The sequence below is a fragment of the Tursiops truncatus genome, chromosome 1 (genome assembly GCF_011762595.2).
Source record: "Tursiops truncatus isolate mTurTru1 chromosome 1, mTurTru1.mat.Y, whole genome shotgun sequence".
Taxonomy (NCBI): Eukaryota; Metazoa; Chordata; class Mammalia; order Artiodactyla; family Delphinidae; genus Tursiops; species Tursiops truncatus.
Window position 1 is genome coordinate 163,593,953 of NC_047034.1, and position 132,299 is coordinate 163,726,251.

At 49.0% G+C, this 132,299-nt stretch overlaps 4 protein-coding genes and 2 long non-coding RNA genes across 20 annotated transcripts; 4 read left to right on the plus strand and 2 right to left on the minus strand.

Annotated features, from left to right (window-relative positions):
* Positions 1-5,872: 5,872 nt before the first annotated feature.
* On the plus strand, positions 5,873-14,830 carry LOC117308246 (uncharacterized). The gene is made up of 2 exons (XR_004522187.2): positions 5,873-14,410; positions 14,504-14,830. It is a non-coding gene; the product is annotated as an uncharacterized lncRNA (long non-coding RNA).
* Positions 14,831-21,491: 6,661 nt separating this feature from the next.
* TRIM63 (tripartite motif containing 63) lies at positions 21,492-33,286 on the plus strand. Of its 2 annotated transcripts, XM_073793821.1 has the most exons (9): positions 21,492-21,791; positions 22,696-22,868; positions 25,666-25,834; positions 26,626-26,721; positions 28,137-28,370; positions 29,134-29,156; positions 29,479-29,603; positions 32,020-32,091; positions 33,161-33,286. In XM_073793821.1, exons 1-9 carry the CDS (start codon positions 21,633-21,635, stop codon positions 33,169-33,171), a joined length of 1,062 nt encoding a protein of 353 aa, XP_073649922.1. In that variant the 5' UTR covers positions 21,492-21,632; the 3' UTR covers positions 33,172-33,286. The 2 variants fall into 2 exon arrangements, with proteins under 2 accessions (XP_073649922.1, XP_073649919.1); XM_073793818.1 differs by lacking the exons at positions 32,020-32,091; positions 33,161-33,286 and having other exon boundaries at positions 29,479-29,809.
* Positions 33,287-36,939: 3,653 nt separating this feature from the next.
* Positions 36,940-40,260, minus strand: LOC109550436 (uncharacterized). Its single transcript, XR_002176961.3, has 2 exons — positions 39,644-40,260; positions 36,940-37,379 (listed from the first exon to the last, which is right to left on the minus strand). It is a non-coding gene; the product is annotated as an uncharacterized lncRNA (long non-coding RNA).
* SLC30A2 (solute carrier family 30 member 2) lies at positions 39,051-75,835 on the plus strand. Of its 9 annotated transcripts, none has more exons than XM_033840605.2 (11): positions 39,051-39,592; positions 40,255-40,472; positions 41,192-41,338; positions 42,010-42,163; positions 42,910-43,084; positions 43,813-43,918; positions 44,373-44,526; positions 46,026-46,160; positions 65,131-65,229; positions 65,466-65,532; positions 70,160-75,835. In XM_033840605.2, the coding sequence occupies exons 1-11, from the start codon at positions 39,543-39,545 to the stop codon at positions 70,178-70,180; spliced, it is 1,326 nt and encodes a 441-aa protein (XP_033696496.1). In that variant the 5' UTR covers positions 39,051-39,542; the 3' UTR covers positions 70,181-75,835. The 9 variants fall into 9 exon arrangements, 6 of the variants coding, with proteins under 6 accessions (XP_033696496.1, XP_033696505.1, XP_033696507.1 ...); XM_033840614.2 differs by lacking the exon at positions 70,160-75,835 and adding an exon at positions 67,651-67,787 and having other exon boundaries at positions 39,052-39,592; XM_033840616.2 differs by lacking the exons at positions 65,131-65,229; positions 65,466-65,532; positions 70,160-75,835 and adding an exon at positions 46,649-47,979 and having other exon boundaries at positions 39,067-39,592.
* Positions 50,250-62,432, minus strand: EXTL1 (exostosin like glycosyltransferase 1). The gene is made up of 11 exons (XM_033840672.2): positions 61,426-62,432; positions 56,512-56,602; positions 56,103-56,210; positions 55,150-55,269; positions 54,493-54,625; positions 54,187-54,293; positions 53,257-53,346; positions 52,458-52,544; positions 52,008-52,168; positions 50,666-50,840; positions 50,250-50,510 (listed from the first exon to the last, which is right to left on the minus strand). Exons 1-11 carry the CDS (start codon positions 62,196-62,198, stop codon positions 50,328-50,330), a joined length of 2,028 nt encoding a protein of 675 aa, XP_033696563.1. The 5' UTR covers positions 62,199-62,432; the 3' UTR covers positions 50,250-50,327.
* PAFAH2 (platelet activating factor acetylhydrolase 2) lies at positions 65,525-120,504 on the plus strand. 6 transcript variants are annotated; one of them, XM_073793838.1, is made up of 11 exons: positions 65,525-65,545; positions 83,400-83,541; positions 84,510-84,663; positions 85,441-85,537; positions 90,117-90,185; positions 90,567-90,708; positions 91,652-91,765; positions 95,876-95,967; positions 97,376-97,546; positions 100,043-100,197; positions 120,030-120,504. In XM_073793838.1, exons 2-11 carry the CDS (start codon positions 83,452-83,454, stop codon positions 120,161-120,163), a joined length of 1,218 nt encoding a protein of 405 aa, XP_073649939.1. In that variant the 5' UTR covers positions 65,525-65,545; positions 83,400-83,451; the 3' UTR covers positions 120,164-120,504. The 6 variants fall into 6 exon arrangements, with proteins under 6 accessions (XP_073649939.1, XP_073649936.1, XP_033696555.1 ...); XM_073793835.1 differs by lacking the exon at positions 65,525-65,545 and adding an exon at positions 67,904-68,024; XM_033840664.2 differs by lacking the exons at positions 65,525-65,545; positions 120,030-120,504 and adding exons at positions 67,904-68,024; positions 107,560-110,087.
* The last annotated feature ends 11,795 nt before the right edge of the window (positions 120,505-132,299 follow it).

Genomic DNA, 132,299 nt, shown 5'->3' on the forward strand with positions numbered 1-132,299 from the left:
TTAGTGAGCTGTTCAGATCTTTTGCCCATGTTTTAATAGGGTTGTTAATTTTCCTATTGTTGAGTTTTAAGAATTCTTTGTATATGTTAACTTCTTTTTTCTTTTAATATTTATTTATTTTTTTATGTGGCTGTGTCGGGTCTTAGTTGCGGTATGGGGGATGAATAGTTGTGGTGCGCGGGCTCTCTAGTTGTGGTGCACAGGTTTAATTGCTCCGCGGCATGTGGGATCTTAGTTTCCTGACCAGGGATCGAACCTGTGTCCCCTGCATTGGAAGGCAGATTCTTAACCTCTGGCCCACCAGGCAAGTCCCCTGGATAACAGTTCTTTGTCAAATGTCTTTTGCAAATATTTTCTCCCAGTCTGTGGCTTGTTATCTCATTCTTCTGACTGATTTTTATTAATGATTCAATGTGTTTTTTTCCTGTTATTAAAAAATGTATTCTTTTAATTATGTGTCATATGAATAGCAGAAAGGCTTGACTTTGCCAGTGCCTTCTCTCTGAGGGACCTCACTTTTGGCAGGTGCACCAGGCAATGTGGCATCCTGCATGTTCTGTATTGTGGCCCAGAGAGGGAGTGTGACTGGTGGAGATTGAATAGCTTGTTCTCGAAGATGATACGTCCAACTCACTTGCATAACCTTCACAGGTAACCGGAGAACTATCTTATTTGGTCTGTATGAGATTCTTGGAATTCTCCTTTTTTTCTTGACTTTAACAAAATTGTAGAAACCATAATATGACAACAGCAGATATTTTCTGAAAAGGAAAAAATTTAAAAACCATCCAATTCATCACACCATTTCACTTTTCTGAGAATTTTGTCTATCTAGCAGATGTTGGGACAAGATAGCATCTTAGGGTATCTTGTACTTTTTTATTTTACTTGTTTCCAGGTTTTAGTTTTCAAAATGATATTTTAGAATGGTTGCATCATATTCTATCTGTTTCTCAAGCATGCCAAGTTCATGGCTACTCTGGAGTGGGCTTCCCCCAGGTTGCCGTGAGGCTGGCTCCTCCATACCATTCAGGTTCCCTCCTTGGGGGGCCTTGCTTGAACATCTTATCTAAAGCAGTCCCCCCAATTGCAAGTCTCTCTCCATCCCATTATCCTGTTTTATCTTCTTGATAGTATTTATTTTTATTGTTTTATTTTTATAAATTTAATCAATTAATTAATTAAATTTTGGCTGCATTGGGTCTTCGTTGCTACGCACTGTCTTTCTCTAGTTGCACCGCAACGAGGGCTACTCCTCGTTGCGGTTCGCAGGCTTCTCTCACTGCGCTGCTTCTCTTGTCGCAGAGCACCAGCTCTAGGTGCATGGGCTTCAGTAGTTGTGGCGCACGGGCTTAGTTGCTCCGCGGCATGAAGGATCTTCCCGGACCAGGGCTCGAACCCATGTCCCCTGCATTGGCAGGAGGATTCTTAACCACTGCATCACCAGGGAAGCCCAATAACATTTATTACTATCAGAAATTCTTTATTTATTTCTGTGTCTGTCTTCTCCCAGCAGAATATAAATTCCACAAGGACAGGGAACTTTTCTATCTTGTTTGCTCTGTATCTCCAGTGCCTACAACAGTGCCTGGCACATAGTAGCTATTCAATAAATATTTATTTAATTGACTCAAGAATTCAGAAAATCAGTTTTTCTAGTCGGTCATTGATTTCCCTTTTTTTTTTTTTTTACTTATTAGTTGATGCTGTAATCAATGTCTTGGGGAATCAGTGTATCAAGGGGTTTGGGAGGAAGGTTTTGGCAAAAGACTTGGGTTCCTCTCTTACCTCTGTCATTTACTAACTTTGTGACATTGGCCAGTATATTTAACTTCTCTGAATCTAGGTTTCCTTATTTGAAATGAGGATAATATTAGTGCCTACCTCATAGAGTTACTGTGAGGACTGAATAAAATAATGCACAAAGAGAGAGACAAATACCGTATGCTAACACATATATATGGAATTTAAGAAAAAAAAATGTCATGAAGAACCTAGGGGTAAGACAGGAATAAGGACACAGACTTACTAGAGAATGGACTTGAGGCTATGGGGAGGGGGGAAGGGTAAACTGTGACAAAGCGAGAGAGAGGCATGGACATATATACACTACCAAATGTAAGGTAGATAGCTAGTGGGAAGCAGCCACATAGCACAGAGAGATCAGCTCGGTGCTTTGTGACCGCCTGGAGGGGTGGGATAGGGAGGGTGGGAGGGAGGGAGACGCAAACGGGAAGAGATATGGATGTTAAAATGAAAAAAAAAACTGGCAATCATAAAAAAAAAATAATAATGCACATAAAGCACTTAGCACTATGCCCATGAAATACAGAGCAAGTAACATTAGCCAACCATTACCAGTGCTCTAAGTATTTTCCAGGTGTTGGCTCATGTAATCCTCAAAGCCGCCCTATTTGCTGGTTACACACCCGTGCTTATTTTGTGAAAATTCACTGAGCTGCACATTTATTTGTATATTTTTCTGTATTTGGATTATAGTCAATAAAATTCTGCTTAACAACAAAAGCCCTAGGAGTAGGAATCTTTATCACCTCCATTTTACAGATGAGGAAACTGAGGCTCAAAGAGGTAAAGTCACTGGTTCAAGATCACAGAGAGTAAGTGGTGAGGTTGAGGCTCTGGAACCTGCGCTCTCAACTGCAGCTCTTAATGCCCTTCTCAATGCCTGGCCTGTTCAAACACTCACTAAACAGTAGCTTTTATTACTATAACATTTAACATTATTGTTGTTTAAATTTTTTATTCTATTTTAAATAATGCTTCAAAGTATATACCTTTGGGCATTTATGGCTTTTCTCTGCTTTTAAATTATTTCCCTTAGATACAATCCCAAGGATAGACTTAAGTGGGGAAAATGGGACCCAGAGTCGCCCGAAAGTGACTTTCTCAAGATCACATACAAGGAGCGGAGCGTGGAGTAGGGCCATCACGCACAGGTGTATGTGTTGTTTACTTCACAGGGGCACTGGATCCAGGGGTGAGTGGACTTCCCAGAGGAGGTCCCGTAGGAGCCAAGCCTTGGGCAGGGTTTGAATGGGCAGAGGAGTGAGGGCACTCCAAGTGAAGGCACATAGGAGGGGAGAATGAAGAAGATATGATGGTGAAATATGGGAAAGCAGTCTCAAAGGAGTGGAGAATCAGAAGAAGGGGTATATTAAGAGATAGGTGGGGCTGGATCTTTCACTCATTCCACAAATGTTTGCTAGGCTCCTACTATATGCCAGGGATTGTGAATATATCAGTGAACAAGCCCATGCAATCCCTGTACTCATGCAACAGATACTTCATTGGATGGAGGTGGTGACATAAATTGACAAGGAAATTGAGTGAAACAATTACAGATTGTGATAAATTTAAGGAAAGAACAGGTGCTAAATCCAGGAGTAATGGGATGGGGACCTATTTAAATAGAATGGCTAATGAAGGCCTCTTTGGAAAGGTAACATCTCAGTTGAGAAAGGGAAGAGACTATGTTAGGCAGAGCACACCACACGTGCAAAGGCCCTGAGATGGGTGCTTCAGAGAGGGCATTCAAAGCCAGGCAGAAGAAGGTCTTGTGGGGGTTGTAAGTTCAGAAGTCATTTCAGACAGTCTTGAGCAAAGGACATTTCCCTCCTTCCCAGGCTGATCTTTCTTCTGAGTTCAGCTGTATTTTTCCTTCTGTCCACTGGTTGACCTCACAGAGCAGTCACCCCAAAGTCATGTGTCTTCCCCAACCAGCTCCCTATCTCCAACTGTGCTTCCAGTTCTCTATACTCTCCCAGACTGTTGCCAAGCTCTTGGTTCTTCCTTCCTCATTCTCTCACTTCTATCCCTTCTTTGGCCTCCTTTCTAGACCAGGGAGGCAACAAGGTACTGTGGTGCAGTGGGTCACACACAACAAGCACTTTGGCAGCACACAGACCAGGGTTCAAATGCCAACTCTGCCATTCAGTGAACTTCACCAGGCCTTGGTTTTCCGGGAGTTATACCTTGCTGGTGTTTAGGGAGTCAGACGAAATGATGATGTTTGTGGCAGCAGGTGACACACAGTAGGTGTTTGATGAATGATAGTACCTTGCACTTTCCCTACCAATCTTGGGAACAGTCTTGTTTTCTTCATACCTTGGCTCTTCATAACTGCAAAGAAGAGAGATGGTAAAGATCTGGGGCAACCATTGACTCCCTAAGTCTCTCTCTGGAAGAACCAAATCCCGAAGTACTCCTTTATCAAAATATTTTAAACTGCTTAATTTGTAATCTTAATACCTATCATTAACTGGAGGTTTACTACATGCTGGTTGCTGTGCTAAGTGCCTTATATACTCTCTTCTCATCCTCATGACAATCCTGCAGAAGAATTTCCATTATTATCCCCATTTTATAGTTCAGGAAACTGAGCTTCAGAAAAGTGAAGTGACTGGTTTAAAATCACGTCGCTAATTAAGGCGTGAAATTGGACCTTGAGCCCATGTTTTTCCAGCACCAAAAACCCCAAAAGAAAACAATCCTGTGTGCCCAACCATTAGGCCATCCTGCCTCATAGCCTATCTGCAAAAGCAGGGGGAGCCAACATGTTTCATTTCCTGGATAACAGGAAACTTGGTGAGATGAGAGATTTTCCCAGAGTCTCATAATGGACTGGATGCTAAGCCAGGCATTGGTGGGCCTGGCCCCAGACTGCAAACTTGCCCCAGCAGAGCAAACTGGGTGCTCTGAGACCTCGGGGTGGCCCAGACCTTCCTCCCTGAACTGGAATGTCTCCACAGAGCAACAGAACCATAAACACAAGCGGCCCTTTCAACAGGACACTGGACCTGAGTCATGGAGTATTTATAGATGGGCCTCTTCTCAGCTTTGCCAGGATTTATCAAGTTCACTTGGGGTTCGAAGGGTGACAACCTGTTTGTTATCCAAGGTGTCATAGCAGGCTGTTGAGACATCCTCTAAGAACAAGGCCTGGAGTCCTGCCCATGTTTAGACTTGACCTGACCCCTCCACAGAAGACTGAGGCAACGATCCCTACCCCAGCTGTGCCACCTTCTCCCAAATAACCCCTGCGCCCGCCCCAGCACAACCACACATGCACACGCACACACAGTGAACTCATAGTCTCAAATTAAAAATGGGACAGGAATGCTGCTTCTCTCAGGAAGACCTCTTGGAGTGATCTGGGAAGTTTAAAGACCTTCCCTAGCCCTACTGCTCCTAGGGAGTGAACCTTCTCATTGGTCAGATGTCATAATAACATTGACTGAGGACCTTCTCTGTACCAGATATCATGCTAAGAGTTTTAATATTACCTTTTTTAATCCTCAAATAATTTAATAAGTTGGATATTAATTTAATATCATCTTTATAGATGAGGGAACTGAGGCTCAGAGAGGTAAAGTAACTTGCCCAAGACCACACAGCCAGTAAGTAGCAGGGCCAGGCTCAAAATCTAGGTCTTCCTTGGTTCCAGTCCAAGCTATGGGTGACCTTGGGCAAGTTACCTCCCTTCTGAGCCTCAGTTTCTTTATCTGTAAATTGGAGGCACTAAATACCTACTTCTTACAGTTGTAAGGACTGAATAAAAGTGGTACATAGTAGGCTCTCAACCGCTTATGACTACCCCCACCGTGTACCCAACAATGAGAAAATTAGCTTGTCTTAAGCTGTTTATGACCATCAGCCAGGTCACATCTGGCTCAAACTTCAGGGACTTGAATCCAGGACCCAGGCTATTCTCGTCCCCATGGCCCAACACTTTGTTTCTTTCTAAGAGCCTGAGTGACTCAGAACCCAGGGCTGGGGCAGGGGCAGCAGAAGAGGAAGTGAGGGGGTGGAGAGGGAGTTGGGGGGTTGGGGGTGGCTGTGTGCAGAGGTGAAGTGGACTGACTAGGCTCTCCCTCCTGGGATCTATGTTGGATGGTACTAACCTCGGGGCTGCCAGCAGAGGTATCAGTGCTGAGTTAACAGAGTGGCCCCTGGGGCCAGATTTAGTGGTTGAGCCCTGACCTCAGAGGGGTGGCATGGCTGCAGACACTGGGCAGAACCTACTTTTGTGGTTCCTGGTAAGCTGGGGCTCCCAAGGCTCTGAGCCCCGCAAAGAACTACAGGGTGGGTTGTTGAGTCTTCGCCAAGGGCAGCCAGCTCCTCCCTGCTGCCCTCCTTCCCCCGTCTAGTGCAGAGCCCCTTCTTGAGGTTCAGACTGGTTTGGGTTCAAGGCCCAGCTGTTCTATTTACTACCTGTGTGACCTTGGGCAAGATACTTAACCTTGGCATCCTGATCTAGAAATGAAGACAGTCATACATACCTCACAGGGCTGTGTTGATTAAGTGGAATCCCCGGGTAGGGCTGTGACCCCTTCCATTTCCCCCCTTTCCTACCACCCCTGGGGCCCATGTGGGCAGAGCTAGTTCTCCTGCCCTCCTTCTGCCCAGAGGGGCCTTAAAATGCACTCCTCAGGCCTTGACCTTGTTGTTCTGGGGCCTCACAGTGCTTCCAGAAACCCTGATCCTAAGTCCCCTCTGGCCTCCTGACCAGGGCTGAGCTCTGACAGAGGGGAGAGCCCAGCTCACTCAGCTGTAGCTCAGGTTTCCTGCTGGACCCCGTTAGAGGCCTCAGTAAGGAGCCCCAGCTCCTTGAGTTTTAATCCATAGGAACAGCAACTTTTTAACAGTAGGGATTTCTGTTCAGCCATTTTCTATGCCTGTACAACATTTTTGATATATAAGTTTATTTACGCATACATACATATTATTTTTAATAGAAAAAATCAGATTACATATATTTAGCATGTATTTTTCTGTTTGTGCTAATAATATATCACTGACATCTTTTCATATTGGTATTCCATAGAAAGCTCAATGTCATTTTTTTAATTGGATGAATATTTACGTATATATGTATTTTTATTCCATAGACAGTTGGAATGCTTATTGGGGTATGCTTTTGCTTTATTTTTTAGGAAACTTTTTCTTTAAGTAAATATACATTCTGAAAAGGGCACAATCCATAAGTGTACAGTTCAAGGCATTTTCATAAAATAGTGTACCTGCGTAACCTACACTCAGGTCAGAGACAAGATCACTACCAGTATTCCTGGAGCCTGGTTTCTGTCCCCTTCCAGCCCCCCCACTGAGGATAACACTATCTTGACTTTTTTTTTTAATTTAAGTTATTTATTTTTGGCTGTGTTGGGTTTTCGTTGCTGCGTGCAGACTTTCTCTAGTTGCAGTGAGCAGGGGCTACCCTTCGTCGCGGTGCGAGGGCTTCTCATTGCGGTGGCTTCTCTTGTTGCAGAGCATGGGCTATAGGTGTGCGGGCTTCAGTAGTTGTGGTGCGTGGGCTCAGTAGTTGTGGCTCATGGGCTCTAGAGCACAGGCTCAGTAATTGTGGCACATGGGCTTAGTTGCTCCGCGGCATGTGTGATTTTCCCGGGCCAGGTCTCGAACCCGTGTCCCCTGCGTTGGCAGGCGGATTCTTAACCACTGCACCACCAGGGAAGCCCCTATCCTGACTTTTAAAAGCTGAGATTAGTTTGGGCTGTTTTGAACCTTGTGAAGATGGAATCAGACAGTATGTATTCTTTTGTTCACCATTCTTAATGAGATTCATCTATGTCTTTACATGTGGTAATATTTGTTCATTCTCATTGCTGTATACTATTCACTATGCGACCACACAGCCATTTATTTGTTCTGTTGGTGGACATTGGGGTTGTTTCCAAGGTTTTGCTACTACAAACAATACTGCAGAAAACATCCTTGTATGTAAATAGATCTATAGATCTGAATATCTATCTATACCTATCTAGCTAACTATGTATATCTTTCTGTCATCATCTTTCTAGTTTTTTGATAAAATAGATTCCTCAGAATACAACTGCTGAGTCACATGTATAAATATATCACATTTTGATTTTGTCAAATTGCACCCCCTCCCCCAAGGTCAAGAGTAGTGGCAGGGCCCACTGCCCAACACCTTCACCAACCCTGGATACTATTAATCTTTAATTTTTGTCAACCTGATAGAGGAAAAATCAGGTTTTATTGTGGTTTTAATGAGATTTTTAAAATTAGTGAGGACCAGTGCCTTGTTTTGTTTGGTTTTGGTTTTGGGGAAGGGGCATTGGCATTTATTCTTTTGTAAGTTGCCTTTTTATAGCCTTTGCTTGTTTTTAGAACGTTAATGTATTATGGCTATTGACACGTGGGTTTCTTCTGTTTTCTCCCAACCGTCACTTGTCTCTTAATCTTTGTTTATGGAGCAACTGCAGGTTTAAATATAGTTTGTTTTCCACCTGCTTACTGTTTACGACCTGGATCATCTGAGGGTGTGTGTGGCAAACCCCAGGTTCAAGCTGGTGGGGGTGGAGAGCAGCAGGCCGGGTGGGGTGGGGAGCTGGCCCCCAAGACTCTCTGGGGTACAAGCACCAGAACATCAGTGTCAGCACTGAGCCCTGGGCCTTGAGTTTGCCGTGAGCTTCCTCCAGCCCCTTTCTGGGCCTTCCCAGTGCCGCCCTGGCCTCTCTATCAGTGAAGAGAATCTCTCGCATAGCCCAGGGGCCAGGTGGGGGTCAGGGTGGGCAGTAGAGGGAGAGAAATTTTAAAAACAAGGGCTAAGCAGCCCCAACCGTCTGAGTTCAAATCCTGAACTCTGTGAGTTCAAGTCCTGTCTTGGTCTGCTCGAGGTGCCATGACAAAATACCACAGGCTGGGGGGCTTAAAACAGTAGAAATTTATATCTCACAGTTCTGGAGGCTGGGAAGTCCAAGATCAAGGTGCTGGCAAGGGAGGTTTCATTCCGAGGCCTCTTTCCTTGGCTTGTAGATGGCTGCCACCTTGCTGTGTGCTCACCTGGCCTTTCCTCATGTGTGTGCATGAAGGGAGAGGGGAAACAGGCTCTCCTGTCTCTGAGGGCACTAGTCCCATTGGACTAGGACCCCAACTCATGACCTTATCTAACCCTAATTACCTTCCAAAGGCTTCATCTTCAAATACCATCACATTGGGGGTTAGAGCTTCAACATATGAATTTCAGGGAGACACAAACATTAAGTTCATAGCAATTGCCCCAGACTATTTCCTAGATGTGTAACCTTAGGCCTAATCGCTCTGTGACTCAATTTCCTTATCTGTAAAATGGGGATGATAACAGTATCGACCTCATGAATTAATAGATTAATTAATAGCTATAAAACACTTAGAACAGACTGTGATAACCAGCCTCCAAGATGGTCCTCGATAATTCTTGCCTCCTGGTACTCCTATCCTTGTGTGGTCCCCCCACCACTGTGCTGGGTTGATTTGTGTGACCAATAGAATACAGCGGAAATGATAGTGTGAGATGTGTGAGTCTAGGTCATCAAAGACATTGCTACTTTTTACGGACCCTCCCGAGTTGGTCCCCAACATGGGTCCTTCTGTCTGGTGTTGTTCAAGCCAATAGAATGAGACCGAGTTCGGTTCGGAAGCAATGGAAAGCTTTACTCTTTTTTTTTTTTTTAAATAAATTTATTTATTTTATTTATTTATTTTTGGCTGCATTGGGTCTTCATTGCTGCACGCGGGCTTTCTCTAGTTGCGGTGAGCGGGGGCTAGTCTTCGTTGCAGTGCGCAGGCTTGTCATTGTGGTGGCTTCTCTTGTTGCCGAGCACGGGCTCTAGGCATGCGGGCTTCAGTAGTTGTGACATGCGGGCTCTACAGCACAGGCTCAGTAGTTGTGATGCACAGGCTTAGTTGCTCCGCAGCATGTGGGATCTTCCCGGACCAGGGCTCGAACCCGTGCCCCTTGCATTGGCAGGTGGATTCTCAACCACTGCGCCACCAGGGAAACCCAAGCTTTACATTTTGATCAAAGAATGGAGAGGTGCGAGCTCCCGCAAAGGCTGTAGGCTGGGCTGCTCTATAGGGTTCTTGTCAGCAGGGGTCGGGGTGGAGTTCTTGTGGTCCGGGGCAGCTGTGCTGCTCAGGCTTCAGATCGCAGTGCCGGGCACAGTGTCTCTGCACACAGCCTGCCACCACCATCTTGAATTGTGGTGTCGTGCGCAGCACTTCTGCACATGGCCCTGCAGAGCTGATGTGTCAGCACAGCCGTTTCCCACTAGGAACTCTGGTCTGCAATGTCGAGTGCAAGACCTCTGCACATGGCACCCTGTGAGCAAGTGAAACTACACTAAGCACAAAGGAAAAAAACAGACTTTTATTACCCAGATTCTACTTTTATTCCGAAGGAATTGTTCATGGGCTTTGCTGGTAACAAATCCCTCCTCTGTCTTCTGTCCTGCTCCTCTTTCTTGAGGGGCGCTGAGGGGCAAAGAGGTTCGTCTTCTGCAACTGCTTCCCGCTGAGTTTGGGCGTCATCATAACCCTGGGAGAGGAGCAGAATTTCTCCTCAGCTGCCTTTAGATTGTCACCAGGGCTTAGCCCGGCTGTTCATGTCCCTGAGCGACCACCATTGGAAGTTTTATAGATTCTGACCTTTTGGAGACAAAGGACACCAGACAATTTGAGATGCATGGTTCAAGTATCAGCAAGAGGACAAAGGTTATTATTAAGGGGCCCAGGAAAGGTAGAAACCAAGTGACACTAGGGAGGGCCTGTTTCACCCGCTGCATATTTGCATCCAGCCAGATGAGGCTGCCTGGCCTGTCTGCCAAGTTGCTTTTTCTAGTAGCCTGTGTGCACTTTCTTCAATCAGGCCACTTGCATTAACATGAAAGCAACTTGACCTATTGGCCAGTGCACAGACCCCTCCCTGGTCAGCTAACAGATAATCTAGGGCAATTCGGTTATCTAGGACCATACCAGCCAGTGAGCCAACAGATTTTTGTATGGGGTTTAAGGGTTTGTCCTGCTTCACATGTCAAATTTTTTCTAATAAGTTGAAGTCGAGTCCAGTCTTGTTGGCCACTGTTGTACTGTGGCTGTTATGTTTTTTTTTTTTTTTTGTGGTGTGTGGGCCTCTCACTGTTGTGGCCTCTCCTGTTGCAGAGCACAGGCTCCGGACGCACAGCCTCAGCGTCCATGACTCACGGGCCCAGCTGCTCCGCGGCACGTGAGATTTTCCCGGACCGGGACATGAACCCGTGTCTCCTGCATCAGCAGGTAGACTCTCAACCACTGCGCCACCAGGGAAACCCTGCTTCTGTTTTTTTATGTTTTGTTTTTTTGGCCACGAGGCATGTGGGATCTTAGCTCCCCGACCAGGGATTGAACCCCCCACCCCCCGCATTGGAATGCAAAGTCTTAACCACCAGACCGCCAGGGAAGTCCCCCGACTGTAAACTTAATTAAAGTTTGGATCTGGTCCCACAGTTCTTAGGTTGACATACCCCCTCTAAGCATTGAGATGCCCAGCCCCACGTTGAGTTGGGGGGCTTGCCCAAGAACATGTATCCTCTTCGTAAGTGCACCAGCCCTGTGTCATCGGTTTGGATCTTTGAAGGGTCAGTGCTCTGGTTTTTCATCCATGTAAGTATATCCAGGGTCCTATTAGGGCACCCAGGTACCAAACTCGACACGTTTCCCTCGTTGGACTGCCTGAATCACGTAATTGTTGGTGCTATTGACCCCTAAGTGTCACAGCCGGGACCAGCTGCGACTTCAACTTGTTAACAGTTTACCGCCTGCTGGGAAGAGGGTGCTATTTAATGCTTCCTCCTTGGTTATTGGGGTTCCTCTTAAATATGTCTGACGGTCCTTTCCTGTTTCAGGTTGGGCGTGACAGATCCAACAATCAGTGAAGTTCCATCCTTCCTGAGTATCTCTGATCATGTTATAGAAGGAAGTTTTTTGCCATGGAGCGACAGTGGGGAGGACATTTTAATTCCCAAAATGGGAAGTATAAATTGGAAGTATAGGGCCCTCATTTTGCAAGCACTGGGGTAAGTGTGTCTGCGGAGGGAGGGGCAAAGAAGACTCAGCACGATGGCAGCAATCACCAGGGTATCTTGTGTGCTGCCGCTTTTCCAGGTTTTTAGGTTCACCCAGTCTCCTGGCTGGAAGGAGTGTAGGGCCAGGTCAGTGGATGCAGGAAGCACCTGGTTACCTTATTCGTTGACAACTTTCATGGTTTCTCCTACCTGGAGGGCATACTTGAGTTGTTCCATTTCATGGGGGCTAAGGTGTCCCTTCTCTCGGGCTTGGGAATGGGTCTACCAGACAAGAATTCAAATGCACTTAACTTTAAACTTATCTCTTGGGGCAAACTGAATGCAGAGCAGGGCGATCAATAGCAACTTAACCCAATTTTCTTAGGTTTCCTGACATAGCTTGACTAGGGCCCATTTCAAGCTTTGATTGATCTCTCTACTTTCCCTAGTGATTAGGGCCTCCAGGCTGAGTGCAAGGTCCATTTTATGCCCAAGTCACCCATTATCCCCTTCATCACTTGAGGCGCGAATGCTGGACCGTTATTGTTTTGTCCAGGGACGTTTGTCCTCAGCCATTAACATTATCATCTTGTGCCCTTTGTCTAAGGGAATACCAGTCTCCAATTTGCCTCCCATTAGGTGGATAGTAGCCCATGATTTGTGTAAAATATCTCTTCCTAGCAAGGGTATAGGGCATTTGGGGACACACGGGAAAGAATGGTGGGTGAGCATGTGTTCGTCCAATTTACATTCTAATGGCTTTATGAATGCCCATTCTTGGGGCTTCCCTGAACCATTTTACATTTTACCCCCATCATTTTACAAGTCTTGTGACCAGTTTTGCCTGATCTGGGGTTCAGAACCGAGTAAGTGTCAACTAAGACTTCAATAGGCTTTCCCTGCTATGTGCAGTGTCAGCGGGGCTCCTCGGGGGTCAATTGGAACGCCAGCTTAGGAGCCCCCTGGCCTGTCTTTCTTCATCTATTTGGACCATCTGCCTTTGAGGGTAGTGGCCAGAATCTGCCATTTCTGCCCCCTATCAGGGGTGGCAAGGACATTCTCTCTTCCAGGGTCCCTCTTTTTTACATATGGCACGCTGATTGGGTCCTAGTTTCCTTGGCTTGAGATAGCCCCCTTGGTAGGGGCCAGGGGTCACTTACTGGAGTTGAGAGTCTCTGTGGGCAGTTAGTCCAGATTCCTGTACTGACCAGTTGACATTGGAGGGTAATAACCAGTAGGTGGGCTTGACTCTGGGCCTTTTTATCCTCTGACTTGTCTTCCTCTATAGCTCTGCTATCTTTGGCGAGTGGTTCATAGGGCTCCCCAGCCCACTTCAGAGAAAATAGCACTGACCATAAGAGGCCAAGTTACCGCTCACGTACCTACTTTGGGATCCTTTTGCACTCAGGTGTCCCTGGAGCCTTTTCCTGAACTTGGATTGAGTGTCCTTGTTCCATTTTGTCAGGCATCCTCATTACCTGGGCCTTTTCCCAGTCTCACCTCTTGGCTCACAGGGCTGGCCACTTTCCTTTACCAAACTGAAATGACTATGGAGAATGCTACTGTTGACCCCTGGAGGCCGACGAGGAGAACAAAAAGCCCTGGTGTGGCCACACTGCCTTGTACAGGGGCCAAGAGGAGCACTACTGGTGAGACAGTGGGAAGACTGCTGTAGCTCCCCCTGGTCCACAGGTCCCCAACATTCCCCGGGTGTCTGGTACGGAGAAAAAACCAGTCAGAGGCAGTGGGCAGACATGCACGAGTTTCAGTCTCCAATCCCCAGTGATGCCACAGTGTGATCCCCTCAAGGGGGCGCAGTCCAGATGACTCAGTGCTGTGCTGTGTGTGCACCACACCCGGTATCAGTGTGCTGGGCAGAGTTACACCGAATTTGACTGAAGCCTGCTGCAGTTCTACCCTGTCAGAGTGAACTCAAAGATCAGAGTCAATCATTCTCAGGTGAACCTCCCAAAGCCTCCGCCATCCTCTTGCTGGAGCCAGGGCAAATTCAGAGCCTTGTGGGTAGGTGCAGGTTAAAAGGGCACGGAGTGCCCCATCCTGGATGCCAAAATTTTGTTACTGACCGTCCCAAGTTGGTCCCTAACAAGGTTCGTTCAGCCCCAATGTAGTTCAAGCCAATAGAACGAGTTTGGTTCAGAAGTAAATGAAAGCTTTATTCTTTAATTGAGGAATAGAGAGGTGTGAGCTCATGTTCTAGAGCACACGCTCTCCTCAAAAGGCCATTAGCAGGGCTGCTTTACAGGGTTCTTGTCCGCAGGGAGTAGGGGCAGAGCTCTTGTGGAAGAGGCGCAGCTGTGCTGCTCACAGGTCCAGATCACAGTGCTGGGCGCAGCACCCCTGCACATGGCCCACCACTACCATCTTGAATTGCAGTGTCGTGTGCAGCGCTTCGAGCCCATCGAGCTGAAGTGTTGAGCGCAGCCATTTTGCACTAGGAGCTTTGGTCTGAAGTGCCAGGTGCAAGGCGTCTGCGTGCGGTACCGTATGAGCAAGTGAAACTAGACTAAACACAAAGGGAGAAGAAAAAGGTTAGACACTATTTTATTACCCAGATTCAATTTGTATTTCCTGGGAATTGTTAATGGGCTTTGCTGGGGGCAACTTCTGTCTTGCTCTTTTAGGTCAATCTCTCTGCGGGGGAAGCCAGACACCATGCTACGAGGATGCTCAAGCAGCCCTGGGGAGAGATACAATTGCTGGGGAACTGACACCTCCCACAAACTTGCCAACCATGTGAATAAGCCATCTTGGAAGTGGATCCTCCAGCTCCAGTCAAGCCTTAAGATAAACTGAACTGTACCCCCAGCCAACATCTTCACTACAACCTCATTAGAGACAATGAGCTGGAACCACATGACGATAGTACTGACCTCAGAAGTTAATAAAGAGCTGCTCTGGAATTCCTGACCCACAGAAACTGTGTGAGATAATAAATGTTTATTATTGTTTTAAGTTGCTAAGTTTTGTGAAAATAAGTTGTGCAGCAACAGGTAACACACAGACCATGCATGGGGTCATCTGTAGTAACTGTTCAGTGAGTGCCAACCAGTATCAGTCTCCTGACAGAAAATATTGGCAACAACGTTTGCTGAGTGTCTGTCACTTGCCAGATATGTGCCATGTGCCTGGGCAAATTGAGTCCCTCCTCTGCACCATGAATTTTCAGCAAGGGGTAGAGTGTTGGCAGCAGTCACCCAGAACCCTAGACTTTCCAGGCTGGAAAGACCCAGAGATATCTTTACTCTACCTAGCTCTCATTTTACAGATGAGAAAACTGAGGCACAGAGTTAAATAATCCGCTCAAAGTAACAGAACTGAAACGTAGAGGAGCCTAAACTTGAACCCAGATCCATTAGTGCCTGGCAGCCTCTTCCTTGTTGCTCTGCACTCTCGGGGCCTTATAGTAAGGGTTTATTGCATCTCATTGTTTATAAAGCACTTTTGATACTTTAGTTCAGGATCATTTATGTAGCGCCCCCTCCAGACCTTATCTGCAACGCATGTTCCCTGTCGCTGGGGCAGTCCCTTTCTCTAAACGCCATCCACTCCCCAGAGCCCTTGTAGCTGCCCCCAGTGGTCATCTGGATCTGGGCATAGGGGGAAGAGGCCTATAGGGCTTCCAGCCCTGAGTGGTGAGATCCTGAGATGCTCTGCTGCCCTTCCAGGCCCAGTGGGCTTTGCCCTGGCACCCGGGGCACTGCATCATGAGCTAGACCCCATGGACCTGCCTCTGGCAACTGCTCTGGCTTTAGTCTTTGTATCCAGTGACCTATCTGTTTGATCCTGTGATTTGGGATGATTCTTCAGTGAGGATGACATCAAAGCATGTGACAGGGATCTCAAACCATAAGAAAAACAGTGCCCATCCCACACCCTTTCTGAGGGTACTCCAGGAACGAAGGAGGCTCAAGGGGAAATCCAGAGGAACAGGCGGGGCAGGCCCAGCCCTCCAGGGAAGGTCATGGGGGCTGCAGGGAGAACAGCACACACCACACCCGTGGAAAGGATCTGCTCTATGACGCACCAAGAAAACATCTAAGCAAGCCGGAGCTATGTGGACATGAAAGGGGAGGTGGAGGGTGGTTCCTTCCCAGCATCACTGCCCCCGGGCCTTCCATCCTGGGAAGAGTTCCTCTGAGAACCCTGCCACTGGGGAGGGGCAAAGACCTTCAGGGATCATCTCTTATGCTCGCTCCACTTGGCAGATGAAGACACTGGAGGTGGGTGTGGCTTACTGGGCATCACATTGCTTGTCTCTGACAAAGCTGGACATGGAGCCCAGGTGTCTGGGCCCCAGGCCAGGGTTCTCTGCCCCAACCAAGAGGCCTCAAAATCTCAGGTTTCTGAAAAGTCCCCTCTCCAGTGACAATCAAAAAGAGCACAGACTTTGGGGTTAAATTGGCCTATTCCAGATCTGCCAACACTAGCTGTGGGACTTGGGGCAACTCCATATGCCAAGCTGTGCCTCAGTTTCCTCATCTGTAAAATGGCGATAAGTATGACCTACTCGTGGTTGTGACTAGGACTGAATGAAATAGTGCCATGGAGCTCTGAGTAGATGCCCAGCCCCTTGGGAGAACTGAATCAGTCAAAAATAGTGTTAGAATTGCTATCACCTTCCATCTTTACCTTCTCCTTGTCAGGCCCAAACCATTCTCCCTGCTGCTTTGCCTGATGGCTACTCAGCTGGGACCCCCCTCTGGCACTAAATCTCCTCCTACTAGTAACAGACTTTGGGGGCAGTCCCAAATGAGAAGTCTGTCTCTTAGCTGGGTGACTTTCCATAAATCACTTAACCTCTCTGAACTTCAGTTCCTGATATGTCAAAAAGAGAATCATAATAGCCATGATCATTCTCGGACAAATCAGTGGCATAAAGAATGGTAGGGAAGGGGATTGTTATAGATTAAAAGAGATTAATGAGAAAAAAACCCAGCAAAATGCTACGTGTAAGACCTTATTTGGATCTGATTTGACGAATTAACTAAAAAGACACTTGAGGGCTTCCCTCGTGGCGCAGTGGTTAAGAATCTGCCTGCCAGTGCAGGGGACACAGGTTTGAGGGAAGATCCCAAATGCCGCGTCCGGGAAGATCCCAAATGCCGCGGAGCGATTAAGCCCGTGCGCCACAACTATTGGGCCTGCTCTCTAGAGACTGTGAGCCACAACTACTGAGCCCACGTACTACAACTGCTGAAGCCTGTGAGCCTAGAGCCCGTGCTCCGCAACAAGACACTGCCATGAGAAGCCCACACACTGCAACGAAGAGTAGCCTCCGCTCGCTGCAACTAGAGAAAGCCCGCGTGCAGCAGCGAAGACCCAATGCAGCCAAAAATAAATAAAATTTATTTTAAAAAAAGACATTCGAGACAATCAGCAGCCTCTGAGAGTGGTCTGGGATTTAGATAATATTAAGTCAGTTTTGTTATTTTTGCTATGATAATGGCATGTGATTATGTAAAAAAAATCCTTATCAGTTAGAAATGCTTACCAAAGTACTTATGGATGACATGACTCGATGACTAAGATTGGCTTTAAAATATTCTAGAAAATAGAAGTTTGTTGGGGTATAGATGAAGTAAGACTGGGGACATGTTGAAAAGAATTGAATCTGGGTTTGGTCCCATGAGTTCATTATAGCATTCTCTCTACTTTTCTATGTTTGGGATTCTCATTAATAAACAGTAAAAATGAAGATGCGTGGGGACTTGCAAAGAGCGAAGCAGTAAAATGTGGTAGTTAAGCGCTCTGGGCTCAGATGCGCCACTGATATTCCATGTTTGTCTTCGTCTGTCAGTCCATAGCTTCACAGCATGTTCTAAGAACTGGTAAGGATACCGTTTTATAACTTCCTGCTTCTGAAGCTGGCTCTGCCACTCACTGGCTGGGGGACTTTGGCCAAGTGACTTAACTGCCCTGAGCCTCTATAACTCAGCTGCAAAACAGGGAAAATCATGATCCCTGCCTCACTGAGTTATTTTGAAGACTGAACAAGAGGGAAGGATGGAAGGACTTCCCTGGCAGTCCAGCAGTTAAGACTGGACACTTTCACTGCAGGGGGCACGGGTTCGATCCCTGGTCGGGGAACTAAGATCCCTGCATGCCGAACGGCCTGGCCAAAAAGTAAAAAAAAAAAAAAAAAAAAGAAAGAAAGCGGGATGGATGGAAAGGGCTTAGTACAGTGCCCGGCATGCAATAAGCACTAAATAAATGTTTCAGTGTGAGGAGCACAGGTTTAGGAGTCAGGCTACCTTGGATGTGAACCCCAGCTCAGCTCTCCTACTTGCGGCTGTGTGACTCTGGCCAAGCCAATTAACTCTCTGAATCTCATTTCTTCCTGGGAAAAACAAAGATCAAAATATCTCTCTTGCAGGGCTGTTGTGAAGATTAAATGACAAGACATGTTTTGCTGCCCAGCATGGCCTATGTGAGAATTTCCTTTTCTCACCCCTTGACTTTCAACAGTGCTGGCCTTGCCAGCTCCCAGGCTGGAGTCGATCCCACTGTCTATTTGCGTGGCTTTTGCACCTGAACTGCCAAGTGTGGCTAGAGAAAGTCAACAGAGCCACGTGAATGGCTCCTCTGAAATGGCAAATCCGTGTTGACAGACATCAGTGAGGCTCTTCTGCCCACAGACAGTTCTTCCACCCCTCTCTAGGGCACTTCCTCCTATGCTTCACACACTCAGGCTCCTCTTCTCCCAGCCTCAGCCTCAGAAGGTGACCTCAACTCTCTCTTGACTGACGGAGGTTATCAACATGAGCACATTTCTCTCCATCTCCCAACACCGCTAATTCTAACCTCCATCCTTTCCTCTCTCTCATCCTCCCAACTCAAAGGTAGGAGTGTCCCTCTCCTTCCCAAGGCTTTAGGATTTATGCCATCAACCCCAACACCCAGCTGCACTGTCTGTACCATCTCAGCTAAGAAAAAAACTCGCTCAACTACCTCAATCTCCCCCAAGTCTGACAGTAACCCTGCTGCTTCTATGTTTAATTTGCTCATTCACTCATCCACCCATTTAAGAAACATTTCTTTGTGCCTACTACGTGCCAGGTGCTGGAGGTACAGAGACAAATAGAGACGGTCTTTGCCCTCAGTCTTCTAAGCCCAGAGGGAGAGCCAGACTCACAGCTGGCAAGATGACAAGTGAGATGTAAAGGTGGACCCAAGTTTGATGCAGAGATTGACTGGATGTGCAGGAAGGAGGAAGGAGGAGCCCCAGGATGGCTCTCAGCTTTCTGGTCTGTGCAAATGGCTGGATGGGAGTGCTGTCCACCGAGACATGAGACAAGGAAAACGGAAGCAGGAGCTTGGTTGGGGGGGAGGCGGGGAGGAGATGGTGTGTTGTGTTTGGGGTATGATGAGTTTGAGGTGCTATGGGGACATCCCAGTGGAGATCTCCAACACGTCTTCAGCTTAAGGAAGAGAGGGGTCTGAACTGGAATTAGAGATTTGAGAATCATTGGCATAGAAGAGTTGGAATCATGAATGGATATAGAGTGCTCTCTGCTGCAAGTAACAGATTTAATTACACTGTCCTGACATGTGTTATCTCACATTTTAGAGGGCACTTCTGGGGGTGGGTAGACTGGCAGCACAATGACGGCATCAATGACCCCAGTGCTTTCTGTAGTTCGTCTTTGCCATTCTAGGGAGTTGATTTCCTTTTCAGACTTGCCCCTTCTTGATTGCAAGATCGCTGCCTCACCCCCTCATAACCTCATTCAAAGGCAAGAACGAAGCTTTCTTCTTGCACTTTACTTTTTATCAGGGAGGAAATCCTTTATCTTTAGCCCACCTACACTAGCCCTTGGATCTCCTTGACCATAACTATGCCACTTAGGCAAAAGAGAATGGGATTCCACGATAGGCTGAAGCCTTCGTCTCCTGTGGCAGTGAAAAGGTCCTCCTTCCTGGAGAACGGTGCTACCTTACGCCTGAACAAAACTGAGCAAGGAGGAAAAGATGGCCTCTTTTCAACTCTCATCCTCCTCCAGCCCCTGGCTGGCCTGGCAGTGTTGACCTACAGTTCAGTAGAGACTTGAAGAGCTTGGACTCCTGAGTCAAGCATATCTGGGTTTTGTCCTAGGGCCCCTTCTTACAACCTGCGTGACTTCATACAAGTTATTTTACTTACGTTGCTGGCTATTGAGATGATGAAATGAAATAATGTGTATGAATTGCTTAGCCCAGTGCCCAGCATATAGTAGGTGCTCAGCTAAGACCAGCCATTGACATTTTGGGAGGACTACCCTCTCCTTGAAATTGCCCACTCCTTGTCCTCTAGGCCCCCTCCTCTTTCTGTGACTGATTGCCCTTCTTCTTCTCCTCCCCGTTCCCCTTCCTAAGTTTGGCTCTTACGCCTTCACTACTCACTAGCTCTCGTCTCAGGGCTCCAACCGTCAACTCCTCTCCAGGCTGAGGCCATCAAACCCACCCTCCTGCTGCCCCTCTTTCGTGAGATCATGGACACTCCTCCTGTAGGTTCTACAGCCTGTTAGGCTCATCCTGAGGCCTGATGTTACTGCTCCCACTCTTGCCCCAGCACCTTATACCAATGTCCCTTTGCATGACATTCTACCTTAAAGACAGCCGTTGGAACTGCTCTAATGACTTCTACCTGCTGACATGGACGACGGTCAAGAAGGACGTGGAGAAAAATTTAAATTTGTGCAGAGAGCAGACAGGAACATCTGGATAATGTCTAAGTGGTTAGGTAGGGCTTCGTGGCACTACGTGATATTTATTTCTGTCTGTCTCCCTCCCTAGGCTGTGAGTATCTCAGGGCAGGGAAAAGGATTACTCATTTATCTATCACCTTGGTACCTGATGTATAGTTAGTACTCAGAAAATGTCTGATGAATGAATAAGATTCCTGGCTTTGCCACTTACTTTCCAAATGACTTTGAATAAGGTCCTTTCTTTCTTAGACCTCAGTGTCAAAATCTATAAAATGAGGGAACTAGGCTCTGTCTCAAGGGAGCCCTTTCAGTATTAAAGTGGAATTAGGGACTTTCCTGGCGGTCCAGTGGTTAAGACTTCATGCTTCCACTGCAGGGGGTACGGGTTCAATCCCTGGTTTGGGAACTAAGATCTCGCATGCGGTGTGGCCAAAAAGAAAAAAGTGGAATTAGTGGTGGAAGGATGGAGGGATGGGCTAGCCTGAGTGTGTGGGGTTGGGGGTGGGGGTGGGGGGCGGGGATGGGGCGGGACCAAGGTCTTTAGCAACATGCTGTGCTGGGGATGGGCCTCATCTGGGGACAGACCTGATTTAGGTCAGTGAGAGGGCACCGGCTATTAACCCCACAAATCCCAGTGGCCCACTCCCTCCTTACCAGCCTACCGTGGGAGGAGACTAATTTTTGGAGGAAACTCCGGGTACCCAGTCCTGCCCCAAGCCTGTCCACGAACAAGCTGTTCTTGTTTACGACCCCCGTCCCAAGGGAACAGCGATTGCTCATCCTTACATGTGATTTGAGAGGCTGGTCTTTCGGGCCTGGAGGAAACTCAAGCCTCGCCAGCCGCTTGGCGTTGGAATTCTCAGCTGGTCCCTTCCTGGGGCTCATGTGACCAGGGTCCAGCTATAAATATCAGAGGGGCCACAGACCAAGGGAGAATTTGGGCTCCAGGAGAAGAAGGCAAAGAGGCTCCAGGCGGGTATTCTGTGACAAAGGCAAGACCCCAGATCTGCTTAGAGCGAGGCAGGTGAAGGAGAGAGCCAGGTGGGTCCCCACGTCTCCTGACAGTATGGATTATAAGTCAAGCCTGATCCAGGATGGGAACCCCATGGAGAACCTGGAGAAGCAGCTGATCTGCCCCATCTGCCTGGAGATGTTTACCAAGCCAGTGGTCATCTTGCCATGTCAACACAACCTCTGCCGGAAGTGTGCCTGTGACATCTTCCAGGTCAGTGCTGGGCATGGCCTAGAACTGGGGCCTCAGCTACTCAGTTTTCCTGCAGTGAAAACTAAAAGAAAACTTCTCTCTTAGCCCAGGACCCTTCCAAACTGGGGCTGTTTTACCCCCCTCTGAAGTGAACCCCTGCAGAGGCCTCTGGAAGGGGCCGAGGCGGGTAGGGAAGCAGCTCTGGCTGCCCCATTCCTTCTCCATGACGTACATTTCCCCTCCCCACCCTGCCTGTAGCTACTCCACCCCTGTCCTGAGCACCGCAGTTGACTCTCCAATCAGGATTCCAAAAGCCTCAAGTGATAAGTGGGAGAGACAGGCGGAGAGGGGAGAGAAACCAGACCCTGGGGGCTGGAGCCAGCTCCAATGTGGCAGGGTGCCCAGAGTTTTAGGAGGAGGGTGGCCGAGAGGCACTGAGCCATAGAGGCATCTTCCCCTTTGACGCTGTCCCCTCTATAATGTGGTGCAGGAGGGACTTCATCTCTCTAAGGAAAGAATGGGAGCGATGTGCATCCTGGTTGGGAGGCAGGCCTCAAAGTTCCCCAGAAGCACTTTACAGAATGATCTCTCACTGTTTTTTCTTTAAACTAGCAGCCCTAGGAGCTGGCTCTAATTATATGCCCATTTCATAAATGGGCAAACTGAGGCTTGGAGAGAAAAAGTTGCTCGCCTGAAGTCATTCAGAGAATTACTGTGACTTGAGCCTAGGTCTGCTGACCTCCAAACCTGTTGATTGCTTGGTTACTTCTCAGGTGCTCCCTGTGTAAGGAGGCTGGTTCTCTCATTTCAGGATAGGGGGCTTTAAGTCATCTTGGGGTGAGCAGGGGGAAGGATAGTCGGAGGTCAGAAAGGGAAGGAGTTGAGGAGGGAGCCCAGGCCTCACCTCTGCCCTTGTCACCAGCAGGCTGCAAATCCCTACTGGGCCAACCGGGGTGGCTCAGTGTCCATGTCTGGAAGCCGTTTCCGATGCCCCTCCTGCCGCCATGAAGTGATCATGGACCGTCATGGAGTGTACGGCCTGCAGAGGAATCTGCTGGTGGAGAACATCATTGATATCTACAAGCAGGAGTGCTGCAGGTCAGTTCACCCTGCAGCTGGGAGGCCATCCCCTCTCCCCAGCTCATCCTCTGAGCCCAGCTCTCCAAGGCCCCATCCTCCTTCATCTGCTCAGGATCCAGTCCCCTAGCTGGAAGAGCTATGCGAGCCAATCCAGAGAGCCATCTCCCTCTTCCCCAGGCAGGAACGGAGGCTCACCGTATCCCGCAGCCCTGGCTTTTGGTGTCACCCAGTGAATGGGAGGGGATGCAGACGTTAAGCTGTCCTCCTGGAAGATACTGAGACAGAAACCAGGGGAAAGATGAGATGTAAGAGGGAGAGAGAGGCACTGGAGCCAGCTAAGTGGCCCTGATAAGCAGAGAAGTCACCCAGTGAGAACATAGCCAGTTTCTCTATAGTGATAACACCAGCGCGAGAATGCTTCCTGCTGCTGCTTCGTGACAATCCTATGGGTCAGCATGGCTTTCATCATCCCTGTTTCATGGATGAGGAAGCTGAGGCTCAAAGAGGTGAAGTCAATTACCCAAGTAGAATTGCTGGGACTGGGCCCAGTCCATCTAGCTCCAAGGCTCCCTATTTGTGAAATAGCCACTCATTCTCAGGCAGAATTTGTGCGTGGTCGAAGTTGTACAGTGTTGGGCCTCAACCTGGGGAGAGACACAGCCACCAGGGAGATCTCTACAAATCAGGACATCCCGACAAAACTTCCAGGCTGCTGACCTCATGGCCCTTGTGGTCCCAAACCTTCACCAAGTGCCTGCCTACAGGCAACGTCTGGCCCCCCAAAAAGGTGACAGACCAGTCCTCGCCTGAGAAAGCTCTGACCTGAGAACTGTGTTTGCTACTCTGACTCTGTTACTCATGCAGTGTAGAATACTGGGTAAGTCTTTGGGCCTCCTTTTCCCCTGTGTCCAGAAAGGGACAGTAAGATTTGTTAGTGTGACTGTCATGTAGGATTTTGATGGGAAATGTTAAAGAGATCAAATATTTATTGAGCAGCTACTGTGTGCAGGCACTGCACTAAGTATTTTCCGCGCATTATCCCTGTTTAATTCTCACAGTAATCCTGTAAACGATTCTTACCCTCATTTTCTGACGAGGAAATGGAGGCTCTGAAAGGATCAGAGGTTTGTCCTAGGCCACTCAGCTAGCAAGTGGTGAAGCTGAGAGGGAGCCTGTCTGACTGACTGCCCAGTGAACATTCTTAACCGCTACTGCCTCTTATGTAGCTAGAGTTCAACACTACAAAAATGCAATGATATCGTTGATCATGATAATAATAATAATAAAATCAATATTGCACCAGAATAGTAGCCCACCCAGTGTCGACCTAGGAAGAGCATGTTGTCAAGGCCTTTCCACAGAGTTGAATGATGACGATAGTTATTGAGGGTCTGCTCTGTGCCAGGCACTGCACATTCAGTACAGACAATTCCTGCCATGATCCCAGTAGCTCTGGGATGAAACCAAGGCTCAGAGAGGTGAAATCATTTGTCCAAGGTCACAATGAGTAAGTGGCAGAACAATCTGGATTTGAACCCCGATGTTGGCGCCTGGGGCTGGGAGGATAGGCAACTGGGATGACAGAGGACACAAGTACCAGACCCTCAGGATCTTGCCTCACCTTTGCACCTACTGCCACCCCAGAGCTCCCTTCCCAGGGGATAGAGACAGGTGGCAAAGGGAGAGCCCTGCCAGCATGGGGGGACCCTGGGCTAAAAGATGCAAAAAGGTAAGTCTGGAAAGGGGCCTATTTAAGACCCTGAGGGGACAAAAATGCCAAGGGTGTGATCGGCCATGCAAGGTTCTTTGGAGGGGAGGCACCGACATGATGGGGGACAGTCATTCTGAGCTGCCTGCTGTGTTAGGGGCTGGGAAAGCAGAGGTGTGTAGATGTGCTCTTGGCTCTAAATGAGTGTATAGTTAGCTGGGGCAGTAAGACCTAGACCCAAAAAATGGAATCTCGGGGAGGAAGTGACCCTGAGAGAAACACAGAAAACATGCCAGAGGCCCTAAAAGGAGAGAGAGAGACAAAGGGAGAAAGTCATCCTAAGAGTGTGTGTTTGGGGGGAAACAGAAAGAAGCGATTCTGGATCCTGGAAAGAATCTCGGACTGGAAATCAAGGCTTGTGCTGGGCCATTGGATGGCCCTGCGTTGCCCATGTTCTAGTTGTGTGACTTGGGGCACACATAATGCCTCTGTCTCAGAGCCTCGGGGCGCCTTCATGGCATGCTTAAGGATTTATTCTTTCTACCTGTATTTAATTACCACCTTCTCCATGCCAGGCACTGTACACTGCAGATTCAGGGGGTGAAGGGACTAGGCAAGTTTCCCGGCTTTGATGGAGACTACAGTCTGGTGGATTAAATATAGAATTCAATGAGGCCATGAATATAAATTGCTTTGCTCAGAGCCCAGCCTGCTGTACCCAAGAGCATGGGGACTATAATTAGAGCAAATGAACTCTAGCCTCCCATGCCCTGACTTGCTGGGTGACCTTGGGCAAGTCAATTCACCTTTCTGGGACCCAGTTTCCTCTTCTTGAAAATGTCTCAAAATGACTCTGGGATTCTGCAATCCTTCCCATGTCCTGTACTGGCAAGGCCTAGGGCCAACTCCATCACTGGACTTTGAATCCTAGTCTTGGTGTCATTGGCTTCCCTGGTCCTGGGTCCTCAGAGGATGGAAAGAAAAGGGTTTGGGACAGCCCACCACTGAGAGCTTGGGTCATGGATCTGGGGTGGCCTCCTGGGGCTGGGGGAGGAGACAGGGACTCGAGACTCCCACCTCGTGACTTATGACTCTTCTCCACTTCAGTCGGCCCCTGCAGAAAGGCAACCACCCCATGTGCAAGGAGCACGAAGATGAGAAAATCAACATCTACTGCCTCACGTGTGAGGTGCCCACGTGCTCCATGTGCAAGGTGTTTGGGGTCCACAAGGCCTGCGAGGTGGCCCCACTGCAGAGTGTCTTCCAGGGACAAAAGGTGCTGACCTGAGCTACTTCCACCCCCAGCCCGAGCCTGCTGGACATATGATTCAGGATGTGGATTTGATCCCTATAGATCTGCTGAGCTGGCCTTTCGGGAATAGTCACCCTGGAGGGACTTCCTGCCCACAGGGCCAGCAGCCCTTGCCTTCCCTGGGGAGGTGGCTGAACTCATGAGTTATACTTAGAGCCACTTGAGAGCATCTGGGTGTGGCCCCAAGAGAGAGGGCAGGTCCCAGGGCCAGGCCACCAGGGCCCTCTCTGGCCACGACTTCTACCACCCAGTGTGGTTTGGGTCCCAGATACCCCTTCCTGTGCTGGTCACCTCTCCCTGGATCCCTCTGCAGCAGGAGGCAGCTGAGAGTCCTCTCCCCGGGCCTCTGGGCCTGTGGGAGCCCCGCCATGCTGCACATGAAGTAAGCAATGGCTGCCCTTTCTATACTCTTTCCTCCCCCCCTCCTACTCTTCTCTTGATGTCTCTCTTCTAGAACTCTCCAACCTCTTTCTTTTATGGATCCCTCCATTCCTAGAAACAAGCCCCTCCTCTGCCAGCACATTGCTGTGTATTTTGGGCAGCTCATTTCCCCTCTCTGGGCCTCATCTGTAAAATGAGGGATGCAGTATCTCTCTGATATTTTCTGCTCTGGAGCTGAGCTGTACCTCAGAAAGAGGCTCTTTCTAGCAGAGAGGGGAGTGAGGGTGCTGTTTTGCTGCCACGCCCCAGAGGGCAGGCCCTGAGACTATTTTTGTCTCTCTTCTCCTGATCCCCCACCCCTTCCTCCCGTCTAGACTGAGCTGAATAACTGTATCTCCATGCTGGTAGCAGGGAATGACCGTGTTCAGACCATCATCACTCAGCTGGAGGACTCCTGTCGAGTGACCAAGGTGAGGGGAAGACCAAGGTGAGGGGTTCGAAGCCTCCCAGTGCAGCTTCGTCTCTGGGGTGTTCAAGCAGGGATGGTGGGGGAGGGACTGACTAATCAATTCATCCACCCATTCAACAAACGCTTCCCGAGGACAGCTGTGTGTCAGGCTCAGCCAGAGGTGCTGAGGATGTGGCGGTGAGCAAGACAGACCAGGTCCCTGACTTCAGGCAGTGTCCCACCAATAATTCCCAGCATTTGTTCAGCACTAGTAGCTTTTAGAACATTGTTCTCCAGCGTGCTGTAGCCTAAAGCTTCTCAGACTCGAATGTGCGCGCAAACCACCCTGGGACCTTGTTCAAATTCAAGTTCTGATTCAGTAGGTCTAGAATGAGGCATGAGATTCTGCTTTTCTAACAAGCTCCCAGGATTTGCCCAAGTTGCTAGTCCATGGACTACACTTTGAGTAGCAAGGCTGTAGAGGCAGAAGGCAACTTTTCTATCCCTGCAAAAGCACCCATGATTTTCCATCTCCCCTTGTGGGGACCTGGAAATGAGATGGGGGAAAGGGATCATTACGTTTCTGGTGGACAAAAGAGTTGTGTGAAGGATAGGTTTAAAGGAAGGAAGAGGGATGTTGTTATTACCCGTAACAACATAATAACGTAACAACGTAATAACTGGGAGGGGCTCCCGGTCTGACAGAGGATAGTAGAGCCCCCAGTCTGATGAGATGCTATTATTATACCTTCTTTATAGGTAAGGAAACGAAGATTAGCATCAGTGTTGGACAGAAGGAAGCCTCAATGTGGAGGCCACTAGGGGAGGAGCAGCTTCTCCACCTCTCAGATGACCAAATGATGCAGAGCTTCCCAAATCTGGTCTTGGTCCTAAAATGGGAGGAAGATTGTGACTTGGGGAGGCCCACATACATATCCCATCTGACCTTAGAGTCTCTACTTTTTTTTTTTTTTTTTTTTTTTTTTGCGGTACGCGGGCCTCTCACTGTTGTGGCCTCTCCCGTTGTGGAGCACAGGCTCCGGATGCGCAGGCTCAGCGGCCATGGCTCACGGGCCCAGCCGCTCCGCGGCATGTAGGATCTTCCCGGACCGGGGCACGAACTCGCGTCCCCTGCATCGGCAGGCGGACTCTCAACCACTGCGCCACCAGGGAAGCCCAGAGTCTCTACTTTTGACGAAAGGTGTAGCTTTCTCCATGACCCCAGCCTCCAAATGTTACTGGTGTGCTAAGTGGCTGGGGAACCTTAGCAAAAGCTTTCTTCTTGCTAAGGCTTCATTTCGTGTTCTGTGAAATGGGGGTGCAGTCAATCTCCCCCAGCTTCAGACTTTTTATTCCCAGCACACCCATCCCAAGAAAGAAGCATTGGGGATAGGATGGAGGGCCCGCAGGATGTGACTCCAAGATTTCTGTCCCCAGGAGAACAGTCACCAGGTGAAGGAAGAGCTGAGCCGGAAGTTCGACGTGCTGTACGCCATCCTGGACGAGAAGAAGAGTGAGCTGCTGCAGCGGGTCACGCGAGAGCAGGAGGAGAAGCTCAGCTTCCACGAGGCCCTCATCCAGCAATACCGGCAGCAACTGGAGAAGTCCAGCAAGCTGGTGGAGACAGCCATCCAGTCCCTGGACGAGCCTGGCGGGGCCATCTTCCTCTCGGTGAGCAGGACCGGGAGGGTGTGGGCACTTCAGCTCCACAGCCCTGTCTGAGGGTCAAGTCGTGCTTCATCCCTGATCACCAAAGAACTTGCCCTTGGGCAAGTCATTTAATGCTCTCCAAGCCTCAGTCTCTCATCTGTAAATGAGCATGTAACAGTTCCTACCTTCTTTCCTCTTAACTGATTTTATGAGGATCATATAAAAGGATGTTTGTGAAATGGCTTTGCAAGCGGCAAAATACAGTGTCCACGAAGAGACGATTAATTGAGCACCTGCCAGAGGCCAGCCACTGAGGTGGAGACACAGATGAACGAGACACAGCCCTACCCTAGAAGAGCTTCTTGGGGGAGACATAAAAAGATCAGCTATAAGATTTTGTGAAGGAAGAGTAAAGTTCAATACAAATTTCCTAAGCACGTACTGTGGGCCAGGCTTTGTGCTATCCATTGGGTATAAAAAGGTGATTAGGTATCATTCTCATCTTGAAGATTTCAGAGTTTAAGAGGGTTTAGACTGATACTCCTAGAATCCAAGCTTCCTGCCAGGACAATGGGAGGGTTCTAGGATGATGAGCAAGATGTGTGCAGACGATGGACAGAGGGAAAATCCAAGTTGTGTTCTGCTGAAACTCAGGAGCGGGTCACAGCTGGGCTAGGGAACGGCAGCAAGTGCCCATCTGCAGAGCCCAGTCACTGGTTTTGCTAATTTCCTGGGGCTACCCTTTCCGCAGTCCTAACCCTTTGCTCTTTCTTTTCCCCCACAGAGTGCCAAGCAACTCATCAGAAGGTCAGTGTCTCTCCGGGGCTATGATCCAAGGCCCCAGCTCCCTTCAGGGCCTCTGACTTCTGTCCAGAGGGCCTCGTCCTTTGCATTAGGTCTGCTGGGAGGGTCTCACCCCAGGATAGCTTTCCTGGCCTTTGCACCCCTGCTTTCTTGGACCATCCGTTCTGCTTGTGACTGGAGAGGAAATACTCCATCCTCCAGGGGGAGTCGTGTGGGCACAAGCAGGCACGCTGGTATAAGTTAGGGCTAAAACAACTCCTTCCTTCTCTGAGGCCAGAGATCTCACTGTGCTCCCACCCCACCCCTTTTTCTCTCTCCCCTACAGCATTGTGGAAGCGTCCAAGGGTTGCCAACTGGGGAAGATAGAGCAGGGCTTTGAAAACATGGACTACTTTACTTTGGACTTAGAGCACATAGCAGACACCCTGAGGGCCATCGACTTTGAGACAGGTAAGGGACTATTTTCCCCCAAAATCAGCTTCCCTCCCACTGAGCCCCACATAGAGGCAGATACACTAGCAAAGACGCCCAGATATCAGTTAAATTCATACAGCCAACTTCTGGATGAGCCCAGAGCCCACCACAGTGCCTGGTACATAATTGTTGCTCAATTAATTATGTATGGCTCTGCGTTAGGGAGGAACCTGGGGCAATAGAAAGAGCTTGGCAACTGGAGTCAGGCAGACCTAAGGTCAAATCCGATTCTACCACTTCTCATCCGTGTGGCCTTTTGGAGGCTCCCTCCGCCTCTGAAGTTAGGAGCTTCATTTCCTAACTTTAAACTTAGGTAACAGGGATAGGGAGGGTGGGAGGGAGGGAGACGCAAGAGGGAAGACATATGGGAACATATGTTTATGTATGACTGATTCACTTTGTTATAAAGCAGAAACTAACACACCATTGTAAAGCAATTATACCCCAATAAAGATGTTAAAAAAAAAAAAACTTAGGTAACAAATGGGCCTCCTGACAATGACCACCGAATGATGCTGTTGCAAGAAATAAGATATTGCTTCAGAAGCCTTTGTAAGATGCTGGACATACACTAGTTATTGCCTAAAGCTAGTCTTGGCTTTAGCTTCTTGCTATAATCGCGGACGCTCAGGTACCTTAATTCATCTATATTCTGTCCTTGCTTCTGTTTGTGATTACTCTTCCATAACGTGCATATAATAATTGTAACAATATAACCATAACAATAATAAAGGAAAAATTATAAGAGAAAATGAGGCAACCAGATGGAGAACAAAGATTTTGATAGTTTGCTCAAGGTTACACAGTTGAAAGATAGCTAGTTAGCGATGAAGAAAGGGAGGGCGGATCCAATTCTGCTGAATGTTGCATTTGTCTGAGAGGTGATGCTCCAATGATCTGCTGAGAGAAAGAAAGAGGGGTAGAGGTTGTTCAGGAACAGGGAAGAACTGTGAGTGGGCTGGCAAGAGAAAGAGAAAAGCTTCTTGGCACCTCCTGCATCTGCTCTCCTGCAAGCTTTCAGACTCTGATGTGTTAAATCTGTTCCCAGAAGCCCAAATATACTCTATTCTTGGGTAAGGACAAAATGCATCCCAAAGCTGAGATGTCAACGGACTCGGGTGTATCCACTGCTGTAGAGCATCTGCTCCACCGTCACCCTCCCTAAGCGAAGATATTCAAGAGTGGATCATACTATGTGAACAGTCCGACATTGTGACTATCTGCACTGCCTTCAGTAATCTCCCTGAGCCTCCGTGCCCTCATGGATAAATGGGGAGAGTACCCACAGCTACCATTTATCGAGAACTTTCTATATCTGGGGCACTGAGCCCTGGACGTGAATTTTGTTGTTTAATACAACAACTTTAAGAGGTAGTTCTCTTGTCATCTCCATTTTGTAACTGAGGCAATAAAACCAAGGAAAGGTGAGAGACTTGCAGAGGCCACATACCAGTAAGTAACCCCGCGCAGATTCCACCGAGGGCCTTCTGGGGATTTTATGAGGCAGTGCGTGTACAGTCCTTAGCACAAGGAAGCACTTGGCACATAGTAAGTTCTCAGCAAATGCTGCTATGAGTAGTAAGTTGTGATAATGGTTAAACCACCACAAAACCGTTCCCTGGGTTATGCACAGATCCCAATTGTCAGTTTGGAGGAATTAACTCTTTCAAGCCTCTCCCCAGATACTCTTGACAAATGCTCTGAGTCTGTAGTGACCCCTCAGGGCCCCCAAAGGCTTAAGGAAGTGGCTTGAGAGAGGGGGTGGGGAAGGGACACGTTCCCTGTGAGTAGAGCTTGAAGGCGATACCCCAGGATGGGAGAGTGAGCACAAAGGTTGCGGCACAGTCACTGTCTGAGGCTCAGTTTCGGACACCTAAGGAGCAGGTGGCCCCAGAAGGGCTTCACGCCTCACTTCCACGCCTCTGTAGGCTAAGGAATGCGGAAAACTGAAGAAGGAGCGCTAGGCAAGCAGATTTCAAAGGCTGAGCAGACTCCTTCAGAATAAGGATTCTGCTCCCTGAGAATCAAGGCGTTTTTGTCCCATTTTCCCCAGGTAAAGTTGACCTGTCTGAGAAATGTGCAGCGGTACACAGTGTGCTTCCCCAAAGGTCCCTCCAGTCGCAGGCAGGTCAAGTGACAGATGCTGCTGCTGCTGCTGCGACTGGAAAAAGGAGGTCTTGAGCCTCCCTCGCTTGGAAGGGTGTGGGAAGAAAGGAGGAGGTTGGGGAAGGAGGACACAAGCCCATCACCTCCTCGGCCAGTGATGTCACCGCGTGGCCGCTGGACCCCGACTGGTTATGGAACGGGTGCTGTCTCCAGCCTGGATCTCCTTTGAGCCTCTCCTCTGAGACACCAGCCCCAACCTAATGCAATTGTTCTTTGTCACACACAGGTGAGGAAGAGGAGGAGTTTATTGAAGAAGAAAATCAGGAAGAGGAAGAGTCCACAGAGGGGAGGGAAGAAGGTGAGAAATCCGTCTCCCTCCTTTCATTCGTTCGTTCATTCAGTGACAACATGAGATCCCTACTGAGTGCAAAGTGCTGTGCTTGACGGTGGGGTGATGTTTCTTGTTCCCTGTAGGGCTTTTAAACCTGTTAAGGTAAAGTCGTGTTCCCTTTACTCTTAGAGAACTCCCCCAAACTATTCATAATAAAAAGCTCCCATTTTACATCTAAATGACCTTCCTAAACACAAAGTGACACAGCGTAACAGAGGCAAAAGAGAGCACCCACAAGGCAGGCTAGGCCCAATGTTCAAAATTTTAAAAATTAGTTGTCAACATTTTTTAAATTAGTAGATTTTTTTAAAAGGATGTTTTGTTTTTGTTTTCTTTTAAAAGAAGAGTTCAACTAAGACTTTGGATTTTCACCCTGTCAAAATTTGGAAAGAGCTAACAACGCTGGGCTTGCCCTTCTCCCTAGTCTCAGAGAGCTGGCTCTGGGAAGCAGTTGCCTCCTTTGGATGGGACATCCATTTGCTAGTTTGCCCAGCCCCACCACTGTCAGCCTGCCTGCTTGACCCATTCATGTCACCTGGCCCCATAGGTATCTGAGTTTCCCAACCTGACAGAGTACAGTTAAGGGCCTGGGTTCTGAATCACAGCTTTACCATGGACTAGCGGTGTGTTCTTGGGCAGTTCACGACTTTTCTGAATCTTGACGTACTCATCTTTGCAAGGCGGTATACCAGTACTGACCTCAAAAGATTAGACTGTAATCAGGACTAAATTAGGTAATCATTTAACACAGTGTCTGGCACATAGAAACGTCATGTTTGCTAATGTTATTATTTTTCAATTCAAGTTATTATTGGAACTAAATTCCAATCCAGCTAAAAAACACAGAGTAGCCTTCTAGAGTCTTTTGCATTGGATCTGAAATCCATAGCATTTAGGCAGCTAAATTCTATTGCAATTTTAAACGGAAGAGGCCAGGCAGGAATTGGAGTCTGATAATTTTGTCACTGCATCCTGGTAAGCCCTGGATCCTCCTGAGGCCCTATCCCATCTTGTGTTTCTTCGTCTTTTTTTTCAGGACACCAGTAAGGAGATGGATGAGGGAGAGACCGTCTAGATGCAGAGAGACTGGGGAGGGTGGGGATGGGCCCAGCTACCTTGGTGACAGGCCCAGGGTGGGAGGGGTCAGGGCCCCCGGAGGGGCAATGGGGAGGTGTGTCTTCTCTCTGCTCAGAGAGCAGGAACCAGGAGCAGGACCTCACCGCTGTGTCCAGCGTCATGAACCAGAGTTGGAAACGTGCTTGAAACAACCACACTGGATACTTTTCTACGTTGGTGCAAAATGGAATATTTTGTACATTTTTAAAATGTGATTTTTGTATATACTTGTATACGTATGCCAATTTGGTGCTTTTTGTAAAGGAACTTTTGTATGATAATGCCTGGTCATCGTGTGATGGACGATTATTGTAAAGAAGCGAAAGAAGCCAGGTTGATACAGCCACCCACTTCCTCTCCTTGGTGGGAGGGGCTCCGTAGCACTCACAGACCTAGGAAAGGATAAGGTGCTGTATTTCAGTGTCTATTCCTGACATAAGGGACAGCGACTGAGTTCGTGTTCCATGTTGTTTCAATAAATGCACAGCGCTTTCTTCCCTTTATTACCAAAAGAGCTGGGGTTTCATTCAGCCTTTTTTTCAGAGGACAGTTCAGGGTAGACGGACAGAAGGCCTGATAGGAAGAGTGCAGCAGGAAGAAGGCAGTGACGGCAAGCCAAGGTTTCTATCCCACCGAAGAAGTTGTCCTTTAAACCCGCATTTCCCAATGAGAACTGTGTGGAAAACTGGCCCTGAGAGGACCCTCCAGAAAAGGGTTCAATGCCTTATTTCCTGGCTCTCAAGAAAACAGAGCCTGAGGCAAAGAGTAAACACTTGAGTTCAGCTACATTCCTAGGGCAGCCAGAGTGAAGGGAAGTGGAAGCAAGTCAGGAAAGGAGGGAAGCAAATACAAAGTATCGCGTTACCCAGCTGGCCACAGCTCCACCAGGAGACCCCTGGCTGCTTGCTCAGCCAAGCGAGATGCTTCTAGCAGGTTACAAAGAACAACCCGCCTCAAACAGTTCATGAGAGGGAAGAAGGGAGAGACCTGTCTGCTGGCTTCTTCCACCTCCCATCTCCCAGGACTGGAGTTTGCCTCCCGGAGAGTTAATGCCCTTGCTCTTCCACTGCATCACTTGGCCCTTTGGGCAGCTGCCGGGGAAGCTAGAAGGCACCTGTCAGCTGACCCTGCAGGTGGTGGGTGGAGCAGAGCCTGGGGGGGGGGGCAGTGGGGTTGGGTGTGTGTTTTGTGTCAGTCTCAGCCTATCAGCAACCAATGTTGTGGTTAGACTGGCCCTTGTAGTTCTTATTATGATTTCAAGATGCCCTTAAGTACTAACCATCAGGAAATTCTGAAAAAATAAAGGTTTATTACTTACAAGATCTGCAAATTACATAGCATCCCTGGGGCCATGCAGTGAGTTCACGGGTGGAGAGAGGGAGGGAGAAAGCAAGAGCCCGGGTTCCGCTTTTATTGGGGTCTAGGGTGGGGGCCTAGGGTTTCAAAAGCTCACTCTTTATTGGTGAATTTAGAACATAAGAGAGGGAATTTAAAGCGTGGGAAGTGGAAAAAAAGCGAATGGCTCAAATGGTCAGTTAGCAAAATCAACTAAGATCTCCAAAACAAAGGAGCCTCAGTGGGGAGATACGGCCTGGCTCTCTATCTAGTGCTGTGGCTGGCGAGGTGTTTATTAGAGATAGCCCTGAAGTGGTTGCCTCTTTTGAAATGGATGGCAGTCAAAGCTCAAGTCGGACACTCACATTACAAAAAAGAAAAAAAACCAAAACAAAAACCTGTCAGGGCTAACGGCAGGGGTGCTAGAGCTACTGCTGCCCCCGCCGCAGTGGTCACCATGGAGGCTCTGCTGGAGCCCAGATTTACTCCAGGGAAGGCCAAGACAGCCACCCGTGCTAGCGGATGAGGCGATGACCGCGGCTGAAGTAGCATCCAGGCTCTCCATGAACAAGGGGCCAAGGGGCTAGGAGAGAGGTGCAGCTGAGCGAATCTGAGGTGGTGCGTTAATTGGGTCTGAGACACCTCGGATTTAGAAATCTGAGGAACACTGCAGAGTCTGTCCCAACTTTTCGACATTCAGAACTCAGTAGCAACTTAAGGGCTCTGAGCAGTCCTGCCATAATGAAAGCTGTTTAACTTTAGCCAAATTACTGGTCCATCGAGTTCACGGTATTTGGAATACCATCTGATCTTTAAAGCTCTTAATATTTCTTGGTGGATTGACTATATAACCCAGCATTTCCCAACTTATTCATTTACATGAAATCCTCCAGAACTAGCATTCTATGGAATCCACTTTACAAAAATGTTTTAAACCCTCACACCTCTGTCCATTTTCACTTCTGGGAGTTTTTCCAAGGCTAACTCAGTCCTTAACTTTGAATTTCAGGTAATCAGATTTTGTTTTCATTTCTAGTCCTTAAATTCTGAAGCTTAAATTTTTTAAAAAAAATTGTGTAACATATTACATACACACAAGTGCACAGAACTAATTTTAGAGTTAAATAAACTACTGTATAGTGAAATCCTGTGCTGTTACTTAGCAGGTCAAGAAAAGGAACATTATATGTTTAACTGAATCACTTTGCTGTACATCCTAAACACTGTAAACCAATTATACTTCAACTAAAAAAAAAAAATAATAATAGGGACTTCCCTGGCAGTCCAGTGGTTAAGACTCCGAGCTTCCACTGCAGGGGACACGGGTTTGATCCCTGGTTGGGGAACTAATATCCCTCATGCTGCACAGTGCAGCCAAAAAAGAAAAAGGAAAAGGAAAAGAACTTTATCAAACCCAAGAAACGCATCACGTGTCTCCCTCCTCCTGCTTGGAGGTAGCCACTGTCCTTTTTTTTGTTTTTCTACTGGACCACCAGGGAAGTCCCACCACTATCCTTTTTTTAACAATCGCACACTTGCTTTTCTTCATAGTCCTAAATTATCCTCCTATAGAAGACTGAAGGAATTTGAGGCCGGAAAGTTAGAAGCTTTCATCACCTTGAAATCACAAGAATCAGGATTACAACCTGTCCACATTCTGGCTCCAGATTTCTTCTCCGGGTTACTGATCACATGTGAGATAGGCATGTCCATCCACTATCTTGTCACTTATCAGAGGGAGGAGGGAGGGCAGTCAAGGCTCTGTAGTCAGAAATTTGAATTCCAGGGAGATACCCGTTCTTTGCAGATAAGGGAATCTCTACTTTGCCACACAAACCAGAACACTTACGGGTGGTATGAAGGGTTCTTGATCAACAAGTTTCTTTTAAGATCATGCTGTAAGGAAACTGGTTGCAGAGGGTTAGTCCATGAACCTTGAATATGGTTCCATAGGCTGCTGCTTTAGAATCACCAGAGGGTTATTTTCCCTTAAACCTTTAATTCTGGGAAATTTCAAACTTATGGAAAAGTAGAGGGAATATTAGAACATACCCTCCATACTCATCACTCAGTTTCAACAGTTACAGACACTTGTTTCTTCTCCGTCATTACTCCCTCCCCACACTGGGATTATTTTAAGGCAAATCCCAGATATCATGCCCTTTTATCCTTCAATACTTTAGATAAAGGTTCTTTTCAAAATCATAAGCATTTATACCATAAAAAATGAACAATAATTTCACAATAGCATTCAACTCAGAAGTTTAAACAATATAGGTTCCCAGACCCCCTCCCCAGACCTACAGAATCAGATTCATTGTGGAATGTAGGTGTTGACCAAGATAAAAATGCACAACACAAAAGTTGTGAGTTATGTTTTATTTGGGGTCCTTACTAAGCAGCTGCTCCGAAGAGGTAAGGGAGGAACCAGGATATATATGAATTTTTTTTTTGCTGAGAAAAATATGTAGTCTGCTAATCACAAAAAACAGACATCTCAAGTTAATGATTTTAGTGCTTTCCTATGTAAGGGAAGATGCAAGAATCTGGCATCATTAAAAATTTTCATTACATGTGCATCTTAACTACCTAGGGGCCAGTATATCCAAAGCCCAGAATACTTCTTATTTTTTCTCCATCCTGAATTCTCCTCAGTGGCCGACTGTAGTAGCTAATGGCTTGATCCTTGTAGAACTGGAATGGCAGGAAACATTTTTTTTCTTTATAGGGGAATCTACATCTTTAGAATAAAATTGTTGAGGTCTGCAACTTGCTAGGTCATGAGCAGAGGACCTTCTGGGGATCTGCGAATAGAATACAAGTGGAGCAGTTTTTCAGTATATCAAAGTCTTAACTAATTAGTCAAACTCTTGCAAATCAATTAAAATGCATCCTAGAAAAGTATTAATTTAAGGGAAATTTGGCATAAAATTTTTATAAAATGAATATATGTGTCTGGATCCAATTTGTAAATCGCCACATATTGAGAATTTACAATGTGCTTTGCATTAAAGGGAACGAGAGGGACATAGATGACACACTTTTTTAAAGCATAAATGTTTTGCCCTCAAATAAATTATAAGATTAATCTGAGCACAGGGCAGCTGGAAACTACAACACGACTGAGATGGCCCAGCAAGAAACCCCTGCGAGCTGCACCTGCCTCACTTACTCTCACCTGACTAAGTGACCAGCTCTATATTTATGTACTTCTTTATTTCAATCCAATTCACAGGCTTTTAACTAAGTGCTCAGTAGGTGCTCAGAGCTAAACTAAATTGTAATAGAAGTATAAAATACATCCCAGCTCTCAAAGAGCTTAAAATCTAGTGGGGAGATCAGGTGAGTATATGTCTGAGATGATAAAAGCTTATGTAGAGGTCCTCAGACTTTACTGTGCGGAAAATCCCCTGAGAATTTGTAAATATGTCGATTCCTAGGGTCTACATCCAGAGATTCTGATTCAGTTGGTCTGATGCGGGGACCTGGAACCTGCATTCTAACACCTTCTCCAGGTAACGCTGAGCTTGCTGGTTCTAAGAGTATACAGGAAAACCAGGAAGCCTGCGGTAAAAGTTGTCCACACTCAGTCCAGAGCAGGTGGAAAGGTACTCAGTGGGGACCCAATCTAGGCAGGCATGCCGCTGCCATCCTCGCTCCTTGCACTTAGTTTCCTAACAAGATGACTCCTGTCGGGGAGACACTGAAGGAGCCCCTCCTTGTCCCCAGGGGTGTGGGATAGGGGCTCACACCCTAGTCTCTTGTCTCTGTGAAGGGCCATAGCCAAGCTAAGGTCCCCAGGGCCCTTGATGATGGGGTGACTGGCCAGGGAGGTCCCCAGCCCAAAGCTCTTTTTAGGTAGAGGGCCTATCAGAGGCCCCTGCCCCTCCTCCCACCCAACCGCCGGGGGACGGCGAAGCTTCAACTGGATGGGGGCATCAAGCCGGCAGGAAGGGCCGGCCGGCTTCCACCGGCGGAACACTACGCATGGCACCGTCCTGGGGCTCCTGGGAACTGCTGCGGGGCAGTGGAGAAAGGATGGTGTGGGTAGTGGTGTCAGCTCTGTCTAGATGGCGACTGCTGCTGAAGCGCGACCCTGCTCTGTGCAGCGGTGGAGATAAAGACGGCCACCCCAGATCTAATCCGAGCGCGCAAGACGGGAGGAACCGGCGCTGCTTCAGTGGCGAGGATGCATTAGTCAGTGCCAACCAGTCTTAAGGAGGGCTGCCGCCCCAGCCTGAGGGCAGGCATACCCCGCCCGCAGGAGCCCCCTGGCCTGAGCGGAAGAACATGGGGGTCTCGGGCGTCTGCAGCCTGAGAGTGGAAACCGATCAGTGGTTTCCTGAGGGCAAGCCACAACCCCAGCCTCGGAGCCCTTATTCTGAGTTTAGGAGCCACACTTCTGCTCTCAGGGGACCCACAGCGGATTTCTACAAGGCGGGGCCCGAGAACTTCTCGGTGGGACACACCCCGCGCCGAGCCGGGGAAGGCGGCGCAGACTAGTCCCAACTCGGAAACACCAAGCAGCAGAGCGGGGGCGGAGGGGAGCGGTTAGGCTTTGTGTCGCAGGCCAGGTGGGCTCCTTGGGCCCCGGGGGCGCAGGGGACGGGGTTCTAGGGGTCAATGCCGGGGCCCTTTGCCGCCAGCTGCCCCCTCCCCCTTCCCTGCGGGCTTTTGCACACGACGCGCGCGCTTCACACGGGGTAGCGGGGACCGGGTAAAGCCAGCGGGAGCGGGGCGCCACGGCTGACGTAGTGGGGGCAGCAGCGGTAGCAACAGCGGGACGACCCCTCGGCAGTCTCGGCACGGCCAGGCAGGAGCGAACTCGCGGCAGAGCGGGCGGGCGAGGGGCTCACGCGCCGGGGCGGCGGGAAAGGCGCGCAGTGCCCTCCCGGCAGGTGAGTGCGCGCCGCGGAGCGTCCCGCGCGCAACTTCCAGGGAGTACACGGCAGGGCGCGCGAGACCGCATGGAGGCCACCGAGAGGAAGCATCTGTTAGACGCCAGGCTTGGAGCCGGGTAAGGCGAGAGCCTGGGGAGGGGCGGGAATTTGAGTGGCATCAGACCCACCTCCTCATTTGCTATCCTGCCAGTGGTTGGTTTGGACGGCGGCTTGAACTGGGACCACACGGGAGGGGTGGGATGAGGTGAAGGAAGGAAAGGGGAAATGGAGCCTGGGCACGGGGATCATCCCTCCCCTCTTGTGGCTGAGCACAGATCCTGACGGGTTAGTGGGGAGTGCGTGCCTGGAGCCTTGCCCCGGGGCCAGCACTTTGCCCGGGGGCAGCCCCGCCCTGGGAGGCCCGGTGTCCCCAGACCGTGAGAAGGGGAGATCTGCTCTTCTCCCTGAGTGTAAACTCTCCTCCTTCTCCGCGCTCGGCTGGACTGGCCCAGCCCTTTGGCCAGTTCCCAAGGTCTTTGCCTCCTCCAGGCCCTGGGAGGGATGGGGGAGGAGGGAACACGCCGAGCCAAGACTCCTGAACTGGTTGTTCCCCAGCACCCCCTGCAAAGAGGGGCTTCTGGTCACTCCGCAGAATCTGTCGAGCTTGGAGTATCCTTAAGCTCTTCTTCCAAATGGGCACATGGGAACAACCAGGCCCCGCAGAGAGGTAAGACTGGAGTCAGCCTTCTTTGCTCCCATCTCAGAGCTGAGCCTCCCCTCACCCTTCCTCCTTGGACAGGTCTTACAGATCTCTGTGGCAGGATGGGGCTGGCAGGATTCCTCTGTCTTCACCTGGCCTGGACTTGCAGACCGTTGAGCTGGCTACCAAGAGCAACCATTACTGTCATGCCCAGACGGGTCCTGGCAGTGACTGCGACCTCAAGAAGAAGAGGGCGTGGCGCCAGCTCTGTGTGGCCTGTGCCTTCTGCCTGTTGTTCATGATTGGGGAAGTCGTTGGTAAGGACTTTTTTGCTAATTAAATGAAATTGGCACATGGGTAGTTTGGATGATCCAAAAGGCTTTTCTCCTGGATGTTCCTGTAGTATTAATACTAAGAGCTCCATATTTTATATGCACACTGTCTCATGTAATCCTCACAACAACCTTGCACTGGCATATGGGTGCTGTTAGTCTCCTTATTTTACAGATGATGAAACTGAGGCACCATAAGGTTTAGGAGCTTGCCCAAGATCACACACAACTAGTAGGTCAGGGAAGACCTGAGTGCCTAGAAGGAAGGAGCATTTACTGAGTGCCTGCTATGCTTTCCAGGCCCATTTTTGTTTTTTGTTTTTGTTTTTTGTTTTTGGCCATGCCATGCGGCTTGTGGGATCTTAGTTCCCCGACCAGGGATTGAATCCATTCCGAGGACGCAGTGAAAGCGGGGAGTCCTAACTACTGCACCGCCAGGGAATTCCCCTACAGGCCCAATTTGAACTCAATTTTCACGTTCACCCTCTACGTAGATTTTGCTAATCCCATTTCACAGATGGTAGAAGTTGAGGCTCAGAGAAAGTAAGTCACTTGCCCGTGGTGACACAGCTAATGGTGCAGAGGTCTGGAATCCATTGTCTTTCTCCAGAGCTCATGGTTTTCCTGCTGCAGACACACTGTGGGAAGTTGGCTCCTTGGGGAACTGATAAGAACCCTCCACCCTCTTGGCCCTGCCCCTGCAGGTGGGTACCTGGCACATAGTTTGGCGATCATGACAGACGCAGCCCACCTGCTCACTGACTTCGCCAGCATGCTCATCAGCCTCTTCTCCCTGTGGATGTCTTCCCGGCCAGCCACCAAGACCATGAACTTCGGCTGGCATCGAGCTGGTAAGGGCCCTGGTTGGGATGGGGTTGGAGTTGGGAGAGGGGGTAGGTCAAGATCAGGTTCTTAGGTGGGTGCACTGGGTCCCTGAGTAAGGCCAGGAGGGTGATTTGGGTGGGGGAAGAGGATGTTAACCTTGGCTTCTGTCCTTTGGGAGCTCCCAGTCTGATGGGCTAGCCCTGGTCCCCTGTTCCTCTGGGAATTCCCACCCTGCAGGGGAGGAGAGTCCACCTTCCTAAGAAATGAAGTGGCCAGACTTCAAGAATAAATGACTGTGCATTAACTCTGCACATAACTCCATGGATCAGCTCTAGGGGGAGGGGAAGTTCAGCAAAGCCTTTTGAAGTTCATCTCTGCGCCGCATTGTCATTTTCCTCTTGGTGGCAGATGGCCCAGCCTCTGTTCCTCAGAAGCCTTAGTTTGCCAGCTGAGCAATGGGTATATATTTTAATGAGTCAGCTTCAACAGTAAGGGTTGACCCAGATGATTTCTTGAGTTTCTTCTAGCTCAGATGTTCCCAGATGTATGAGTGGTGGGGTAAGGTGCAACCACACCAGCCATAGCTCCAGCAGAGCCCAGTCGGACCCAGGCCCAGACTTTGTGGGGACGAGGAGGGGGCTCCTTAGCCTTAGGGCCCCATGCTAAGATTGGTATTGGGGGCCGGGTTCTTCCTCAGAGATCCTGGGCGCCCTGATCTCTGTGCTGTCCATCTGGGTCGTGACCGGGGTACTGGTGTACCTGGCGGTGGAACGGCTGATCTCTGGGGACTATGAGCTCGAGAAGGAGACCATGCTGATCACGTCGGGCTGTGCTGTGGTCGTGAACATCATGTGAGTGTGGCCTGGGTTCCCTGTGAGTCTTTCCCCCTCCCACTTCTCACATGCATACCTACATGCCTGCCCTCGCTAGAAGGAGGAGGTGCTGCACTCCAGGATAGGTCGCAGGATCAGAATTTCCCTAGTGGTCTGAGCTCTGGCACCTGGAACACCTGGGTCCTGCCTGAGGCCTAGGGCAAGGCCATCGGGAGCTGTAAACCTGGGGCAGCATCAAGTTCCCACCCCATACAAGTCAGTGAATAACCAGAGAGGCTTCTTACCTGTCATGGGGAGGGGTGAGTTTAGTTCTTGCAGGAGCAGGTGTCCCTAGGGGCAGAATCCAAGTCCTTTTTCAAGGTGATGTGCCTGAAATTGGTCTCAGTGAGAGGCAGGGTGTGTAGGGCACCGAGGTCTCTTTTGGGTTCTCTCACCTTTGCTCAGTGGCCTTGGGCAAGCCACTTCCTTCTCTGGGCCTCAGCTTCACCATCTGTGACATGGTGAAGGCCACTCTATGGGGCTTTCCTGCTCTGAGACTTGGCACTGGGGCATCTTTGTGCCCAGATTCAGCCTGGCATTGGATGGAGTGAGCCCCTTCTCCTGTTGGTACTCTGAACCAAGGCCACGTGGGTTGGGCTCCTCACGTGGCCAAAGGGATCATGCAGTCTGGGGAGGCCAGTCCTGATGGGGGCCTCTACCTGGCTGATTTGAAGCCTCTATCTGCTACCTCAATGAGCCCCTTGGCCTTGTCTCCACTTCTGTAGAATGGGATTGATTCTTCACCAGTCTGGCCACGGACACAGCCATGGCCATGAGCACAGCCACGACACCAGCCAGCAGCAGGAGAACCCCAGTGTCCGCGCTGCCTTTATCCATGTGGTTGGAGACTTTCTGCAGAGCTTGGGCGTTTTAGTGGCAGCCTTTATTTTATACTTCAAGGTTAGAGCTGGGGACACAGGGAAGTGGGCCGGGTGGGGAAGGGAGGCTAGATCATCTGGAGCTAGAATCATTTCCAGATTCTAGCTCCCTCCCAGCTCTGGGCAAAAGGGTAGGAGAGGGAAGGAACATTTATCCAACACCCAGTAAGTGTTAGCACTTCTGATCTTGATAACAACCCTGAAGGGGAGGTGGTGGTGTTTTCTGCAGCTCAAAGGCTCAGGGACTTGCACAGCGTCACCCTGCTGGTAAGTTGTGAAGCCAGATTAAAACCCAGGACTGTGTGCTGCCTGGGCATTGCCCATCATATAGAGGCAGTGTGGTGTAGTGGAAAGAGCCAAGGGTTGGGTTTGAAGCCTGGTTCACCCCTTGCCAGCCGCATGATGTGGAGTGGGTCCCTTGCTCTAATTGAGCCTCTGTTTCCCCATCTATAAAATGGGGATGTTGGACCAGATGGTGCCTAAGATTCCATTTAGCTCCGTCCGTGTCTCAGCCCCTTGGGCAAGGAGGGGTGGGAAGGTGCAGTGCCTTATCCTAAACTGTGGTCTGTCCTGCCTGTCCTTTTGGACACAGAATAAAAGGTAGAGAACTGGGAGGCAGGGTCAGGGTGAGGTTCATGCCCACCCTGCAGAGAGAGCCCCTCTCCGTGACTTAATGCTGGGTGGGAGCAGAGAAGGGAGGCTAAGGTGTTGGGTGGTGAGCCCCAGCTCTGCCTTGCCCTTTTCCTGTAGCCAGAGTACAAGTTTATAGACCCCATCTGCACCTTCCTCTTCTCCATCCTCGTCCTGGGGACAACCTTGACCATCCTGAGAGATGTGATCCTGGTGCTGATGGAAGGTAACCTGGGCTTGGGGCTCCCTTTTTGCTCTTGGCTCTCCAGCTCTAATATAAGTTCAGGGGTGTGTGTGTGTGTGTGTGTGTGTGTGTGTGTGTGTGTGTGTGTGTGTGTGTGTGTGTGTGTGTGTTGGGTGTAGGGTGCATCCCAGCACATTGGCGGGGGGCCATGGTCTGGAGCCTGGCATAGGTTGGAGAACCTCCTGGGGCCCCGGGCTGATCTTGGCATTGAGCAGGGCCCTCAGGTGTGCTTGTTTCTGGAAATGTTCTCTGGATCGTCCTTTCCTTCCTCTTACCCCCAAGGGTGCCTCCTCCCTGCTGGGATGTGTCCTCCCTGCCTAGGCAGGGGGCTTCCGGCTGGTGTCTGTAGCACCTGGCCCTCCAGTCCTTCCTCATGTTTCCTGAGTCTCCACTTGCCTTCCCTTGGGGGGTGAGGTTTATGTTTCTCATTGCACAGTGGGGTCGGGGCGGGGCAGACTGAGGATCAGAAAAAGACAGTTGGTGTTGGACAAGACTGCGGAATCCACTGCAGCTCAGGCCTTCCTTTCTGAGGACCCCACCTCCAGAGGACGTGGCAGGGCTTTGATTGGTGGCAGATGGTCTGCCCTGAGGTACCGCACGCATTCACCCAGCTTGCTTGTGCTCAGGATCTTGGGTCATAGGTCTCTGTGTGGTCAGGGTTGGTCTAGATCCTGATTTGGGGTCAACAGGAGTGCTTGGCTGCAGGTCAGAGCTTTTTCTCCAAGAATGTGACTGACCCAGATGAAAGTGATGATCAGGATTCCCTATGTGGGTGCAGGGATCCCCAGGTTCCCTTCTTTAAAAAAAAAAAGTTTTTTATTTGCAGTATAGTTGATTTACAGTGTTGTGCCAGTCTCTGCTGTACAGCAAAGTGACTCAGTTATACACATGTAGACATTCTTTTTTAATATTCTTTTCCATTATGGTTTATCCCAGGAGATTAGATATAGTTCCCCGTGCTATACAGTAGGACCTTGTTTATCCATTCTACATGTGATAGTTTGCACCTACCAACCCCAAACTCCCAGTCCATTCCTCTCCCTCCCTGCCACCTTGGCAACCACAAGTCTGATCTCTATGTCTGTGAGTCTGTTTCTGTTTTGTAGATAGGTTCATTTGTGCCATATTTTATTTTATTTATTTATTTATTTTAAAGTAGGTTTTTTTTGTTTTGTTCTGTGTTTTAATTAATTTATTTTTGGCTGCGCTGGGTCTTTGTTGCTGCACGCGGGCTTTCTCTAGTTGTGGCGAGCGGGGGCTACTCTTCCTTGCAGTGTGTGAGCTTCTCATTGCGGTGGCTTCTCTTGTTGTGGAGCACGGGCTCTAGGCGCGCGGGCTTCAGTAGTTGTGGCACGTGGGCTCAGTAGTTGTGGCTCGTGGGCTCTGGAGTGCAGGCTCAGTAGTTGTGGCGCACGGGCTTAGTTGCTCCGTGGCATGTGGGATCTTCCCAGACCAGGGCTCGAACCTGTGTCCTCTGCACTGGCAGGCGGATTCTCAACCACTGTGCCACAGGGAAGCCCTCATTTGTTTATTTTTGTTTTTATTTCTGTTGCCTTGGGAGACTGACCTGAGAAAACATTGGTACGATTTATGTCAGAATATGTCTTGCCTATGCTGTCTTCTATTAGTTTTATGGTGTCAACGTCTTATGTTTAAGTCTTTAAGCCATTTTGAGTTTATTTTTGTGCATGGTGTAAGGGTGTGTTCTAACTTCATTGACTTACATGCAGCTGTCCAACTTTCCCAGCACCACTTGCTGAAGACAAAAAAAAATTTTTTTAATAGAGCATATACTGTGGGACTAGGCACTGTTCTAGGCACTGAGGATAGGGTGGTAAACCAAACAATTGTCCTGCTCGCATAGTTTCCACTTCAGAGGGAGAGACAGCAAGAAACTAACAAATAAGATCATTTCTGACAGTGTTAAGTGTGAAGAGGAAAATACAATAGGGTGAGATGATGGGGGTCATTTGGGAGGTGGGGGCAACGTCAGGCCAAGGAGGTGTGAGTGAGGGGACATTTGAAGAGCAGGAACAAGCGTGGGTGGGAGGGCGCCCTTTCCTTCAGCCCCCGTCCCTGCCATCCTCAGGGACCCCCAGGGGCATGGACTTCATGGCTGTGCGGGATCTGCTGCTGTCGGTGGAGGGGGTGGAAGCCCTGCACAGCCTGCATATCTGGGCGCTGACTGTGGCCCAGCCTATCCTGTCTGTCCATGTAGCCATCGGTGAGTAGTGGGAACACTTGGGGTGGGTGAGAGAGAGGCAGCGGGAGGCCCGGGGCCATCCCTGATGGGTCCAGATGACCCCAGATGCTTGCAGTGCCCATGCATTGGACCTGACCCCATGCTGAGTACTTGACATACATTATTTCATTTGGTCATCACAGTCCCATTTATAGATGAAGAAACTGAGGTTGGGGGGTGGGGGGTTATAAGGTCACTCGCCCAGGCTCTTACAACTAATCAGTGGCAGAGGAAAGATTCCTAGCCTTAAAGCCAGTGCTTTTCCTGCTCTTTCAGGGTTGTGCCAGGTATGGGAACCAGAGGGTTGCCTGGTACAGGAGTGAGTCTGGGGGTTTCTTGATGTTCATCGTCCCCTATCTTGTTCTGCTGGGGGTAGGATATGAGACTGAGGCTCCTCATCATTCCTAAGGGCCCAGGAGTGCGTCATCGGCTCTCTGGTGCCTCCCCTCATGTGTCCTCTCTGCCCCCAGCTGGGAATGCAGACGCCCAGGCTGTGCTGAAGGCAGCCAGGACCTGCCTGCAGGGTAGGTTCCACTTCCACACCGTGACCATCCAGATAGAGGACTATTCTGAGGACATGAAGGACTGTCAGTCATGCCAGGGTCCCTCGGACTGACTGCCTGGCCAGGCACCAACTGGGGCATGGACAGGCCTGCCGACGGCTGGACTGAGTGTCCCTCAGGCCCAGCCAGGACTCTGCCTACCCCAGGTGGGTTATAAACCAGGTCACTCTCCTGACTGCTGCTCCATGTTCAGTGTGGAGGAGGCTCGTCCCACTCCAGGAATGGGCTCTTCCCCGTCTCCCCCATCTGACTCCCGCCAGCCCCGGGATGGGAACTCTGCAGGTGTAAAGCTGGTGTGACCCCACTCTTCCAGTTCCCGGTGGGGCAGGGTTTGGGCCTCATCCTCAGCTAATGCCTCCCTACCACTAGCCTCTGGAAAGGCAGTGGGGCATAGTGAGGGGTGACAGAGGGGAGACTCATTGTCCCCTCACCTGCCTGCCTCATTTCCCATTTTCAGTCTGTCTGGCCTTTGCCTTATGAATCCATAAAGAAGCCCTGGGACAGAGCCCCCTTCCTCTGCCTCTAACAATATGCTACAAGGAGGCCATGGGGAGTTGGGGAATTGTGAGGACTCTGCACACTCATACGGGTCTCCCCTGAGATGGGGAGCCAGGGGGCACCTGAGGCTGATCTGTGCCTGAGTCATTTCACTGAGAGCCAAATGTTTCCTTTTCGTGGAGGTAGGGGGCTTCTGACTAGGTAAGGACCTGCTGGTTTCCTCTTTCTTTATTCCCCCCACCTCGCCAACGCCCAGGAAGCTGTGCCAACACAAAGGTGTGCTGGCGGGAGAGGTGGAGGTGGGCACAGGTTTCAGCTTGGGTCCCCCGCAAACAGCCCCACAGGCCCCGGGCCACTCCTCTTGCCCTGATTGTGTCCCGGGGTCGGGGAGCCTGACACTGGGTATGGTTGGGCCAGCTCTGTTGTCGGTATGGCCTGGCCTGCTCAAAACTTGGGGATGGAGGACACAGAGGGTACAACCTGAACAGGAACCCCTGGCTTCCTGAGGTGTGTGTGAAGATTCCTGAATTAGGAGGTGGCTTGTATTTCCAAGATGAAGCCGGGGGACCTGTCCCCAGTCTCACAGAGGAGGCAGCATGCCCAGTCATCAGGTGGCTCTGATCTAGTGGTCTGTCTCTGCCCTTAGGCAGGTCAGCGCCCCTCTCGTCTGCGGACAAAGAATGTTGACACCTACCTCACAGGGTTGTTGTGAGGACTGGAACTAAAGTCAGCTGAGCATATGGTGGTTGTGGGAGAGTGGGTGCTTTTATCATCATTCTGGAAGGATGGCCTGAGGGGCCAGGTGGGCTTCCCAGCCTTGGGGGGCAGCACTGGGTTTGTCTTGACTCTGTCCTGACCCACAGCAGGAGGAGGAGGGGTTGGTCACTCTGAGCCTCTCTCTTCCCATCTGTGAAACGACCTGTTTGTGCCTTTCCAGTACTGTCATCCAGGGTTGGCTGTGATCTAGGTTTGAGGGTTCTTCGGCCCCTTCAAGTCTGTGGGAAGTTGTGCTGGCTTGGAAGTGTGTGTGTGTGTGTGTGTGTGTGCGTGTGTGACTGCTGGTGAAGCGCCACTCCACCCCAATCTTAGGAATCAAATTCCTCCCTCCCCCCAGCCATGGCAGGCCGCAGGAACCTGGATCCTGGGCTTTGCTATATTCCAAGTACTTACACACCTCTCAAGAGACAGTCATTGCTGTCCTCCATTTTTACAGATGAGAAAACTGAGGCTCAGAGAGGTTGAGTCACTTGCCCAAAGTCCCACAGCCCTAGGCCTCCCCCTACAGCAGGGGCTGGGGACCTGCTCTGGGCTGCATATTGGTACAGTATGAGACCTTGGGCCTGGCAGCCCACAGGCAAGGCCATGCCAAGGTAGTTCAGTATTCTGGGTGCTGCAACTGTGAGTGGGGAGGGAAAAGGTGTCTCTTTCCCTCAGTTGGGCCTGGCACTTGGAGTCCTCCCCACTCTGGGAAGGCTGCCTGGGTTGCAGCTGTGTGCTTCCTCAACAACTGTCCTTGACTCAGTGCCAGACTGTCTTCCCTCTCCTTAAACTCCCAGTCCCCCCTCCATCTCAAGAATATAGCAGCCCCACGCCTCCCCAAAGAGCCTTCTCTGCATCCCACGCTGTGACTGGCTCTGGGGATGACCTGAGTCATCCAGGGGCCAGAGGTCAAACAGGAGGATGGACGTGGGAGGCCTTGGGGACACCATGTTCTGGCCAGAGAGCTAATCACTAGTCACGGGAGTTTCCAAAGCTGCGAGGCCATCAAAGCAGAAAAACACCGGATACCCTGGAGCTGGTTTGGACCCACATCCCCATTCCTCTAGAGTGGCCCCAGCTCCCAGGCAAGACCTGAGTCCCCCTCCCCCCGCGCAGCTGCTGTAGAGGTATTTATAGCCTGAGCAAAGGGGCAAAGACACGCGCTTTATTTCGGAAGTGATCATTCCAGTTCCAGGTGGGTGAACCCAGGAGAACCCAGCGTCCCCTCCCCGTCTCCACTCTCACCACCTGGTCGCTCGGGACCTCCCTTGCTCCCACACAGCCCACCTAGAAATGGCCCCTTCTTAGTCCTAAGTGTGTGGGCCAACCAGTTTTCCGACTTCAAGCTGCGCACCACCAATCCCGACGTCCCCACTCCCCCTAATCCCACCCGATGGGCGTTTCGAGCTTCCTTCCCTTTCCGGGGGGAGGGAGCGCGGCGCGGTGCTGACCACTAGTGGTCCAGGCTGGTAATGCAGAACGACGGCAGTGCCTGAGCCGAGGGGCCCGAGCCCGGGCCCGGCAGGGCCACCGGCGTTCCCATACCTCCCCCAACTGTGCTCCGCCAGGTAGGGAAGGGAGCCCCGAAACTGGCTCCCTGGCACTTCTCTGCTCTATTATTGGGGCGCGAGGGCTGCGCCCAGGATTCTGCGAGAAGCTGCTTTCCGGCCGGACTAAAAACCCGGGGGTCTGGGGTGGGAGGTGCAGTTTTGTGTCTCACTCCGCACACCCTGTCCACACCCCCGCCACTGTCGCCACAGAGCCAGGCATGTAGTTGATGTCACTTCCGTCTACCTGTTCGTCAAATATTTGTGGCGCAAATATTTGTTCGTCAAATATTGTGGCCTGCCAGGCCAGAGAGACGAGGACACGGCCCTGCCCTCCCGGGACTCCCGGGTCAGTCCTGGGGCCTGACGATGTACCTTGCGAGGCAGCATGAATAGCGTCGGGACTAAGGGACACACCCGGCTGTGAAAGCGCAGAGGATCCAGGGCGGGGGTGGGGGTCAGGCAGCTTCGTGGAGGAGGCGAGGATCTGAAAGAAGTAGATGTCAGCTCGGCAGAGAAGCCAAGAAAGGCATTCCAGGCAAGGGGTCTGCGAAGGCAGAGGAAGGGCCCCAGAGACAGCGACGTGGGAACTGCCACTAGCGCCTAGGCTGGGGGGTGGGGGGCGAAGCGGTGGTTGGCCAATCGGGTACTGCCGTGCTGGCTAAATGGCAGCCTTGATTGGGTCTCCAGATACCGCAAGGGAGGAGGCGGAGCCTCCCCCCTCCCCTGAGGCAGTTTGCAGCGACCGCTGGGAGCCGGGCCGGGGTCTCAGTTAGTCCCTCCTAGGGCTTCTCCAGGCTGCGATACTTCTTACGCAGCACGGACACCGGGTCCTTGAAGAGCACGGGGTCCAGACGGAGGCGAGAAGATACCAGGGGCATGTGGCCGAACCCTGCCGCCATCTGGTTGATGCAGTTCTGGGCTGCGGGCTGCGGCTCCTGCCTGAGCCCCGGACCCCCAGGCTCCTAAGCGGGGCGGGGAGAAATGCGTTGGAGGGCTTCTCTGTCCTCGGAACCCCACCCTACCCCCGCCTCGTGCAGCAAAAAGGGTTAGGGTTAGAACGGGAATCCCTTCCCCAGCCGGGGCCCTCCCAGTGCCGACCACCCCCCTAGATCCTCACCAGTGGAGGCGGTCTGGCCTCCTGATGCCACATCCCGTAGGGCACCTTGATAGGGGGCAACTTGGTGACGGATGCTACTAGGAAGTTCATCAGGACATCCACACAGGTGGGTGCCTCATCTGCCAGGGTCCTCAGAGCCTTGGGCAGGGAGTGGGTGAAGAGGGTGTGGTAATACCTGGGTAAGGAGGGAAGAGCGGGAGAGGCTGTAGCCGAATTCAACGCCCCCCCCAGGCCCCATTCTTCTCCCTCCTGACCTCACTCTCCCTTTGACCCCAATTCCTAAGCTTCTTGTGAAAGTCCTGCTCCCTTTTCAACTGAGCTCTGGCTGCCTCAGAGAGCTCCCACCCCAAGTATGCACCACTCTCCACTACTCTGTGCTCTATGGCTTGTCTGCAGCCAACGGTGAACTCCCTGCCACCTCCCTCACTCCTCCTTGGGGCCCCCTTCCCTGGGCTCTGAAGTCTGAACTCAGAGCCAGAATGAGGGGAGGATCAGCTAGTTCCAAGGCCATCAAACATGGCAGGCCAAAGACCAGCTTCAGGAAGGCTGTGGATTCACCCACCCCCAAATCCAAACACTGTCCATATCCTCTGCATGGCTCTACTTAAAATACAACTAGCTGCTGGGCTTCCCTGGTGGCGCAGTGGTTGGGGGTCCGCCTGCTGAGACGGGGGATGCGGGTTTGTGCCCCGGTCCGGGAGGATCCAGCGTGCCGCGGAGCGGCTGGGCCCGTGGGCCGTGGACGTTGGGCCTGCGCGTCCGGAGCCTGTGCTCTGCGGCGGGAGAGGCCACGACGGTGAGGGGCCCACATGCCGCAAAAAACAAAAACAAAAACAAAACAACAAGCTGCCATTTGTTGATTATCTGTGTGCCAAGGACTTCATGTATTTTGGTTTATTGTTTTTTGCGGTACGCGGGCCTCTCACTGTTGTAGCCTTTCCCGTTGCGGAGCACAGGCTCCGGACGCGCAGGCTCAGCGGCCATGGCTCACGGGCCCAGTCGCTCCACGGCATGTGGGATCTTCCCGGACCGGGGCATGAACCCGCGTGCCCTAGCATCAGCAGGCAGACTCTCAACCACTGCGCCACCAGGGAAGCCCTTCATGTATTTTTGTTATTTGATGATCATACCAGCCCTGTGAGGTGAATACACTTTACAGACAAGGAAACTGAACCTCAAGAGAGGTGAGGAGACTTGCCCATCACAGCACCGGGAAGTGGCCTTGAACCTGGGTCTCTGAGCTCTCGGCTGACTGCTGTGTCCGCTCCCACGCCACCCTGCTCTTGGCTCAAAGGAGGGTTCTCTGGCCCTCTGAGCCCAGCGCCGGGGCTGGCGTCTGTACCTATGGTAGAAGGCAGCCGAGGTGAGAACCATGGAGAATTCGTTGGTCCTCTTGGCAGTGTAGCCCCAGCCACCACGGGCTTCATCCCAGAAGTGGCTCCACGTCAGAAAGCCGACCATCCTCTCTGGGAAGCTCTGCCACACCACAAAAGCGAAGTCCACCTGGGGAGACATTTAAGTAAGGTGTGAGGAAGGACGTCCTGCCCAGTCAGGAGCCTCCCGAGACGTGGAGGCAAGGCCAGCCTGGCTGAGGGGACTCAGGGGAGAGGAGAAGGGAGCTAGAAAATTTCCAGGGGATGCTTAGGGGAACTTTCCCCACTGGGAGCTAGAAACAGTGCTTTTGCAGCTAGGAGCTGAAAAGTCCTAAAGCAGGAGGCTCGACTTCTTGATCTCTGGTCATCCCAGCTCCCGGGGTCTGAGGGCTGCCAGGGCTCCTCTTGGGAGTCCTCACCTCACTTGTGGAAAGACTGCTATGGGCATCCAGGCTGAGGATGGCATCGGTGCTGATGGCACTGTATGGGAAGAAGCGGTCACTGACCTGCAAGGGGAGGGAGCGGAGGGCAACTCAGCCGTAGGACCCCCTCCCCAGGCTCCCATGATGAGTATCTGCATATCTGCTAAGCAGGAGCCCCTGCAGACATGGTGTAGAAGGAAGAGCAGTGAAAACAGCAAGTCTGCCCGGAACTCGGACCTGAGGACCTCATTTTCCCTCTCTGGACTTCAATTTGCCCTTTGGTAAAATGGGCAAATTGGTATCTAGGGCCCTTCCAGTTTTGACATTTCAGGATTCCTCTATTGTCACATTAGATGTTCACCTCGACCCTGGTGAACATCCTTCGTTTGAAAGAAACAGGTCCGGAGAGATGAAGGGACTTTCCCAGAATGGCACAGGAAGGCAGGTGTGTCACACCAACCCAGGTTCTTGGAAGCCACCCCTTCCCTCCCGCCCAAAATGCTGCCACCTGCCCAGGTTTCCCCTCTATCCCTTACCTGAGACAGCAATGTACTCTCTCTGCCTTCCCTCATCACACAAAACCCCAGTTCTCTGGAAGCACAATTCACAAGGGCCAGGGATGGAAGAGAATCATCTCTATTAGGCCTGCAGCTGAAACCCATGGTCTGATTTCTCCAGGCCCAACTTGAAGTCCAGCTTTGGCTCAGGCCCAAGTAAATCACACCGTGTATGTCCTCCCCAGATCTCAGGTTTCTGGGGGTGAGCCCACCCTTCCACATCCCTCCCCATCTCTCACCTTCCTGTGCCCATCAATGACTGTCAAGGGCACTGCTGTCTTGGGCCACCTGGTTGGGGGTGGCTTCTCACTGCTCCAGAGAACCAAGATCTGGAAGGAAAGGGGGATGTTCCTGAAGTCTGGGTCAGAAGGCCAGGGTGTGTGTGTGGGGTGTCCCAGGAGTAATCTTTCTCAGGGTGGAAGCAGTTTGGGAGAGCAGCTGTATATGTGAGTTTGGGAGGAGTTTAGTTAGAGCCAAGGTCCTTTCATGACTGCCCTGTTTTTGCCTCTGAGCTTCCAGAAGGCATGAATTCCAGTGACACGAAGGTAGCTACCTGTAGCATTAGAACTCAAGTCGCACCTAGCCTGGCCCCTGACCCCATGCTCCATCCCCGTCTTCTCTCAAAGGTTTTCATTCTCTTCCTCCTGCTCCTTTGTCATTCCCAGCCCAGTTCAAATGTCCCATCTTTGAAGCTGATCCGTCTGCACCCTGGCTGAGCTAACTGCTTGTCTGCTTTCCAAGTACTCTCAAGAGCCTATCTGGCTTCTCTGGAAATGATATTTGACAGTCTGTGTGCTGGGAAGTGCTAACTGGATATGAATCTGGGGCAGAATCCTTTCCTACTTTTTCTCTGCATCCTCAGCGTCAAGCCCAGGGTGCTCGGAAAAGGCTGGATGAATAAAAACAATGCATGTATGTTCAACCTCCACAAGAGGCACCTGTTTTTCAGGTGGCTTTGTCAGTTTCCATGAGGGAAGAGGGGACAGAGGTGGGGGAAAGGAACTAGAAACTTGGGACTGAAAGAGGAAGGCAGCAACGGTACTTGAAAATCCTTCCCGTGCCTCCCCCCAAAATGTGTGGTTATCCTTGGCATCCAGATGTCTTCAAGGGCTCTGCCCTGTCTCGCCCCCATCCTGGATCCCGGCACCCCGGCTGGCAAGGGGGCAGACCTGGGCACAGTGCTGGGAGCCTGCCACAGCCTGGATGAGCTTCAGGGGGGGCTGGCCTGGAGCCCCCCCCCAAATCAGGGCGCTGAACCTGCCCAGAGGACGAGAGCCTGGAGGAATGAGACACAGGCTATTAGGGCGGGAGGGGACAGAACCCCCCGAGAATGACCTGAGTTGGGGACTTGGGGAGCCAGAAAAGATGTGGGAGATTTGGGGAGGGGCTTGCTGGGGCTCTATGGTTGAGGCTGGGGCAGAGACTTGGGGAGAGTTGATGAGGGGACTTCAAGTTGTCCCATCTCTAGGGCATACCCTGTTGTAGGTGGTAGAAGGGGAAGTCCGAGGGGCTTGGGGAGAAAGTGGGCAGGGCCAGGATTGCCCCTGGGGGCCTGTTCCATAGTAGCGAGGGGTGAGCAGAGGGTCCAAAGATCCGGTCCTGAATAATCTGTGAAATGAGAGAAGGCTGTGCAGAGGGAGCGACCAGTGTGGCCATGGGCGGGGTCTGAGGAAGTGAGGACCTGGTGCCGCCCCACACCTCGCCCTTCAGGAATCTGGGGAGGGTAGCATCTGCAACACCAGATGGCTGGGGACAGAAAGGTTCAGAAGTCCAGGGTAGGGGGTCACTCAGTGATGCTGTCTTCACTCATGGCAGATACCACTAACAGGTCATGACATTTTTTCCGGACCCAGAATCCCTCCCAACATATGCCCCAGGCAACCAATGCCCATCAGCTGGAGTTGGCACATGCTTTGAAATCTGTCTGCTACAGATGGGGAAACTGAGGCCAAGACTGGAGAAGGAACTCATCCAAGAGCTCCGAGCCAGGTCTCTGATTCATCCCAGAAGCATCTTCAAGGGGGAAGCCCAAACACCAGGGCAGAGGAGGTGTCAGAAGAGAGGGGCATGGAGAGGGGCAGGGATGAGGCAGACCCGAACCCCAGAGCCCCCATCAGGTGTATCCCCCTCACCTCCAGAGTGGTATGGACGACCTTCTCCACCGAGGAGAAGTAGGCATCCCATAGAAACTGGGTCTGCTGACGCAGGGCAAGGACCCGTGTGAGGGGCATCTCCTGGAGGGCAGTCAGGACCTGGGGCACAGAGGGAGCAAAGGAGAAGGCATGGGGCCCTGGAAGGCCCTGACTCACCCTGGGGTGGGGACAACCTAGGTTGGAGGTCTGGGAAGCAGAAGCCCGCTCCCCACATTTCTCCAGGTGGGTTAGCAGCTGCCAGCCTTGGCAAAATCCTAGGTAACTTAGCAGTTAAGAGCTCAAGGGTCACACAGAGCTGAGTTTAAATGCCACTTAGTAACCGTGTGACTGTGGATGAGCCACTTAATCCGTCTGAGTCTGTTTCCTCATCTGTAAAGTGGGAACAATAATGGTACTTGCCTCGTAGGGTGGCTGTGAGGATTAGATTAGATGATACATATTAAGGGCTTAGCACATCGTAGAGGCTCAGTGAGTGGGGGCTATTCCTGTTAACTTCTTAAACCATTCTCACCTCTCAGGGGATTCAAGGCTCATGCATATGTTTTTCAGAGCTGGGCAAAATGAGTTTCATCAGATGGAAAAGTCACTCTGCATTTTGCTTCCCCACCCCAAGCTCCACGTAGGCACTCAGATTTTGGATTTTTTGTGGCTTTCCTTTAAACTAGGTATTTAATCAGTCATGGACCAGTGGGGTTGAGCCCATGGAGATCATCTGGTCTAACTTATCCCATTGTACAGATGGGGAAACTGAGGCTGAAAGAGGCTGAGTTCTTGCTCTCAGAACCCCAGAGGCTTGGGGCTGGGCGCAAAATCATCAATATACACAGGTGGGGGATAAGAATGAGGACCGAGACCAGCCTGGGGGCCGGGATCCCGGGGTCCTCCCATGTCCCGGGTCTAGTCCCCACCCCATTGGTAGGACCCTGAGCTACCTGAAGTGGGAGCCTCTCGTCAGCTACAATGGCCGCCTTGGTCCAATCGATGACCTCAGAGAAGGGCAGCTCCCAGCGAGGGCTGAGAAGCACAGGGATGCAGCCAGCCTGGGGGGTAGGGAGGTCACTGGGGAGCCCAGTCCCACCCTGCACACACTCACCCCTCCTCCCTTTTCCAAGTCAGCAACTTCTGCATTGGGGGCAAGGGATACAGAGGAGAGAAAATTGGGGGGTTTTGGGGGGGGTGTTCTGCAGAGGGTGCAGTGAATATGGCTGTAGGCACATCTGAGTCCCAGAGTAAAGGAGTGGGCAGCTCACCGGCCCTTCCCATTGGCCTGGGCCCAGACTGCCCTTCCAGCTCAGGAGTGTAGGGGGACAGGGATGGGGGATGCCCAAGTCGGGGTTGTACCTGCAGGGCTTGAAGGAAGTGTAAGACATCAGGACTGCGGCCAGGGATGAGGCAGAAGGTGGCGTTAGGTAGCGTTGCCCCAGGGTGGGTCCTAAGGAGCACAGGAGGGGGCCCTGCACCCAGGAGACCTGAGACAGCTGCCCCTCAACCCCCTGACTCCCCTGATGGCCCCCCAGCCCTCCACACTAACAATCCCAAATTCACAATGTACAAACCCACCACCATGTTCTCATATGTTAACAGACACTCTTGCACACGCCCAGCCATACGCTGCCCCTCGCCCACAGCTGGGGTAGCAGCTCTAGCTCTGCCGCTGCCCTTGGTGGTATTAGACGCCTCCCTTCTCTTCTTAGGACCTTGGTTCCCTCGTTTGCAAAATGGGAGGTGGTGGGAGCTGACGTTTCCAAGGCTGGTCTGACTTGGGCAAGCACGCGTTTGCCCTCCCACCTCTTGGCCTCATGCAGACTTCTGGGCGGCCCTCACCTGAGTGGCCTCCATGCCCTGCCCTCTCCCCGTCCTCAGAGCCCAGGCCCGTGAAAAGCTCTTCTGTCAGGAGGTGGGCTGGGCCCCCAGCCTGGAACCACACAGGAAGCCGCTGCCCAGAGGCCCCCTCGCCCAGAGGACAGGCCTCCTCTGTTCCTCCCACCTCCCCCCACCAGCCCCAGGGCCACACTCAGGCTGTGTGTGCCTGTTGGGGGGAGGGGTAGGAGTCACAGCCTCCTCAGAGCCACCACCCGGGAGCTGCCCAGTCAGGGAAGGAGTGCCCATGACCTGGCTACGGGGGGTGTGTGTGTGTGTGTGTACAGGACTCCAGGGCTCACAGGCCTGCTCAGAGTGGGACTGTTGAATAGGGCCTAGAGGGTTCCAGGACCCTCCTCAGCTACAGTCTATCTGGTCCTGAGTCTGAACCTTCAAGAAGCAATCCTAGGAGTACTTAGCCTCTGGACCAACCCTCATTGCACAGATGGGGAGACTGAGTCTCAGAGAGACCCGAGGACTGGCTCAGGTTCTCAGAAAGGGCTGGGGCAGAGCTGGAACTGGAACCAACGTGTACTAACTCCTGGCCCCAGGTTATCTGAACCACCCCAGACCTGCTGCCCAGGGGTCTCCCCGAGGACCCAGCCTCGTTTGCCCGATGCTCAGGTGTCCCTCCAGGCTTCTTCTGGAAAAAGCTACAAGTTAAAAACAGGACACCCTCCACCTCATTGAGAGCCACGGCACCAGCCAGCCACAGCCCTCTCCTCCTCCCCCAGTAAAGCCCTAAGGGACTGAAAACCCTTAAGTTTAAGGCTTCAGAGAACCCAGAGCCAGAGAGCCTGCTGAATACACTGTATCAGTCAGTCCTCGTTAACGTCTACTGTTCCCTCTGTGTCTTTGTACCTCCTTCTCTCTCAGCCTGGAGCACCCCTTCCTGCCTTGCAGCCCGAAGAATTCCTCCTACTCGATCTTAATGTATAAAGTTCAAATATCGCCTCCTCTGGGAAGCTTTCCTTGGTCTCTCCAGAGATGGCTCCCTCCTCTCTGCTCCCACAGCCCTTATGTGCACTGCAGTAGTAACGAGCCAGGCTAACCTTTACTGAGCATGTCCTTTGTTCTAGGTGCTTTACATGCATTGACTCACTTCATTCTCACAGCAACCCTATGAGATGGGAGGTATGTGCTGTTAATATTCCATTTTACAGATGAGGAAACTGAGGCCTAAAGTGGTCACACAGCTCTGAAGTAGAGGAGCCGGGCAGGCAGCTTGCCCACCCTCTCTCTGTTTAACAATGTGTGTCACACCAGTGACTTGTCTGTCTCTCTAATAAGACTAAGCTACTTGAGGGCTGGGGCTGTGCCTCCCTCATCCAGTATCCCCAGGGCGTAGCAGGGCACCTGGCGGAGTATGGGCACTCAGTGGGGGCTAAGTAAATGAATGCTCAGTGTGCAACAGAGGAGAGACCCAGGACCAATGGACTAAATGTTTGAAAGGTCAGTTTCGGCACAAGTTCTAGTAATGGAGCTGGCTGAGAATAGCCAGTGGGTGGCCTTGGGAGGTGGTGAGTTCCCCATCAGAGGCTAGACGAGCACCTCCACGTGTGTGTGTGTGTGAGTGTGTGTGGTAGAAGGGATGGATCTCGTTGTGATTGCTGATGATTTGTGACCCTGTAAAGTGCTTGGCATGGACTTGGGGCCTCAGTGTCCAAGGCTGCTATCAAGGTGACTCCACCCATGGCCACAGGCAGGGCTGCATTGCGACTTCCAGTGCCCTGCATACTTTGGCCTTTGCAGTCCCTCAGCCATAAAAATATAAAAATTATATTCGATAAATGTGTTGGTATAAGAATGAACATACTAATATTATATATGAAAACATTTTCTTCTATTTAGAAGTTCACTTTTTTCTTCTGATTTTCAAAGAAATGAGAACATTTTCATGGGCCCCTGAAGTATCATGGGCCCTAGGCACTGCACCTCGTGTACCCAGTGGCGACAGGCCAGGGGACCTTAAAACATGCATTAAGTTTATGTAAAAAAAAAACCCAAAGCAGGGGAGAGCATATACACCTGTTTATATACACCCAGAGTACTTCAGAAAAGACACAAGAGAAACTAGAAAGGGTATTTGGCTCCAGGAGGGAAAACTGGGTGGCTGGAGACAGGGGTGGGAGGGAGTTTTTACTGTATACTCTTCTGTGCCTTTGGAATTTTGTACCATGTGAATGAATTCCCTATTCATAAAAATAAATAAATAACAATTTAAACGGGTGCAGGCTTATTCTAAAGCAATATGAGACTGTTCAGTGAAGGTGGAAAAATACGGGCTTTGGAGCCAGAAGCGGGGTTTAATCCCAGCTCTGCTGCTTCTGAGCGCCTGATCGGAGCAGTGAGGGAGGCTGTGGTGAACCGCGGAGCTCGTCACCAAGGCCCTTGGCTGGCTGCCTCCACGTCTCTGAGCCTCAGTTTCCTGTTCCCTGAAATGGGGATCATAACACTTCCCTTGAAGGGTGCTCGAGAGGATTAGCCATGAAGTATGTAAAGCGGCGGAGCAGGGTCTCCCCAGATGCCCACTTTCTCCCCTCCTCCCTTCCCCCAGCGGAGTGAATGTGGGACGGTGGCAGCGACCTGAATCGCCTCTTTCCCTGGCCGACACTTGTTTATTCAGGCCACCTTGCGGGCGCTGGCCTGTGGCTGTGGGCCTCCCGCTGTCTCTGTCCCTATACTTGACTAGCTGCTCAGGCAGCTGCCTGGCACGTCAGGGAAACTGAGGCTCCAGCTACTCCAGAGATTACAAGTCCTGTCGCCTGCAGGTGGGTTGAGGCCACAGACAGAAAAGCTAGACATTCAGAGGACGGTTAGAGGCTGTCAGGCATCACACCTTGGAAATACACTTATCAAAACTGCTACTCAGAGGGTGGCCCACGCCTATTAGAAAACGTTGGCCACTTCTGGCCAATTTGGATTCAATCAGTAAACATTTAGTGAGCGCCTGCCTATTGTGTGCACTCCCCAAGTTTCAGTTTCTCAGAGAAGTTCAGACTGAAATAACTTTCATATTCAGCAGTAACCGACTGCATTTAGCTGTAACTAAAGTCACCTGAAAGAAGAACTTCCTGAAACCAAGAATGGCTAAGTGCCTAATCAGAAGTAAGGCCAGGCAAGGTGAGCGGAGAACCCTGTCACCAAAGGTGAGCTCTGTCTGAGTTTGGAGTTTGAGGTACCTGACGGGATCCGCAGCTTTTTGGGTGATTGTCGAGGATGCCTGCTAGGGATGGGTCCTAGCAGAAGGGCCATGGGGACTGAGGGGCCTTTCTGCTCTTACCCCTGGCTGCGGGGCTCCCTGGAGGCCATGTGCCTTCAGGAGGTAGAGAGATTCCATTCCCACAAGAGCCCTGTGGCTGAGCAAAGCCCCAGAAGCCCCCAAACAGAGGCAAAAACGGAGCTTGGCCACGTGAAGAATTCCTGGGAGGGAAGTGGAGCTCAGAATAAGCCATGTTGTTCTAGCAAAGAATAGGGAGATACGTGAGACAGGGGACAAGGGAAGGATTCTAGAGTGACAGGTTCCACCTCCAGTCTGCCCAGCCAGACTTTGGATACTGCTGGCCTCCTGGGGGCTGCACAGGGGTTGGGGTGCTTAGGCGTTAACTGCTTTACCACCTGAGATGTGTCACCACCACTAGCCCAGGCAGAGAGAAGTTTCTAAGTGAGCTCTCCATGTCCCCATGGGTCCCCATGCCTCTTGTATATATTCAGGCACTCTCACTGGTAGGACTTCTTCTGTAGGTCTGACTTAAGTCATATTTGCTGTAACCAAAGCCTGTTACCTTGAGAGGTTAATCCCGGAAACTAGACATAGGAGCAGCTTCCATCTGTGACCATGGCTCTGAGGCATTTGACAGGACTGATCATAAACTCTTGCTTAAACCCCAGAATTCTGAGGCTGAAGGCTTTGGAGCCAGCCAATCCTGGATTAAAATACTGGCTGTGCTCTTTCTGGCTGGGTGGCCTCAGACAAGTTACTCAACCTCTCTGAGCTTTAGTGTCTGGTACACCAACGCTTCAAAGATAAAGATTAGTATTATTTTATTATAATCATTTATAAAAAGTGCTTAGCACATAGTAAACACTATAGAGTTGTATGTTAAATAAAATATTAGGGAAGGAAGGATTGGAATAAAAGAAGAAGAATAGGAGTGAGTCATGTTTTATGCTTTTAAAGATCCCCAAGGAAGAATTCCACAACCTTCCTTGGACACCTCATGCAGCAAATCACCATCTCGGTGGTCGTGTTCTCTGCTCTCTAGCCTGATTCCCTCCTGCTGCAGCTGAGCCCTAAGTTGGCCCATCTCAATCCTGCCCTCTACCCTGGCCCCTGGGCTCGCTCCCATCACATACCCTTCCCATCCAGCCCCCAAGGGGCGAAGCTCCACTTACTGCTTGGGTCCACGGTCCTGTTCACAGCGCCCATCCCAGGGGCAGGCAGAGAAGTCGGTGCCTGCCACGTGCCACCTGCCCCCGTCCTCTGCCAGGGCTAGCAGGGCCACCCCGGGCCGGGGGCTGTGTTGCCGCAGCTGGCCAGGTGCTCCACCTCGCAACGGGTGGGCTTCAGGGAGAAGCGGGAGGGCCACGTCAAAGCCGGGCCTAAAGGTGTCCACTGTGGGACTGGCCTCGGCCACCATCGCCTGTCCCAGCTGGAAGGTCCGGGGGCAAGGGGCTGGGTGGAGACTGAGGACCAGGTGGTTCCTGCCCCCATCCCACTGCGGGGGCACCGGGTCGCACTCTCCAGTGGAGGTGTCCGGGCTGAGGAGGAGGAGGAGGCAGGCCTCAGCAGCGCTGAGCGTGTGGTAGCGGGAGCCCTCGACGGAAGCCAGGATCCTGCGGCGAGTCTCAGAGACGGGTCCAGCCGCTGGGTACACGAATACCTTGAGGCCACCGCCTCTGCATTTCGAGGTGTCAAAGCAAGCTCCCCAGTTGCAGCTGCCGCCACGGAGGGCTTGAGGAGGTCGAGGGCCATCTTCCAGGAGCTCCCCAGGCTTGGCGAAACTCTGCAGGAGCTCTGCGTCCAGCCAGCGGGGCCAGCCTCGGGGGGCTCCTGCCCGGGGGCTGGTGGGCACTGCCAGGCGGAGAAGGGGGAAGAGTCCCAGCAGGACGAGGATCCAGGAGGCCAACAGTGCCAGCCAGAGGGACTTCCGTCTCCACGACTGCATGTGGCCACCCACAGCCAGGGCTGCAGGAAGCAGGAGGAGCGGGGGCCTGAGTGTAGGCCTCTGGGACTGGGATCCACCTTCTAGGTCAGCACCCTCATCATACAGATGGGAAGACTGAGGCCCATCGAGGGCAGGCTGCCTGTGTAAGATCAAACAGCAAGTCACAGGCCAGGCACCGGGAGGCCAGGTAGGACCCAGCTCTCTGGCCCTGCCTTCCTGCGGTCAGGACTCTGCTTCCTCGGCCTTTGGACAACCAAGCCAGCCTTTGCCCTCCCAGCGGGGCCCCCTTCCCCTGGCGCTGCTCAGGCTGATGCAACCCCTGTCCAGACTGCAAGGCAGTGTCCTTCTGCCCTCCTGGCTGCACCCCCTGACCTTGGCCTCAACGGAGAGGAGGGCCGTCTGCCAGGCCATGGGGGACCCATGAGGGTTCCCACAGGAGACGGCTTGGCCGGGGTGCAGGGCTGGGTGGAAGCAGGGCTGGTCTCCCCTATCCTCCCCCTGCCTGAGCAGCCCCAGAGCAGCCTGGCCACACCTGTGCCCACTGGCAGGCACTCCTGGGCTGTAGGCCCTGCAGCTGGTGCTTAAATTAGACCCTGCATCCCATGTGGGCTCTCAGAGTCAGCTGAGGTCAAGGCCTGAGTGCAGCCAGTGGCCCCTACCTGGGGGACTGGGAGGGCTCTGGGTCCTGGTCCTCTCCCACCCTCCCACTGTCCTGGCTCAGGCGGCTCGGCCCCTCCTCCCTCCAACGCTAGTAGCTGGTCCTGCACCCTCTGGCTTGGAGCTATCAGGGTGCAGAGGCCAGGGACCCCGTGCCAAGCCCCTGCCCCATGGTCCCCAAGCCCCGCTGGTGTCTTGCGTCCCCTCTCAGGGCAGCATCTGGCCAGTCTAGATCTCTTTCCTAGCGGCAGCCTGGCTCCTCCCCTGCCAGCCCTGATTCGCTCCTGGCTGGGAGGCAAGGTCTCCACTTAACCCCTTCCAAACCCGTTTTCTGGATTGCTATTAATAATAACCCCCAGGGCCCACACCTCACAGTTGGCCTTGAGCTCTCACAACCTCTGTCTCTGAATTCTCACATCAACCTTCCAAGGCCAAAGTTTATCACTGTTGTGTTTCCTATGGATGAGGAAAGTGAAGCTCAGAGAGGGGATGGTATCTCATAAGGTGACCCAGCTAAGGAGTGGCAGGGTGGGGATTTGAACCCGGAGCTCCTGACCTGAGTCCTTAGAGCTTGCCACTGGTCACCACAGATGCGGGATTCGCTCCTGGCTGGTAGGCAGGCTCTCCACTTAACCCCTTCCATCAACAGATGAGATAAGTGAGGTGTCAAGGGGCTGGGGGGCTGGTACTGGGCAAGGTGCTCCCAGCTATTCCCAGGATTGGTCCCTCTTCCTTCAGCTGCCCCGCCCTCACCCTCCACCAGTCCTATCCAGCTCCAGCTCCAGCTTTTTCAGGCCCGTTCGTGGCACCTTACACTCAGGCGCACAGGTCAGCCCTTGCCTGGAGCTCTGTGGGAAGGGTCTGTAGGACCGGATGCTTACTCCAGTTCATATGGGGAGTTCCTTCTGAGGGTGAACGGACTCTCCATTAGTCCACACCCCACTGAGGGTTTCCCCCCCTGCTCAGTTCTTGGGTCTGTGCTCTATGAGGGAAGTCAGGAATGGGTGATGTCACCCACTGAGGAATCGCTGAAATGATGAGAGAGAGAGACTCTGCCTGCCAGAAGCCCCAGTCTGACGAAGGCAGCCACAGCGAGCCCGGCAGACCTGGAGTGGACTCTGCTTCCACCTCTTACTGGCTGGATGATGTTGGGCCTCTGCCCCCTCTTCTCTAGGAAGGCAATAATAATATCTGCCATGAGACAGTAGCCTGGTCAAAGCTAGGCCTACCCTGTGGGTGTCCCTCAACAAGTGGCAGCCTCCTGCCTTCTTGCCTTCCTCTGATCTCAGAGGGCCGCTGATCTGATGAGGGAGCTACCATGGGAATGTTATCCTCTCAGTGGGAATGTTATCCTCTCAGCCAGTCTGGGGTGGGGCACAGTTCATACACCCAAGAAAGTCCTCAGAATGGCCAACAGAGGGGGAATCTGACCTCCTTGCTCTACAGGGTCAGTCACTAGGTGAGGGGCCGACTTTCCTGCGCACATCGGGTTCTCTCCCGTGAAGAGGGGCCGTTGCATGTGCTGCTCCTGCCTTTCACCTTCCTCTGCTAACTCCTCCTCACCCTACGGGGATCAGCCAGGGCTCCCTTCCTGTAGGAAGTTTCCCTAGCTATCCTCCGGCTGCGTTACGGAGCTTCTCTAGGTTCTCATGCCATTTCTTCATCCTCTGTGCCTGTACTCCTGCGTTCATTTATCCAGCAAATACTTAATGAGCACTAAATATGGGCCAGGTTTTGTGCCAGGCACTGCGGATGCAGTATTGAAGAACAATAATAGCTAACATTCATGTTATACTTAGTATGTGCCACGCATGGCTCTGAGTGCCAGTGCATTAGCTTATTCAATCCTCTCTTGTGAGGGCTTTGAGGGAGATACTATTATTATCCCATTTTCCAGATGAGGAAATGGAGGCCCAGGGAGCTTAGGTAACTTGATTCATTCCCCCCACACCTCAGCCTGGATTTAGACCCAGGCCATCCGTTCCTTTAACTTCTGCACCATTCCACCTCCTGAGCTAGAAGCACAGTCCCACCCTCCCAGGCTCACTGTCCCAGGGAAAGAGAGACCAGTAACCAAGCAATTACAGGACGAGGGAAGGGGGACTGTGGGAGTGCTCAGAGGGGCTGGCTAACCCAGGGGGCCATAAAAGGCGTCTGAGGCAATGACATCACTGCAGCTGCCTGTGTGGGGACAGACAGGAAATGGCAGAAGTGGAGGCAGGGTCAGCTTTTCCTACGGGTCACCCCACAAGTCACTCTTTCACTCATTCCACAGCTACTTAATGTGCCACTGCTGTGGGCCAGCCGGGTCCTCAGGGAGTGATCTGGTGGCACTTCCTTTCCTGAGAGAGAAAATCAGCAATGAACGTAACAGATAAGTAAAATATCTCACTTGATATTTGGCAATGATGCTCTGGAGGAGGGGAGGGCCTGCAATGTTAAATGCAATGTTAACTGTTAGAGGCAGGCCTCCCTGAAAAGTTGACCTTTGAGGTGAGGGAGTGAGCGGAGGATGTTTCTAGGGGAAGGTCATTCCGCCAGGGCACAGGCTCTGGGTGGGGAGTCTGCCTGCCCTGCGCAAAGCCTGATCTAACCTTGTTTCCATAGCACCGCTCGGACTCCAGCTGAGAGGCTGATACAGCAGCAGAGACGGAAGCAGAGAGCCCCATTGGACCAGGTGAGTCATGCAGGTGAACCCTGATGGTGGTTTGGACCATGGGTGAAAGGGGTGAGAAATAATTATTTTCTGCATATATTTTGAGCCAGGGAAAAACAACAGATTTGCTGACGGGTTGGATGTGAGGTTGGGCGTGAGCCACAGGCAAGATGGAGCTCCTGTCAACTGAGATGAACTGAGCGGGGAGCCAATTTGGGGAGGAAGGTCAGGACTTCTGTTCTAGGCTAGGAGTTGTGTTCCATTCATCTTTTCCTTTTTTAAAATTAATTAATTAATTAATTAATTAATTTTTGGCTGCATTGGGTCTTCGTTGCTGCACACGGGCTTTCTCTAGTTGCGGCGAGCAGGGGTTACTCTGCTGCGGTGCGCGGCTTCTCACTGTGGTGGCTTCTTGTTGCGGAGCACAGGCTCTAGGCACGCGGGCTTCAGTAGATGTGGCTCACGGGCTCTAGAGCGCGGGCTCAGTTGTTGTGGCGCACGGGCTTAGTTGCTCCGCGGCATGTGGGATCTTCGCGGACCAGGGCTTGAACCCGTGTCCCCTGCATTGGCAGGCGGATTCTTAACCACTGTGCCACCAGGGAAGCCCCCATTCATACTTTTAATTCCAGCATTCATATAATAAATGGCCAAGAAATGCTTGTTGAATGAGTGAATAAATGGATGATGGACAAAGTTGGGAGGTTAGGAGGCCAAGGCCAGCTGGTGAGGGGCTTGCGGGGACCCTGATACTGTTCCAGCTCTCCCACCGCTGGCCCTGAACACTCTGGCTGGCTCGTGCGCACACCCACACTTGCATCTCTACACAAGGCCTCTCCTACTTTCATGTCTGCAGGGGGCCAGCCGGGGCCTAGTCTTGTCCAAAAGTGAGTCACAGAGTTGCCCTGGGCCTTGGATGGAGGAATAAGAGGCAGGGCATCCTGGCAGGCAGGACTGCACTGGGCTCATCCTAAAAGTACATCTCTGGGCTCTGCCAAGGGCTCCAGGGCCTCCATCGGGCTCTTTAGGGCTCATCAAAGCCTCCAGGAGTTCCCGTCCCATACTTGGGCTCTGATCAATGGGACAGAAGCCAACACTTTGGGGAGAGGGGAGCGGGAAGGGCAGGAAGGAGAGGACAGCCGTGAATAGGAGGAGGAGGAAGAGAAGGCCTGGCGCCTGGTTCAGAGGCTTCTGGGATGAGGCAGAAGCCTTGCTTCCTGCAGGGCAAGGTTGAAGAAGGCCTTTATGTGGATTTGAGGATAAGGAGGTGCTCTGGACGGCATCCCGGAGCTCTGAGCACTACGGTGTTTGTTTCATTGCTATGGTGGCATCACGCTGCCTGGGGGCTGCCTGAGCGTGGGGTTTCTTCCTGCCTGAAGTGCCAGGTGTCATGCAGGCCAAGGTGCCCAGGTAGAAAATGGGCGCTAGCATCACTGTTTGATCTGAAGTGTTCCCTCTTTGCACCCTGAGTCTGCCTCCCTCCTGGCCTTCCTCCTCTGGGTTTGGCCTGAAATCTCCAGAAGGACTATATCTAGTCTCCCAGGAGGAAGGGGCCTGGAGCCCTGTATAGTGCTGTGGTTAAGAGCACTTAGCAAGCTTGTGTTCCCGTGCAAGCGACTTTACCTCTCTGTGCTTCTGCTTCTTCATCTGTAAATGGTGGTAATAGCTCCTTCCTCAAAGGCTCGCTGGGAAGAGGATTACGTGAGATGGTGAATGTTTGGCATTCAAAACACCATGCCTGGGTGACTTCCCTGGTGGCGCAGTGGTTGAGAATCCACCTGCCAATGCAGGGGACATGGGTTCGAGCCCTGGTCCGGGAAGATCCCACATGCCGCGGAGCAACTAAGCCCCTTTGTCACAGCTACTGAGCTGGCGTGCCTAGAGCCCGCGAGCCACAACTACTGAAGCCCGCGTGCCTAGAGCCCGTGCTCTGCAACAAGAGAAGCCACCGCAATGAGAAGCCTGTGCACCTCAACGAAGAGTAGCCCCCGCACGCTGCAACTAGAGAAAGCCTGTGCACAGCAACGAAGACCCAGTGCAGCCAAAAATAAATAAGATAAATTAAAAAACACACTAACAAACAAAAAACACCATGCCTGACCCTCAGACACCTAACAAATGATGTCCTTTCTCCCCCCTCAGGCCCCAGGGCAGTGAGATGACTTGCACAAGGGGCATCAAGCTGTCCATCTGGGTAGATTGGGACCAGGACTTGGGTTTTCCTTGCTGTGCCTGTGTTCTTCCTGCTGCATCCCCATCTCTGTTCTGGAAGAAAGAACACACTCGGAGCTCCAGGACGCAATCACCGTGGAAACCCATCTGCTTCGTCTTATCTGCTGCTGTTTTTTCCTCCCTCTCTGAGCCATCTGGGTGTCTCACTACAGAATTAGCAAGAGCGGGGGCTGGAGGCTGCGGGAGACTCTGGGGTTTCAGCTCTCACTTGCTGGAGCACAGATAACCCCAAACTGTGGTGAATCCCCACAGGGCCCTGCAATATCGGTCCAGCTCCAGCTAAAGTGAGTCTGCCCCTCTAGGCACCACCAGCATGCAGAGCGGACAGATGCAGGATGCAGTTGTCTGCCCATAGCGCCAACTCACACCTGGACCCCAGCTTGGGGAGGGCCAGAGGAGCAGCCCAGGGGACCCGGGGAGGGGAGTTGGGGAAAGCAGGTCTGGCCTCTGCTTCTCCCCCAGGCACAGCTTGTGACCTTGGACAAGTCACATCCTTTTTTCTGGGCCTTCCATTTCTCACTCTCAACCTAACATGGTAGCAGGACTAGGCTTTCCAGAGCAAAAAGGTCTGGAATTCTTACTCAGAAGTAATCCTGATATAGGTTGCAGGTCAATCCTTCCCTTTCCCATCCTGTCAAGACTTGACTTTGTTAAGGAAAAGTATACGAACTTGGAAGTGAGGCAATGGGGCGACTGCTTGACCTTCGTCTGTCCATTGGGGCATCTTCTAGCAGCCCCCGGGGGTCATGTGACTCCCTATGTATTAGGATTCAGGTATTTTATAAGCCTGAGAACTAAGATGCTAACTTGTAGAAAACAGATAAGATACAAAGGATTTTTGTCCAGTAGTGATACAAATGATTTCTGACCAGTAGAGATCACCCTGAAGATTACAGGCATGCACTATAGGGCATTTGCCAGTTGGGAATCTGACTAGCAGTCTTATTTCAGCCTTCTCTGTGCTTTGCTGACTATTATCAATGAGTCCTCTGAACCAGCTTTGTCATCCTGAGAGTCTCCTCATGAATGAGCGAAGTACAACTTTGACAGGTGCTCACTACGCATTTGTAGAATAATTTTTTTTTTTTTTTTTAATATTTAGAAGACTAAGAGTTGACAGCTCACTGGGCCTCATTTTCCTCTTCTGTAAAATGAGGAATTCGAGGGAGCGGCTTACAGATTTGCTGACCACGTGCCAGGCACTGTTGAGCTCTTTATTTATTTATTTTTGGCTGCGTTGGGTCTTTGTTGCTGCGCCGGGGGGCTTTCTGTAGTTGCGGTGAACGGGGGCTACTCTTCCTTGTGGTGCGCAGGCTTCTCATTGCAGTAGCTTCTCTTGTTGCAGAGCATGGGCTCTAGGTGCGCGAGCTTCAGTAGTTGTGGTGCATGGGATCAGTAGTTGTGGTGCATGGGATCAGTAGTTGTGGTGCACGGGTTTAGTTGCTCTGAGGCATGTGAGATCTTCCCGGACCAGGGATCGAACCCGTGTCCCCTGCGTTGGCAGGTGGATTCTTAACCACTGTGCCACCAGGGAAGTCCCTGTTGAACTCTTTATATCCATGATTTCATTTAAGCCTCACAGCAAAACTGCCAGGGCAGCTATTCACCCCCTGTGAGGTTAATGAGGTTCAGAGAGGTGAAGTGATTGCTCCAAGCCTTCACAGCCAGGGAGTAACAGAACCTGGATTTGAACCAATGCATCACAGGTTGGAGGGGCACGCTGTTTCCTGCTTCACAGGTTTATTGTGGAACTCCTTGAATGAGACAACAGGTGGGAAAGTGCTTGGCAAACTCTACAGGTATGCACACATGTGAATAATTATAGCCACCCCTAGGCTATCTTCTAACCAGCCACACCTAGACCTGGCCCAGGGTCTGGTCTCCCCTCCCCTGGGAAGCAGGCCTCTGCTCCCCGCAGGGTGGGTTTCTGTTATCCGGAGAAAGTCAGAGGAGACTGAGGTGAGCAGGCATCTCTGGTCCAGCCCCTCACAAACAGGACACCTGCTGGAAACCACAGGCTGAGCTCTGAGCTCTGGCTGTTCCTTTGGGGCCTGTATTCCTGGGCCAAGGGTTCAGGGTAGGGGCTAGGGGACAGCAGATTTGGACAGGCCAAGTAAAGTCGATTTCTAACCCTAGTTCTGAAGTCATTCTGTGCCATCCTTCTGAATATTTCACCTGAATTAGACCCTCTCTGAAGGCTCCAGAAGCCATGCCCAGTCTCCCCTAGTTTCTGGAGCCTCCCAGAGCTGCCCATACCTGGACACGTCCACCTCAGCCCTGGGTGCCAAGTGGTTAATCATTGGGGCCAGCTTGGCAAATGTTTACCTAGCAGGCAGGCTGCTTGGAACCCCAGGTAATTGACAGCCTGCTTTCCAAAGCCAAGGCAGGAAGATTTATTTGTCCTCTCCTTCCTCCCCAGGGATGCTGCTTGGCGGAGTAAACAGCTTTCAGCTGGCTCTTTGAGGAGATGCTCAGCAGAGGGGTGGGAGCTGGGGGCAGGGATCAGGCCCAGAGGTGGGCCCCGAGGAGGCATTGAAGGGGCCTCAGACCCATTTTTCTGGAGTCTGGGCCCCACCTCGGGAGTCTGGCTTAGACTGGCATTCCATAATATGTGATAATTATTGCTGTAATTGATGGAGCCCCTGACATACATCGCCTCATTTAATTCTTACAAGCACCAGAAGATCGAGGGACTCTTATCTCTGCTTCCAGACTAGGCAAGGGGGATGCAGAGGTGAAATTAGTTGTCTAGGGCCACCCAGCTAGTGAGTGATAGAGCTGGGACCAAACTGCAGTCTGTTTGACATCAGATCTGCTGGGCTTTCTGCTTTCCCTCAAGGAAGAAAAGGCTATCGATTTGTTGAGAACTTACTATGTGCCAGGCACTATGTTGGACACTTTGTTTCAATCTCTAATCCAGAAGTATCTCCTAGAATCCCTTTACTGTGCCATTAACATCAAAAGAGTGAGATAGTACAGTTCATAACTGGGGAAGGAAACACAGGCGTGAACCCCAGAAATAAAATCAGGATGGGCTACGATTGCCTCTTGTAACCTAAAGGCATCCTCATTGGTTGTCTATCAGGTCCTGCAGCCCCGCCTCCATACAGACCCTGATGTTAGCGGGCTCCCACTCCCCTGCACCCTCCAAAGTCCAGGCCACCATCCTTTTGCACCTGGGTCATTGCATCGGCCTCTGGTCTCTGCTTTCCTCTTGTCTCACTAAAACACTGTCTCCTCACAGCAGCCAGAGGACCTGTTAAAATGTAAACCCCATCTCCCCTTGGCTGTAACTCTGTATTAGCCATGTCTTTTTAGTTTCTGTGTTTTGATGTTTCGCACCAGGGCCTTGCTGACCCTGGAGGGACTGTCCCTCCCAGGGTAGCCAATTCCTATAGATAGTAAAAACTCACCCTTGAGCTTGCCTTTCAAATGCAAACTACCCAGTCCAGAGCCTATACCCCATCACCTCCTCTACTGGGTTCTCACACTCAGGGCCACTACTCTCCTGATTTATGCATCACAGGGTCAGGTACCAGGCAACTGGAGACAGCCTCATGCCCAGAGCCCACTGAAATTATTAATCCAGCCAATTCTAAGACTGCTTGTGGCCTCACGCACTCCTCCCGTGGAAACCACAATCAAGACCCTTGCCTGTGTTTTCCCCTCCCTCCCTCTGCCTCCTGACCAACCCTGGTGCTTCCCCATGTGCCCCCCCCCACCCCGCCCTGCCCCAGTGGCATGGTGTGCCTCCTCCTCTTGGGTTCTGTGAGTATAATGAACTGTCTTTCCAATGGCAGTTGTCTCCTGGTCTGTTGGCCTCACTGTACCTAAATAATAATAAAACCTATATTTTGAAACAAACTCCCCCAGTGGCTTCCATCACACAAGAACAAAATCCAGGCTTCTTTCCACAGCTTAGAAGGCCCTCCAAGATCTGGGCCCTGCCTGCCCTCAAGACACTGTCTCCTGCCCCCCTCCCCAGACACTGTGCTCCAGACCCAGCAAAGCCATTTCCCCCTTAGGACCTTTCACCTGGCTGTCCCCTCTGCCTGGAACATTCTTCTCTCAGAGCTCATCATGGGTGGCTCCTTATTGACATGCAGGGCTCAGTTTACATGTCACCTCCTCAGGGAGGCCTTCTCTGAGCACTCACCATCAGGGAAGAGTGATAGCTAGCACTTCTTGGGTGTTTTCTATGTGCCAGGCACCATTTTATGTCCTTTTCATGTATTCACTCTTTGAATCCTCACAACAACCCTATAAGGTAGGTATTATTATTATTTCCATTTTGCAAGTGAGGAAACTGAGGCTCAGAGAGTTCAGGGACATGACCAAAGTCTCACAGCTAACAGGCAGGAGAGCTGGGATTCAGATCCAGCAGCCCATTTTCAGAGCCTATACTCTGAACCACTGCACCTTATCTCCTGCTGCAGAGTAAGTTTACAATAACTATTATTATTACTATTGTTTTGAATAGAGGCCAGGTTTTACCCACCTGTGTTCTTTAATCAAATTTGAATTCCTTTGGGCAAGCCAATCACTGTCAAGTTTGCCACAGTCCCTCCTGCTCCCTACTGTCTTACACCAATTTACCTGACTTGCTTGGACCCTGAAGGCATTCATGTTTGCAGCCTCCGCTCTGGGTGCCTCTTATTCGCTCATTCTTTTAACCAACACCCACTGTGGCAGATGATGTGCTAGGCCCACAGTGATGAATAAGATGGCATCCATGCCCTCAAGGAGCCATGGTCCTGTTCAGAGGAGACAGGCACACAGGTCACTTCACTGCATTGTTATGTGTGCTGTTACGGGGACGCCAGTGAGTGTTAGGGAAGCACAGGGGGATTCAGCCAGGAAGGATTTCCCAAAGAAAGTGACATCTCTGCTGGGTTTGAAAGATTAGACAGAGAGCAGACCAGGAAGACGCAGCACAAGCAAAATGGAAAAAGCACAAACAAATGCATGGAGGTGGCTGAGTGCATGGCTGTCTAGGGACGAGCTTGTCACTTTGGATGAGAAGGAGGAGTGAATCTGACAGGCTGAAGGAAGTTGGTCCAGACCTTGAAGGTCTTCTGCACTTCTGGAAGGACTGCAGCTTTTGTTATGGAGCCTGACAGCAGTCCGAGGAGGATTTTAAGCAGGGAATGACATGGCATTGTTGATAAGCGTTCCACCCCACCACACCCCCATTTTCCCCAACCTCCCTTGAGAACTTGGTACCCACCTAGCCAGCTTGTGTTCTGCAGGCTGGTGGGCCTTTACCAGGCATTTGATGGGCTTGTTGATAACAAGACTGAGGGCCTGGAAGAGAAGATTAAGAGTGGGAATTCAGGCCTCCCTTGGCTTCTTGGTGTCCCAGAACTGGCCTAGCCTCCGAGAATCATTTTTGATGAGAGATTCTGAGAAGCAGGCCATTGCCAAGGCCAAGTAAACTCCCAAAGCCATGGAAGGAGCCAGAAAATAGAAAGAGTAATGCCTTCACCAGTTTTCCCCTCCCAGGGGTGGGTGGGCAGAATGTCTAGCCTCTTTGTTTGTAGGAAGCCCCCTCAACCTGGCCTCCTTCCTCTGGGCTCTATAGTCTCTGCTCCTCCCAGCTGAGGCTCTGGTGACTACCTCGGGGTCGGGGTGGGGTGGCATCCCTCAGCTATTTATTTAGGCCCCTCTCTGAGAGGGGAAATGCTGGAACAACTCTAGACACCCTGATTCCTATCCTTTCTCTCCAGCCAAGGGCTAAGGCAGTAGAATATGTAGATCTGCATTTTGGTCCTGGTTTAAATTTTTGTTTATTAATTTTTCGGCCATGCTGCGTGGCTTGTGGGATCCTAGCTCCCCAGCCAGGGATCGAACCTGTGCCCCCTGCAGTGGAAGCACGGAGTCCTAACCACTTGACCTCCATGGAATTCCCTTTGTCCTGGCTTTGCCAGTTTTTAACTATAAAACCTGGGTAGGTCTCCTGGCCTCTGTGAATCTGTTTCCTGACCTGCAAATCAGGAATGGTACTACCGATGTCTCAGAATCTCTGTGTCAACTGAATGAGATAGGGTTTGCCAAGCACTTGGCACAAACATGATTCTTACCAGTGCTGGACACTAGCAGCTGGAGTTCATCAGGTGGAGGGTGGCAGGGATGGAGTGTCATGGACATTGGATGGACCACAACGGATTCAACACATGTTTCGGCAGAGGAGACAGCACTTGCAAAGGCATAGAGGGTGACAGGGCGTGGCACAGTTCGAGAATGTTATGTCCCCAAGCACTTTTCTGTGCTTGGAGCAAGGGGGTGGCTTGAGTTCCCCCAAAAGCAGACCCTGAGACTTGGGTGCTCGTAGTCTATTTGGGAGGTGATTTCAAGAAGCAGAAGTTAGAGCATGGAGAAGACACAGGCAGGGGAGCACTAATGTGCAGCTTAGTGCTGTGAGCCCCTGGGCTCAGCTCCCCATGGAAACTCAAGAGACAGTGTGAAATGCACCTCAGAATCATCCTATCTAAGGATGGGGAGTCATCAGCTTCCATCATGGCCGAAGGTTGCCCTTGGGGTGGGTAGCACATGCCTCTCCCTTCCTGGTTCATAGATGCCTAAGACAGCCCTCGGGCAAGGAAGCAGACACAAGTGGGACTTTGAGTGCAGAGGCTCTCAGCTGCTGGAAACCACCACACACGGGGGCTCAGAGAAGGGATGAGGGGCTACGAGGCTGGTATCCACATTGTCTGCTACTACCTCTTTGAGCCTCTGTTTTCTTGTCTGAAAAATAGAAAGAATATGACATACTTCCCAGGAGGACTAAATGAGGTAAAGGATTTGGAAGTTGCTAATGACATGTCTGACACATAGTAGATAATCAAGAAATGGGAGGTATTAGGGCAGCTGAGCCCAGTGGTGGGTTGGGCTCAGCTCAGATGCCAGCTCCTCAGAGAATCCTTCCTTGGCCATCCTACTGAGAGTAGCTCACTCCTTTTATTCTCCATCAAAGCATCTTATTTCCTTTAGAGCACTTAATGGCATGCAATTATCTTGGTTATATGCTCGCTTATTATCTGTCTCCCCTCAATAGAATGAAAGCACCATGTGGGTAGGGAATTAATCTCTCTATTCACTGCTTGATTTCTAGTGCTTATTACTGTTATTATAGTAACAATAATAGAGTAGGACAGTTATTGTTCTTGATCTTTATTAAGCATATACACTCTACCTGCTAACAGGATGTTAAAAGAGGATTCACCCAGACTCCAACTGGGTCCCAATGAGATGACAGGAAACAAAAAACAGTGGCTCCCTCTTGGGGGGTGAGTGATTGAAAACAGAGAAGAGGCATGAGACAAACTTTTGGGAGCATTGGAAATGTTCTACATTTCAAACTAGGTGATGGCTATATCAAATGTTTTTTTTTTAAAAGGTTGAGCTGGACAGTTAGTATTAGTGCACTTCACACACTTTGTTGTATGCATATTATAGTTGGATTTTAAAAAGTGTCGTCCACCAACTTCAGCATGTAGTGGGGAGAAGAGGAAATCCAAAGTTGGTCACTCATATGCCAACTTAAAGTAACTTAGCAACAAGGTAAAGGCTGGAGTGGGATGGTAGCCAACCAGAAGAGATCCTTGAACTGTTGGAGGATGGGATCTATAATGAAAGCCTGGAAAATCAACCACTTGCTGAAAACTTAAAGCGTTTCAGTTGTTTATCCCCCAAAAGACTAGATTGGAATGGAATGCAATTGAACTCAAGTATTTTATTTTGCAACAGGAGTCTGGGCCCAAGGTAGATCTTCCTAACAGTGACAAAGGAGGTAAAGGAGGCTGTGACATCCCTGTCCCTGGGAAGTTTAAAACTTAGCTGGCCAGCAAACGTCCCCAGTATGGCCTAGTCTGGGAGTAGGAGACAGAGAAACAAACTCCAGCTGTCCTTCTCAGGACCAGGGACTCTAGTTAGTCCTGGGTAATCTGGGCCAGCTGCAGAGCACTGATTAATAAGCCAGAGAACCATCTCTGATCTGCACTAAGCTTTTTATGTTCTGCCGTCACCACCACCAACCACAGCTTTAATTAAATTTGGGGCTTGATTACCACACGCGGTGCTGCCATCACTCTCTCCTGATGACTTTATCTTAGTTCCTGGAAGGATGGTGGTGGTGACAGTGTCAGGAGGAGAGGAGAGTCTAAAGAAGCCTGAAGCATGGGCTTCCCTGGTGGCGCAGTGGTTGAGAGTCCGTCTGCTGATGCAGGAGATAAGGGTTCGTGCCCCGGTCCAGGAGGATCCCACATGCCGCGGAGTGGCTGGGCCCGTGAGCCATGGCCGCTGAGCCTGCGCGTCCGGAGCCTGTGCTCCGCAACGGGAGAGGCCACGGCAGTGAGAGGCCCCCGTACCGCAAAAAAAGAAGTGTGGAGGTAACAATGAGAACCTGCTACATCTTGAGACTGGTGAGGAGGTGACCGTAGCTGGGGGCGGGGCAGGGCCGAAGAAAGGCGATTCCTGTCAGAGGACGCCAGGAGCAACACTTCAGAGCACGTCGTGGTGATGGGTTGGGGGGTGCAGTTTGGGGAGGACCTTGAATGCCAAGCTGAGAAGTTGGGACCTTATTCAGCAGGTAGTAGGAAGCCTTTGAAAGTTTTTTGTTTTTGTTTTTGTTTTTTTTTTGTGGTACGCGGGCCTCTCACTGTTGTGGCCTCTCCCGTTGCGGAGCACAGGCTCTGGATGCGCAGGCTCAGCTGCCATGGCTCACGGGACCAGCCTCTCCGCGGCATGTGGGATCTTCCCGGACAGGGGCACGAACCCGTGTCCCCTGCATCGGCAGGTGGACTCTCAACCACTGTGCCACCAGGGAAGCCCTTTTGAAGGTTTTTGAGCTGCCAGGATGATCCAGTTTTCTTATGGAAGTTTACAAGACTCCTGAGGATGTGGTCCTGCCTCCCTCCTCAGGTGTGCCTCTGTATCCCATCCCTCACACTCTGTGCTCCAGCCAGAGTGTAAAACATTCTTCATACTCCCCGTACTCCTGGCTAAGTCCTATTCCTTCAGTTCTCAATTTTAACATTTCTCTAAGATCTCCAAGAAACCTTGAAGACACCATCCCATTTCTCCCAAGCCTGGGCAGGTGCTGCCTTTCAAGAAGGCTCCTATAACCCCTCGCGTCTTCCCCATTAGAGCTCGTATCACCGTGTAATTCTTCATTTGTCGGAATCCTCCGCTGGATTGTGAATTCTTTCAAGGTTAGCGACAGTAACTTGTTCACCAGTGTGTCCCTAAGAATCAGCATAGTGTCAGCAAAGTGAGGATGGATGGAGAGGCTGGGGCCGGAGGGGCGGGGAGGAATCTCTCAGGTTCCTCTCAGTTCTTGGCCATGAGTTTCTGAAGAAGGACAATGGAATACCACAAGTGTGAACAGGTAAGGTTGGTGGGAAATGCACCCTTAATTTGAATGATCAGTCTTATACTCTCACTGGAAGCACAATGTGGAGAACACAAAACAAGCTCACGAGCTTCCCTGCTGGCGCAGTGGTTGAGAGTCCGCCTGCTGATGCAGGGAACACGGGTTCGTGCCCTGGTCCGGGAAGATCCCACATGCTGCGGAACGGCTGGGCCCGTGAGCCATGGCCGCTGAGCCTGCGCGGCCGGAGCCTCTGCTCCGCAACGGGAGAGGCCACAACAGTGAGAAGCCCGCGTACCGCAAAAAAAAAAAAAAAAAAAAAAACCCCAAACAAGCCCAGACCTCCTCCTCACGGCCCTGAGAATAAAGCAAAGCCCAGGTTATCTCCAGGCACGCCCAGGAATTATTTGAGGAACGGTGAGGCGGAGGGTTACTAACCGGGACTATAAGCAGTAACCCTCCGCTCGGGCTTTGTAATCGTGGTGGCGGCTCCTCGACCACCAGGGGGAGGAATCACACCGCATTCCGGGCCTTGGGCGGTTTCACACCAAGACGAGGGGCCGTGTAGACCTCTGGGAATCGTAGTCCTGGGGGGCGGGTCGTAATGTGCAACCTTGCGCGGTGCACCTCGGAAGTTATAGTTCCGGACAGAGAGGCGGGAAATGGTTTTAAGCGCTAATTTCGAGTCTAGAAACTACAACTACCAAAGGGCCACTGGCTCCTGGGCAGTTTCTCGTTTCCGTCGAGTTGACCATTTGGGTTGCTTCTGAGAGGTCAACTTGACTGGGTAAGTTTGATTGGAGAAAGCTTCTATTCTGGACTGAGGGGTGTAAAGACTTGCTCATATTCCAGGTCGGTTTGGGGGGCTTTCTCGTCTTAATCCCAGACTAATTCACATTAGTCCTTTATCTTTTCAGTTTCCTACTGAAACACCTCCAATATCCGCCCTCACCCTTTATTCTCCCACTATCATCTTGCTCTTTCACTCCCGGCGCCCCTGGAATCCCACGGTGAGCTCTCTCGTTCGGAGCCCACAGCCCCACCCCGAGCCCACGGCATCACCTCTCTGAAACGTGGCCTTCTTTGTGCTCCACACTTTTTATGTGCTTCACTCTTACCCTCAGTTTCCTGGTTTTCATACTAGTGAAAGAAGGGTCGCCATTCCTTCTTTCACAATCCACGGAAGTGCCCAGGACTGGAAGTCAACCCATAATACGAAATGGAGATGACACTTGCTCTCTCCGTCTTAGCTTGAGGCAGTGTTGTGGAGCCAATAAGCTAATACGTGTGAAAGTGTTTTATAAACTGTAAAGCCTCCACAAGCGAGAGATTATTTTTACTATAATTATTAATGCTCTGAAAAACTCTTATCTTGGCTCCTTTTATAGCTCTGTCCCCTTGTTGCTCAAACCTGCCCCTGAGCACTTGGTGTCTCCATTCTCTGAGAGCAGGGTGTTAGTTCCTCACTTCCCCAGAGACCACAGACTAATGAGCTCTAAGACTCCAGAGAGCTTTGTCTGGAAGGAAGCCCCAGAGAAGTGCTTGTCTTGGACTCTGTCCTGAAATAGCCAGTGATGAAAAGTCCACACAGCTGGCCGAAGGGTGGTCCCTGAACACTGGAAACGGGGCCCCAGCAGGAGATGGACAGCTGCAGTGTAAGCCCTATCCGTTCCCTCTGGGCTTTTCTGGGCCTGTTTAGTAGACGCTGGTTTTGGGAGGGATGTCTCAGACTCGAAAAGGCCAGGAGGAAAGAAACCATTTTGTCAAAGGGTTTAATCCAGAAAACCACGAAAATCCCGGAAAAAAAAAAAGCTTACCTGGGTATGAGGAGAGAGAGACATAGCATTGTTAATTAATTCCTAGCATTTTATGAGCACTTAAAATGTACCAGGCCCTAGGCAATATCACTTTTCTTATTAATTTTCACTTATGAAATGTCCTCATTTTACTTACAGGGAACTTAGGCTGAGAGAGGTCATGTAGTTTGTTATGGTTATAGTACCTTCTATATGTCAGGTGCTTTACATACATTCATTCAATCCTCATCAGCAGCTTCATGAGTGATTTATTATTTCTACCATGTGGAGAAGTTATCAGAGGCTTAGAATTGAAGGCCCTTGCTCAAGGTCACACAGCCAGTTAAGTGATGGAGGTGGAGTTCAGACTGTCACCAAAGCCTTTTTTTCCCCCACTATACCATATAGCCTAATTTTTAGATCAAAAAGACAGAGATTAAAGAATTGAGAGGGTTTAAATCAAAGCCAAATAAAGCAAGCATTTTTGGGGTCCCTACTATGTGGAGAAAGCATGAGGATAGATGGTTTGGACTCCAAAGAAATGTAAAACACAGTCTACCTCTGTAGTATATCTGAAGAGATAAGGCATACATGTGTAAAAAATTAAGTAGCATTCATTGGATAAACTGACTGTTGAGACCAGTTATATGGAGGGCACTGCATTAAGCCTAGTAACTGGCAGGAACATGCTTCTAGGTGGCCATGGGGATTAAACCAAGTGGTATCACAGTCATTATCATTTCATTAATATGAAAATGGTGGGCTGGAATACCATATACACTCAGTAAATACTTGCTGCATGCACACGTCTGAATAAAAGAAAAATCCTGGGTACCATCTGCACCAGAGGTACTTGACCCTTGGGGATCAGAAAGCTTGGGAAGCTTTATAAACTAATTGACCTCTGGCAATGGGGGCCCTAAAACCTATAGTTTTGAAAAGTTTTCCAGTTGATTGTGATAATAGTTTCAGGAACTTCTGATCTAGATTCTATGTGGACCACTTATTGGAGGCAAGTTACTGATTGAAAACTGCTAGAATACGTACTAATTCAAGAGCTGTCCTGAGGCAGCCTGTGATCGGTTATCAGGTGAGGGAGGCAGACAGTACTCAGAGTTGAGAGGAGGGAAGGTTGGAAGGACTTGGAAAGCTTCACAGAGGACCAGAGATTTCACTGGGCTTTGATGGTTGGGACAGGTTTGGATGGGTAGAGAGGCCTTTAGGCAGGCACCACCGCAAATTGTTTAGATAAGGTGAGCCAAAGAAGGTAGAGACACCTGGGCTGATTTCCTTGGAGAATTCCATGGCATTTATTAGAAATAACTCTGGATGCTCGGTGTGGATGTTTCTTAGGCAAAATTTGCAAGTCAGATTGGATTTTCCCATCTTCCCATTCTACTTGTGCATCAGTCAGTATGAGCCCAGGGAATGCAGATTCATTTTCATGTTAGCCTCACTCTGGCCAATTAGCTTCTTTAGTTTTTATTTATTTCCAAGTTTAATTTAGTTGATGACCTTCCCAGAAACTTTCCAGGACTGCCAGAGAGTTGTGCTTCCCTTCTGTTTGGTTGTTCTCAAGTGCTCTCATCCTGATTCCTATCTCACGTAGTGTTCTCTGTTCTGATTAAGACCAACATCTCTTCCTGTAAGAAGCTACTATCATTCTGGTCACACAGTGTTGAAACCTGACTCATCTTTGGCTCTTCCCTCTCCCATAACTCCCCAGATCCACTTAGTTGCCAGATCCTATTGTTTCTACTTTTCACACAATCAACAAATATTTCCTGGATACTTCCTAAGAGCCAGGTACTATACTAGGTGCTTTAAATGCATTATTTCATTTTATCTCCATAGCAACCTTATGAGGATGGGTAGCATTCCCATTGTACAGATGGGGAATCAGGCTTAGAGTGATCAGGTAACTTGCCCAAGGTAAGAATGCTAGGCAGCGAAGGAGCTGGGCCTCAAACTTGGGTCTTTCAGACTTCATATCTCCCGTGTCCACGACCTCATTTCCAGAGTAGATTCCAACTCCTTAGCCTAGCACTTGAGGGACTGCTACCCTCCAAATCTGGTCACATCGTCCTTTCTCACCTTGCATCCATCACAGACTTCTCGAGGTTTCTCAAGTGTGCTTTCTCACCTCTGTGCCTTTGCTCACACATTCTTCTACTCGAAAGTCAATCTTCCCATCTTCCCCTGCCCTCCACTTCCAAGCTAAAGGAGCTCTCTTTCTTCTTGGAACTCCCACAGTATTTTGTCTGACCCACTTTTATGGCAGTGAGAACTTGCCGCTGCTTCATTGTCACGTGGGTGTCGTGTCCTGTGCCCCCTCCCAACCCGCCGTGGGTCCTCTGTACATTTGCCTTCAAGGGGAAAAGGTCAGGGTCTGAGACTAAGCAGCACACGTTCAGCTTCCTTTTGGCTGGATAGTCCACTGACTGCCTCAGGGGCTTAGCTTCATTTTAAAATGAATTAGGTTTATTTTTAAATTTGCTTCAGAGAAACAAAATGAAGAAGTCTGTAGTAGAAAGAATATCACTTATTATCTTCCAAAGTTAAATAGAATGACATTAGTATTATTGCTTGTCAGGGGTTTTCCATTAGATCAGACAATTGGAAGTTGGCAGTGAGGAGACCTATGTGTTATAATAGTTCTGGTGACCTTGAGCAGCTCGCTTAACCTCTTAACCTTGATTTCTTCATCAGTAAAGCTCATTTATATACTGGGCTGAGGGGGTGGTGGTGCAGAGGATGACTGTGAGGAGAAATGATCTCTAAGTTCTCTTCTTGCCCAGGCATGCTTTGACCTGAACTTTCTGATCCATCCCAGAGCATCTTAAAGAAAGCAGAATAATGTAATGACTGAACATGTGGCTCAGGACTCAGTGTATCTGTTTAGGTGCTTTTGGTTCAAGCAATAGAATCTAAACCCAGTTGGTTTAAATAAAAAAGGGGATTTATTGGCTCTTGTAACTAGAAGGTCTAGGACTGGGTCAGGTTTCAGGTACAATCTAATCCAGAGATTCTTACAGTCTTCACAAATATGACTGTATTTCTTTATGATTCTCTCAGCTCTGCCATCCTCCACAAGTAGCTTCATCCACAAGGTAGCAGAGTGGCTGCAACAGTTCAAGGCTTCATATCCACACATCACTCTAGCTCAAAACAAGAAAGAACTTTTCCACCCTCAACCATCAAACCAAAGTCCTGGGCTTTACTCTGGTTGGACCAACTTATGTCATGAGCCCACTCTTCATCCGGATACTGATGGGGATGCCAAGGGATGATTGGCCCAACTCTAGAAGTTAGTGAGGTATCAGCCCCACCCAAATCACTTCTGTGTAGGCTTCTGTGTAGGAGGGCAGGGTAGAGTGGATATCAGGAAGTTTGATCGCATTCTCCACTGTCACAGCCACACTGCCCGTGATCAAATTCTGGCTTTGCTAGCTATATGTTCTTGGGTAAATTACCTAACTTTATTAAGCATCAGTTTCCTTATCTGTAAGATGGAATAACAATACATATCCCAGAGGATTGTTGTAAGGATTTAATTAAATAATATATGTATGTAAAGCACTTGGTGTAGTTCCTGGCACAGAGTAAGCGTGATGCTGCTGTGATGATGTGATTGAAGAGGGACGGAGAGCAGTGGCATTAACCCCAATTTAAGAAGCAGCCAAGTTACAGGAATGTTTTCTAGTCAGAGCATGCACACCTGCCATGTTGAAGGCTCCTGTTTGATTTTCTGCCCACATTATACTCTTCTGTATCTCTACCCCTTTCTGCTCTTACATTATGTCCTTTCTAGAAATGCTTTCCTTCTCCCCTGCCTCTAAAATCTTCCTTATATTTCAAGGCCCAGCATAAGTGCTTTTATAGTTAATAGTTTCGGTCAGTGATTTTGTATATATGTAACTGAGTCTCCCCATGAACAGGATCAGTGAGGGTTAGGAGCTCAGGTCTGGATTAGACAGACCCGAGTTTGCCACCTAGAAGCAGTGTGACTTGGGCAAGTTATTCAACCTCTTCATGCCTTAGTTTCCTCATCTGTAAAACAGGGTCTAACCCTCAGTTATTGAGAGAATGAAATGACGCAATGTATGTAAAAAGCTTAGTTCAGTGCTGACACAGAGTAAATAATTGATGGTAGTAATTGTTATTCTTAGCTTCATGAGGACAAGGTCTGTGTTATAGTCCATGCAGCAGTAACTGCTGTGCTGGGCACATAATCAGATAAACACTTGTTAGTGGGTTTTGAAGAGTATGGAGGTTCTCTTTCCTTTTCATGACCATCTCCTTACCTCTCTACCACCAACAACAGAAAAAGCAGCCCCTAAACCTTAGTAAAGGCAGTGTAGCAAAGTGGATGATGTGGAAGATGGACTGAGTCACCGGCAGGAAGGAGGGGTGGATAGGGGTGGCAGATGACATGAATAAGCAACAGGAAGCTGAGAGGAAACCAGCAAGAGGCTGTTCTGTGTTCCACCCTCCAGCCATCAAGTTCAGCCACGGCCCAAGTCGTTGTTCAGTTCAACTGGTGGTGAAATGGGGGTCAACCAGTCCGTGGGCTTTCCACCTGTCACGGGATCCCACCTCGTAGGCTGTGGGGATGTGATGGAGGGTCAGAGTCTCCAGGTAAGTGTCTCCAGCACGTCTCCGCTGCTTCTGTCTGCACGGGACTTATCGATAGTGAGTCTGATGCTGCAATTCCAGGTGGGGGGAAACTGAGTTAGAGCTGGTCTGGATTTGGGTGTAGAGCCCCTAGGTCTCTTTTCCCTGACCTTTTTCTTCCTCTTTCCAATTAGAAGCATCTCAATAGACAAGAGATAATGGGTTCTTTTTCTGGCTCAGAGGAAATGGGGCCTCTAGCTTCAAAGGTAGCTCTCAGATGTCTTGAGAGCAGATGCCTGATCCTGGAAAGGTTTTGGATCTCATCTTAATCTGAGTGTATGAGAGGAAGAGCAGCGGACCATGTGCCATTGACCTTTGACTCCCTGACCCGGGTAGGAAGATAGTCTCCTTTTTCTCCTCACCTGCCTTCGTCTATTTCCCTCTGGTACTTTGGTTCGGGACTTTCCCTCCATCGGTTCCTAGGTTATTCTCTGCTGGCCCTTGAACTCCCCCCTCCCTTGTGAGAGGCACATACTTCCTGGTAACCTCTCACCTACTCCCATGTAAAATGAGTGTGCTGCTGTTGCTTCCCAGGGGTCAGCCTGGAGGATTGTCCTGGGTGACACACCAATGCCACCCCATTCAGCATGAGGGCTAATCCCTCGCTCCTGGGACTCCTCCAGGCCTGGGCTCAGGGCCAGATTTAAATCTTTTGATATCTCAAGCATTGGGAATATTGTAGTACCCCTCAGACGTAATTCAAAATACAGTTGGCTGTTTGAAATGACATAAGCCTTACATGTATGCTAAACATAAAATCGCTTCTTTCTGGATTTTCTGAATACAAAATTCAGGTGTATGAATTGAAGGTAAAGTTTCCCTGTTTTGGTGCTTTGCTGGTGCCCCAAACACCTGCTGAATGTGTCTGTTGGGACATCTAGCCATGCTTGGGCTTCTTGCTCTGAGCTGCTGCTCTCTTTCCTTCCTTCCAGGGGAGCTTCTTTCGACTCTTCTACCCCTGCCAAGAGGCAGAAGAGACCACAGAGCAGCCCCTGTGGATTCCCCGCTATGAGTACTGCACTGGCCTGGCTGATTACCTGAAGTTTAATAAGCGCTGGGGAGGTTTGCTGTTCAACATGGTTGTGGGTAAGATCCTCTCCCAGCTGCTTGATTATGTTCCTAGGAGATCCCAAGGCAGACACAGTACATTACAGTTTGCATTATCCAGCCCCTTTGTAATGGGGCATCCATTAGCCAGTGTGGTATGGAGAGGTGGAGAGAATTATGTACATAAGAGCTTTGGTTATAGAATTAGACTGTCTTGGATTCGAATCCAGACTTTATCATTTACTGTGGGGCTTGGGCAAGTTACTTAAATTGTGTCTGAATATCTGATACTTTTGCAGGGTTATAGTGTGGGACGTATGTAAAACATGTACTCTAGTGCAGTGCTTGGGATATAGAATGTGTTCCATGGATGGTGGCTATTACTCATTTATCCAGCACGTATTAATTTCACTCTGTGCCAGCTATAGTGTAGATCAAAGAAACATTCTTAACTGCCAAGGAGCATACTGTCTCCTGCAGTTGCCTCTCTAGCTCCTCCCTCTTCTGGGTCAGATGACATTGAATCATCCCCTTTCCCCAAAGGCCCCACTGTTAGGAACTCTACCCACTGCCTTGGCATCTCAGGGACTTAGTCTGTAAGTTGTTCAGTACCTCCCCTTTGGATTTATCTGCCCATTTTCTGTTGTGTTTATGCTCCCTAGGGGAGAAAAGGGGAAAGAGTAGGTGATTGATTGTCCTGGGCTGCTTGGGCAAAAGGTGGTTCTCCTGAGAGGAGGGCCACATGTCCTCATCACACCTGTGCCCAGGCTGCCCTTCGCATTCAGCCGGAGATTCTATAGCCCTTGTCTCTGCTAGGATCTTGTCGCCTGCCTGTTAGCTGGAATGGCCCCTTTAAGACAAAGGACTCTGGATACCCCTTGATCATCTTCTCCCATGGCCTGGGAGCCTTCAGGTAAGAGCTGCTCTGCCCCAGACCTTGTCATATTCCTTGCCTGGTTGCAGCTGCTGAGTCTCAGCTTATTCTCAAAGGGCAGGGAAACGCGTGTTTCCATTTGTCAGTTTTCTTATCTACCATGTGCTTCATCTCAAGGCACTGGGTCCCCCTTCTCTAGAAGGCCTTCCCCCAGGCCCCTTTCACCCGGTGGAGCCTTTTATATCCTTGGCTTCTCATGTTCCAGCATTTATATAAATACTTGCTTTTAGCTTTCTTCCTCTATAACAGCCTAGAAGTACTAGAAGGGGCTTGAGCTTTGTGGTCAGAGAGTCATTTATTCCTACACTGAGGGCACCTCAGCCTGGGGCACTGGCATAGTGACGAGGAAGACAGACTCGTTCCCGCTCCCGTGGAGCTTGCAGCCTCAGCTGGAAATCTCAGCCATACCACTGCACTCTGTGAGCTCGGGGCTGTGGTAGAACTCTCTGAGCCTACATTTCCTCATCTGTCAAATGGAATGCTGCTCCCACAGTGTGGGTTATGAGGACTCAGACAGGCACCTAATAGGTGCACACGCCTGCCAGTTTTCCTCTCTGTCTCTCTACGTGGAGGATCGTGGGGTGATGAACTGTAAGATCTCTTTCTCCAGATTTCGGGAAACACTGATCCAAGTTTTACAAGTCAGTATCCATTCAGAATTCTCCCCATGAATTCTGGTTTTTACACCTTGGTGTGTTATATACATAGCTTAATAACTGTGGTACATGCGTTCTTATTTAAGCTTGTGAATATTCTCTCTGTATGTTCATTCATCAACGTATGAGTCTAGTTTATGTCCCAGAGTGTTACACAAAGGCATCTATTTTTGCCTTTTCACACCTCCCACCCCCACCCAAACCATTGTCCACACTGTAGCCAGGCAGATCTATTTTAAAACCAGATATGATCTTGTCATTCCAGCACCTAGAACAGTGCCTGGCATATTGTAGATGCGCGATAAATATTTGTTGAATGAATGAATGAATGTCACTTCCCTATCTAGATCTTTTTTTTTTTTTTAAAAATAAATTTATTTATTTTTGGCTGCATTGGGTCTTCGTTGCTGCGCGCGGGCTTTCTCTAGTTGTGGTGAGCGGGGGCTACTCTTCGTTGTGGTGCATGGGCTTCTCGTTGCAGTGGCTTCTCTTGTTGCACAGCACGGGCTCTAGGCACACGGGCTTCAGTAGTTGTGGCACGCAGGCTCAATAGTTGTGGCTCGCAGGCTCTAGAGCACAGGCTCTGTAGTTGTGGCGCACGGGCTTAGTTGCTCCGCGGCATGTGGGATCTTCCTGGACCAGGGCTTGAACCCGTGTCCCCTGCATTGGCAGGCAGATTCTTAACCACTTCTGCCACCAGGGAAGTCCGCTATCTAGATTTTTTTGTTTGTTTGTTTTGCGATACGCGGACCTCTCACTGTTCTGGCCTCTCCCATTGTGGAGCACAGGCTCCGGACGTGCAGGCTCAGCAGCCATGGCTCACGGGCCCAGCCGCTCTGCAGCATGTGGGATCTTCCTGGACCGGGGCATGAACCAGTGTCCCCTGCATCGGAAGGCGGACTCTCAACCACTGCGTCACCAGGGAAGACCCTATCTAGATCTTTTTAATGGCCCTTTGAACTTAATTCAGCTGTTGTCATTGGCTTACCTGAATGCAGGTCCAGGACAAAGCTTCCAGCCTTGTTGCTTGCTACTTGCCCTACTCCAGCTCTCCAGACAAACAGCCCTAAAGGCACTATGTTACTTTCTGCCTCAGGGATTTCATTTGTGCTGTGCTTTGTGGCTGTTCCCTTTGCCTGGAATACTTGCTGTTCTCCTCTCTTCCTCTTCCTCCTTTTCATCTTTTGCCTGGCTAATTCCAAATTACCTTCAGGGTCTTAGTTTGGGTGTCACTTTCTTAGGGACACCTCTCCTGACCCCTATACTATATTAGGTTAAGTTTTCCCGTGGTGTGCTTTCATAAGTACCTCTCAATACTTAACATACTTGTAATGAATTAATTACTTATGTGATTATTCTTTAATGTTTGTCTTTTTAACTAGATTGTAAGCTCCACAAAGGCAGAGACAATGTCTGTCTTCTATCTTTCCCAGTGCCTAGGGCATTACCTGGAAAATAGTAGTTTCCCAATGAATATTTATGTTTTGCTAGGTTCCGTACATTCAGCAGGTATCTGTTGAGCACCTGCTCTGTGCCAGCTCCTTGGCATGAAAAGAAGGTGGGACATATAAAGATAAACAAATCAAGGAATTTGCATCCACTAGAGGAGACTGAATATGGATTCACATAACTGTAGCACATGGCAGGAAGTGGAGAGCAGGTGTGGAGATGAGGCTAGAAAGGCAGCAAGATGGTTTTCATTTTTTTATTAATTAATTTTTATTTTTGGCTGCGTTGGGTCTTCATGGCTGCACGTGGGCTTTTTCTAATCGCGGCGAGCGGGCTTCTCATTGCGGTGGCTTCTCTTGTTGCGGAGCACGGGCTCTAGGTGCATGGGCTTCAGTAGTTGTGGCACATGGGCTCAGCAGTTGTGGCTTGCAGGCTCTAGAGCGCAGGCTCAGTAGTTGTGGCACACGGACTTAGTTGCTACGCGGCATGTGGGATCTTCCCAGACCAGGGCTTGAACCCATGACCCCTGCCTTGGCAGGCAGATTCTTAACGACTGCACCACCAGGGAAGTCCAAGAAGTTTTCTTATTCAGTAAATTTAGTACCTGCTATGTGCTATGCTGGGGTTGGGTATGCAGGAGTGAACAAAATAGAGACCCTGCTTTCAGATTGTAGTCTAGTGGGGAAAAGAAGCTAAGAAATATTATTTCCTAAGCTGACAGGTATTTTATAGAGAGAGCAGGTGAACACATGACTTTAGAGTGGTCTTTTTGGACTAAGAGTCTGTATTGAGGCCTCAGATCTCAATAAACTGGGGTGAATCAGTTATAAATACTCTTCATTAACCATAGGGAAATTCCAAGAAAAGGGGCAGGGAGGTAAAGGGACATGGTTTCCTCTTGTTGCATCTGTGGTTAATTCAGGATCTGAAATCCTTCGCGTGAGTCACAGACCTCTGGCTTCCCATCCCAGGGAGGAGTATATATATTTAAACACTACCTCGCCATTTTTAATGTGCCTCTGTCTCCTTTGGTTCCCACACAGTCCTGTGAGGTACGTGGGGAGGGGGATGCATATTACAGATGAGCAAATAGGCTCTGAAAGGCAGACTTGTCCAAAGTTACAGTTTAAACTGGGAAGGGATCAGAAATCTCTGGCTCTCAAGTCCAGTTCTTTGCCTCCCTGAGAGAAGTGAGAAGGTGAAAAGAAACTTAAGACACTGACTTTCCGCATCAGTTAGGATCTGAGTAAGTTGTATTTCACAGAAAAACCCCAAGCAGTAGTGACCTAAATAACATAAAATTTATTTTTTGCTCAGATAAAAAGAAAGCTAGAGGTAGACAGAGCTGATATGATAGTTCTACAAAGCTGTCAGAAAACTAGACGTGTAGCTTCTATTTCTAAGGGTATCTCATGACCCAGGCTGCTTTAGGTCTAACCATTACATCCGCAGTCTATTCAATAGGAAGGGAGAACTCTTCTGAAAGTTCTATGTAACACAACTGCTTACATCCCATTGACTAGAGCTGCTCTGTCCGTTATTGGTAGCTTCTAACCACATGTGCATATTGAACATTTGAAATATGGCTGGTCCAAACTGAGATGTGCTATAAGTATAAAACACACATTGGATTGCAAAGACTTCATATGAAAAAAAAAAGAGAATGTAATAAAATATTTCATTAATTTAAAAATTTTGATTATATGTTCAAATGATGATGTTTTGGCTATATTGGGTTAAATAATATATATTATTAAAATTAATTCTACCTCTTTCTTTTTACTTTTTAAAATATATCTACTAGAAAGTTTTAAATTACTTGGGAGGATAGCATTATATTTCTATTGCTGGGCTAGAACTTAATCACACAGACAAACCTGGCTGCAGAGAGGCTGGGAAATGTCATATTTTTTCGCATGACAATGTCTTCAGCTGAAAATTAGATTCTATTATTAAGGAGGAAGGGAAAAATAGGTGTTTGAAGTAGGCAATTAGCAGTGTCTGCCATATTTTTTCTGGAAAGTTGGAGGACAGACCAAAAAAACCCACATGTTAAATCTCAGATGCATATTTGCATATTAAAGAAATAGCCAGAGTCCCTGTCCTCAAGGAGCTTACCAACTAAGTTGGGAGACATACAATATATAGACAATAAGAATGCAATTGTTTGAAGTAGCCAAACTATTGGGCTTGGGGGTGGAGGAGATGCGTCAGTGTATGGGGTTGAAAACCACGGTGGATTGACTTGCACATGCTCCCTGGAGGAGGACACTGGAGCCTTGGTGAGAGCAGGGGTATGCTGGCTGGAAAAAGCTGCTGGGCCAGGGCTGCTGCAAATGAAACTTCCTCCATTCCATTTGTTGAGATGGCTACTAGCAGAGCATGGTTGGACTAGGGGCTAAGGGTAGGCCATTCTTTTGATCACTTCTCTCGGTTCCTTCCTGGATCTTTAGGACACTGTATTCAGCCTTCTGCATGGAGCTGGCCTCCCATGGCTTTGTGGTTGCTGTACCAGAGCACAGGTGAGGGATGACAGTCACAGTGAACCATCATGGGTTGGGTGCCTGCAGTGGGCTAGGGTACAGGCTAGTTCCCTATAGATATATTATTTCTAGTCCTCACAACACTATGCAAGGTAGGGGTTATATTCATTTTAAAGGTGAGGAAACCAAGGTTCAAAGATGTTGAATAACTTGCTGAAAGTGACATAGCTGAATTGGGGTTCAAACCCAGGTCAGTCTCCAAAGTCCACATTTTTTTCTACTCCTATGTGTGCCCCCGATCTTTTTCCCTATTAGCTAAAGGATAAACTAGAATGTCTTGGCTGAAAAGGAGGATTTGGTAAAGGGGAGAAATAAGTCCAAGTGTCTTCTGGTTTCTCTCTGGTGGCACATGTATTGCAGGGATGGGTCAGCTGCAGCAACCTGTTTCTGCAAGCAGCCCCCAGAGGCGAACCAGCCCAACAGCGAGTCACTGGAGGAGGAATGGATCCCCCACCGTCAAATTGAGGAAGGGGAGAAGGAATTCCATGTTCGGAATTGCCAGGTAGGCTTATGCCAGTGGGGAGGGAGAGTAACTAAGCCTGTCCTCCCTATAAAACACTCACTAAGAAGACTTTGAACTAACCTCTCTTGAAATCTTGGTCATAGTGGTTCTGAGCTTGTCACATCAGAGAAATGAGGTATTAATCAAGACTCTTACAATTGCAAGTGACAGAAACCCAACTTAAGCTTGTTAGGCAAAAAAGAGAATTGGTTGGCTTATATAAGCAGACAAGGGAAGGGCAAGACTGCTAGTCCCAAATGCCATTGGGACTTGTTTTTCACTCTTATCTCTGTCCCTCTGCTGGTTGGTCTCATCTGCTAACTGGCTTACCTTATGAGGTTGCACATGTTTGCCCTCACCGTCTGAGGGAATAGGGCTGTTTTGGGGGTGTCCCCAGCTTCTACCCCAAGGTGCAAGATGAAAAATCCTGGATAGAGACTCCGAGGCTGGGGAGAAGTACCAAAATACAAAGTTCCCATCCGAAATACATTGCTAAATTTTTGGGGAGAGGGGCAATCCTCAAAAGTCAGGGTTAACAGGAGAAGTAAGGGCAGGTGAGTGCTAGGCAGACAAAAACAATAGACATGTGCTATAAGTGGGCAAGTGGAATCCAGTACTGGGTTGATGATAGGAACGCTTTTGTGTCCTTTTGTTGTCAGAGTGCTTTCATCTGGCACACTGTATACCCATATTATAGCCCTGTGTACCACGGGTAGGTAGGTAGAGTCTGAACAGCAGGGCTGACTTCGTTGTGCTCTTAGGTGGTGCTTACATGTGTGGCTGTGAGGGAGCTAAGCCTTTCTCAGGGTGTGGGGACCACAGTGCTGGATGAGATGTGCGTGGGCACGTCATCTCTGCGTTCTTCCTCGGCTCTGTAGGGGAGCGAGATCCCCGCTGGATGGTTGTGCAGTATTCCAGCTCCCACTGGCACTGTCTCTTGCAGGTGCATCAGAGGGTAAGCGAGTGCCTGAGGGTGTTAACTGTCCTGCAAGAGGCCGCTGCTGGGCAGACTGTCCTCAACACCGTGCCTGGCGGGTTGGATCTGATGACCTTGAAGGTATGGCAGCAGTTGGTATGACCTGGAGCACATTTTATTCATCAAGACTTTCTTGCTTGCAAATAACAGAAGCCTAACTCAATAGCTTAAACCAAAAGAGAATTTATTGGCCCAACTAAGTAGGAAGACCAAAAGCAGATTGGCTTCAGGCCAGTATGGCTAGATCCAGGGTCTCAAACATTGTCATCAAAGTTCTGGCATTCTCTCCCTTCTCCTGGCTCAACTCCACTCTGTGTATATGGGCTTCATTCTCACCAGACTCTCTCCATTAGGCAAGAAAGGTGGTTGCTGGCATATTCCAAGCCTGCATCTCAACTCAGCTCCAGACCTAAAAGGAAAAGAAACTCTGGTAGCTTTCAGCAATCTGGAAAGGCCATGGCCTGCTTGGGTCACATGCCCCTTCTGGGCCAGTCACTGTGCCAGAGGGATAGGGTATTCTGGTTGGCCTGCCTACGTTATACACCCACTTCCGGGTCAGGGGAACTTGAGCACCAGGACTGACAGCCCCATGGGGCCGCATGGGTGAGGGAGTGATGGTTTGTTCCGCAAAGGAAGAGCTATGAAGCCGCATACAACGTGTGTTGTCTACTGCAGGCTCATTCCTGCCTTTAAAGGAATCCCAAGAATCCCCCAGGAGGAGAGAAACTGTCCCCCACATGGAATTTGGTGCCTATGAAGGCACATTTTCCTCCCCTATCCAGTCCTTTCCTCTGTAATTTCAAAAGTAGCTCAGGCTTTATTTAGAGGACCAAGAAATCACACAAAAGCATGAAGGAAAAAGAAACGGAATTTTTGGATATTTTGATGTTTGTACTTCCAGTTCTTTTAAGATGCATTTTTTAAAAAACAATAATGTTGGGCTTCCCTGGTGGCGCAGTGGTTGAGAGTCCGCCTGCCGATGCAGGGGACACGGGTTCGTGCCCCAGTCTGGGAAGATCCCACATGCCACGGAGCGGCTGGGCCCGTGAGCCATGGCCGCTGAGCCTGCGCGTCCGGAGCCTGTGCTCCGCAACGGGAGAGGCCACAACAGTGAGAGGCCCGCGTACCGCAAAAAAAGCAAAAAAACAATAATGTTACTATTTAATACAAGCTGTTTTGTGGCCCTATTCTTCATTTAGCAAAACAGTATGGGGGCCTTCCCTGGTGGTCCAGTGGTTGGCAATCCGCCTTCCAATGCAGGGGACGTGGGTTCGAGCCCTGGTCAGGGAACTTAGGATCCCACATGCCGCAGAGCAACTAAGCCTGCACGACACAACTAAGACCTGACGCAGCCAAATAAACAAAAACAAAACAAACAAAAAAAAACCAGTATGAATGTCACATGTCTTCTTATTCCAGTTAATATTTTTCTATGGCATGATTTTTTTTTTAGGAGTTTATTAATTAATTAATTTTTGCTGTGTTGGGTCTTCGTTTCTGTGCGAGGGCTTTCTCTAGTTGTGGCAAGCGGGGGCCACTCTTCATCGTGGTGCGCGGACCTCTCACTATCGCGGCCTCTCTTGTTGTGGAGCACAGGCTCCAGACGCGCAGGCTCAGTAGTTGTGGCTCATGGGCCTAGTTGCTCTGCGGCATGTGGGATCCTCCCAGACCAGGGCTCGAACCCGTGTCCCCTGCATTAGCAGGCAGATTCTCAACCACTGTGCCACCAGGGAAGCCCCTATGGCATGATTTTTAATAGCCATGTACTATTCCATTGTATGAGTGAGACTGGTATATACATATATATATAAATATATAATAATTACTCCTTTATGAGGACTTCCTATGATAAGAGCTCTTTTCACAAACATATGCATTGTTATCTCTTTACATAGAAAGAAACCAAGGATCTAAGAGGGTAAGTATCTGCCCAAGGTTACACAGCTAAGCAAGTGGTAGAGTGAAACCTTAATTTGGGGCTTTTTGCCTATGCAGTGTGCCCCAAAGCCTCTTTAGAAAATATCTTTTAAAGGCTCTGGAAAAGTCTTCCAGGAAGAAGCATCAGCCTGAATGGCCAAGAGGTAAGGCAGGACCTGAAATCTAGAGAGCTTTGCCCGCTATATGGTGTATGTCATCGGTCCCCACCGGATAAACAGGGCCAGGCACCACAGTTCAGGCCTGTGGTCCTGTGGGCCTGAGACAGACATCGGGGGATGGCGGGCTATGTGTAGTTGGATTAGTTAAGAGGCAGCCTTTTGGAGAAACACAGAATGAAAACAGCTAAGTGAATTTTCGTCTATCAGATTGAGCAAGATCCAAAAATTGATTACTCACCCTGTCGGCAAAGCTGTGGGGAAGTAGCCTCTGCTCCGTTGCCAGCGTGAGTGCAGATTGCCCCATGCAGGGCAGTTTGGCAATAGCTCTCAACAGCACGAATGCACTTAGTGTTTGACCCGGCAATGTCCAATTCTGGGAATTTATTTTACACATCCCTGCACACATGTAACATGATGTACGTACAAGGTTATTCGTCCCAGTGTTGTTTGTAATAACGAAAGATTGATAGTATCCTAAATGTTCACCCATAAGTGACCACAGCTGGTTTAATAGATTATGGAACAATGGATGTAGTATTTTGGATAATACTAATTGCTATAACACGTAAGCCCCAAATCTCAGTGGCTTAACAAAGAGAAATTTATTTCTCTCCCATATGATCCAGGCTCCCTTCTTCTAATCGCTCCACCCTCTTCCACCTGTGAAACCCAACTTCACCATGTACGTTAAGCCAGGAGTGGGAAAGAGCATGGAGGTTTGCATGGAAGAGTTTTTATAGACCATGCCTGTAAATGGAGATAATCACTTTCATATTCTATCACAAGACCACTATCGCTCACATCAAGTCACAAGGCCACATCTAACTGCTGGGAAATAGAGTCTAGCTGTGTGTCCAGGAAGAAGAACAGTTTTGGTGATCACTAGCTGTCTGTACCATGGTGAAATCAAATGTAGCTGTAAAAAAGAATAAGGAAGCTCTTTATGTACTAATATTATTATGTAAAAAAAGTAAGTTACAATATCACTCGTGTAAAAGGGGGGAAAGTATATATTCATGTTTACCTGTGTAGGCATAAGTAAGCTCTGCAAAGACGCAAGCAACTTACCTGTCTGGGTAGGGAGTGGGCACCTGTGTGGACAGGGAATAGGGTAGGTAGGAGACTTCTCTATATACTCCTGATTTTAGAGTTATGTAGATATATTAACTTATTAAAAAAGCTAACTTATTTGGATTGACCAATCCAAAGGTACTGAGCAAAGAGGGGAGAATTTAGATACAAAAACTTGGGATAGAAGTTGGGAAGAGCAAAGGACAACATGGGTTCAGGGCAGAGGCTGGGCAGCAAATCCTGGAGAGATTTTTTGAGCCCCTTAGGAGGCAGCTGCAGTGGTTTTTTATATAACCATGTCCTGAAGGCTTCTGGGGACAACCAGAAATAGATGCTTGCAGAGCACGTTAGAGCGAGCAGGCTCACTTTGCTAGATAAAAGTCAGGACAGATGTCAGAGGAAGTAGAACCTGAATTGGTTTTGGTACAAGCAGTCCTTGCTTCAGAGCAAAGTGGAGGGGCAGTAGGAGCGCCCCCATTCTGTACTTGACTTGGAGCACGTGTCATCCATCCCTCTGGTTGGATTGGTTATAAGGCAAGGATCTAAATAAAGTGAATTCTTATTCTTTTTTTTTTTTTTGGCCGCACCATGCGGCTTGCGGGATTTTAGTTTCCTGACCAGGAATCAAGCCCTGGCCACCACAGTGAAAGCGCTGAGTCCTGATCACTGAACCTCCAGGTAATTCCTGAGAGTTCTTATTCTTAACGTGCTCTTATACTGTTAGGTCATATAATTTCTGTTTATTGATAGATATTTGAATATCTACCTCGTCCAGATATTATAGGTGGCAAGATTATTAAAATAAAGATGAGAAATGTGGTTTTCAGAATTCGTGCCTACAGAAGGCTGTTCAGTCCAGGGATGGCCTGACCCGTTGCTCTCCAGTGGGCAAGAGACGCTTAATACCGTGGTTTTGGAGGTCTCGCCCACTGTATTGTGTTTCTGCATCATTGTCTCACTGTTTCTTCCTCTTGCCCTTGAAGAGTTCCTAAAAATGCACCCCTGTGTTTCTGACCTTTCTCAGGGCAGCATTGACGTGAGCCGCGTGGCTGTAATGGGACATTCATTTGGAGGGGCCACAGCTATTCTGGCTTTGGCCAAGGAGACCCGATTTCGGTGAGTTTCCCAGTGATGCTGCTGTTAGCTCCACACACCATGCATTCATTCAGCATGTATTTTGTGCTAGGTACTGTTTTGGGAGGTGGGGATTCAGTGGTGAAGAAGAAAGCAAGGTCTCTGATTTCATGGAATTATGTTGCTGTGGGAGGAGACTAGCAAACAAGTAATCAAATCCCTGGCACCCAAGTGCAACAAAGAAAGTAAAATAGGCTAATAAGCTGGCGTATGTGGACGCTTCCTGGAGAAAGTGACATAAGCTAGACTCAAAGGCAAAGAAGCCAACCACATAAAGGTCTAGGAGAAGATCATTCTAGGCAGAGGGAACAGCTAAAGGCCCTGAGGTGGAAAGAAGCTTGCTGTTTCAGTGTGGAAGGACCATAGTGAGCGAGGGGGAAGCGATTCAAGGTGTAATCAGGGAGATAAACAGGGGCCCGCTCATGGGGCCTTCTGGCCAGAGTAAGGAAGTTAGATTTTATTCTGAGTATGACAGGAAACCACTGAAAGATTTTAAGTATAGAAAAATCTTATTTACATTTAAAAAGAGTGGGTTGTAGCAGGATAAGACTGGAAACAAGGAGGCTAAGTAGAAGGAGGCTATTTCAGAGTCAAGGTGAGAGATGAGGGATTTGCTTTAGGATGGAGGTAGTGGGATGGAGAGAAGTGAACGGAGTCAGGATGGGTTTTAGAATTTTCAGGACTTAGGTGAAGGAAAGAGAGGAATCAAGGTTTTTCATCTGTGTGCGCATCATTTGAGTGGAAGATGATTGTCCTTTATTGAGATGGAGGAGACTGGAGGAGCATTGGGGGTGGGGGATAGTAGGATGCTAATCTTAGGGCCTTAGTTTTGCCCTTGGTGACAGAGATTTCTGCTGGACAAACTGGCCATGACTTTGAGTTGTGGCAACAAGGAGGCTTTCCCTGACGTTCCTGCCACGTATGCTCTGGGCTTACTTAGCAGCTTGTGCAATCAGGACACTAAATTGTATTTTGCTACCCTGTGTGGTTCTATCTCCACTGCTATTCTGGGAGCTCCAGGAGAGCAACAACTGTGTCATTTATCTCTAGATCCACAGCCCAAGGCTAAGCGCATAGTAGGTACTTGATGAGGTGAATGAATGAGTGAGTAAATGAATGAAGTGCCATTCTGTGTGACTCAGGTCAGCTGCCTGAGAGTAGATCCAAGAGAAGGAGGAGGTCTGATCCTTGTTTTCAGAGAGTTTAAAAATCTAGAAGGATTTTTGGTGACAGGTAAAAGTGATCTCTATCCAAAATCCTAACTGAAGGGTATGGGCCCTGGTTCCCCTTCCTGGCTTTCTGAGCTTTTTACCCCACCGAAGGGAGAACTACCCTGATTGTTCTTGCTTGAGTTTCTACGTGCAGTTCCACGTGTCTGGTCCTGTTGCAGGTGTGCTGTGGCTCTGGATGCTTGGATGTTTCCTCTGGAACGTGACTTTTACCCCACGGCCCGAGGCCCTATATTTTTCATCAATGCTGAGAAATTCCAGACAATGGAGAGTGTCAACCTGATGAAGAAGATTTGTGCCCAGCATGATCAATCCAGGATCATAACTGTCCTGTGAGTAAACTCCAAGATCACGATCCCCAGTGGCCTCTCCATTTTCTGCTCAGCTGTGGCTCCCGTAATTTCCTCTAAATTATCCAGAAGTTCTACCCATGGATAGATACCTCCTGAATTTCAAAATCTTAATTCCTTTGGAATTTCATATCTGTCCTTCTTTAACACTTAGCTCTACCTACAGTGATTTATTCACTAGCTTATATGACTTTATGACAGGGTGTTATGGGATTATGTGTTAGAGAGGAAGAGTTGTGGGTCTGGGTGGACTCCAGGAATCTCTAATCTCATTTGGAAATTTTACTGAGTCTTTTGAAGGGTATGGATATAGTAGACCTTTGACACTCACAAGATGGATTTTTAGAGACCTTCATGAATACCTAAATTCAGGTATCTTCCATGAACCATCTATTCTCTGCCTGAGAGAAACCATATTCTCTTCACTTCCATCATCAACACTGTCAGATGGTTTGATTTTAGGAGGCATTTTTCACAGAGAGAAGATTTTGAGTGACTTTAAGAAATGAACTTTAGGGCTTCGCTGGTGGTGCAGTGGTTAAGAATCCACCTGCCAATGCAGGGGACACGGGTTCAAGCCCTGGTCCAGGAAGATCCCACATGCCGCGGAGCGACTAAGCCCGTGCACCACACCTACTGAGCCTGCACCTAGAGCCTGTGGGCCACAACTACTGAGCCCATGTGCCACAACTACTGAAGCCAACACGCCTAGAGCCCGTGCTCCACAAAAAAAGAAGCCACCGCAGTGAGAAGCCTGCACACTGCAACAAAGAGCAGCCCCTGTTCGCCACAACCAGAGAAAAGCCCACATGCAGCAACGAAGACCCAACACAGCCAAAAATAAAATAAATAAAATAAAATAAATAAATTTATTTAAAAAAAGAATGAACTTTACATAGGAAGTGGCTTAGAGCTACAGGTGCAGGACTAAAGTCTCACTGACAAGTCTCTGGCTTGGTCCTGCCCTGTACTTGAGCCAAATAGCCCACATGATTCAAGGATCCCAGGTCCTATTTCAGCGAAATGACAAGTAACTACATGTCATGGCCCTATGGACTCATTCAGGTGGTTGAAATGCCAGATCCAAAGCCCGGACCGCTAGGGGTCTGCTCAGTAGGCCATGGCTTCTTCCCTTGCCCATCTTGGCCCAGGCTGTCTTCCTTGGGGCCAGCCCCTCTCCTTTCATTTTGATTTCTTGGCAGCAGAGGACTGCTTGACAGTTTCCCTAAGCCATTCAGATCCAGGATAACTGTGACCTCTGGAGGGGAGGGAGAGCATTTGGGAAGGGGTACACAAAAACTGCAGATTTAGCTCTGTTTTTTTAATTTTAATAAATTTATTTTATTTATTTATTTTTGGCTGCATTGGGTCTTTGTTGCTGCACACAGGCTTTCTCTAGTTGTGGAGAGTGGGGACTATTCTTCGCTGCAGTGCACGTGCTTCACGTTGCGGTGGCTTCTCTTGTTGTGGAGTACAGGCTCTAGGCATGCGGACTTCAGTAGTTGTGGCACGTGGGCTCAGTAGTTATGGCTCACAGGCTCTGTAGCGCAGGGTCAGTAGTTGTGGCTCATGGGCTTAGTTGCTCCGTGGCATGTGGGATCTTCCGAGACCAGGGATCGAACCCATGTCCCCCGCATTGGCAGGTGGATTCTTAACCACTGCGCCACCAGGGAAGTCCCTGGATTTAACTCATGACGATATATTATTTCTTAAACTGAGTGCTGGATACGCAAGTATCCATTATATTTTTCTTTATACTTTCTCATGTACCTTAGATAATCCCTTTTAAAGTCAGTTTTTCTGCATGGTATCAAATAGAGTTTAACATTTAAATCTTCCTTCCCTCATTGAATTGACTAGTAAATTTAGTTATGAGTAATTTAGCTAGAAATGAACCTAGTGAGAATTTCACCTTCAAATTAAGTGCATTTGATGTCAAAGGACTTAAATTCTGATCCAGAAACACTCTTTTACAAGCACTTGCCCTAACTTTTCTGATTACTTAAAGGCAAGTTATTTCTTTTTCCTGTTTACTTTGTGTACAGTTCTGAGCTAAAGATGGAGCTGATAAGTTTTGTGAATGTTCAGAAGTCACTGGGTAAAAACCATGGGGTGACAGTTTATAATAACGTGGGAATGGCAGGTGCTGCAGACCTCGCCTCAATGCCCCATCCGCTGTCCAGCTGACTCTGCCTTTTCCCTGCATAGTCCGGCCTTATGGTCTAGGAGTTGAAGCAGCTTTGAAGCCAGGTATACCTCCTTTCAAATCCTAGCTCCATCCCTTACTAGCTGTGTGAACTTGGGCAGATCATTTCTCTCCTCTGGTCTGTCAAAGAGGAAAATACTTCCCTTGCAAGATTGTTGTGAAAATTAAGTGAGATAATGCATGTAAAGCACCTTGCACATTGTAGGTGCTTAAATATTTATGTGCCCTAGCCTCCAGAGCCCTACCAGATACTTGCTTTTCTTTTCTTTTAGTGGTTCTGTTCATTGGAGTCAAACTGACTTTGCTTTTATGGCTGGTAACTGGATTGCTAAATTCTTCTCCACTCAAACCCATGGGAGCTTGGACCCCTATAAATGTCAGGAGACGGTGGTGCAGGCCATGTTGGCCTTCCTGCAGAAGCACCTTGGTAAGGAGAGAACTGGGGCTCATGGGGCAGCTGGTGGGGGGGGGGGGGTCTCTTAGATTTCCCTGCACAGTGGTCTATACTGACATGTCTTGGATCAGTGAGATTTATGGCAAAATGTGAATGAAGGAGAGAGTTACATAGAATTCTAGAAAGAACACATAGCTGAAAGTTTGGAGATCCTGATTCTGTCTCTACCACCTGAATGACCTTGGCCTAGTCATTTAACTTTTCTGAGCCTTGGTTTCCTCATTGTAAATGGAACATTCACCTCTCTCTACTCCACTACCTCTGTTCTAACTCATTAGCACTCACCTTATCTGTGTTATGGAGGAGGTTATGACGATAGAAGATGGGCTAAATTGTGGAAGTGCTATTTAAAAAAAGAAAAAGCATAGAAGGATGATGACTAATGTCATAAAGTACAGGCCAGCAAATGGCCAGACCTGTAGAGGTCTTTGGTCCAGCCTCCCACCCAGAGAAGACATCCTCTCATATCTTCCCTGCTGTGAGGTCACGCAGCATGGAGAGTGCGCTGCTCTGAGGGTCAGCCCTCTCCGTCACAGGAAACTTCAGTAGTTTTAAGAATTGATATTCTAGTTAGGCTTTTTTTGGTTACAAGGACTAGAGATCCACTAATTTACCTCAAGAAGGAAGGAGAGTTTGTTTATGAGAGTACACCCGGCCAGGCAGGGAAGGGAAAAGTTAACAGGAACCGAGGTAGCTTGTAGGACTGACTCCTCTCTGTCTCTCTCTTGGGCTCAGTCTCTCTGTCTCTTCCTCTCCTGACATCTCGTTTCTCTTTGCTCCGGTCTGCATTTTTCCTCTTTCTGCTCTGTACTTTTACTCTTGCTGAGAGCATCTGCATATTCACTGTTTCTGCTTCCTTATCACTTCGGTTGGCTTGAACCCCTTGTGGCTTGTCCTCTCCCCTCGTGGCATCCTCTCGTCTTCCGCTCCCTCTGTTCACCACCATACTTCTGGGATTTCTTAGACCAGATTGCCAAGAGAAACAACTGGGTGGTACCAGCTCATCTTTACGGGCCAAAACACATTGTAGGCCACTGCCCAACACGGGCCCAGAGCTCTCTTGATCAGAGGTCCCTTTCTGATCCAGTCAGAATGGAGTAGGCTACCATTATCTGTGCAAGGCTGATCCCTCAGCAGGTGCTGGGCGGTAAGGCAGCTTCCTTCAGAAGGGAAGTTAGGTTTGACCTAACTCTAACCTAAGACCAAGATCTGAGTCTTTGTAACTCCTCCCCACTTGCCCTGGGTATGCCCTCAAGAGCTACCCCGAGAAGCCTCAGACCCCTGTACATGGCAGCTCTTTAGATATTTGAAGTCACCTATGGTGTCCTCTCTGAGTTTTCTGTTCATTAAGCTAAATGTGCCTGGTACCTCTACCTGTTCCCTGTGCAGTTTCCCATGGGGCCATTTATTTCCCCCTTTGGATGTGCTGTTTGTTGGTGTGCCTTTTAACATGTGCTGCCCTGACTTGAACACGACATGCCAGATGTGGTGTGGCCAGTGCCTGGTACAGCAGGACTGTCACCTCTGAGCTCTGGACCCTAGACTTCTCGTTGGATGGCCTGAGTGTATTAACCTTTCCACCAAGTGCCAACAAATCTGATTTGGATTGACTTTGCTTTTAAAATGTATCTGTCCTATTTCGAATATATTGACTTTTTGAACCTAAATTTACATTTTAATATTTATGCCTGTTCATTTCATCTTGCTCATCATGAGCCATTGTGCCAGCATGGGTTTAGAGCCTTTAGGGTTAATAGAGACCTTAGAGCATCATTCTTTTTTTTTTTTTTTTTTTTTTTTTGCGGTACGTGGGCCTCTCACTGTTGTGGTCTCTCCCGTTGCGGAGCACAGGCTCCGGACGTGCAGGCTCAGCGGCCATGGCTCACGGGCCCAGCCGCTCCGCAGCATGTGGGATCTTCCCGGACCGGGGCACGAACCCGTGTCCCCTGCACCAGCAGGCGGACTCTCAACCACTGCGCCACCAGGGAAGCCCTAGAGCATCATTCTTAGCACTTGGTAGGAGAGGAATGGATCCATGTCTCAAGACTTTAACGGGGCCTGATTACCCGGTGCTCAGCCCACTTTCCCTGTTTCCTCTTAGGCATCATATCATTAGGGAAGAGCTAAAGATGACAGGGGAGCCCACCATGGCATGATTGCTCTCCCTTGAGTAGCAATGTCCATCGAGCTAAGGTACTCACTATTGGAGACCAGCAGAAGATTAGGAGAGTCTTAGATTGTAGGAAGATTGTTGAGGACGTGCTTTATGCCAGGCCTTCTGCTAAGTACTTTGGTTAGGTTAGCATGTATAATCCTGCAGATGGCCCTTCCTGATGGGTGCTTTTATTATTAACTCCATTCTACAGACGAGGATACTAAAGCTTAGAAAATTTAAGTAATTCATCCAAGGTTATCTGCTGAGTAAGTGGCAAAACCCGAATGCCCCCTAGGCTGTCTGATTCGAAAGCCCAGGTGCTTCATTGCTGCACTGTTCTGGCAGTGGCTCTGCTGACCCAGGGATGCACTGAGTCTTCGGGAGACACAGAGGACAGGCCCTAACTCAGACGGAAGGGAAAGGACAGCTAGGAAAGGAGGCTCCCTAGACAAAACGATGCTTGTCTTTAATGTTAGAGATGAGTAACGCTCACTAGGCAGGGAGGGGCCAAGGGTCTTCTAGACAGAGGCACAAAGACTGGTGTGGGCTTGGTCAGTTTTGAGAAGCTGTGTTTAGTGTATCTGGAGTTCAGGATAGTGAATTGTTGGAAGATAAAGGTAGGGAAGTGGGCAGAAACCAGATCTAGAAGCCCATGTATTTGCTGAAATAAGTTTGAATTTTTAAAAAATTTATTTAATTTATTTTTTATTTATTTTTGGCTGCATTGGGTCTTCGTTGTTGCGTGCGGGCTTCCTCTAGTTGTGACGAGGGGGAGCTACTCTTCGTTGCGGTGCACGTGCTTCTCATTGCAGTGGCTTTTCTTGTTGTGGAGCACGGGCTCTAGGTGCACGGGCTTCAGTAGTTGTGGCTCGCGGGCTCTAGAGTGCAGGCTCAGTAGTTGTGGTGCACAGGCTTAGTTGCTCCATGGCATGTGGGATCTTCCCGGACCAGGGATCGAACCCATGTCCCCTACATTGGCAGGCGGATTCTTAACCACTGCACCACCAGGGAAGTCCCCTAAGTTTGAATTGGGCTGTGAGTGTCCTTGGTGGGTTCTAAGCAAGGGATTGTCATGATTAGACTTGTGTTTGTAGTCTGGGTGCATCATGGAGGATGGGTGAAATGGGGCAGGTTGAGAGCTGCCCAGCAAAGAGCCCAGCTAGGAGGCTCTTGCAGTATCCAAGTGATTAAGAGATAAGACAGTGAAAAAAGGCAAAGGCTCTCAGCTTGGGGTAATTAGTTTTGCAAAGAGAGAAAAGCTTTTTGGTGACCATTTCCCAGAGTACATTGTCACGTGGGAAACTAAAATAGATTGTAGGTGGCTCAGGTGAACTTCTCACCACTTCTAAAAAATACCTCTGAGAGCACATGTTCCACTGACACAGGGATTGTGTTACCTTCTGTTAAGAAGATTGGTGTTTCTTTCATATGAACTACATGCAGCTCCTGTCTCCAGCTACTCATCCTCCCTCCCACTCTCCTGGAAGACCATTTCACACCTTCTTCTTTCTCTTCAAAGCTCTAACACCTTCTCCCCCCATCCCGTCTCTCAGCTGCTTAACTTTGTCTCCCACTTCACTAAGAAAATGGAGGCAGTCAGTACCTCCTCAAATCCCAACGCTGCATCTACCTACCTTCTTCTTGCACATACTCAGCTTTCCGTCTGGTTCCTAGAGGTTCCTACTCAAGTTGTCTAACTGGGCCACCCCCTCCACCTGCACGGTGGATGCCACCCTCTTTGGTCTGCTCAGGATGATTGTGCCAGCAATTTTTTCCTCTTTACCTTAGATCATCAATTTTTCGCCTCTGCTGGTTTATTTCATGCTGAAATTTCTCTTGAAAAGAATCTGTCTTGACCCACACTTTGCCCCCCAGTTACCACTCTGTTTCCCTGTTCTTCGTGAAAGCAAACTCCTCACAAGAATGTCTTCACTTTCTCTGATTCTTCTCCTCCCGTTCTCTTTTTTTTAAATAAATTTTGGCTTGGAGACTTTTTTTTTTAAGAAGATCTTTGGGGTAGGAGTTTATTAATTAATTAATTTATTTTTGCTGTGTTGGGTCTTCGTTTCTGCACGAGGGCTTTCTCTAGTTGTGGCAAGCGGGGGCCACTCTTCATCGCGGTGCGCGGGCCTCTCACTGTCGCAGCCTCTCTTGTTGCGGAGCACAGGCTCCAGACGCGCAGGCTCAGTGGTTGTGGCTTATGGGCCTAATTGCTCTGCGGCATGTGGAATCTTCCCAGACCAGGGCTCGAACCTGTGTCCCCTGCATTAGCAGGCAGATTCCCAACCACTGCACCACCAGGGAAGCCCCCCATTCTCTCTTGAACCTACTCCAGTCAGCCTTTTGCATTCCCAGTCCTCCATGAAAACTGCCTTTGTCAAGGTCACCGGTGACCTTCACAGCACTAAATCCAGCGGTCACTTCTCATTCCTCACCTCACTGGAACCTCAGCAGCTGCTGACAGAGTTGGTGACGCCCTCCTCTGTGAAGCCCTGTCTTTACTTCCAAGACGTCCCCCTGTGATTTCCTCCCCTCTCAGTGTCTGCTCCTCCTCCATCTGCTTTGCTGCTTCTAGGACTCAGGGCTTGGACCGCTTCTCTGTATCTCCTCATGTCATCTAGTCTCATGGCTTTAAATGCCATGTCTGTGCTGACAACTCTCCAGTTTATGTCTCCAGTTTGATCTCGCCCATGAACATCAGATTTATATAACCCACTACTCAACATCTCGACTTCTTAGGGACATCACACACAAGAACAGCTTTCAACTGCAGTCTTTCCCTCCTCAGTTAATAGTAACTCCATCCTTCTAGTTACTCAAACCAAAGTCCCCATTCTTTTCTCTTACACCTCCCATCTAATCCCTCAGAGAATCCTATTGGCTCTACCTTCAAAATACAAACGGAAAGTAATCACTTGGGACTTCCCTGGTGGCGCAGTGGTTAAGAATCTGCCTGTCAATGCAGGGGACACGGGTTTGAGCCCCGGTCCGGGAAGATCCCACATGCCGCAGAGCAACTAAGCCTGCACGCCGCAACTACTGAACCTGTGATCTAGAGCCTGTGAGCCACAACTACTGAGCCTGTGCTCTAGCACCCACGAGCCACAACTACTGAGCCCACGTGCCACAACTACTGAAGCCTGCGTGCCTAGAGCCCGTGCTCCGCAACAAGAGAAGCCACCGCAATGAGAAGCCCGCGCACCACAATGAAGAGTAGCCCCCACTCGCCACAGCTAGAGAAAGCCCACGCGCAGCAATGAAGACCCAATGCAGCCAAAAATGAATAAATAAATTTATTTTAAAAAAAGAAAGTAATCACTGGTCACCACCCCAATTACCATCCTGTCCAACTCTTCTCTCACTTAAATCACTCTAAGAGTTTCCTAACTGATCTCCCTACCGCCACCCTACACAGTCCTTTCTCAATGAAGCAGCCAGAGTGATCATTTCAGAAAGGAAGCCAGATCTTGTCACTCCGCTGTTCAGGATCCTCCAGTGGCTCCCATTTCTCTGAGAGACAAAGCCAACACCCAGCGTCCCTCCTGCGGCTGCTCCCCGGGCCTACTTCACTGTCGCTGCACAAGCCTCCACACCCCAGGCACACTCCCGCTTCACACCTTTGCACTGCTGTTCCTGCTGCCTCAAATGTTCTTCCCGTGTAGTCTCATGGCTCACTCCCACCTCCCCATTTTTGCTCAAATCTCACCTTCCTAGTGAGACTCATGTTGACATCCCTCTTTAAAATATTGTACTGGGACTTCCCTGGTGGCACAGTGGTTAAGAATCTGCCTGCCAATGAAAGGGACACGGGTTTGAGCCCTGGTCCGGGAAGATCCCACATGCCGCGGAGCAACCAAACCCGTGTGCCACAACTACTGAGCCCGCGTGCCGCAACTACTGAAGCCCACACACCTAGAGCCCATGCTCTGCAACAAGAGAAGCCACTTCAATGAGAAGCCCACGCACCACAATGAAGAGTAGCCCCCGCTCGCCGCAACTAGAGAAAGCCCACGCGCAGCAATGAAGACCCAACACAGCCAAAAATAAATAAATAAATAAATTTATTAAAAAACACAAAAAACAACCCAAAAAACCATTGTACTGTCCCTTCCTCCTGTCACCCCCATCTCCCAGCCACCAGCACTGCTTCTGTCTGGCTCTCATTTTTGCCACAGCGCAGCTCACCTTTTCATATCCTGTGTAGGTTGTTTTGTTTGTTGTTATCTCTGCCTCCTAGACTGTGAGCTCTGAGAGGATGAGCGTTTCTATTTGTCTGTGGCTGTATTTTTGGCACCAAGAACAAACCGTGGCACATAGTGGTGTGCTCGGTAATTTTTGTATTAATGAATATGTCGCTCTGTTTGCCGAGGACCTGTTCCATGCCAGGTTCTTGGCAGGGCCCTGGGGATCTGAAGCTGAAGGAGAGTGGTCGCTGCCTTCTGTCCCAGGTTTTTTGTTTGTTTTGAACAAAAACACCATTTGCCTGCTCAGCTGTGTCCTACTCCCTCAGCCTGCGGCCTTGGACCCTTTCTGACTGTTCTCGCCAAGTCATTAGATCCATCTGCCCGTGGTCCCAGGGCCCTCTCTTGAATTGTACCCGGTGTTATGCTGCTTCATGATGTTGCTGTCCTATGCCCTTCACTGACATGGCCCCGCTTCCACATTCACTGGTTGGCGTGTGAAGGATCTGTTCTTGCTCAGCAATATCCATGGGCTTGGAAGTGGGCTTTCCACTTTCTCACCCTTTCTGACCGGGGTTTGAATTCTGTCTCTACCACTCACCATCTGTAATGGCTTTGGACAAATCAGGTAGCTTCACCGAGGCTCAGTTTCCTCAACTGTGAAATAGGGCCAATATGGTACTTAACACATAGGGATATTATGAAAATTAAATGAAACAATGCATGTTTAGCAAAGTTCCTGGAATGAGTTATCCTTCAATAAGTGCTACCTTCTGTTATTATTATCGTTACTGAGTTGTTATGGGTTAAGCAAGTCATTTATGAAGCACCTGTATGAATAGTAGTTGTCATTATTTCTTCCACCATCACAGCCACCGTAACCAGTCCTTTTAGTATCCCAGGTGCTCCTCTCTCTAGTATGACCCACTAAATCCATGGTAGCTACTCTTTGATCTAACCTTACAACCGTTTACCTAACCTGGATTTTTTCTCATTCAGACCTGAACGAGGACTATGACCAATGGAACAACCTCATTGAAGGCATTGGACCATCACTAACCCCAGGGGCCCCACAGCATCTGTCCAGCCTGTAGGCACAACGGGTCATTTGTGAAAGGTCACTGAGCTGAGTTCCCATTGGGGGCCTGCCCAGGGACACCTGTGTCCTCCTACCAGGAGGTGGTCATCATGACCCTTCTGCACAGATTGAGATGATGTAATCACACTGCTGATTGGATAACCGGGTACTTGGATCTTGGACTTGTTGATTGTAAACTCATGTTGGGACTTGGGTCACTCACTGATTGGCAAACTGACTTTCTGGGGACTGAGCCCTGATGGTGTGGGGAACAAGCAGTGGGACGGGGCAAGGGAGGACCCAAGCCCCAGGCTGAGCACTGTGAACGCTGTTAACCCAGCCAGCTGACTCCCTCATCTTGGGCCAGTGTGGCTTCTGCAGTGGAAGAAATGGAGCCAAAGGATGGAGGGATAATTCCCACTGTCTGGACCTCTAGCCCAACCTGCTGCTATTTCTTCCTCCCCCTCCCCCTTCTCCCTCCCCAGTGTTGCTTGGTGAGTTCTAAACACTTTAGGTAGCTTTCTAGGATATGGACCACCATCAGATTTTCTGTTTATTTTCAAGCCTTCTCACTGCATGAAACATAGTCTCAGGCATTTAGTCAGGATGAAGTTATACTTGTGAGCCCGTGGAAGGGGCAGACAGCATTGTCCTGATAGCATAAGGAGAGAGGCTGAGGGACAACGGGTACCTCAGAAGCTCTGAATGTCTTAGAGTTTTGCTGAAAATGTAGCTTGACAGGAAACAACAGACGTAGGTTGGGGTGGAGAAGGGAGAATAACGTTGTTAAGTAGCCATTTGATCGGGCCTTCACCACAAAAGTGAGGGAGTTTGGTCGGTTCGAATTCAGGAAGCCTTCCCTAGAGAGAAGTCTTAGGAACACTTTGGTCTTGCCTCTTACCTCAGATATCGTGAGCCTCCAACTTGCTCAGAATCAGGGTGCTGTAGTTGTCTTCTGGCTCTGAGGCCTTAGTCTCAAATTTAAGTCAAGATATAGGTTGAGTTTCCATTCTGTTCCATTTTTAATATGAATGATATTAATACTCATGTTTGCCTAATGATATGTTTGCCTAGAATATTTTCTGTATTTAAACTGCATTGCAGCAAGATGGGGAGCCATCTGGAAGTAACTTTTCCTTCTGTCTTTCTTTGATTGCTTACCACTTGTACCCATGCGGAAAAAAACTTCGAAAGGAAAGGAAGTCTTCCTAGTGATCTAGTTCAAAGCTGTCTGGGAACATCAACCTGAAACACCCCTCTCCACTACTCTAGACCTCTCACCTTGGCCCAAGTAGGGCACCCCAGAGGAAGCAAGAGCAAGAGGAAATGTGTCTCTATGCAACAGGGCCAAGGTCAGTGTCACCAAAGCAAGCTGGGACTGTCTCCCGTCTCTCAACAGCTATTCTTTCTCAGAGGTGAAACACCAGATCCATTGAGGCTGTGGACCTGCCTGGGGAGGATCTGTGGGTTCCAGTGAGACATAGCATAAGGAGAATATCGTTAAAGCCCTGGCTCTAGAGTTCTATGGCGTGGTTTTGAGTCCAGGTTCACCACTGCTAGCTGGGTAAATTTGAGCAAATTATGTTCTCTTTTTAGTCTCAGTTCCTGCATTTCTAAAATGAGGATCTGCATTCTGAATAGTTAGGAGGATTAAGTGAAAAGATGTATAACCCATGGATTATTTAAAAGTATGATTCCTACTTTCCAAACATGTGAGATCTTCCTAGTTACCCTATGGCTGTTGTTTTCTAGCTTAACTGCTTTTGGTCAGAGAAAATGACCCACGTGGTTTTCATCCTGAGACTTGCTTGTTGCCTCAGTGTGAGGTCAATTTTGTAAATGTTCCATGTATACTTCATAAGGCTGTACATTCTCAAGTTGTTGCCTCGCTGTTTTTACTCAAGAACACCTTATGGATTTCCATCTATGAGAGCACATACAGATATATTGGAGGGCCTTTTAACCCCTAGACAGGGACCAGAGCCCCTCAGCAATCACAGAACCAGTAGAAGCCATCCCTTGTGCCTGGGGCTGGTTCTGCAGACGCTGAGAAGTCAGTTCTGACAGCATTAGAGCGTGAGACCCAACTTCTACCTTAGACCCATAAATAATGCAGATATATTTTGTGAAGACCTGGACCCTTCCTAGAGAAAGAAGTTGTTCGGAAACTGGATCCATCTCCTCTATTCAGTTCATGTTCTGGTAATGACTCGTTTATCTGATGTCATTGGAGTAGGTGAATTTTCCTCACTGAAAATTATCCTTTAAGTCACACAATATTATATTGACTATAATATTGAGGGGTAATTTACCAAAAAGATAATGCACACACTTCTTAATGTGATCTGACCTCATTTAACTTTTTAGACTGTTTCAATCAGGATAGATTCAATTATACAGTAGTAACAAACAATCCCAAAAAGCAATAAAAATTTATTTCTTGCCTGTGCTTCTTGTCCTCTGTGGGTCAGCTCGAGACTCTCCTCTGCATCATTTTTTTTTTTTTTTTTTTTTTTTGCGGTATGCAGGCCTCTCACTGCTGTGGCCTCACCCGCTGCAGAGCACAGGCTCTGGATGCGCAGCCCCAGCGGCCACGGCCCACGGGCCCAGCCTCTCCGCGGCATGTGGGATCCTCCCGTACCGGGGCACGAACCCGCGTCCCCTGCAAAGGCAGGCGGACTCTCAACCACCGCGCCACCAGGGAAGCCCATCCTCTGCATCATTTTTATCCTCACTTGGGGAACCAGGCTGGCAGAGCTGCCATTATCTGGAAATGTTGCCATTGGCCATGGTGGAACAGGAAGAGAACATGGTGAAGCACCCACTTAGCCCTTAAAGCTCCTGCCCAGAAGTGACCCTCATTATTTCCATTCACATTTCATTGGCCAAAGCTAATCATCTGGCTGTACCTAACATTCCATACCATCCCCAGAGAACAAAAACACCTGTGACCAGGTCTCATGCCAGCGCAGTGGCGCCCTGTGATCTGTGAAGATATGGAGAGCTGTTTGCACCTACGCTGCGTGGCTCCCAGCTGCTGGTCTCTTAGTTCTTCTCATTGCTTTTCATAGTTTGTGTTGTCTCCCTTGTGGTCAGCCTGCCAGCCATTACTCTTCACTGCCTTGACTGTGCCACCCCCCAGCAGCTCTCCCTGTTCACTTCAAATTTATACTTCTGATCAGCCATGTTATTTACAACTGTCTCAAGTAAAACTAAATAGTCACTGAGAGAGGGCTTTAGGGACGTTCCTGCAACTAGAATGCACTGCCTTTAGTGCTTAGACTTTGTAATCCTTCCTTTGACTGCTCAGAGGGGGTATCACAGGCCTTTGGTCTTTTGTCCAGTTTTTTGTTAGCTTCCAGGGAATCAAAGGGCACCAGTTAAATGGCCTTTTAAATAAGCAAGGTAATCCTGCATATTAATTGACATGTGCTGATAAATTGCATTCTAGTGAATCCTTTCCGAAAGCAAAGAAGATGTCTTGGGTTTCTTTTGCATCTTCTTGTTCCCCATCCTGTTATAGGACCGTACCTGTGGAGGCATCCTAATGGTATAGGTATATTGTGAAGTTTCTGTGCACAGAGTGGTGTGTCAGTTAGGAAGGATGGTAAGTAAATACAGGATGGGATGAAATTCCTCATCCCTCCCACTTCCTGGACGTGTCAGGCTAAGACTGATTGGGTTCTTGTTATGCTCTCAGCACTCCCCAAGCCCCTTGCCAGCATGTGTCCTGATACAGCTCCCCTGCTTGCCCTTCTTCAAGAAGACTACTGGGCTCTTGAAATGTCAATTGATGGATTCCAACTCTATGTCTTGGCCTTGTGGGGAACCTTCGTCTGCCCCCTTTTTCTTCTGGGGCACCACTTACCCCTGGGCCTGCAAAGTGACAGAGGGACAGGAGAGGCCCATACTCTGTACATGGGATGTAGGAAGACAGTAGGAAGCTCACTTCTGTCCCATCACAGCCAGATGCAGAGGCGAAATGTCCCTGGCCATAGCTGCATGGAAAACGGTGTTATCATCATCGTAATAGCCAACATTTATTGGGCCCTTACTGTGTGTCCCAGACTGTGCTCAGAGCTTTACATGCATCATCTCATTTGCTGTTCACAGTAAGCCCATGAGGTCAGGTGGTATTAGCCTCATTTTATGTATGAGGAAACAGAGCCATAGAGAAGTGATTTGATCAAGCTCTCACCAGAAGGAATTTGGCAAAACTGGAATTTAGGCATCAAAATCCAAGCTCTTAATCACTGGGCCATATGGCCTAATAGATACACTTGGTTTTGCACCTTCCCCATCTCTTTAAACTGTCAGGTTCTGGACTTCCCTGTTGGTGCAGTGGTTAAGAATCTGCCTGCCAATGCAAGGGACACGGGTTGGAGCCCTGGTCTGGGAAGATCCCACATGCCGCGGAGCAACTAAACCCGTGTGCCACAATTACTGAGCCTGCACTTTAGAGCCGGCAAGCCACAACTACTGAGCCTGCATGCCACCACTACTGAAGCCCGCACACCTAGAGCCCATGTTCCGCAACAAAAGAAGCCATCGCAATGAGAAGTCCACGCACCACAACGAAGAGTAGCCCCCGCTCGCCGCAACTAGAGAAAGCCTGCATGCAGCAACGAAGACCCAATGCAACCAAAATTAAATATAGATAAATAAATAAATTTACAGAAAAAATAAACTGTTAAGTTCTGAGGAGTGTAATTTCATGAGATTGAATCAAGAAGGTCAAACTCTCCAGCAATTTCTATATGACTTGTATTGAGATTCAGCAATATCCTTAGTGCTACTGAGAGGTGGGTTTGGGGGAGAGAACTGAGCTTTGCCGAGGACTGTGGGCCAGGTGCTCTGCTGATTTGCCAGATGAGGAAAACAGTTCAGGGATGAAGAACAAGGTCAGAAATCAGACAACTCCACCGCTATTAGCCCTGTGACTCTATGCTAATTTGTTCGTTTTTATGAGCTTCAACTTCCTCATGTGTAAAATGGGAATTCTGGTAGTATTTACCTCTTAGGGTTGTTGTAATAATTGAATGAAATAATTCATGTTAAGCGCTTAGCACAGTGTCTATATTAAGGGCTTAATAATTAGCCATCACTAGTATTGTTTTTTTTTTTTTTTTTCTCACGGGCCCAGCTGCTCCACGGCATGTGGGATCTTCCCGGACCGGGGCACGAACCCGTGTCCCCTGCATCGGCAGGCGGACTCTCAACCACTGCGCCACCAGGGAAGCCCCACTAGTATTGTTTTATTTGGTCCTCCTTACATACCCATAAGGTTAGGTATAATCTGCCCTTGTGCTGAATGGCCCCAAATGGTCTCGGTCTAATTCCTATTCCAGCTTCTCCAGTTTCAGTGAGCTTCCTCACATGAAGCTTGCTAACTGCCACTCAGCTACTACTGTCGTGGGAAGGTGGAGCTAGATGGAGAGAGACAGTTTTTCCATTCTTTTCGCTCTGATCTCCCTGCTCCTCACATCAAAAAATGAAAATCCACACCACAGTTCTAGCTGTGCAAGTTCTCTTCACCACCAGGGAGAGGCTACACTCCTAGGTTCTGGTTTGGGTTTTAATTTCACACCCTATCATCCGAACACACACATCTAAGCACCAGATGTAAACCGAAGGTCCTGAAATGTTGAGTGGGAGACTCAGAGAAGGTCTGTGTAGAAGTTGGCCAAAGGGACGAGGACCTGGGGATAGGGAGTTTGTTGTAGAGGCTAGTTTATGAATTTTTGTCTGCTGCCTTTGAGTCTGAGGTCAGGGGGTTAAAGTGCCCCGTGACCTCCTCAGGAGAAACTCCTAGGCCTGAGAATGGCCTGTGAATGACCTCTGCACAGCTCTCTCCCTCGCTGCCATATCCGATTCCTGTGAAGTCCTCTTGTTTCTTCCCTCGCCATGGTGCTCACGCCCAGCCATCCTTTCCATTTCACTTGAGTTTAGTCCCTCCATCAACTCACCCTGGAATAATTTTTACAGCCTCCTGGACTCGAACCTCTCTTTTCCCTTGCATTCTGCCGCCAGATCTGCTTGACACACCATTTTTTTTTTTTTTTTTGCGGTACGTGGGCCTCTCACTGTTGTGCCCTCTCACGTTGCGGAGCACAGGCTCCGGACATGCAGGCTCAGCGGCCATGGCTCATGAGCCCAGCCGCTCTGCGGCACGTAGGATCTTCCCGGACCAGGGCACGAACCCACGTCCCCTGCATCGGCAGGCGGACTCTCAACCACTGCACCACCAGGGAAGCCCGACACACCATTTTTATAACAAAATACCGGGCTGGAAGTGTGGTCTAACAGAAAGATGACCAAACTAGTTGTCTGGCGCCCCGGGTTCTTATCTTGACTCTCTCCCTGTCCCTCACTCTGTGACCTGTGTGTATGCTTTCGTCTCATGACTTCAGCTTCCCTATCTGCCAGCTGGGATATGGGGTGGTGGTCGAGTCTCCGTCACCGAGTTGTCAAGAATCTACAAGATTCCCTTTCCTCTGTAGAATTGCATCTGTGCCCCTTGCTGTCTGTTCTCGCCTCACCTCTCCTGTCCTCTGCTTCTTTACCATGCATTTTTCTTTTTCCCCTTAATATGCCCACCCATCCCCCAAACAAACATGCATGCCCTTTCTCGTGATGTTTTTATGCTTGCGGGGCCTCCCAGCCTTGTTTCTGTGCATCCAAACACCACGATTCGTTTAGGCCCATTTCGAGTTCCACCTTATCTACGAGAGCCTTCTTGATTGGATTCAGCTAACATTTGATCTCTTGGCCTCCTGCTCCCCAAGAGACATAGATTCTGTGCCATATTTAGTATTTCACTTTATTACATTATTCCAGGAGCAGGACCCATCTGTTGGATGGGAAAAGCATCCTCTTGTTGACTGACATGGGGAGCAGAGATTGCTGTCCCCTCCCCACATGCCCCCATCAGCAGGCTTCTTGTTCCCCAGCCAGACTTGGGAGCAGCTGGTGTTCGTCCAGCCCTCAGATGTCTCCAGCTGCTCCTGCTTCCTTTTTTTTTTTTTTTTGGTTTTCCCAGATCCCAGCTGTGGGGCCCAGGGCAGAGCCCGTGACAGAGCGGCCAAGGGCAGGTGGAGTAAACTGAGATCCATGGACATGTAGCATTTGAGAGTTAAAAAGAGGGCAAAACTGAGCACAAATCCCACCAGTGTTGAACGAAGGAAAGTAGTTTGCCAGCTTATTTTTCCCATCTTGCTTTCATCTAAAAAAAGAAGCTGCTCAGAAATACAGTCCTCAGCCTGCTAAACCAGATGGTCCCTAGATGCTCAGCCTGCCAAGTGTGCATGTATAATTATTCATTTTCATGGAATCACACCCAGGTCTGAATTCAGACACTGACACTTTCTTTTGCCATTTGATCTAGAGCCAGTGAACCCTTCTGAGCCTTTCTTTCTTTTTCTGTAAAATGGGGTCACTAGGGTCTGCCTTGCCCACCTTGGGATTTTTTGGGGGGAAAGGGTTTCAATATAAAATGTAAGAGCGCTTTGTAATTGACAAAGCACTAGACAAGTATATGTTGCTGTTCATAATTAAAGGGCCATATTTTGTTTTTGCCATAGCGTGCTACTACTTAATAAGCACTTGTTCTGTGCCAGATACTGTGCTAAGTGTTTTACCTACCTTGTGGCATTTAACCCTAACAACATTCCTGGAAAGAAGTGCATGTTGCCCATACAACAGATCAGGAGAGTGAGGTTCGCAAAGATTTGCTAGTCCAGCCATAGTCACTGGGCATGTATGTAAGTGCTGGAGCCAGGAACCTAAACTTTTGGGTTCCAAAAGCAGTGCTCTTAATTCCTGTTCATTCCTATCTAACAAAAAGAAAGCAGTTCTTTACCCTATGGAAGCTAAATTACCCCACAGTTTGATCTCCAGTAAATGTCCTAAGCAGTTGGGTCATGCAAAGAGTCATTCCTGTTGAAGACCTGACTGAGTCCTAACAGTATACCTTGAGTTGCTTTTCTAGCAGTAGAGGTAGCCTGGTTCCATCCATCCATCCATCTACTCATATAAAGTTAACAGTTCAGGTAACATATCTATTAGTACTGTACTCTATAAACAATGGAGCCAACAGCTGGCAGAAAAAAAATTTTAAGTCTCTAACCCACATATTGTAGATTCATGATTTTCAGCTCTAGATGCACATCAGAATCACTTTGGAACTATATAAAAGTACAGATGCCCTGGCATGTCTCCAGAGACTCAGAGAAGCTCATTCAGAAGGAATAATGTGGGGACCAGGGGTGTGTGTGTGTGTGTGTGTGTGTGTGTGTGTGTGAGATAAACTCCAGGGGTATTTCTGATATGCAAGGGTTTTGAAAACCCTTGCTATGGTTGAACACTATTAGCCTATTTTACCTTCATTTATGGATCAGGAGTAATCGCTAGCTGGAAATATAGAATCATTAAATTTTAGAATTGGAAGAACCCTTACATCTTTTGGTCCAAGAGGAAACCAAATCTCAGAAAAATTCATCAGCTAGTTGCCAGACTTTAAAATCCAGATCTTTTGACTCCTGTCTAGTGCTTTAGGTACATCCATGGGTAACAGGGTTTTGTCGAATTATTAAGAAAATCCTCAGGACCCATTCACCATGGCATCCATGATTTCCAGCCACCAAACCTTGGAGTTTTTGTAGGGAAGGAGCCTGGACTAGACTCAAATGGCCGTTCTCATATGTGTTCATTCATTCTATAAGTGCTTACTGAAGCCTGCATTATGGCTGGCCCTGTCCTCCTGGAACTGGATCTAGAGGGCAAGAAAGGCAAGTCATAGGAGGGCCCCATGTGATGAGTGCTATAATAGGGAGTGTATCAGGCTCAGAAGTGGCACACGGTGTTCGATTCAACTTCAGCAGAGGAGAGGCTAAAAAGTCTTCACAGAGTATCATATACTTGAACTTGTCATTTGTATTAGTTATCTATTGCTGTATAATAAATTACCCCCAAATTTAGCAGCTTAGAACAGCAAACATTATCTCACACTTTATGGCTCAGGAATTCTAGAATGGCTTAGCTGAGTGGTTCTGGCTTAAGATCTCTCATGAGGTTGCAGTCAAGATGTCAGCTGGGATTTCTGTCGTCTGAAGGCTTGACTAGGATTGGAGGATCCACTTCCAAGCTGGCTCACTCACATGGCTGTTGGCAGGAGGCCTCAGTTCCTTACCACGTGAAGCTCTCCATAGGGCCGCCGAAGACATGGCAGCTGGCTTCTCCCAGAGCAAGTGATCCAAGAGAGGATAAGGTGGAAGCTGCAATGTCTTTTATGACCTATCCTTGGAAGTCATACTCCATCATATCCACACAGGTCAGGCCTATTCAGTGTGGGAGGGGACCACACAAGGGCATGAATACAACCAGGTGGGGATTATTGGGGGCCATCTTGGAGGCTGGCTGCCTTTTTGTTGAAGACGAATGGAGTTTTCCAGATAGATGAGGGAGAAGAAAGGCCTTCCAGGCAGAGGAAATAACATGTAAAGGCACAGAAATGTAAACATTAGAGCAGAGCATGGTCAGGACATCGTAATTGGCTTGGAGAAAACAGGTGAGAAATAGGGATATAGGGGCGCTTACTGAAGACATCAAAGAAGGCCTTCTATGCCAAGTGAAGGAGTTAGGCCTTTATCAGGTAGACCAGTGGTTTTCAAATGTTTCTGCATATTGGAATCACGTGAGGAAATTTTAAAACTTCCAATGCCAAAGCTGCACCCGTATCAATTAAATAAGAATCTCTGGGAGTGGACCTGGACACCAGCAGTTTTTAAAGTTTCTCACTTGATTCCAATATGCAGCCAAGGTTGAGAAGCAGTGCAACCTCTGCTCACCTAGGAAAAGAAACTAGAAAGAACTAGAAAGAACTAGAAAGGCCCTGTCATCAGTACTCACCCCCTCACTCAGGTATTGTACGTTTCATCATCTCTGCCAACAAGTAAGCAGAAATATCTAAACTTTAGCAGCCCCGAGTAAGTTCTCGGCATCCTAAATTGCCTGTTATTTATAAACTTCCAAACCTAATGTCGATGCCAATGTTCTTAGATTAACATAAGCACTCTAGAGGGGTTTTTTTTCTCCCCACTTAACATTGTGTCATATATGCATTTCTGCATGGTCCTCACATCCAACAGTCTGAGGCAGTAGCGTGTAAAGGTTAGGGGCATGGCCCTCCGAGTCGGATGGACCTCTGGGTTTGAGTCCTGAGGACATCACTTATCCACTTGTTGGGTGACTTAGCCTCTCCAGGCTTCAGTTAACGCATCTGAAAGATGGTGATAACGCCTACCTCAAAAGATACTTGAGGATGTTAAATGAGATCATGTGTGTCAAGACCTCTGCCTCGTGCCTGGCATGTAGTTAGTGTTTAATAAATGTTTGTTATTATTCAGCATTCCAAATGGCGTCTTAACACTCTGTTGCATCAACTCTCCCCCGCCTCCCCTCCCCCTCCCCGAGTCTGCTTAGCAGTTCTCTCCGTTGCCAGGGTATTTGAGCCATTTCTAGTTGTTTTTAGCTATAATATTATACATTTCTTTGTAGAAGTTGGTGGGGTGTTTTTTTAAAGTTATTTCCCTAACTTATTAGGTGTGGAATCTGAAGATTGGAGAGGTAAAGTGACTTGTCAAACAAAGGGCATACTGCTTTTTAGTGGCAGAGCTAGGACTAGGGACCAGGTCCCAGACACCCTGAGTCTTAACCGTTTGTTCTTTCTACCCTGCCACCCAGCCCCCATACTCACTGGAGACTTGAAGCCTGGCCCTTCTTGACTTCTCTTCTCCAGGCTGAATGAGTCAGATGTCCCATTGTATCCTCTGACACCTCCTCTCCCACCCTTTCATCATCTTAGAGGTCCCTCATCATCCCAGTATAATTGGAGCAGCGTCTCTGCTCATCCCCTGGGGAGTGGGAGCAGACGATGACTAATGCTTTGGAGACCCGGACTCCTCTCTCGGCCCTTCTGGATCTCTGTTGGTTGATGTTGTGCCGTCAGATGGGGATGGGGATCCTGTCTGATTCAGACACACCCCTCCCTCCTACCTGGACTGCTGTCTGACTTCACCAAACCCACCTTCTCAGAACAGTAGAGTTTAAAGGGACCAGAGAGACCATTCTCTATCCCAGCCCCTGTTATTTTAAAAAGTGAAGAAACTGAGGCTCAGCGATACAGGTTGATCAGTAGCAGATCTGGGACTGGAACCCGAGCCTCCTGACTTCCAGTGTGGTGTTGGGGAGAGGGCACTGGAGCCAGGCAGGCCGGAGTGTGAGTCCCAACTGTGTGAACTTGGGCAAGTGAGTTAAAACAATGCTCAAGTTCCTTTTCTGTAAAATGGCGATACCCAGCTTGAGGATGTTACAAGGGTTAAATGAGATAATGAATGTAGAGAATGGAGCACTGTGTTCAGCAAATGGTAGTTATTAGGTACAGCACAGTAGTTATTAGGTATTAGGATTTAGAGCTTGGGCTTTGGAATCAGAGAAACTATTCAAATCCTAGACACCCACTTATCAGCTACGTGGTCTTGGACAACTTGGTTTAAGGAGATCTTGCGTTAACAAGAGCTAGTACTTACTGAGTTTCCTTTTTCCAGGCATTATGCCAAGTGCCTTAGAGATATTATCTCATGTAACTTTCCCAACAATTTTTTGAGATAGGTAACATCAATATTCTGATTTTATGAATGAAGATACTGAGGCATGAATCAATTTATTTTCTAATTAATCTCTAGTTTGAATTCTTTTCTGCCAAACACACCCCTCTTCTCTCCCTCAGTGCCTAAGAATTTTCTCCTGCCTTTGAGCTTTGGAACAGGCTATAGTCTCTCTCTCTCTCTCTCTCTCTCTCTCTTTTTTAAATTTTATTTACTTTAGGCTGCGTTGGGTCTTCGTTGCTCTAGTTGCGGCAAGTGGAGGCTACTCTTCGTTGCGGCGTGCAGGCTTCACATTGTTGTGGAGCAAGGCTCTAGGCACGTGGGCTTCAGTAGTTGCAGCACGCAGCTCGGTAGTTGCGGCACGTGGGCTCTAGGGCGCACGGGCTTCAGTAGTTGTGGCACACGGGCTTAGTCGCTCCCTGGCATGTGGGATCTTCCCAGACCAGGGATCAAACCCGTGTTGCCTGCTTGGCAGGCAGATTTGTAACCACTGTGCCTCCAAGGAAGTCCTCAGGCTACAGTCTCTTAAATGTCACCCCCTTCTCTTCACCGAGTTCTTTTCCTCTACTCTTTCCAGCATTGCTGCTAACTCTCCTCCTCTAAGAATCCTACTCTGTAAGCCTCATACCAGCTGCCCCAGCATCTTCTCTCTCCTGTCTGCTGTCAGCTGTGGATCTATTCCTCAGGTTTGTTAGTTTTATTTTTCTTGGTATGTATCTCCTATCCAGGTCCTCGTGGTGCACTCTGGTTCCTCCTTAACACAAAGCACTTCCCACGGGACAAACGTCCCTGGCCAATGCAATGCAACCAACATCATACCTGCTTGTGTCACTGCTGGACCAGGTGCTGGGTGCTGTCCTGACCCTTGAAGCCAGGCTGACAAATCATATACTGCTCACCCCTGCTCCACAAAAGCGAGACTCGGATTTCACACCCAAAACGTGCAAGTCTGAAAACATGAGTGCTGGCAAAAATGTGGAGCATTGGACCACGCCTACCCTTCCGGTGGGACAACCACCCTGGAAATACAGAGTCGAAGATGCTCATACCCTCCCATCAGCAAGTGGTATATGTCTAAAGAAATCCTTGCTCACACATACCCGTGTACAAGGAAACACATACAAAAATGGTTCTTGCCGCATATAAATGTTTCTTCATAACAAAAGTTATTGCTTCCCAGAAAGCTCCAGCTAGAGTTTTTACAAATAATGAAAATACTGAATTTTTAAAAATCACACTTCATTAAATGTTTTATTGTGGTAAAATAGATATAACATAAAATTTACCATTTTAACCATTTTTAAGTGTACAGTTTTGTGGTATTAAGTACATTCAGGTTGTTGTGCAACCCCAAATCACGTTTTTTAATGTGCATATGTTTAAATATCTAGATGGTAGAACCTAGTAAATTAGGAAATACCTACGTTATTAACAAAACATTAAATGGCCAATATTTTCATTCACCTTAGCATTTAACTGCCTCTTTTTTCCTGTTGACATAATAGATACGTGTTGTTATTTTTTTTCTCTCTGATCCTGTGCTTCTATTTTTTCCAACTTTAAATTATGAAAAAATTCAAACAGAGAAAAGCTAAAATAAAAATACAAGGAACACCTTTAAATCCACCACCTGGATTTAATAATACGGAGGCTGTTCTCATTCTTCTTCAGTTTATGAAATGCCACCTTCATAAGTCTCTAAGGTTAGTTTCTCTCGTTCCTGTCTCCCAGTCAGGTCCATTTCGTGCTGGGATTCCTTTTCCATTTTGCCAGACTATGTGTACTTTTTTGAAATGAAGCATGAGAGGGAAACTTGTAGGACCTCAATCTTGCGTGTGCTCATTTGGCTGGGGAAAGAATTCTAGGTTCAAATTCATTGTTTCCCTCAGAACTTTGAAGACCTCACTTTTTTGTCTTCCAGCATACAGTATTGTAGGTAAGAGGTCTGATGCCAATCTAAGTCTTGGTTCTTTATTTCCAGAAACTTTGGAGGTGGACCTTTATCCTCAAAGGTCAGAAACTTCACCAGTATGTGCCTAGTTATGCATCTCTTTTTGATCGAAAGACATTTATGAATAAAGGACTTGGTTGATTGGTGTACACAGATAGCCGGTTTAGGTTTCCTCTGAAGCATGTAAGTTTTCCTTTCACAGAGGATCTCTTTCCTGAGTGGGAGGTCTGACCGTGGGCTCTGACAAGCGGGCAGGGCCTGTCAGTAAGAGGCTTCTCTTTAGGCAGTCTTGGGATCTCCGTAAGTGCCAAAATAAAGAGTGGAATAATGTGTTAGGGGTCTGTTCGTTGCAACTGACAGAAAACAGACTTGATCCAGTTTAAGCAAAAAGAATTTATCGGCTTAGGAAGTTTGAAGTGGGGTTGCTGACTGCATGGTGGCAACATGGCTGCCAGCAGCCCCAGATTCCCTTCATCCTTACGATCCATGATACTGGAGGAAGATCCTGAAGATGTTCTCTCCAGGGACCATATTGTTAGACGCCACGGAAGGAGGCTGACTCTGCTTGGATTCTGTACCCTTCTCTTGGACCAGTCACTGTGGACAGGAGTTAGGTACCGAAATTGGCCAGGCCTGAGCCGTGGCCCACCTCTGATGCCTGGGGCAGGCGTGGCACTGTGACTGACTGTTCACAGAACCATGGGATGGCAAAAGGGCAGGCAACCTCCCAAAGGGCAGAATTCCAGGCAGATGGACACCCATATCCTCATAGGGATTCTAGGGTATTTCATTCCCAGATGGAGTTGTTTCTTTCTCTTCTGGGGCCTCTGGCTTTTTCACTTGGGAATCCTCCCTAAGATCTCTCACTTTGTTTAGAAAGTACTTCCAATACCTTTAGCAGATTTTAAAGCAGCCATTCAACCATGGATGCATGGAAGTAGCACTATTCATCTGAGGAAATTTACCCTAAAAACCAAATCATTAAATTTGTATATATTTTTTACTGTCAAGTGACACATGTTAAGCAGACATCCTCAATTGCACTCTGAGCCCCAGGCAATGCCAGCTCTCACCTTTGGAAATCAAGGACGGAGAGGGGCTCAGAGACATGGTAGAAGTCAGGAATGGAGTCAAGGTTAATGATGGAATGAAAGTCAGGGGTAGGGTGAGCATCAGATGGAAAGTAAGGGTTGGATACGACTTGATAGTATTTAAATGGTAATTTTATATTTTGACTCAATTCTATCAAAATGTCTCCCATGTCAAAATGTCCGCCATATCAGTTGGCTTAGCCACACTGCCCTGCTTTGAAGCACAGTTAGACTGAAACTCAGATGCCTGACTCTCAGGCCAATACTCTTATCAGATAGGGCACGGTCTCCTGGCAGATTAGGCTTATGCCGGGGCAGGACAGATTCCAGGCCCAGACTCTGCCCTCATTTGTCTCCCACAGGTCACTGCCTGAGCAGTTGGCCTGAGCAGACGCTCCACCCATCCTTTGTCTCACTCCCCACACCCCCTTCCTCTCCCTCCTGGGTTGCAGATCTGGAAGGTGAGTGTGGAACAGGCAAGGGTGAGCTACCTGGCTGCTTCCACTCCCAGCCCCCAGCCCCAGACCCTGCCACTCAGTCTCTCTAGCCTCCTTGTTTTTGATAAATAAAGCTGAGGCCCAGAGGATGCCCTCACTTTCCTGCTGCACCCAGTTTAAGCTTGGGAGCTGCAGAGCCGGTAAGACTTCCTCTAAACTTCTTTGGGTGGCTGGGAAAAGAGGCCACAGCCCCTGGATCCCGGGGCTGGAGCCCAGGTGTAAACAGAACAATTGCCTGCCCAGAGAGCAGTCCCTCTTCACTTTAGGGTTTTAGCCTTGAATCGCTATTTTTATTTAGTTATGTTTTTTGTTTTGATTTCCCCTTTCCCCCCCACCATGTATTTTCCCACACCTCCCCCTGCCCAGCAACCCCATTCTTGATTAAAAGATGCTGTCTTAGTCAGTTCAGGCTGCCATAACAAAGTACTGTAGGGTGAGAGGCTTAAATAACAGACATTTATTTCTCACAGTTGTGGAGGCTGGAAGTCCAAGATGAAGGTGCCAGCTGATTTGCTTCTGAGTGAGGCCCTTCCTGGCTTGCAGACAGCTGCCTTCTCTCTGTGTCCTCACATGGCAGAGAGAGAGAGCAATCTCTCTCTCTCTTCCTATAAAATCATTAATTCTACTGTGAGGACTCCACACTCATGATCCTGTCTATACCTGATAACCCTCCCAAAGGCACCACTTCCAAATACTATCACATTGGGAGTTAGGGCTTCAACATTTGGGGGAAGATACAAACACTCAGTCCATAATAGATGCTTATTATAGAAAATTTTGAAAAATATACAAAAATAAAACAGAGGAAAAGCACAATATACTCTACCATCAAAAGATAGTGTTAGAAACTTCTAGCATATTTCCTTCAAGTATTCCTCAACACTTACATTATTTTTTATTTTATTTATTTATTTATTTATTTATTTGCGGTATGCGGGCCTCTCACTGTTGTGGCCTCTCCCGTTGTGGAGCACAGGCTCCGTATGCGCAGGCTCAGCGGCCATGGCTCATGGGCCCAGCCACTCCGCGGCATGTGGGATCTTCCTGGACCGGGGCACGAACCCATGTCCCCTGCATCGGCAGGCGGACTCTCAACCACTGCGCCACCAGGGAAGCCCTATTTTTTATTTTTTAAAACTATTTATTGGCTTCCTTCATGGCGCAGTGGTTAAGAGTCCGCCTGCTGATGCAGGGGACATGGGTTTGAGCCCTGGTCTGGGAAGATCTCACATGCTGCGGAGCAACTAAGCCTGTGCACCACAACTACTGAGCCTGCGTGCCACAACTACTGAAGCTCGTGCACCTAGAGCCTGTGCTCCGCAATGAGAAGCCACTGCAATGAGAAGCACATGCACCGCAACGAAGAGTAGCCCCCACTCGCTGCAACTAGAGAACGCCCGCATGCAGCAATGAATACCCAACACAACCAAAAATAAATATATAAAATAAAAAATAAATTTATATTTAAAAAATATTTATTTAATTTATTTTATGTATTTATTTTGGCTGTGCTGGGTCTTAGTTGTGGCATGCTGGATCTTTAGTTGAGGTACACAAGATCTTTTAGTTGTGGCATGTGGACTTCTTAGCTGTGGCATGTGGACTTCTTAATTGCGGCATGCATGTGAGATCTAGTTCCCTGACTAGGGATCGAAACTGGGCCCCCTGTATTGGGAGTGCAGACTCTTACTCACTAGACCAGCAGTCCCCAACCTTTTTGGCACCAGGGACCAGTTCTGTGGAAGACAATTTTTCCATGGATGCATGGTGGGGTGGGGTGGTTCAGGCGGTAATGCGAGCAATAGGGAGTGACGGGGAGTGATGGGGAGCGACGGGGAGCAATGGGGAGCGATGGGGAGTGATGGGGAGCGGCAGATGAAGCTTCGCTAGCTTGACCCCTGCTCACCTCCTGCTGTGCGGCCCGGTTCCTAACAGGCCTCGGACCTGTACCAGTCCGAGGCCTGGGGGTTGGGGACCCCTGCACTAGACCACCAGGGAAGTCCCAACACTTACTTTAAAATATATATATTATACATAAAACTTTGTGTCTTATAAACATTTTCCCATACTAAACAATCTTTACATTTTATAATATTTATGTATTCACCATTTTAAATGAGTGAATAATATTTTACTCTGTAACTATACTATAATTTATGTAAGCAATCTCCTAATGCTGGATGCTGAAGTTGTTTTTACTTTTTTACTGTAAAAATTAACGTCATTTCTTGTGATGGAACTATTCTATGTCTTGACTATGGTGGTGATCCCACAAATCTACATGTGATAAAATTGCATAGAACTAAATAAACACAAATGAGTGCACACAAAATAGTGAAATCTGTCGATTGTTTGAATGGTAATTCCTTGATTATGATTATACAAGATATTATTGCCGTAGACTGAATGTTTTTGTCTCCTCAGAATTCATATGTTGAACCTAATCCCCGTTGTGATGGTGTTTGGAGGTGGGGCCTTCTGGAGATGATTAGGAGGATATTCAGGAGGGAAGAGTCCTCATGAATGGGATTAGTGCCCTTATAAAAAGGACACCAGAGAGTTCCTCCTCCCCTTCTACTATGTGAGGACACAGTGAGAAGACAGCCATCTATGAACCAGGAAAGGGGCTCTCATTAGACATGTAATCTGCTGGTGCCTTGGTCTTAGACTTCCCAGTCTCCAGAACTCTGAGAAATAAGGGTTTGTTTTTTAAACCACCAAGTCTGTGGTATTCTTGTTCTAGCGGCCCAAACAGACTAAGACAGTTACCACTGGGTTAAACTGGGGAAGGGTATATGGAATCTCTCAATATTATTCTGTAAAACTGAATGTTAATCTAAAAATTAACTCCAAAAGTTTTTGAAAATCCACTGTGGTCGACATCTTTTGTATGTACATGTGTACATCTCAACTCCTAATTATTTCCTTAGGGTAGATTCCTAAGAGAGAAATTACTCAAAAGAAAATTGAGTAGAAATAAGAGCTCTCAATCACAGCACATTGAGTTTACTGGCTATCACCCAAGAAGCTTCATGGGCATGGAAAACTGATCTGTATGTCAGCAGAGGAGGAGGGATCAGCCATACTCACAGACTGTTCTACAAACCCTGAATGCCCGTGTACTAATTTACAATGAGAAATGTAAGTGGAGGGGACTAGACTCTCCCTTCTCTCCCCGTAGACCCTCCACTGGCAGAGCCATGTTATAATCAGAAGATCGATTGGTGATATGGGTGCAGTCAGAGCCAGGGGAATTAGGTGACATGATCAAAATGTTCAAGATATCAGGCCAAGGCCTGCTACACACGTCTCTATAGTAGCGCTAAACCACTTAGTATGTAGTGCTCGAGTGGGGACATCCTATGTTTGCCTCTGTAACTCTCCACTTCTGTGCTCCCAAGGTTTACTAAGCCCTGTTCTATACACTACATTGTCTCTTTAGTTGTGTGAGTATATTCTAGCGAGTTATAGTCAAATCTTGTTGGCCTGGGAAACCGTCTGTTTCTTTAAGGCACTTGTCCTTAACCCCTGGCTCAGTGGCCCTCTGGAAGGCTCCGATCCCCTCTGAAATTGTATGCAAAATTTTGAGTGTATGGTCAAATGTGCATTTTTCTGGAGAGTTTGTTGTGTTTATCGGATTTTCAGAAAAGGATATTAATTTAATAGTGAATGTCATGTGGTCCCCAGGTTCCAGGCCTGGTAGTGAGGGTTTTACATACATTATCTCATTTAATACCCCCTGAGGTTAAGAAACTTCCCCAAGTTATCAGTTGGGGCAAGTTAAAGAACTACTGCTTTAAAGTGACTTTGTGGGAATTCCCTGACAGTCTGGTGGTTAGGACTCGGCGCTTTCACTGCTGGGGCCTGGGTTGGATTCCTGGTTGGGGAACTAAGGTCCCGCAAGCCTGGTGGCATGGCCAAAAAAATAAATAAATAAAAGTGACTTCATAAATCTCTTCTCTGGTACAGTCAGTGTCTGTGCTGCAGGGAAGTCTTATCTGCACACCCCACCCCCCCCTTATCTTCCTAAATGAAGAAAAAGTTATTGGCAACAAGCACACACACGATCCATACCAAAGCTGTGGAATGGCTTTGTTGGTTCTTCCTAGAGACTGAGCTCTGTTGTCCGCCCAGCATCTCTAGTTACCTGTTTTATTTTCTTATACACAGATCCCTGTGTGCACTCAAATTAGCTTGTGAACCAGCACCTCGTATCTGCATCTCACCCACTTTGACAGCTTGGATGCCAATTTCTCCTATAAATGCCCTTTCTTCCAAAAAGCAGGCCCGCTGTCTGTTTATTCTGTCGGAGTCTAGAACCTTCAGGTTTTCTAAAGGACCATTGGGTTGCTTTTTATCAAAAGTGGAATGTATTTCTGCCCACTTTCCAACAGAAAGTCAGGCAAGAGGTTATTCAACATTCACTTATTCACTGAATGATTCACTCATTTTCCAGACCCTGTTCCAAGGCGCTAGGGATATGGATAAAGATCTTTGCCTTCCTAGAGTGGAGGTTGTATGGGAAGGAAACAGACAGTAAGCAAATAAACAAGTAAAGATACAGTAGGCCAGATGCTTTTAAGTGCTGAGAAGAGAAAGAAAATAGGGGGACTTCCCTGGTGGTCCAGTGGTTAAGACTTCACCTCCCAATGCAGGGCGTGCGGGTTCAATCCTGCTCGGGGAGCTAAGATCCCACATGCCTTGTGGCCAAAAAACCCAAGAAAACATAAAGCAGAAGCAATATTGTAACAGGTTCAATAAAGACTTAAAAAAAAAAAAGGTCCACATCAAAAAAAACCTTGAAAGAAAGAAAGAAAATAGGGATGGGGCATAGAGAGCCCCAGGAAGGAGGCAGTGTGTGGTTTACTCTGGGTGGTCAGAGAAGGCCTCACTGAGAAGTGGCAATTGAGCAAAGATCTCTGTGGTGTAGCAGAGAAAATGTGGGTTTAGGGGGTCAGACAGGCCTAAGTTCAGATCTTGGCTCTGTCCTTTTTATTGTGTGACCTTGGGCTATACACTTACCCTGAGCTTTAGTTTGTCCATTTACAGCAATGCAAGTAAAAGTACCTACTTTATCACGATGTTGGAATGAAATAATATATACAAAGGATCTGGCACCAAAACTATACGTGGGAACCACTGTCATAGCATTTGCTAGATGACAATGAGAGTCCATTCAGTCCAGGGTTCTCTTACTTTTGGAGGGTCTCTCTTGGGTCTGAAGGACCAAGGAGTGGGGCTGGAGTCTCCTTCCCTTCCTGAGTTCTGCACCAAGATGGGGTATAAATTTTCTCCAGGGATGATTTAGATGAAAGTCACTCTGCAGCAATATGAACACTCCTCTCTGAAAAGAGAAGCTCTTCATTTGTAAGAAAGACTCCTCATATTTCTCTCTTCTCTCTCTCTCTGAGAAGGGTGTGGTCTCCAATCTAGTTCACTGATTGCAAAAACCTGGGTTGATTCAACACACTTGATCTCCTTTCATCTCTCTACCACTTGCTTAAAATAAGCGCTCATTGCTATTCTGCCCACGGGCTGCATCTAAATCATAACTAGGTTGGGTGTTGAATACATTTTTCTCTTGTCTGTTAAATACCATTTTCATCTGTGCTGAGCCCACAAGCCCTGAGACGACAGCGTCTGCTTTAGCGGCCCACACGTGGGCCTGAGGGAATACACGGGTGTTGAAGGACCCCTCCCTAGCTCAGAGTGAGACCCCCTCCTAAGACCTGTTTGTCTCCCACCGAAAATCCTCCTATACCTGCAGCTAGCCAAAGCCACCTTCCAAGCTGTCACCAGTTCCTCCTGCTGTCACCATCTTTCATTCCTTGGTGAGGGTAAGAGGGCTTTGTGAGTCTTTGAGTCTCTAGTTTCTCCTGCAAAGGCTTGAATCTAAGCACCCGCTGGACTCAAGCCGCCCCTTTTTTTGACTCTTGTTATAGGAGATAGAAAATTAGCAAAATGAGGAATTCAAGGAGCTCCAAAAAGCAGTTTCATAAACATGAATTAAAAGAGACACGACTTCTAAAAAGAATGATGTCATACTCTAAATTCAGCCTGAAACTCATGTTTTTTCATCTCTGATCTTCTCTCTTCCGAGCTTTAACTCTTCCCACATACTTCCTCTCCTCCTCCTTCCCATGAAAAGGGTCAGCATTATTGTCATCATTTGAACAGACAATCACATCAGCCCCACTGGGGAGGGAGTCAGTGACTTGGTCCAGATTAGGATGTGAGGCTTCCCTGAGGACCGACAGGATCCTGAAGTGTCCCTTGACTGCCTCATCATTTTAATCAGTGTGAATTTTTCCTTTTCAGTCAGGCTCCATGCACTTGTATTAAGAAATCCTTGCCTCACCATTGCAGACATCAGGTATAAGGAAAGGAAAAAGGGTAAGTGGCCCATTCTGCTTTGAGAGAACTGAAGGTAACTGGGAAAGCCAAGGGTAAGGGCCCCAGAGAGAGTCAGGAATACAGGAGAGAGGATCAGAGGCAGCCTCTGCCTCTCAGCTGGAGAAGTGGCACTATGCAGGAAAGGGTTCCAGCAGTGGAGGTGGATGGCATTGAGCCAACTACAAAAATGGCGGGAAAACAGACTCTGAAGCTAGTCATCCTCTATGCAATCCTGATTCTGCGATTCCCTAGCTGTGTTGTCCTAGACAAGTTACTTTGCCTTTCTGAGCCTCAGTTTCCACATCTGTAAAATGGGAATGATAATATTTCTACCTTGTAGAGTTGTTGTAAGGAATACATGAGATGATACATAAGAAGGTGCCTAGCACAGTATACAATAAACGGTAGCTATAATTATCAAATGTCTACCATGTGCTAGGCACTGTGCCAGTTACTGGAAATACTTGAATAAAGCAGATTTCTCACCTCTGAGGAGTTTATTTTGTGGATAGGACAGGCAAGTAAATATTTACCAAACAGTACAATAGGAACGGCACTGTCTATAGCTTTGGAATAGATCTCCCTGTCTCTAGGTGAAGTTAATTGTGTGGGAACAAAGCCTGAACTCATGACCTTAATAATGGGAACATAAAAAAAAAAAAAAAAAATAGCAGGTAGCAACTGGCTATTTCCAGGGAGAGGGTATAAAATGTCGCGGTAGTCAGCCATTTCATTTTATGCTCTGCAAGGCCTTATAATATTTGAATAACTGAAGAGGTGAGGGTGGCTTTTCTGGAGCCTTAATAAAAGTAATTGTCCCTAAGGCCCTGTGCCTACCAACCCCTACCCCAATGAAGACCAGCAGGGTCGGGACTGGTATGTTACAGACCTCCCACCCACCTCTTAGAGGGGAAAATAAGTAGCAAAATGGCCAAAGGGTAATCTGGGAAGAGGCTGCTGGCCGGAATCTGGTGAATCTGTTACCTACCAGTAAGTAGATCATTTTTACGAGGTCAAGGAATTTAGGAAAATGCCTTTTTGCAGGTTTAGATTGAAGTGAAACCCTTTACCCTGCCCTTTCCCCAGCTGGCTATAGGGCAGTGACAGGAAAGGCAGGAATGATATGACAGAGGGCAGCTTGTGCCGGTGACTTCTGCTTAAACATAGAGCTCCGAGGCCATGTCCTGGCACAGGTCTGAACTTGAGGCCTTGTCCACCTTGCCTTGTATTTGCCATGTCACTTTCGTCTTTCCCCTCATATGCGTATGAAACAGAGAATAAATTCTTTTACGCCCTGGATGGCCACAGATTCTATAATCGCCCTGTGAAGAAGACACGTGCCACTTCTTAGGAACTGAGGCTCAGAGAAAGTAAATGACATACCCAAGATCCAATAGCTAGAAAGTGGAAACCCCAAGACTGGAGCCCAGCTCTGCTGGCTCTGGGCCCAGTGCTTCCACAGTTTCAGATGACTTCTTCCTTGGGCTGTGGATTTGGGCTTTTGCTAAGAAGGAAAGGTTCCCCGCAAAGGACCAAAGGATCCTTAGCCTCAAGCTCTCTTCCCTTTCCTGACACCCCTTTTCATGTGGGACACGAGGAAGCCAGTGGTGGCAGTGGAATGAGCCCCAGCTCCAGAGTCAGGAGGTCAGAACTCTCCTATGACTCTGTGCCATCTCTCCTGTGACCTTGAGCAGGTCACTGTACCTCTCAGCATCTTGGAGTCCTTGTCTACCAAAGGGAGTCATATTCCTCTCCCTGCCTACCTCTTGGGTATGATGAGAAACAAAGTAACAAACAATGTCAGAAATGCTTTGAGAGTCTTAAAAACATGCTAACAAGTGCAAGGCATGATTCTGAACATCTTCACACAAAAATGAGGGCTGGCGGCCCTCAGATTGTTTCTTTCATTCATTCACTCAATGCTGGAAAAGTGTTTATTGAATACTTCCCCTGTGCTAGACACTGTGTTAAGTACTGGGGACCCAAGAAAATCCCCAGGCTATGAGGAATTCAAAGGGAGGAGACACAGATCTAAACAAATAATTGGCACATAGACGTGAGGGCTTTTAAAAAGATGTCCACAATTGGGGAGACCTTTTACTGAGGTGTCCAGAGGTGCTATGAAGTTTAGAGAGTGGTACCGTGAGCAACAATTAGAGCCAGAGAAGGTTCCACATAAGGAGAATGAGAAGGAGGGTTCTAGGGGTGGGGATGGAGGGGGAAGGGCAGAGGAAACCATGTGCACATGGCATGGGGGAGTATAGTTTAGTGTAGCTGGAGCACAGGGTATCGGAGGGAAGTGTGGTGGCTGTTTCTCATTGTTGGGATGGAGCCTAGCGATCACCCTGGGGTTCTCTTAGGTGTGTATGTCTGTGTGTATTGGCTGCAGGAAGAAGCCCACGTAAATAAAATTCAGTGACGGAACTTCGTCATGAGATTCCACGGGGAGAGGGGAGATTTTTAGGAAACAATCTCAGCTACTAGCTGGACATGCTCTGGATCCCTAACCTTCCAAGTCAGTGCTGAGCTATTCAGATTACAACCTGAGCTCCAGGGTCCCACCCTCTCCATGAGCACCTCGTGTTGGTGGTTGGTGGTTCCTGAGAGACAGAGGGTCCAGTTGTATTGGTTTGCTTCTGACCGATGTAACGCCCCATCAGGCAGAGTTTTGAGCCCAGCCACCGTGGTACGAGTTGGTTTCCATACTCGGGCCCGGCATACATCAGGTCATCCCATCCTTGGTTCAAGCAGAATTGGTTTTAATCATAATCCACTACAACCTTATGCAGAGAGAACTCCTCAGGACACCTTCCTCAGGGGTACTATGCGTGGGGCAGGTACTCAGCTTTCCAGAGCTCACCTCCTGGATGGTATTTAATCTGCATAGACTGCATTGTCTATTCTCCGAGCCCTTTTCAGTTGTGACATTACAGTCTGTAGCTGCCATTTCATGACTTTTTCTCTTCCTTAATTTATCTTGATTTTGATCCAATTTCCCCTACGAGAGCTTTGTGGATTTCTCCCTGAGACAGAGAGAGTGGAGACTTTAGTGATCACAAGTCCAAC

What these genes read in the sequence shown, in the direction of transcription:
- SLC30A2 (XM_033840605.2), top strand. Translation starts at nt 39,543, where the DNA reads ATGGAGGCCACCGAGAGGAAGCATCTGTTAGACGCCAGGCTTGGAGCC. An exon ending in GACGCCAGGCTTGGAGCCGG is followed by an intron (nt 39,593 to 40,254) that starts GTAAGGCGAGAG and finishes CTCCTTGGACAG; the next exon opens with GTCTTACAGATCTCTGTGGC. An exon ending in GGCAGATGGTCTGCCCTGAG is followed by an intron (nt 44,527 to 46,025) that starts GTACCGCACGCA and finishes TGCCATCCTCAG; the next exon opens with GGACCCCCAGGGGCATGGAC.
- EXTL1 (XM_033840672.2), bottom strand. Translation starts at nt 62,198, where the DNA reads ATGCAGTCGTGGAGACGGAAGTCCCTCTGGCTGGCACTGTTGGCCTCC. An exon ending in GCTCCCAGCACTGTGCCCAG is followed by an intron (nt 53,347 to 54,186) that starts GTCTGCCCCCTT and finishes CTTTCCTTCCAG; the next exon opens with ATCTTGGTTCTCTGGAGCAG. An exon ending in TCGGCTGCCTTCTACCATAG is followed by an intron (nt 50,841 to 52,007) that starts GTACAGACGCCA and finishes CTCCTTACCCAG; the next exon opens with GTATTACCACACCCTCTTCA.
- TRIM63 (XM_073793818.1), top strand. Translation starts at nt 21,633, where the DNA reads ATGGATTATAAGTCAAGCCTGATCCAGGATGGGAACCCCATGGAGAAC. An exon ending in TACAAGCAGGAGTGCTGCAG is followed by an intron (nt 22,869 to 25,665) that starts GTCAGTTCACCC and finishes TCTCCACTTCAG; the next exon opens with TCGGCCCCTGCAGAAAGGCA. An exon ending in GTGTCTTCCAGGGACAAAAG is followed by an intron (nt 25,835 to 26,625) that starts GTGCTGACCTGA and finishes CCTCCCGTCTAG; the next exon opens with ACTGAGCTGAATAACTGTAT.
- PAFAH2 (XM_073793825.1), top strand. Translation starts at nt 76,003, where the DNA reads ATGCCGCGGAGTGGCTGGGCCCGTGAGCCATGGCCGCTGAGCCTGCGC. An exon ending in GCCAAGGAGACCCGATTTCG is followed by an intron (nt 95,968 to 97,375) that starts GTGAGTTTCCCA and finishes GTCCTGTTGCAG; the next exon opens with GTGTGCTGTGGCTCTGGATG. An exon ending in CTTCCTGCAGAAGCACCTTG is followed by an intron (nt 100,198 to 107,559) that starts GTAAGGAGAGAA and finishes TTTCTCATTCAG; the next exon opens with ACCTGAACGAGGACTATGAC.